At 39.5% G+C, this 138,425-nt stretch overlaps 4 protein-coding genes and 5 long non-coding RNA genes across 23 annotated transcripts; 7 read left to right on the top strand and 2 right to left on the bottom strand.

Annotated features, from left to right (window-relative positions):
- Positions 1 to 152: 152 nt before the first annotated feature.
- LOC103714225 lies at positions 153 to 7,000 on the top strand. Its single transcript, XM_039126226.1, has 9 exons — positions 153 to 608; positions 1,583 to 1,666; positions 1,768 to 1,802; positions 1,945 to 2,056; positions 2,925 to 3,013; positions 5,996 to 6,104; positions 6,207 to 6,340; positions 6,424 to 6,472; positions 6,718 to 7,000. Exons 1-9 carry the CDS (start codon positions 390 to 392, stop codon positions 6,793 to 6,795), a joined length of 909 nt encoding a protein of 302 aa, XP_038982154.1. The 5' UTR covers positions 153 to 389; the 3' UTR covers positions 6,796 to 7,000.
- An 18,129-nt stretch (positions 7,001 to 25,129) lies between these two features.
- On the top strand, positions 25,130 to 33,733 carry LOC103714222. 10 transcript variants are annotated; one of them, XR_003386999.2, is made up of 5 exons: positions 25,131 to 30,666; positions 30,782 to 30,912; positions 31,014 to 31,072; positions 33,162 to 33,367; positions 33,493 to 33,733. It is a non-coding gene; the product is annotated as an uncharacterized LOC103714222 (long non-coding RNA). The 10 variants fall into 10 exon arrangements; XR_005511830.1 differs by having other exon boundaries at positions 25,130 to 27,550; positions 27,644 to 31,072; XR_005511831.1 differs by having other exon boundaries at positions 25,130 to 28,586; positions 28,894 to 31,072.
- Positions 33,734 to 43,573: 9,840 nt separating this feature from the next.
- On the top strand, positions 43,574 to 48,058 carry LOC120110642. Its single transcript, XR_005511832.1, has 3 exons — positions 43,574 to 45,422; positions 47,495 to 47,690; positions 47,817 to 48,058. It is a non-coding gene; the product is annotated as an uncharacterized LOC120110642 (long non-coding RNA).
- A 7,167-nt stretch (positions 48,059 to 55,225) lies between these two features.
- Positions 55,226 to 62,706, top strand: LOC103714224. 5 transcript variants are annotated; one of them, XR_005511825.1, is made up of 4 exons: positions 55,226 to 56,525; positions 56,622 to 60,065; positions 62,142 to 62,337; positions 62,464 to 62,706. It is a non-coding gene; the product is annotated as an uncharacterized LOC103714224 (long non-coding RNA). The 5 variants fall into 5 exon arrangements; XR_605182.3 differs by having other exon boundaries at positions 55,226 to 59,906; positions 60,008 to 60,065; XR_005511826.1 differs by having other exon boundaries at positions 55,226 to 60,065; positions 62,472 to 62,706.
- A 932-nt stretch (positions 62,707 to 63,638) lies between these two features.
- On the top strand, positions 63,639 to 71,017 carry LOC120110646. The gene is made up of 2 exons (XR_005511833.1): positions 63,639 to 68,688; positions 68,776 to 71,017. It is a non-coding gene; the product is annotated as an uncharacterized LOC120110646 (long non-coding RNA).
- An 18,679-nt stretch (positions 71,018 to 89,696) lies between these two features.
- Positions 89,697 to 91,899, bottom strand: LOC103707340 (protein transport protein SEC13 homolog B-like). Its single transcript, XM_008791784.4, has 2 exons — positions 91,759 to 91,899; positions 89,697 to 90,971 (listed from the first exon to the last, which is right to left on the bottom strand). Exon 2 carries the CDS (start codon positions 90,882 to 90,884, stop codon positions 89,976 to 89,978), a length of 909 nt encoding a protein of 302 aa, XP_008790006.1. The 5' UTR covers positions 90,885 to 90,971; positions 91,759 to 91,899; the 3' UTR covers positions 89,697 to 89,975.
- Positions 91,900 to 94,808: 2,909 nt separating this feature from the next.
- Positions 94,809 to 101,376, top strand: LOC103707339. Of its 2 annotated transcripts, none has more exons than XR_003385783.2 (2): positions 94,809 to 95,372; positions 101,180 to 101,376. It is a non-coding gene; the product is annotated as an uncharacterized LOC103707339 (long non-coding RNA). The 2 variants fall into 2 exon arrangements; XR_604140.4 differs by having other exon boundaries at positions 94,820 to 95,132.
- Positions 101,377 to 111,407: 10,031 nt separating this feature from the next.
- On the top strand, positions 111,408 to 116,119 carry LOC103707338. Its single transcript, XM_008791783.3, has 3 exons — positions 111,408 to 111,774; positions 113,298 to 113,321; positions 115,561 to 116,119. The coding sequence occupies exons 1-3, from the start codon at positions 111,564 to 111,566 to the stop codon at positions 115,860 to 115,862; spliced, it is 537 nt and encodes a 178-aa protein (XP_008790005.2). The 5' UTR covers positions 111,408 to 111,563; the 3' UTR covers positions 115,863 to 116,119.
- A 1,199-nt stretch (positions 116,120 to 117,318) lies between these two features.
- On the bottom strand, positions 117,319 to 126,351 carry LOC103707337 (brassinosteroid-related acyltransferase 1). The gene is made up of 3 exons (XM_008791782.4): positions 125,733 to 126,351; positions 125,160 to 125,642; positions 117,319 to 117,968 (listed from the first exon to the last, which is right to left on the bottom strand). Exons 1-3 carry the CDS (start codon positions 126,180 to 126,182, stop codon positions 117,474 to 117,476), a joined length of 1,428 nt encoding a protein of 475 aa, XP_008790004.2. The 5' UTR covers positions 126,183 to 126,351; the 3' UTR covers positions 117,319 to 117,473.
- Positions 126,352 to 138,425: the final 12,074 nt, after the last annotated feature.

Raw genomic sequence — 138,425 nt, 5'->3', positions numbered from 1 at the left:
CTCTCTCCGCGTATGCATAGTGCTAATGATAAATAATGAATGCAAAAAAAACATCTCAAGCCATAGCCGCAGCCTCCAAGACCGTTGCGGCTGTAGTAATACTGTAACTGCCGTTATTTTAAATCATTAAATAAGACTGGATTTTTTTTGGTACAGTAAGGCTGGAGATTGGAGTTGAGGTCCCAGATCCGGCTGGCCGGGTCTTCTACCTCTTTTCTTCTTCTTGTGATTGTGGTTTCACATTATCATCGCTTCAATGATTGCTGAAAAGGAAAGGAGACTTAGTAGCGAGGAAAAAAAATAAAAGAAAAAAGGAAAGCAAGCAGGAAAGAAAGCAGAAGAGCCGCGTCGGCCTGTCTTAGGTGGTGGGAGCGAGGGAGGCTGATCAAATGGCGGATTTTGGCAGGAAGCCGTCGTGGGGCCGAACGCTGGTGATCCAGGCGGCGCTCTGCCTCGCCCTCTACGCGGCCTTCAACATTGGACGGCCCCAGGCGGCCAGAGATGCTCGCCTCCAATCCAAGCTCCACCGGGAGTCGCTGGATCTCTACTTCCTTAGCGTCAGGGGAGGCCTCCGGAGCCCCAGAGAACAAGCTCATCTCCTCCATCAGGTTGGGTTGACCTCTTCTTGACTTCTTGCTCCCCTTTTTGCTTCTTCCTGTTTTCGATCGGATTTAGCGGGCAGTCTCACCCCCTCCTGTTGCGATTCTGGTTTTGTTTTACTGGAAAAGAATTCGGCAAGGTTAAAACGATCAAGAATTAACATGCAAATAAGGTGTTTGATTATATCCGTAAATTGCTTAGTAGCCCGATGCGCTTCCCGTATGGCTGTTCTCGGTCAATGCAACGAAAATCCATTATAAGAAAGTACGGATGAGCACTGACCGAGGAACAAACCTAATATTTGGCTGAAGCAATAAACATCCTCTTCTCATCATCTTTTAATGTTGTTTGTTAATCATTCTTTTCATGTCGCTTGCAACCATTTGCCTAAAAAAAATGAGCTTCTTCTTCGCATGTAACCATTTGCCAAAAAAATTGAGCTGCTTCTTCGCAATATCCTGCTTACAATTCTTAATTTGCTTCAGTTCCGTCAGTTGGCCTAATTATGCCCAGGTACATGACATGGATGCTCAACATAAACAGGCCATCCCTAGAAGTGAGAAGTAAAACATCAGAAGGAAAAAAAATTACATTCTCTGTCCTTAATGTTCTTGAATGCCCTTATTCAGAAAACGTTACTATCATGCCAGAATTTTTACAGGAGTAATCCACAAAATACAGTGTAGCGTAACAGTGGTCGATGTGTCCGTTATGCAGCTGATATTGATTATCATATCACCTCTGGTATCTTTGTTTTTAAAGTTATATTGAGTGAAGTTCTGTCAGGTAAAAGCACCAAACAAAACACACTCTTTAACTTGAGCCTTTCACCCTCCACCCTTTCTCCTTCCCGTGTGTTCATCCCATCACTTGGAAGAGACTCACATTCGTTCGGTTGCATTTGTAATATACTGCTACCTTGTATTTTCACCTTTTTTGGGCTTTTAATTGATTGTTTCACAAATTTGTGTTGTTGATGAAGATGGAGAAGGCAGCAAAAATCTATAAAGCAAAGTTCGTGGTGAATATTGGGGAACTTGGGGAGGATGATCCACTTTTGCGGAATGTAATGTCAATATCTTAAAGCATTAATCTTTTCACAGATCCTGTAAAATTTGATTGCCTTGCTACTCATTATAACTTGTAATCGTAGTTGTCCCTTTGCAGGCCACTTTTCATTTCCCATTGGTGGAGATTCCCTGGTGCATTATCCTTCCTTTGAATTAAATTTTCATATCGAAATAATTATTTCATAAATTTTCCTTGTTTCAAACTTGGCATTCTTATGAAGAGAAACTGCAAAGATGTATCACTCCTTTAACCATAAACTATGGAATGTCATAGGTATACGGCCCCAGTTTCACAAGGACAAGTGAATGGGAACTTCTTGAAGAAAATCAGAATACCTCATGGGCAAGATTTAGACATCATTGCTGTAGATACAGGGCCATTGAAGGTAACTATATATCTTGTATGTTTCTAGTCGATTGTAGTGATCTATGCATTATCAAGAATTTATGGTATTTAACTTTTCTACAATTGGTATCAACACAAATTTACACAAGATGCTTCTAAGAGCAAGCATGAAAAAATGGACTAAAATAGTATTCGATATTTAGCAACGATACTAAGTTAAATAACAACAGTAACGCACCCCTTGGGTGATATAAATCCCCGTATTTCCTCTATAGTCAGATAGGTATATTCTTTTAACCTCATTTGAACTTTCTAGAGTTTTTTCCTTTTGTCAACAACTGTTAGCTCATTTGGTTAGCACCTTGCACCGAAGAGCTTGCCCTTGGTGGATGTCCAAAGTCCTAGTTTTTTTTCCTCTTTTCCTTTCATCAAGGTGTTTCCCAAAATATTTCAAATCAATGACTACTTTCTGGTTGTCTACTTTATTTTCATGAATTATAAATTTCTCTCATGCCATACTCCCAGATTCCAAATGTGTGGCTGTCATTATGACTATTACATAACATAGGTATATATGCATGCTGCTACTTGTTCTTTTGCCCTTGATGGCAACCATGCTATAAACTATAAACGATTAGAAGTTTGAATTCATAATACATTTTCTTTGCTGGAAAGCATGATTTGGAACAATATTAGACAGTATTTTCTCCATGAAGCTTGTATAATAGAAGTAGCCATTGCAGATATATTTTCTGTCTGGTTTGAACAAAGAAAAAACTGCATTCATATTTTGCTGACGTTTGCTTCTTGATGTCTCTGTTGCTATAACATGCCCTGACTTGTATGCTTTTTTGCAATTAGGTATTTGCTTAGATGTTCTTATGATTGATTTGGTTTGATTTTACAAGAACCTTTCGCATGTGGAACAACTTAGCAAGATTGGAAGTGACCAATTGCATTGGATAAAGGGGACTTTAGCAGCAACCAATAGCAACTGGTACGGGCTCTGCTTACTTGTCATCCAATTTAAATTATGAGCTCTTACTTTGGTAGCTGAAGTAATCATGCAAAAGATGCATCTAGTGTGACCTGTTATGATCACAAATCCTTTATTATATGCATTTTGCATTCTCTATGTTTCTGTTTTAGTAGAACTTTTTTTAGCTATAGCACATTTGCATTTATGTGCATTTCATGAATCCAACTTCGATTTAAGGAGCACCCTATTCACTACTGCTGAAGTCAGTTGCTACGCTATGCTATATTTAGACATACATCATATCTTAAAAAATATGTGAGCAGTTATTGAAATTTAACAATTTGATAACATAATTATGTAGGTATTGTTGTAATCTATGTGTACAATACATCCACTACGAGTATCAGAACAGCGATAGAAATAAATTAATGTTACTGATTAATAAAATAATGCTCATGGGGGCAGTGAATACTTTAAGCCATAGTTTAATGATCTTCATTTAGCTCTTGCAGAACCATTTCTTTAAGCCTTTGAAGATGAGGGACCTCATGAAAAATGCAACGAAGAACCAGGATTCTTGGGAGGTCTTTGAGAGAAACTTGACAAAAATACATATAGTGGATATGATTTCCTCCTCTATCACATGTGCCCACATCGTAGTTGCCATTTATGTATCTTCATTGGGCATTTGTATGCCCTTGATCTGTTACCTTGAAAAAATAAAAGAAGTCATTTGGAAGGTTCGTCTCTTTCCTATAGGAAACAATTGCTAGCACACTTCTGTTACATACATATCTATTGTTTCATTCATCTGATCAATTATAAATTGGTAGTAGTTCCATGTGCTTGTGATCAGTACTGTTATAAAATGTGTATGTTTCAGTTAAGAAATAAATCAATTCCACCCCAAAATATATCATGTTTTAAGACTGATCTTGTCAGGTTGTATATAATCCAGATTTGAAAGCTCCAGTCAGGAAAAACTAAAAACTAAAATGGGAATTTTTTTCTTCCAAATCAATTACAAGATTTATTATGCATGGTTCCCTGATATTGTAATTTTCCTATGTTCTTAAAGATCTCTTCAGCAAAGGGAATGGGACAATTCTTCATGTTTTGTTAGAAAGTGTATCTCTTTTAGAATTTTTATCACATATGTAAAAGTCATTGTTTTGCAACATAGTATTGCCCAAGATAGATGATTTGATTTGTTTCTTGAACTTGAAAAACTTGTAGAGATCTTAGGAGAACAATCACTGTGATTTGGCTGAATGTGATTGCTCTCTGTTTGTCCAGATAGAATGAGGTGGTTGCAGACCTTCAAACTTAAAAACAGAAAACAATGAATAATCTTCAAACATTTTCTGAATGAAAAGTTAAAGTGCTAGTTGAGCGACAACACTATCTAAAGCGAGATCTCATCCATTCTAGATCCTATTTTTTTTTCTCTATGTGATTCTTCTTTTAGTTGTTTTAGTATGGTTCCGTCCATCATATTCATGAATTACTTGATAAGAAGACACAATGCATCTTTATTTTATTTGATTGATACACCTAGAAATATGCTGTTGGACAATTTATGACCTGACCTAAGTTAAGAAGGTTTAGGTTTGGCATAAACTGGTCTAAGTCGTATATAGTTTGATCCAACTTGACCGGTTTATGAAAAGGGTTAGGTTTAGATCGAATTCATGAACCATTTAACCCATTTTGACCTGTTTAATAATTGGGTTGAATCGACATGGTTACGACCTGACGTGTTTAATTTATTTAAACTGCTTTAGACTCATTTAAAACCCATAAACTTGTTTAGCCTTCTCCACCTTGTCTGTTAAACAGGTTACATGGGTCGGGTTTGGTTATCCGCTCAATAAAGAGGTCAGGTTCGGTTTTGTATACTTGACCCATTTAATAAGTGGTTTGGGTTTGGGTTGACAAATTTTTGACCTAGCCCGACCCATTTGCCACCCCTACTTAGAAGAGCATTAATAGTTGGGTGTATAAACTCTCTAAAATTAGATAGTTCTAGCATTTATGGATGAAACCCTATAACCATAAGTATCTGGTCTATCAACAGAATAATCATTTTACTTCCAAGAAACCTCATTTATAATGCGGTCAAATTAGTTTATTAATTTGACCCTGGTGAGATTTTTTAAATACTCTATATTGGAGGTCAGCACTTGATCACTTTGCGAAATGAGGTTTGCATCAAAGTAGAATATTTGATAGTAAGGTATCTCCCATGGCATATTCTTTTGTAGGTTGACACATGGCTTTAATGCAGTTAAACAGCTTAAACGGTCGTTTTCTGTTTTTGTTTTTTGAAGCCTTAGACATCAAACTTGACAAGTAGTTTTTAATTTTCTGGCCTTGATTATTTATTTTTGTCTTCAAAAAGTTCCTTCTTAGAGTCCTTGTATCTTTACTATTATATACAAACCTATGTTGCTCAAGGAACTGTGAGATGCCCCATTTAAGGCCTTGTTAGTGACTGCCTTCTAACAAGTACTTGCTCTCATGAAGCCTCAGTTAATCCAATGACGTTTAGACTTCTGGATGGCATAGTCCATGTCATGGCTAAAATTGCATGCAATATATTATGCTTCAGGCTAGAAAATATAATACAATTAACTAACATGCTAATTTGCATTATCTTAAGTACCTGCTATTTCTTTAAACTAGTGAAAATAACTTTATTCTCATATTGGCCTTGAGGAGATATTCTTTTATATTAATATCTAATGATCGATGTTTTTTTGAAGCACTCCACACAAGTGGAAACTCATTCATGTGAAACTGTTAAATAGGATAAGTATACCTGATTTAAATATCAAAATATTCTATAAGAAACTAAACAATTTATGGCATCATCATGGATAATTCTAATTGCATACTGGTCAGCCCTTTTAATATCTGAACAGTAGCTTTGTTCTTTCTCCCTACAATTATAATTTGTGTAATTGTTATAGACAACGTTCTTTTTTTAATTCAAGACAGGCTTATAGTCATTGGATTTGATCCATTGATTGTTTGTGAAGAAAAGCAAGGGACAGAAGTAGTAAAATTTTATGAGCCTCTGCACCATATCTTTCAAGAATTTGGAGTGGTGAGTTGGATCTTTATCTTAATCTGCTAGATTTTCTAATCTCATCATCAGCACTAATGCTAAAATATATTTATACCTTCCAATTGAAAAAAAAAACTTCAGAATGCTTACCTGAGCAAGCGGGGCTGCACTGGCCCTTATTATCATGATGAAGGCATTGTGTACATTGGAAACACAGGTCCTGCAGACAAAACACATAATGCTTTCTCAGCAAATGGAAATGCTAATATTTTTAGGTGAGTCGTGTTTTTTTGTTTTTCAAGAGGAAATTTGTCAGTTTGGCTAGCTACTTGACTTGAGTTGTCTTCTGCTTTTTCAGTGAAATGCACAATGGGTTCCTTCTACACAGAGTCAGTCCACTTGAAATTGTGGGTACCGTAAGCTATTGACTGATAGCTTGCTATTATTTGGTTCATTAACTACTCATAGATATAGGACTTATGATTTCTAGTATGTTTGTTGTAAGTTTAAAAAGGAAATGGTTCCTTTTATTTTGTAAACATGATTCTATGAGAACCCACATGCATGATCCTGTCAATGTATTTTTTTTGCTGTGGAAACAAGAATTCCTTTATCTTGTTTTAATTAATTATTTTTTCTATTCCTATGGCAGGAGTCCTACTTCATTGACTCTACAGGGAAAATAGTTTTTAAGGCTACAATCCGTCAGCATGGAAGGGAAGCCATCTGAACTGCATCATTAGAAATAGAAGGCTACTTGCTTTTTCCCTATTTCTATCTTTTTCTAAATTTTTTTTTGGGAAATTGATCAATTATTCCCCTTGCTATGCATATATTTAGTCATTTGTAGTAAATCATCAGTTGATGGTGTATTACAAATTTATTTATCTGAAATGAAATGGTGATGAAATGAATGTTTTGCGAGTTTTGGTTAATGCCACCAGTTTTCCAATTTTGTATAGTTTTTGGCAAGATTAATTTGAGGCAATGTACTGTTGCCACTAGTATGGGCCTCACCATGGATTCAATTTTGCCACCCCACTTATTCAATTGTTCAAAAAAAAAAAAAAATCTGCTGCCCCACCAATGATACCCATTATTGGAATGTCTCCATTGTAACTTCGGATATTATCAAGATATTTGTCATTATTGAGGTACTATCATGAACTAAATAATTAAAGTGAGATGAAATACTATAAAAAAGGATTTCAAACCAAGGGAGGTCTCAAATCAAGAACCAAAGCCTAGCATAATTTGGTCTCGCTCATGGAGCAAGTTAAGTAGCTAGGAAGCGGCTTAAATATAGTACTTAACATACTGAGCAAGGAGATTATCAGACTTAAGTAGCCGTCAAAGAGGTCAAGTGAGGGCTAACGTTGAATCAGGCCAATCATTTATGGAGAATGATGGGTTTTTTCCATTGATCCAACTGAAGGGATCCGATGATTAACAAGATATGGCAAATGGAAGAACTGTACTGTTAAAAAAGTTGGAGAAGTATCCACCTCAGATGCGGACGGCTACAAAACCGTTAATCGTACTGGGAATGTAGTCTTAAAAAAAAAAAACTTTTTAGACAATTCATAAAAAAAATTTTTATATAAATGACGGGATTGATTGATCGAGCGAGTAATGGGAAGTTAGGCAATTCATGCTGTTAGGTGTATATTTGTACTATTTTTCAAAAGCAGTTTGGCATGCTTGATGGTAATGCTATATCTTTTCTTTTTTTCATAAAGAAGCAATGATGAATTTTCCAAGTGGGACTTTTTGGGTCCCTTGCCATCACTTTTTTTTGTTTTTTTGGTACAATGGCTGCTCACCCTCCTCTAATGTAGGACCGGCCAACAGAATCAGAGAGTAGAACTTGGCTTAAGTGCGAGGGAGGGTCCCCCAGTGTGGCCAAAGTATCTCTCCAGAGTGCTATGCAGCATACGATACAATCCAGTCTGCGGCCCTGTTCACTTCCTGTTATACGTGCACTACCTGGAAGGTGCTGCAATCTCTCAGCATCAGCCTGATGTTGCAAAGCTGGGGACTGCCCTCCCCCCTCCATCCCTCCTTCCATATCCAATCGATCACTGTGGCCGAATCTCCCTCTAGGATGATGCGCTCAGCCTCCAACCTCCGTCTCACATATGACACCCCTTCTTATGCTGCCCTGAGCTTCGCCTCTATAGCTGAAAACCCATCGATCCGCCACCCACCAGCAACAATCAACTGTGAGTCACGGCCTCTAATTACAAAACCCACATCGCCCCTACCGCCAGCTCCTGAGCCACTACTATCGAAGTTCACCTTTAAATAGCTGGAGGGTGGGGATTCCCAAAAGATAAGGAGAAACCTGAGCGCTAAAGCTGTCGCTGAAGCTGCCGAGCGGGGGTTCCAGATGTCCCTGGCCATTCCAGATGTCCATGTTCTCTTTTTTTTTAAGTGAACCGGCATCTCACTGCACTCGGCTATGAGAAGGCCCAGAGCAATTATAAGACAAAACATGATCTAATGCCTGTGGCACACGATCAAAAATACCATAATACAAACCTCGCACCATATTGTTGAATAGGTGACTGTAATGAAGCGACACAATATAGACTATCTACTACTACTGGCGTGGAGGTTTACTGCTATCACTACTGGTAGTAGGAGGCGTGGAGATCTACTGGTGTTCCGTACACATTGCACTACTCTGGGGCTTTCATACTCTGATGAGGCAAGACTTGGATGGTCTGGTGTTCTGCAGGCAACCAGTTGCAGCCATCTCTTCGGGGAAATCGTTCATGTCTCCAAAAACCTGTCCAAGATGTGTTCAGCTCATGTTTTTTTCTGATTTGTCCAAGGCAAAGCTGGCATTTTGGCCCCTAATTAACCACCGATCTCCTGTATTTGGCTCTGAAAAAGGGGTTTACATCCATTGCAGGGAGCTTCTTGGGGAATTGTAGCAGCATCCTTTCTTCATATATGTCATCTAGGGGAACTCGTTTGGTTCGCGGGAAAAGAAGGGAAGAAAGTGTGGTCAACGGGAAAGTAATAAGATGCCTCTTGTTTGGTAGGAGTTTTCAAAGGAGAGAGATGGGAAAGTTGTATTCCCATGGGAATATGATTTTCATATTTATGGAAAAGTTACTTTCCCATGAGGCCGGAATCACTTTATTTTTATTTTTTTCCAAAAAGGCCATTCAGCATTAAAGAGGCATTAAAGACCTAATTTTTATTAAGGGCATAATAGGAATTATACATAACTTTCTCAGAAAAGTGGATGGCCAACCAAACATAAGCATTTTGGAAATTTGTCACTTTTCCATGGTCAACCAAACATGCTAAAAGTACTTTCCTAGACATCTTCTTCCTAGGAATTTGTTTCCCAAGAATCATATTCCTAGGAGGGAAAATGCTTCCCGCGAATCAAACGAGCCCATGATATCTGATAAAATGGATTGATCTGAGCCTCCTTCCTTTTCTTTAAAGCATATGTTACTCTTTACTCCTTCTTGTTCTTTAAAATGGCTGTGCTTTTTCCTGCTGCTCCGCTGTTGATTATTTTTGCCTGGAGGATTGGGTGGTGGGAGAAGGTTGCACACAGTGCTCCACATGGTAGCTATATACTATTTTTGCTGTTGCTGCTGCTGCTTCCTTTTGCTTTCATTATGATTTAGAGGCAGGGATGATTTCCTTGGCCTTTCTCTTTCAGGTTAATTTGAAGCACTCTGATTCTGTGAAAAGATGAAGAAGATATTCCCTGAGCGAGAGATCCCGAGCGGGTGAGCGGGTGCACGGTTGCCTCAAGATTCGTGCACCGAGGGAGAGTCACAGGGACCTTTTGTCGAATAGGGGCTGGGTGTGGGAAATGGCGGATCACGGAGCTAGAGCACCGGCAACGCCGGTGTTGGGGAAGTTCGGTGGGTCGAGCTATCCTCTCTCTGGGGATGCGGCGAACGCTCCTTCATGGGCAGAGGCGGCGAAGGGTGCGCCGAGGCTACCAGCCTGGACAAACCACCGCATCTCTCCTCAGGAGCTAGAGGTGCTACAAAGCAAGTTTACAGAGATTCTGGAGGTGCCGGATGAAAAGCTGGAGGGAGCTAGATCGGAGTGGAGGAGCTCCACCGTCATTGTGAGGAGCCTAGGGAGAAGCGTTCCGGTGGATTGGGTTGCTAAGAAGATCCGTCGGGTGGGCAAGCTGCAGTACGATGTGGAATGCTTCTCGCTGACGGAGGGTTTCATCGCCGTGAGGTTCGCCAATGAAGATGATCGAGAGGCTGCGTTGCTGAACGGTCCTTGGTCGGTAGCTGGGTAGTTGCTTGCCATGGACCGGTGGCGCCCCAACTTCGTCCCTGATGCTGGTGGACTCGGTAGAGTAGTAGTATGGCTCCGGCTGCCGAGGCTTCCCTTGAACTATTGGAAGGGACCGACCATACTTCGAATCGCAGCGAGGGCGGGGATTCTTCTGGAGGTGGTTAGCTTCACAAAGTCGAGGAAGCGCTTCGGTTTTGCAAGGGTGAAAGTTGTGTTGGATTGTTCTGTCCCGCTGAAGCCGAGGATCTTTGTGAAGGGGAGATCGGAGGGGGCTGAGGAAAAATTCTGGCAGGGTTTCATCTATGAAAACTTGCCGGCTCCGTGCTCCCAATATGGGAGGATTGGCCACCCATCAAAGGAATGCTGCTTTCTCTCACCGGCGATGGTAGGGAAGGAGGCGGTGGGAAGCTTGGACTCAGGAAAGCAGTTGGCTGAGGCGAGGCAGTCGGAGGCTTCGAAGCAGGCGGATGGGAAGGGAGGCGCCTCGGGGGAGCAGGGAGTTTGCGGCCCTTAGCTGGTTACGAACCGTCTCCGATATCAATGGCCGGCTAAAGCTCCTATCCGGAGGAAGGAGACGACCAAGTCAAAGGGGAGACAGAATGCAGTGTCAACACCCACCCGTGTTGCTACGAGTCCCACCGAAAACTGGCCAGATTCGAGTACTTCACCAATCAACCTTGAGGGATGGCAGAAGCCATCCAAGGTCATCCGACGGAGGACGCCGGAGAAGGACGTCTCGGTCGCCGGCTCGGGTGTGACCAGGGCGGAACCGAGTCAACCAGGCTTAGACCGTGAGTCTCAGATCGAGTCGGGGAGGATGACGGGCTCGGGTGGGTCTAGTTCCGCTATGGGCCAGGCCGATGCAGGGCCCAAGGGGGAGCCCGTGCCGCGTTCGGGTGGGTTGGGTCCAAGCCCACTAAAACGGTCCAGGTCCCCTTGGGTCAGGGTTCTAGTCCGGTCTTACCGGGGGATGCGGCCTCCGACTGCGGATTCAAGGAAGACGGAAGGCGTCCGGTGCTGGAGAAGCCGGAGCTCTCCTCCACCTCAATCGGCGGTGCGCCACTGGCCTCCTCGGGTGGAACCTGACCTCCGGGGAGTTGGCGGGGTGACTCGGGCCGGAGGCGAGGTGAAACAGGGGCGGAAGCTGGCGAGGACCTTCTCCACAGCGGGGGGCTTGGCGGCGATGGGGGCAATATCGGTGGCTGGTGCAACACCGGGGAAGGCTGGGGCGGACCGACCGGGCGTGGCTCGGGTGGTAGATGGAGTCGGCTTTGGTTCGTCGGGAGTGGCCACCGGCAGTGAAGAGGTGGTCTCAGTTGGCACAGCGTGCCATTTGGCACGGGCAAATAGTGATCCCCTCTTCTTGGCTAAACTGGCTCATGAAGGGGAACTCACTGAAGATGGTCGTGACTTTGATGCCGGAGGGAAGCAGGAAGGTGCTGAGGACTCTGGTGTGAAGTCTGGGGATCCAGCGTGCAGTGCGGCACAGGTAAACAATGAAGGGGATCATATGCAGGTCTTGTACAAACTAAGGGCCTCAGTCAAGGAAGTGAGAATCGATGATTTGATAGGGGAGGGGCTTTTGAATGCAGAGGCAGATTGTGGTAGTGGATCCGGGGAAGTGGGCCATGTCAACTTGCCGTGTGATCAATGAAGGTTATTCTATGGAATTGCCGTGGAGCTGGAAAGCTGAGGCAAACGGCTTTCCGTAGGTTGGTGCATCAGCACAATCCGAACATTTGTATACTGTTCGAGACCCAGTTATCCAGGAGGGGCCTTCAGAAGGCAAGGAGGGTGTTGCCGAGGGGATGGGGATTCTATGCAGTAGAATCTCAAGGACTTTTCGGAGGTATCATTGTTACTTGGGCTCGAGGGTGTTGTCGTTTGGACATATTCAATGTTTGCAATCAAGAGGTGATCATGGTTATCTTGTAGGATAATAGAAGCCCGTGGGTCCTATCAGTCGTGTATGCGAGCACAAACTATAGGATGAGGAGGATCTTATGGAAGGAGGCTACTCAGTTGATCGGTCAGGGACACCCAATGTTAATGGCAGGTGACTTTAATTGCATTGTTGATCACCAGGAGATGATGGGGGGGAAACCCTTCTCTTACAAGAGGAAGATTAGGAAGTTCCAGGACTTCCTTATGCTGAACGGTTTGGTTGATCTAGGGTTCTTCGATCCAAAATTTACATGGTGTAATAACCAGCAGGGACAGGCCAAAGTCTGGGAGCGACTAGATAGAGCATGTGCCACTGCCGAGTGGATTCAGTGTTTTCCTGACTACTAGGTTAGACATCTGCCCAGGATCGCATCGGACCACAATCCACTATTGTTGAGCACAGAGGTACTTGTCCCCGCCCGTTCCCCTTTCAGGTTTGAGAAGTTTTGGCTCAGTTATCTTCGGTCTTGGGAGATGGTATGGGAGGCATGGAGGACACCAGTTAGGGGAGATGCTATGTATCGGGTGTCTCGTCGGCTAGAGTTGACGAGGAGACAGCTACGGAGGTGGAACCATGAGGAGGTGGGGAACATCTTTAGGAGGGTGGAGGACCTAGAGGGGACTATCACCAGTCTACACGTTCAGGAGGCTTAGAGGGGAGGTTTATTAGAGAAGGAGGTGGGGGAGATCAGATTACACTTGGCACTGCATGATTCTCTACTCAGACAGCAGGAGATATTCTGAAGACAGAAGTCGAGGATACAGTGGATGCAGAAGAAGATCGGAATATTATATTTTTTCATCAGGCGACGGTCATCAGGAGGCGCCAGAACAGGATCAGAGCTATTAGGGGTGAGGATGGGCAGTTGTCGGAGGATCCTGATCTGATATGGCAAATTGTGGAGAGTTTTTTTAGGACAAAGTGGACTGAGCAGTTAGGGGGTCGTAGTTTAGATGACATACCGACGCCTGTGGTCCGAGTGTCGGCGGAGAAGACTGCAGCATTGATCAGGCTGGTTTTGGCAAAAGAGGTTAGGGAGGCGGTCTAGTCTTTGAGGGGGACAAGGCTCCGTGGCCAGATGGTTTTCCATCTTTATTCTTCTGGAGGTATTGAACGATAGTTGGACAGGATGTGACAGCCACTATACAGCAGTTTTTTAGTACATCCGCGATGGCGACGGATTGGCAGCGGACCTTCATCACACTGATACTGAAACGGCAGGATGCCACTGAGCCAGGACACTTTCGCCCGATTAGTCTTTGTACGACCTTGTACAAGGCTACAGTAAAGATTCTTGCCATCAGATTGAGGGATATTTTGCCGAGGTTGATCAGTCCGAAGTAGGGTGTTTTTTTGGGAAGGCGGAGTATTTCGGATAATGTGCCGATTGCCCAGGAGTTTATGTTTGACTTGCACAAGGCACCGATGAGGAGGAGCTTGATGGGGATCAAGCTCGATATGGAAAGGGCGTACGATAGGGTGAGTTGGGATTTTTTGATGCAGTCTATGCAAGGGTTTGGCTTTCATGAGACATGGATCGGCTGGGTTATGGGCTGTGTGAGGGCTCCTTCATTCGCTATCTTGGTGAATGGCTCGCCATCCCGATTTTTTGAGTCCGCTGGAGGGCTACGCCAGGGATGTCCCCTTTCTCCACTGTTATTCATTATGTGTGCAGACGCGTTATCCAGAGCCCTCAGGCAGGTGATGGCCACTCAAGAGTTGAAGGCTTATAACCCTGTGGTGGGGGGTCCCTTGCTCTCTCACCTACCTTTTGCTGATGATTGCTTATTATTTGCCCGGGCTTTGAGGCAGGCCGCAGGGGTCCTCTGCAGGATCCTTTGGCACTATTATCAAGTGTCGGGGCAGCGAATCAATTTGGTGAAGTCATCTGTATGTTTCAGTCCGAAGATCAGGCGGGCAGTGAAAAATTCTATTTTGGAGACTTTGGAGATGGGTGAGCAGGAGGGCACGTTGAGGTACCTGGGGGTCTCGATCAGTGGACGGCGACTGCGCAGCAGGGATTATTCCTCACTCGAGCTTAGCATCAGGCATAGATTTGAGGGATGATAGATGCATACTCTCTCTATGATAAGCAGGATTACTCTGGTTCGGTCAGTTCTTACTTCGATCCCCATCTATTTATTATCCAATTCCTTCATTCCTGTATCTTTTGTGAGGACCCTTGAGCAGCTCTTTAGGAATTTTGTTTGCGGGAGGAGCATGGGAGAGGCGGTATCCACTTGTTGGCATGGGAGGTGGTGTGTCAGCCGATCAAGTATGGAGGCTTGGGACTGTTGTCTCTGGTGGCGAGACGGGAGGATCTAGCGGCACGAAATGCGACGAGATTTGTTCTAGAGCCGGATAGTATGTGGTTCTCATTGATGAGGGCCAAATATGGTGCTTTGCTACCTGGAGCACGAGGGGGCCAGCTTCACTCTTCGATTTGGAGAGAGATGTGTGCTAGAGCAGCGTTGGTGCTTCCAGAGATTAGATGGTCTATTGGGGACAGGCGGTCCATAGATGTTTTGGAGGATAGCTGGGTGACTGAGCAGCCGATCAGCCAACTTCCGACCATGGTGGACTCGACGAGGATTGTTGGATATAGGGTCAGCGACCTGATGGACCCAGATGGGGGCCGGTGGAGGGAGGGATTGATCCAGGAGGTGTTTGGGGAGAAGTTGGCATAGGTGATCATGGGTCTTCCAATTCCTATTTGGGAAGTGCCTGACAGGTTAGTATGGCTGCCGACGGGTCGGTCGTAGGTACGAGCCAGGGATCTTCTTACTTTGATTAGTAGGGCGCCAAATCAGCAGATCGAGGGAGGATGGATATAGAGGATGCGAGTTCACCTGCGGGTGGCGCTTTTCGTCTGGAAGGTGGCATGGGATTGCCTACTGACTAGGAGTCTGCTAGCGAGCCAGGGCATGCAAATTTTTCAGTGCTGTGATTTGTGTACATATACAGAGGAGACCATTGATCATGTTCTATTACGATGCTCCAGGTCCAGGGAGATATGAAATAGGTCTCATGTTCCACTACCTCTCTCGGTGGAGTCGGCACGGGACTTTATTCACGTGCTGAGAGCATCGGTGCAGAGCCCTAGTTTTGTTGAGGCAAGCATTCTATTCGCACACTTGGCTTACTATATCTGGTTGGATAGAAATGCTGGACTCTTTGAGGGGAGGAGGTGGTCTTCGAGGATGGTGGTGGATCGAGTTGTGCTACAGGCAGGGGAGGTCACCGATGCTACTGCTTTGTTCTCTTCTGGGATGGTCAGGGACATATAGGGTACTCTCTCTGTTATTACAGCGACCAGATTCGCCCTTGTTTCATGGGTGCCCCATCCCTTGGTCATCTCAAGGTGAACTTTTACGGTAGTCGGTCGATGGACGGTGCTTCTGGAGGTGTGGGTTTTGTGATCAGAGTCTCCCTTGGTAGGTTGATAGCCGCTGATGGCCGTCGCATGCCAGGGCTCATCGTTGTTGGGGCAGAGCTGTGGGCTGCTTGGGAGGGTCCTCGGCGAGCGAGTGCATCTCGAGGGGGACTTTTCTACGGTGATCGACTGGATCCGGGGTGCAGATAGGTACAGTGACGGTCACCCGCTCATCCTAGAGACCTGGAGATTTGTTCAGGAGATAGTGATTTTCAGGCAACACATGTGTACCGAGAGGCAAACAGAGCAGCTAATTAGGTCGCCTCATACGTCGCCCGGCACTCCGGGAAGTTTCTTTGGACATCTGAAGCTAACATTCCCACTCTTTTGTACTCTTTACTTTCTTTAGATTTGGCTGGATGTACTCAAGTTAGAGCTACATGAATTGCCGTTTTCACCAAAAAAGAAAAAGAAGATATTGTAAACTCTTGTACGAATTTAGTAGAGAGACTCGGCTTTATATAAGTTTGAGTGTACATTTGTTGATTACATTTGAAAATGAAAAAACTATTATTTACAAGGAATGTATACCAGAATACCTATAATCATGGCGAAATGTGACTTGGTTTGACATCCTACAATTGTAGATGAGAGAGAGAAGATTGTGTCTTTACCGAAGCTCCCTTAATTGAATCCAAATATAGAGGATTTTGAATTTGATTCTTATGGAGGAGATTGTGCCTTGACCGAGGATGCCTTAACTGAATCCAAATATAAAGAATTTTGAATTTTGAATTCGATCCATAACAAATACGGAGGATTCTGAATTTGATCCCTATCATTCTAAATGTGTTCCTGAACTTTCCACCTCTAGAAGGGAGTGTTTGTGCTCGGCACGTTACGACCACAATTGTAGGAAATTTAAACAATCAGGTTACGAGGCACATTTTTATTCCCTGCACTATTCTGGAGGTCGACCGGTTCCATCAATTTTTGGTTGGATTATTGACGTGTGGTGTGTTTTTGCATGGGGTAAGTTATGTGCTTTGCTGTTACTCGTGATGGCATGTCATTGGACTGTCAAATAAGCATGCTGCCCATAAGCAGCTCATTAAATGCTTGCTCGATTAATAAAGAATGCCAGGTCTCTTGACGACCTTACATAATGTCAAATAAACGGACACAGCTTAGCGTCCCATCCCATGATTCTGAACTCAAAATTTCTTTATCATGTTCTTGTCGTTTAGATGTGCCCCAATTTTTTCCGGTGTTTTTAACAGCCTTTTAATGTTCAGGCTTCTTCCAGGTTCAACGCTGGGGCTAACTAAATTATTTTTACAAAGAATTTTACTTTAGATTATTTTACTTTTGTTACAAAAAAAAAAAGTTCTGAGAGCCTTACGAAGTTTTCATGTTATTCACTTCAGTTTATCTATGCTAATCTATGAACATTCCCTGCATACTGAGGATGAGCTCTCAGTCCGAATGCCACTACTTTCCTTTGCATTTGAATGCGCAGGGCTGGACGGCCGTGAACATCTTTTTGGTTATTTTCTTACATGCTCTCCTTTATGCCGTGCGGGCGTATGTTTAATCTTATATCAATTATTTGCTGGGTAGATCTTAGGTATTTATACAGAATTAAGAAATCTATATAATACCTTCCAGTTAGCCATTTTAGGTGAGGCCCTGAGTTGTTACAAATAGTATCAGAGCGGACCCGGCCTATAACCTATGTAGACTAGGAGACACTGCAGCACAATTCATTGGGGCTGACCACGAGCCGATGTGGTGTTTGTGATTAAATTTGAATGAATTTGAACTCTTAGCCCGACAAGGATGTCAGGACTTGAATGAGGGAAGTATGTGACCCGTGCGGATGTGTGTTTAGTTCTACATTGGTTATTCGCTGGATAAATCTCGGGTACTTATACAAAATAAATAAATCCAAATAATATCTTCTATCTAGCCATTGTGGGTGAGGTCCAAAATTGTTACATAGTGTGTATAATAGGAATTACACATAACTTTTCAAGAAAAGTGGATGGTCAACCAAACATAAGTACTTTGAAAATCTATACCTTTTTCATGGTCAACCAAACATTCCAAAAGTACTTTTTCAGAAGTTCTCTTCTTAGAAATCTACTTTTCAGAAATCATATTTTTATAAAAAAATATTTTTCGCAAACCAAACGAGCCACTGTCAACACGTCCGCTAGATTGAGCCAGCATAACGTAGTTTAATCAATCGGAGACATGTGAGTTTGATGGTGAATTCTAAAGCTTGGGCTCATGCAATACGTGGTCGGTTAAGCCCTCGCCGTGGCTGAAACTAAACGGACCCCAAGTTGAATCGCTTGTTACTTGGCATTCTTCTTAGGAAATCGTTGGTGATTAACCCCAAAGTGTGTCACGAGGTGAAATTTCTAGGTGTCTCCGGAAGATATGTCTGACATCCGTGGATTTTTGCTGAAGATTTATTTGGAGACCCATGACCAGAACGTCTATTTTGGCCCTCATGAAAGGCTACAAATACGGTATGGTTATAGATTGACGGGACTACCTGGTTTTATCACTATAAAGTCTAAAGCTAAAGTTAGATCAGATACTAATATATTTATATTTATTATATTTAATATAAATATAAATATAAATATTTATTAGATAAAAAATTTATATTTATATTTATTTTAAATAGATACAGATCTAAATAGAATATCAAGAGTATAAATATAAATGAGATATAAGTTAGGTAATTAAATTTTGTGATTATAAAATTAAAAATATTGCTAAATAGGTAATAGAACAAGTTAATAACATATTATTATTGTAATTTATTTTTTTAAAAATTTATCATTTATTAATGCTATATAAAATTAAAAAAATAAAAATAAAAATACATATTTAAATATAAATAGCATAGTTATCTATTATATTTATATTTATTTATTTTACTGATGTAAATATGTATATAAATATTAATCAAATAGGATACGAATCCGAATGATATTATTGGATCCACCTCAACCCCTAATAAAACCATTGGAAACCACATCCAAACAAGAACGGCTCATGAAAAAAAATCACAATCCACCGTTGGATCATCCACCGCAGAGAGCTCAAAGCGCGCCAAACTGCATCATCCGTCTGCTCAAAGCGAACAGTGGACGATCCAATGGTGGGATTCCCGCGAAGGAAGCCGACCGCGAAAGATACAACCCGAGTCCCACCCGAACGGAGGCCAAGAGTCTCCGCACTCTAACCATGGAGCTTCTCCTCTCTTACAGTCTCCTCTTCTCAATCCACGCAAGGCGTTGAACTTCAAGCCTCTCTGGTGCTTTCTCTGCTGAAGAGGCGACGATGACGAATACCGCCACCGCCTCCACCATGCGATTTTTTTCAAAGCTTTGGTGAGGCAGCCGCTGCGCTAATCATTCGTTGAGAAGATCGCAGAGCCAGGGTGAAGGAAGGAGGGAGCTTCCTCTCTGATGGATTTCCGAACTCCGCCATTCATCCGCCCTTACAGCTCTCAAAGCGCGCAATGGATGATCCAACGGTGGATGGGCGCGAAGGAGGTTGAATCCTTCTTTCGTGCTAAGGATACAACTACGACCCGGATCGGAGCCGATTCTCAGCTCCTCTCTCCCCTGAGATAAGTCCCTCCTGATTAGTTTTTTTTTTCTCTAAAAAAAATTTATTTCTTATTCGTAACTTCGAAGTGATTTCAGTACGATCTGCTTGGTGTTTTGATTCTAGGGTTTTTACTTTTCGTCAGAAATTTATTTATTTCTGTATTTTTCCCAAAGAATAGTTAACCATCATTCCACTCTCATCCGGGTTGCAAAAAAAAAAAAAAAAAAAAATCTTTGGAGAAATTATGTTATTAGGGCTATTACGAGCTTTAAATTTTAATATTTCTAAGAAATTAAATTCTGAAAAGCGTATCGCATCCGAAGAACGATGAACCCGAGGTATTTTGTTTTTCAATTTTATTGGATGTATCCGTACTCGATCCACCCACCTTTGGAGAAAAAAAGAAAAAAAAAAAGAAAAGAAAAAAAAAAGAACGATTTGAACCCGATTCCGATCATGGAGGCCCATCTTTCGAGCTTGCCAGTCCCCTTTCATGTTCCCATCGTCTTGTACCGCAAACAGAAGCGACGAGAAAACACTGCCAACGAGTCCTGACACTGATGGGACATGTCGGGTATGGCAAGTAATGGTGGCGTCTTAAAAGCGCTGCCTGCTGGCACCCCAAAACTTCGTTTCTAGAAAATTTATTAAAAAATAAACAATTCACCAAAAAAAAGGAGGTTTATGTGGAAGCTTGTTTATTTGAAATCAGGTTCGAATTGAGCACAAAATAATGGGAATCAAATAAGCTGGATCCCCAACTTTAAGCTCGAAATTAATTTCAAATCAAGCTTGACTAAACCCAAGCTTGATCAAGCTTGGTTGGATTGCAGCCCTAGTTGAAAATCGTTATAAGGTCTGATTTGGAGTTGGTAGGCAAAACTTGGATGGCCTGCTGCTCATCAGGCAACCAGTTGCAGCCATTTGTTTTGATCTGTTAGTTAGAGGATATTATTCTTTTTGATAAAATCGGCAAATCTTTCTCCCTTTTCAAAGCAGTTCTTTCTGAAGCATTAGATGGGTTTTTTTTTAGAGATCTTGGATGTTTCGAAGGGATGCATCCTTGCTAGGACATGAAAGTCTTATCTTTCCATGTTCCTTTTTGTGGTTTTGTATGTTTGCTGGTAATGCTAAAGGTACTCAGGTTTGGGTGTTTGGTGTCTTATCGGAATAGATGAGTATTGTGAGGACCTATGAATGCGTGCGTTTAGTCTCACATCGGTTATCCATTAGGTAGGTCTTGGGTACTTATATAGAGTCAAGAAATCTAAATAATATGTTTTGACTAGCTTTTTTGGATAAGGTTTTGCGTTGTTACAAATGGTATCTGAGCAGACTCAGTCTATGATCTATGTACTAGAGGATACTGCAGCACAGGCCAGTTGGGGCTCATCTTAGATTGATCGTGATGCTTGCGATTAGATTTGACTAGATTTGGACCATTAACTTGACGAGAATGTTAAGACTTAAATAGGAAAAGTATATGAGGACCTATGCAGGCATATGTTTAGTCTCATATCGGTTATACACCCGGTAGATCTTGGATACTTATATAGGGTCAAGAAATCCCAATAATATCTTCTATCTAGTTTTTTTGGGCGAGAGTGGTTGTTACAAGTACACCATATGTTACTGCCAGCAATAGAGTACATGCATTGCATGTTTAAGGCTTTGTAAAAAGAGAGTGAGTGATGAAGTCCAATTTATTTAGGAGTCAAATTAAACAGTCCAATCTACTTTGGATGGAGTCAAATTATAGAAAGATATGGAGTCAACTCTATCTAGTTAACGAGAGAGGGAGCTCGAGAAAAGAGGGGGGGGGGGGGGAGATAAGAGAGGGAGAGAGAGCTAATAGGACAATTAACATATTTTTTAAGATAAAAGAAGGCTTCTCTTGGTACACAAAATAACAAATGGAATCAAAGAGGAATTCTCCTTGATTTCAAAGCCATCATTTTTATATGTAGTATAAATTATAAGAAAAGACATGCAACTCGAAGCAGTTGTTACATCCCTGGGGATGCCTCAAGCCATTTCTTAACTCTAATGGGAATGGTGAGGCAAGACTTGCTGCCATTCTACACTCAGCCATTACTCTTGATCTGTTGTGTGTGGCACATTTGGTGTTGCTTAAAGAAGTCCTCTTGCAAATTCTAAATAAAAAATACTTACTAATTAAGAGCCAGTTTGGGATTACCTTTGTTTTATGTTTTGTTTCAAAATAATGACCTAGACTGATCACCATTATTATAAACTCTTTATTTTTTGGAATTGTTGGTAAAATCTGCAGAGCTTTTGATAGCAAAGATTTATCGCTTTAAAAAAAGAGGGAACATAAAAGCAAGGAATAGCATAAGTTTTGTGCAAATGCTATCTTCAACATCAATCTTCATGTGGTATTTCACCAATTTATAGCAAAACAAAAATGATGCTAAACAAGCCCTAAGTGTTTGATATTATCAATTGAGAAGTGCTTCTACAAGAAGTGGAAGTTAAAAAAAAAACTCTCTTTTATGAGATGCTAGAAAACTAACTTAGCTTCTTGTGTGAGATTGCTCCATATCTTTCGATGTGGTAAGCCCATCCATATAATATAGTTTTATAAATGTGATAACCAAATATCAAATATATCAAAAACTGCTTCGAGATAAGACCTTAAATGAATCTACTTTTTGAAAATGACTTTTTGATAAGCAGAAGTGACCCTGAACACACCTTTGGTTGGCTTGTCAAACAAGTGTGTTGTTTGTGAGTAAAATGTATCAAACATCCCTTTTTTTTTTGACTAGGAAATGTTGTTCAAGACATACCGATCAAGGTTTGCTATGTAGTTACCATGAAGAGGTCTTCCTCCATGGTTCATCTGCCTTTCCTCACCTCAGCCTCTTGGATGCAGTTTATCCTTTTGTTCATGGTGTTAGCTTTTCCCCCATGGAAGAGAATTTTGCTGATCCATCTATTTAGAGCATGCTCTGTGTTACTCTAAAAAGTACTTTTGCAACGTTTAAAGCAAACAAGCGCTTCCTAGAAAAAAAAATGAGTTTGGCAACAATAACTGACACAACAAAAAACATGCCCCACCCCCTCTCTCTCTCCCATTCACTCGCTCGTTCTCTTGCTTGCTTCTTTCTTTTCTGATCTTTCTAATTCTCTTTTCTGTTTTTAGAGGCTGTGATGAGTTGCGCTTGTATCTCATGCTTCAGATGGTGAAATTTGGTGCTGCTGTTGGACAATCTTGTCCCAAAGCATTATAATGATATAATTGCCATTGTTTTAGACATGCTCCCTCCCATACCCCCCCTCCCTCCCATGCACACATGTTTAATCCTTCTCCTCCATGCCTAATAATACCTACCATCCAGGCAGAGGTGAAGTACTTTTTTAAATTAGTTGTGCATCTCAAATGCCAACTAGTTTGCATTATTTGAACAGGCCTGGCCAACTCGGATGGCCTGCTATTGGGCGGGCAACCGTTGCTGCCTGTAAGCAACCTCATCCAATGTCTGATAAATGCGCAAAACTGAGCCTCCCTTTTTTCCGACTTAACTATTGTTTTGTTAAGAAAAAGCACTGTCAACCTTTTAAAGAAGGGGAAGAGCTAACATAACATGGATGAAGGTAATGATGAAGGACATGGATTAACATAAAATAACACCAAAGGTAGCCCTAAATAAGAATAATTGGTGAATGAGGATACATAAAACCAACCCCAAATGGATGGAATAAGGTTAAATGGTTATGGTAAGTACTATCAACTTTTTCTTTGCTTCTTGGTTCTCTCTAGATTTTATTCTTTGGTTAACTAGGCCTTGGCTTCAGGAGTTGCTTTGTTGCTATTGTTCCCCCGCTTCCATATATTCCATACGTGTTACTTGATAGATCTTAAGGTTGTGATACTTGATAGATGTTAAGATATCAAGCTTTATGTGCGCTTCTTGGCCTTTATGCAGAAGGTACGAAAAATCTATAATATTATAATATTGTACTATTCTAATATTATACTATTCAAAATAAATAATTTGTAGATCAAGAATTTATAATAACATTTCTTGATAGTACAAAAAATTAAAAAATTGAAAGCAGTATGCACTATCTTTTATTGTCATGTGTCATACTAAAAGTACTTTCTCAATTTGGTTACTAAATAGATGTTAAAGTTCTACATCACTTTAAAAATATAGTTACTAAACAGCAAACAATTTTTTGTTAAAAGTTCTACTACCAAAAATTCTACTTCTAAAATCTCTACTAACAAAAATTCTACCACTAACGACAATCCCAAATGGGACCTAAGGCCCTGTTTGACAAAGCTTTTGGTGGGGCAGAAAGCACTTTCTGGCCCTCCAAAAGTACTTTTGGATGAAATAGAGGTGTTTGGTAAAAAAAATCGGAAAGTTGTTTTAGCTTTGCTAGAAAACTAAAACAACTATTTGGGAGAAGCTCCAAAATAGAACTTCTTTGGAAAAGTACTTTTAGGATACATCTGGAAGTTGTTTTGATTTATAATTTTTTTAATTATAATTATAGACCAAAATACCCATGATAAAATATTATAATTATAGAAAATATTTTTTTATATTACAGAAATCTGCAAGAGTCCCAACAAAGAAAACAAGAAACCCAAAAATTAGTTCCTAAAAATATTATATTAATAAAATATTAATATATAATGATAATAATGATAATATTTTATACCTTTATTATTTGTATTATACTATAAATATAATATTATATTACATTATATCATAATACATTGATATGTTCTATAATATCAGATTATGTTATATTATTATACTATAGCATACAATATTATATCACTATATTATAATAATATTATATTATATTACAGTAATATTATACTATATTATATATTTATGTATTAATATATATTATATTTTATTATACTTTGTTGTATAATACTATGCAATGTCTTTTATGATCATTTTTGTCATATCAAAAGCAGTTTCTCAGTTTGTTTACCAAACACGCATTAAAATTTTACAACACTTTACATTTGGGGGCCTAAGGCGAATTTAGTGAATGAGGCCTTTTTTTTTAATAATAATTTTTTTAATAAGTACAAAATACTTAAAAAAATGATATGAAAATAGATAGCTGTCAAGTACACTATTTCAACAAAGATGCATGAATCTAACAAAGATAGACAAGAAGCCTCTTTAGTTTAATATAATTCTTGAATGGAAGCACGGAAAAATAATTACTCTAAAAGAAGGGCCTATGAAACTGATTAAATAACTGAGATAATGCTTGGCAATACTGTTTACCATGTCAAGCAAGAGCAGAATAGGAAAAGGTTATCACATGGCACTTCATGGTCAAGGTAAAGGAAAGAATTTGTCCAAAAAGGGACCTCTCTATAAGAGAAAGTAGGGGCATTATGGGAAATTCACTCCATCTAATTAATAAAAGTCCCATCCCACCATCTCCCCTTCAAGTGAGTACCCAAGCAGCAACTGCAACATCACAGCACAGCAGCCATTCAACCCTCCCCCCCCCCTTCCCCCCCTTCTTTTCTTTCTCTACCACCCAAGAGGGGAGAAGAAACAGAGAGGAGAAAATTAAAAGAATCTCCACCCTCCAAGAAGTCCATCTCCAATCCCCCTATCTTTCTTCCTGATGGCCCAGCTGGATCAGGAGTAATGTGACTATGTGAGGGAAGGAAAACCAAGACCAAAACCAAAAAAGAGAATGGATGAAAGATAAGAGTGGCTTCAGACATGTGTATCAAGCCAACCAAAATCCCTCCTCTCTCTTTCTCTCCACTCAAAACAAAACTACTGTCCCCAACTTCCCAAATTTCCCCTCTGCAGGCCAAGAAACTCTCCACCTCCCTTCCATCAAGGGGGAAGACTCGTAGCCAGCTCATGTTCCTGTTTTATATGGGGCCTTTGCTTCCTTTTGGTCATGGCCAGACACAGAAAACAGGGCAAGGGCCTGTTCCTCGGGCCGGCTTTGACCAAACAACAAATAGCTTTTTTAAAAACCTCTATTTCAAAAAACTCTACTTTCGAAAGCTCTACTTTCAACAGCTCTGCCAAACGGGGCCTAAGTATGAGGCTTCAGGAAGAGGCAGTGGAAGGGCCGGTGGCTTTATTCTCATAGAAGCTGCCTCCTTCTGCTCCTCTACCAAGCCAGTGGTTCTGAATCCTCCCCATTCTCTCTGTGTGTTTTGAAGAGGTGGTGATGGGAAACTAAGATCTTTGTGTGATATGATATAGAACTTGTTTTTTCTTGCTACGATGGTTCAAATCCTAGGTATCATTTAGTTTTTATAAAAAAATCCGAATATTAAACCCAGTTTCGGTCACTCGGATTTACCTTCCTTCACTCCCATCCACCATTGGATCACCCATGGCACAGATTTTAAAGCGCTTCGAACTCCTCCATTCATCGGCCTGCATAGATCTCAAAGCGAGCAATCGAGGATCCAACAATGGACTCGCATGACGGAAGATGAATCCTTCTTTTGCGTGAAAGATACAACCTCAATCCTGAGGCTTCAGGAAGAGGCAATGGAAGGGCTGGTGGCTTTATTCTCGCCAAAGCTGCCCCCTTCTGCTCCTCTCCCAAGCTGATGATTCTTAATCCTCTGCATTCTCTCTCTCTCTCTCTCTCTCTCTCTCTCTCGCTCGCTCGCTCTCTCTGTGCGCGTGTCTTTTGAAGAGGCTGTGATGAGTAATACAAGATCTGTGTGATATTTGCTACAGTGTTTTGGCCATGTAGCTTTACTTTTTCTTGGCAATGGTGGCTGGGCAGCTAGGAAGGTCTGATGTTCTGCAGGCAACCGCTGCCGCCACCAGCTGTAGAGAAGAGTGCAGAGATGAGGAAGAAAGTGGGATCTTCTTCTCTCTCTGTGCCATAATAATGGATCAAAAGCAACTCTGAGCCTCACTCCCTTCTCTTTCTTTATTTAAGATATGTTGCTGTTCTTTTGCTCATTTTTCTTCCCATTCTATTTAATTTTCTATAAAATTTTTAATCTCTTATATTTGTGGCTCAGGTGATAGGCAACTGCTGGATCATATGCTGATTATTCCTGCAGCCTTTGCTACGTGCCTGTATGAGTCATTTCTCTTTTTCATCTTAGTGATGAGATACCTGCAGACCAGGCAAGGTTGTTCAAGACATACTGACCAAGGTTTGCTGTGCAGTTACCATGATGAGGTCTTCCTCCATGGTCCATCGGCCTTTGCTCTGCTTAGCCTCTCGTTTCCCGTTTATCCTTTTGTTCATGGTGTTAGTTTCTTCCCCCATGGTAGAGAATTCTGGTCCATCTATTTAGAGCATGCTTTATGCTTCTTTTAAAAGTACTTTGCAACTTCTAATGCAAAACAGTGCTTCCCAGAAAAAATAAGTTTGGTGACAATATCTGAAAAGTGTTTTTAAAAGTAGAAGCAACAGAAAACATGCCTCCCCCCTTCTCTCTCTCTCTCTCTCTCTCTCTCTCTCCCATATTTAGTTCAGTGTTCCCTTCAATTCCATTCACCTTCCTTCGCTCCCATCCACCATTGGATCACCCATGGCACAGATTTTAAAGTGCTTCGAACTCCTCCATTCATCGGACTGCATAGATCTCAAAGTGAGCAATTGATGATCCAACAATGGACTCGCATGAAGGAAGATGAATTCTTCTTTTGCGTGAAAGATACAAGCTCAATCCTGAGGCTTCAGGAAGAGGCAATGAAAGGGCTAGTGGCTTTATTATCGCCGAAGCTGCCCCCTTCTGCTCCTCTCCCAAGCTGATGATTCTTAATCCTCTGCATTCTCTGTGTGTGCGTGTGTGTGTGTGTGTGCGCGTCTTTTGAAGAGGCTGTGATGAGTAATCAAGTTCTTTGTGTGATATGGTGTAGAGCTCATTCTGTCTTGCTACAATGTTTTGGCCTTGTAGCATTACTCTTTCTTGGCAATGGTGGCTGGGCAGCTAGGAAGGTCTGATGTTCTGCAGGCAACCGCTGCTGCCACCTGCTGTAGAGAGGAGTGCAGAGATGAGGAAGAAAGTGGGATCTTCTTCTCCCTCTGTGCTGTAATAATGGATCAAAAGCAACTCTGAGCCTCACTCCCTTCTCTTTCTTTATTTAAGATATGTTGCTGTTCTTTTGCTCATTTTTCTTCCCATTCTATTTAATTTTCTACAAAATTTTTAATCTCTTATATTTGCGGCTCAGGTGATAGGCAACTGCTGGATCATATGCTGATTATTCCTGCAGCCTTTACTACGTGCCTGTACGGGTCATTTCTCTTTTTCATCTTAGTGATGAGATACCTGCAGACCAGGCAAGGTTGTTCCAGACATACTGACCAAGGTTTGCTGTGCAGTTACCATGATGAGGTCTTCCTCCATGGTCCATCGGCCTTTGCTCTGCTTAGCCTCTCGTTTCCTGTTTATCCTTTTGTTCATGGTGTTACTTTCTTCCCCCATGGTAGAGAATTCTGATCCATTTAATTAGAGTGAGCTCTAATTCTTTATGTTTCTTTTAAAAGTACTTTGCAACTTCTAATGCAAAACAGTGCTTCCCAGAAAAAATAAGTTTGGTGACAATATCTGAAAAGTGTTTTTAAAAGTAGAAGCAACAGAAAACATGCCTCCCCCCCTGCTCGTGTGCTCGCCCACTCCTTTCTTTTCCGATCTTTCTAATTCTCTTTTCTGTTTTTAGAGGCTGTGATGAGTTGTGCTTGTATCTCATGCTTCAGATGCTGAAATTCTGTGCTGCTGCTGGACAATCTTATTCCAAGTATTATAATGATATAACTGGCAGTAGTTAAGACATGCTCTCTCTATCTCTCTCTATCTCTCTCACGCACACATTTAATCTTTCTCCTCATCTACCATTGAGGCAGAGGTGAAGTGATGGGATTCCAGCCATCTTTCAAGTACTTTATCTTTTAAATTCGTCATGCATCTCAAATGTTTACTAGTTTGCCTTATTTGAACAGGTTTAGCCAACTTGGATGGCCTGCTATTGTGCAGTCAACTGTTTCTGCCTGCAAGCAACGTCGTCCAATGTCTGATAAATGTGCAGGACTGAGCCTCCCATTTTTTTAAAAACTTTATTGTTGTTGTTCCCTTTTTTTTTGAAAAAGAAAGTACTATTAACCTGTATAAAAAAGGGGAAGAGATAATGTAACACACATAAAGGTTATGATGAAGGATATGAATTAACCTGGAATAGCATCAGGGATAGCCGTAAATAGGAATAAGTGGTGAATGAAGATTCATAAAACTGACCCCAAATGGATGGGAAAAGGACAGATGGTTATGGTAAGTACTATCAACCTTTTCTTTTCCTCTTAATACTCCATCGATTTTATTCAACCAGGCCTTTTCTTCAAGGAGTTGCACTGTTGCTATTCTTTTCCCCACTTTCATATATTCCGTACATGTTGATAGATCGTAAGATTGTGATACTTGACGGATGTTAAGATTAGCCTGCTTTATGCGGGTAACTGCAAGGTACAAAAGTTTATTGAAGGAGAATGTTTATTGAAGGAGCTTAACTAAGTAGACATGATTATGGTAATGAATTCTGAATCTCAGCTTTAAACAGTTCTATATCACATTCCTGCAGGCATTCTTCTCTAGCTTACTAGCCCTTTTCGTGGCTAACAACCAACCAAAGGCTGCTTATGAACCATTCATCAATTGACAGCCATAGTCCTTATAGAGGTCATTGTTTGCTTATCTTGCTCCTATCATTTACGCTTCAGTCAATGAAACTTAGATGTGCCTGAGTTCAAAAAGAGAAAGGAAAACTTTTATGTGCCTGTTCAAAGGATAGGTGACTGAAACCCTATGGGTTTTCATTGTTAGGGTTTAATTTCGTGGATTTGTTATGTGTCATGATAAAATAGCCAACAGAGCTGTTTGTTCTCCATGCAACTGTTGCATCCTTTTAAAATATTCCGCACGATGTCTGAAAGTTGGGCAGAGCTGAATGAACTTGGATACAGATATTAGACAGATGCTAAAATTTGTGTCCGCTCCACATTACTTCTAAAAAGTTATGGATATTAATCGGATGTGACTCCATATACAAGTCAGATTTGTGAGAAAAAAATATTTTTTAAGGAAAAGATAATGGATAATTCTAAATAATATAATTTAAACATATTAATGGTTTTAAAGAGATACGAGAATGACAAGTAGCTAACATGAAGAATTTATGTAATTAAAAATTATATAATTTATAACTCTCTTCTTGGTCACCAAAAATATATGATCATCTATGTCACTGTTAAGCAAGCCGCGACACTTAATTTAAGGTAGCATTTAGCATGATTGCTGGTTTTCTTTTTTTGTTTTTTCTAAATAAATCTGAAACCAGTTTCTCTCTCTCTGTTTTTTTTTTTAAACCGAAAACTTGAAACTTGTTCAGTGGCAAATATGGCGATGGTGGTGGAGAAGAAGGTGATGGTGGCCGACAGCAGGCAGCGGTGGTCGGTGGCAGCAATGGTTGGGGACAGCAAAGACGGCCAGCAGTGGGGGTGGCCAGCAATGGCTGATAGCCGGTGGCCATTGGTGGTGGACGGTGGTCAGTGATGGCAACCGGCAGTAATTGGTGGCTAGCAATGTTTGGCAATGGGTGGAGGTGCCGGCATGCGGTAGCGGTAGTGGCGGATGGTGGGCGATTGGGGAGATGGCAAGCCATTGCTAGTTTTCAGAAAAGTCAGCCTCATTTTCTGGTTCTACAATTTTCAGAAACTGGTTGTCAGTTTCAAAAAATGGAAAATGGAAAACGGATTATTAAACACATGTTCTGCCTGGCAACCATGTCAAGAAGTGCCTAGATAAAAGAAAATCTTCATTTTTATTTAAGCTAAAGTTGAGCATTTGGATATTTGAATTAAAAAATATCTTTCCTTATCAGTTTGACGTTTCGGAGTTCTGATAGTGGTGTTTGCTTGATCCCTTCCTCTTGTTCCATGGTTCCTGCATTAAGGAGTATCACAATTTTTCAAATTCTCTTCAGCATTTTTTTTTCCTTTTAGTCTTTTCAGAATGAGCGAGCCGCTGACTGATAAAAGATGGAACCCTCTTTTTCATTCTGCTAGTGCTACTATGATTACTGTTGCTTGGACAATTTCTGCTGGTCGCATTCTTTATGGGTAAACCACCTGCTAGTTCTGTCACAGCTACTGCCTCCTCTTGTATGTTTGGTCTTATGTAACTAAACAACCTACTCCTGTTGCAGCAACTGCTTCCTCTTGTAGGATTGGTCTTATGTAACTTACCTCATGGTCCTGTCTCAGCATCTGCCTTCTCTTGTATTCTTGGTCTTATGTAACTAAAGCACCTCCTAGTCCTGTTGCAACAACTGCCTCCTCTCTCTGTTTTTGTTGCTGTGAGTGGAGTGATTTGTGAAACCAGCTTCACTAGCTTAGGCATTTTTAGGCCATTCATTAAAACTGAACTGATAATGGCTGTTTAAGAGATTTTTTGGCATCTTTTTCCTACAGAAGCAAAAGAGGTTGTACCATGGGCGGTAATGTACCATGGGCAGTGGTAATTTGCTGGTTACTATATTGTATGGTATTGGACGAGAGGAGGTGTGCTAAAGCAAGGGCATTTTGCCGTCTCGGAACTTATGGTACATGCTTGCAGTTGTGCTTGTATATTTCCATGGGGTGTGCAGTAGAATATTCATAAAACTGGATGTGCTAAAGTACTTGCTTCTCTATTCGATGCAAGTAATGACGACGAAAGCTTGGATGATCTGGTGATCTTCTGTTAAATAGCTGCAGCCATCAGTAAGCTCCTGAATCTTTACATGCTTTCCACCTTTTGGTTTTTCCTTCTATGTTGTTGTAGCTTATTTTCATGCCATGACCCTTTGAACTTGTCTCTTGGCTTCTTTAGTGATTGTCTTTGTGATACCTAGGTAGATGCGCAAACAGCTTATTGAAATTTTTAAAGTCTAAAACATGGATATGTTCTGACAGTTGAAGAAGAATTCGAGGCTGAAGTTTAAGTTATAATCAAAGTTGAGTAGCTCCAAGCAGGCATGTGATATAGGAGCTCGTGTTTTTATTGCTGGAAAAACTATAGATAATGAAACTTCATAGGGGACATTTGTTGTAAGACCCATATTTGAACCTTTGGTTTGTTATGAATGATATGAAGGTAAGCTTTATGTTGGCGTGGTAGTATTGAAAGGGGCTTGATAAAATTGAGTGAACTGAAAGAAAATAACATGTAACTGCGGGTGAAGGTAGTTCAAATAAGAATTGCCTTCAGTTTAAGGAGCAATGCGGCAAAAACTCTTTTGTGAATTAGGTATCGGGAAAAGTGTTCATATTGTCAAGGACTGCTCAAACAATTTTTTAATATGCAGTCTATTAGATATGGAACTGGGTTCAGTACGGTTAAGGTAAAAATTTGTGAGATTCTTTTCTCAAACTCATATATTTCCTGGATTGCTGCTTACCAAACATGTGGTAAGTATGGAATGAACCACTGATTTATATCACGGGAAGCAGCTCATGTAGCCTGCTGGTATTGAACACTTCCAAAAGTTGAATTCACGATCATGGTGGGTTGGGAGATGTGATATTGTCTGCATGTCCTTAGTAATGCCAGGTATTTTTCCCCTTCTGTTTTAGGGTGTATTTACTTCAATTTACATTTAGCTATATATCCATTCTGCATGTTGATATGTGTGAGCAATTATTGCAAACCTTTGTAGACGCTAACTTTCATAATTTTTGCACCCCAGTACCATTCATATGCATTCTAGAAATTGATATGGTAGTCTATATGTTCTTGTGTGTTCGTAGTTGACTATAGAAATTCCATGATATAACTGTTGGACCATACTGTCTGATTTTTGTCCTATTATATGAACAGCAAATACAAAGCCTTGGCATTCAAGCACCACATGAAACCGGTTGGAACCCAGTTATTTCAATTTAGCAAACACTCAAACACTAGAAATTTTCTTACTGAGCTGGATTTTTCTAGGTCAACTATTTGGCTGATTTTATGTTTAATAGCAAGCAAGAATTTGGAGGCCTTTTTTTTTTTAATTTTGATATAATGTGATTTGATACAATTGGATTCTTGAAATCTAAGTAGCCCATATTACCACAAACAAGGGAAAACATACATGTAAAGAAAACGCAATGGCTAGAAACTAGTAATATGAGCTGAGTGCTTTTGCATGTCGACTAATGGAACTGTACTTTTTTGAAAGTTGTTTGGACTCCACAGGTGATTGAGTTGTTGAACAAGATTGTAACACACAAACAACCTTGTTGCAGAATGTTCCAAGAATGTTCATTTCGCCCAAGGGCTTTTTAGATATTTTTTGGTTGATGAGTCCAGGTTGAGAGCTGAAACTTGTGCAATAGCTCTTGGCTGCAAAAAATAGGCGAATTATGCTATTTAAATTGTCTGACTTACCAATACATTGAATGCATGTTTTTTTGAGAAACAGTTCAAATAAAATTATTTTCAACTTGATATTAAGAAGAAATTATTCAGTGTACTACATATGAAATACCAATGTCTCTGAAAACAGTCTACGCACACTGGAGGCTTATTCATATGACACTGGTAAAAAGAGTCAGCGTGCCTGATTTAAATACAAAGAAGTATTCTGTAATCGACCAAACAATTTATGACATCTCATGGTTGCTTACTATTTGGCCCCTTTAGTCTTCTAATCGTGGTATGCATTTCTTTCTTTTCCTCTGACTTATAATGTGTGTATTTTTAGTTTTCTCGAGCATATGTATGGTTGTTGAATTTGCTCCATAATTAATTTGTGAAGAAAAGCATGCAACAAAATCCGCACAGCAGCTTTCCAGAGTAGTTGTAAGTCGAGCCTGTGCTGTGTAGGGTCGGAAGATGATGAAGCGAAAGTCCTCTGTAGGCAGCCTGCTACTCACCTAATAAAACAGGATTCAGCTTACCCTTCAACGTACTGTAATATGATGAAGTGGAAATCTCCGTGCTGCTTTTCCACTGAAATGTGCTATTGGTTGCTTCTAAACAGAGTTATCAACTAGAAGTTCATACCATAAGCTATCGATTAATTAGAAGTTGTAAGTTTCGTGATTCTAGCGGCATGTATTCTATACAAGTTTCACCTTCAATTATTTTTTTGAATAATTTCTAATCACATTCCAATGGAAACAGGAATTCTTTATCTAATTATTTATTTCTCTAGGATGGCAGGGATTGGAATTCTGCAGGCAAAACGGTCCCCCAATATGTAATTGATCTTTGGAAGAGGAGTCGTGGCCCTACAGGAGTTTGATCCGTTACCCTCTATTTGTAACTTTAATTATTTAAAATGTATGGTATACTGTTGTTGAGCAATATAAACCGGATAGTGAATGAACCTCATGTATTAAATTTCATTGTTTGAAGATAACACTTTTATTGAGAAGACTATTTCTATTGCCCAATTGATCCAGCAATCCTTAGTATTAGACTTTGTGCATGCTGGTCTGCCCCGGTTTTTTTTTTTTTTTTTTTTTTTTTTGTTTTTTTTGTTCCGTTGGTTGGATCGACTGACAGGGAGAAAGTATGGTTTCAGAAGTGTATTTGAAATCTAATATTTTTAGAGATCTTTATATGAAAAATAAAATGATTAGTGTTAAATAGCAACAAAGCAACCTCTCGCAAACCTTGATGAAGCCGCTAAAATGGAAATACAGGAATAAATTATTCGCGCTAGTCAGACAATACTACGTGACTCTTCGTCAAATTTAATATATATATATATATATATATATATATATATATATATATATATCTATATGTATGTTAGGATTTTTTTTTATATGAATATCTTCCTAAAAATTCTTGCATTATTTTTTTTTTAAATTTTATATTTATTTCTGTATTTTTATCAAATATTGTTTTTTACAAATGTCTCTAATATAATTTTTTTGATACAATTAATAAAAATTATATTTATTTTACTTAAAAATAAAATAAAATTTAAAAATTAATTTTTTGTTTTCTACCCAATCATTCTATAAATGTTTTTCTTTTCACGTCTACCGATTAAAAATAGTTTAATTATTTTAATTAGAAATTATTATTTTTTAACGGTGTTAGATGGTGTGGATATATATAAAAAATAGTTATAAAAAAATAGAATAACAAAATAAATATTTTATGAATATATATTTATAAATTTAAATTATGAAATAATATTTATGAAAAATTTGATGTATAAAAAAGCCCCGTATATTATTTTTGGGATGAATGGGAAAAGAAAAGTCTAGAAGGTCGACCGCTTCCGGCTTTAGTCGGCACGTGGGAGTTCCACTATAAATAGAGGGCAGATTGGGTTGGAAAGCATACTCATAAGTTTAAGTATGAGGCTTCGGGAAGGCGCGGTGGAGGGGCCGGTGGCTTTTGTTCTCGCAGAAGCTGCCCCCTTCTGCTCCTCTCCCTTGCCGATGATTCTTAATCCTCCCCATTCTCTCTCTCTCTCTCTCTCTCTCTCTCTCTCTCCCCTCCTTCTTTCTCTGTGTGTGTGTGTGTGTGTGTATGTGTGTGTGTTCTGAAGAGGCGGTGATGAGAAACCGAGATCTTTGCATTACTCTTTCTAGGCAACGGTGGCGGGGCAGAAAGGAAGGTCTGATGCTTCGCAGGCAACCGCTGTAGCCACCAGCCGTTGAGAAGAGTGCAGAGATGGGGAGGAAAGTGGGATCTCCCTCTCCCTCTACGCCATAATGATGGATCAAGTGCGACTCTGAGCCTCTCTCCCTTCTCTCTCTTTATCCGAGATATGTCCCTGTCCTTTTGGCTTTTGCTCATTTTCCTTCCCATTCTATTTAATTTTCTGCATTTTTTTTAACTTTCGATGTTTTAACCCATTCGATTTGAAGTGATTTTTAGAAGATCATGTTCTTGTTTTGACGCTAGGGTTTTGGGAATTTGGGGATTTTGCGTCCACTTAGTTTTTTTTTGCACCTCTCCTCTAAGGGGGTTCAAATCCTTTGTGTCAGTTATTTGTTTAAAACAAATCATAGAATAATATTAGCAGAAAGGTCGAGAAAGGTATATTTGGCAAGCAAAGATCAGATATTCTTATTTTTTTTTCTTTTTCGAAACGGATGGTAAACTGGATTTATTAAACCGATTTAGAATAAATGCAACTGTGGGGAATCAGAAAACAAAATATTTTAAAACTCAAAAGATTTTTTTTTAACTCCCGATCCGTTCCAGTTTTATCTTTAGCCCGAGAAAAAGAATCGGATCAAATAGATAGGTGGCATACCACCAAGGTGGTAGCACAGTTGGGATGGGGCTAAGATTACATTAGAGTGGCCCTTCGAAACGCGCAGGTGTCGATTAAATACGGGAACCGGATGCCTCCCGCATGGTTTGATCGGTGGAGTCGTCATTTGGTCTGTCGGTACTGAGATGGTGTTGGAGTGACATATTCACATGTAGAAAGGGCTGTCACGTTGGTGGGGCTCCTAACGGATCGGGGAGGGTATGAGTGTGTTGTCTATCCGCATCGGATATTTTCTGGTGGAAGGGTGGAAGGGTGGCCCAGTGGGGGTTGCTACGTGGGTTGGGGGGGGGGTTAATTCTTCTCTCCCCTCTTTTTTTTTTCCTAAGAAAAAAAGAAAAAAAATAAAGGTGGCATTAAAAAAACACTTGCCGTATCATTGTAGTGGGCACGGTCACCAAGTCCTGACAGTGGTGGGATGAGACTTGCCTCGTCTCCTAAAAAGGGCTGCTTGTCGGGTCCATGCCTATAATTTTTGACTCTGGGTCGGGTTTAGTCCGATTTGGGTCGGATCCGGGTTGGATCCGGTTCAAATTCAGATGCTACCGCTTTCTTTGTGCTTTTGGGAAAGAATTTGGGCAAATCTAATTTGGTCATATCATAATTGAGGTGCTGGGTGCCCCATGATTTGAAAGACTTGCAATTAGGCCTATTAATGAGCCGAGCTTGAGGAGGCTCGAGCTCGGCTTGTTTTACAGATGTTCGGGCTTGGGCTTGGTAGCGAGCTCTGTATTGTGTTCGAGCTCGGACTTGCTTGACAAAGAAAATGTTCGGACTTGAGCTCGTAAAGCTCGTTTTAATTACGAGCTCAAATCAGACCTCGAGCCTGAGGGCTCGGGCTCAATAATAAAGATTTAGTATACATTAAACACAACCATAGCTAGGCTACTGTGATGAGTGGAACCTTCTACGAAGGAAATGTTACATCCTACAATGCTAGGCTGAGTCCTGTATGATTTCGCCAGATGCGGTACATGGAAGTGGACCAACAGTGGCGACGGAGATACGACATCGCACGTACGCCTGTAGACGGTGATGATTATGGTCAGATCTGGAGAACAGGGGTGGTTTATTCAAACTAAAAAATCTGCATTAGGATTTTTATAGCGTCATTGACCACGTGTTGCGACCCAATAGGAGGAGCCTGTACTGGGTTTACCGAGGAATAATTACTGTTAGCCCTTGTCCTTTGCGAGAAAAGGGCACGGGTTAGGTTGGGTTGCAGGGGGTGCGGCAGATGGGAGAGTGCAGTGCTACAGCTGTGACGCTGCTAAAGGGCTGGTGACGTCTTTTAAGGGGGGTTTGATTGCTTTTTTTGCTGCGGCGAGTAATAGTGGCAGATCTTTTGCTTGAGGGAAGAGGGGGGAGCAGCCGAGTTTCTCGTCGATACACGAATATCGAAGCATTGGTCCTGTACGGCAACTGGGTGAGTTTTTAAAAGCTAGCAAGTGTGGGTTGGGGGGGAGGGGGAAGAAAAGGTCCGTGCTTGATACCAGAGCCCAAACAGACATGTGAACTGCTCGAGCTCGGGCTCGATCTCGAGTTTAAACGGACCTTATTTTTGATTCAGGCTCGTTTGACTAAAGACCGAGCTCAAGCTGAATTTTTATTGGACCGAGCTCGACAAGCTCAGTTCGTTAACGGGCCAGTCAGAACAGATGACCCATGACTTCTAACTAAGTCGGTCTGCAAGCCAAATTTCATATCACACTATTTTTTATCTATATGACTGATTGGACGGAACTTGGTGTCTCCCTCCTCCCCCTCTCAGGAGGACAAAAAAAAATCCCACACCTTCTTCCAAAATCCAATTCCATTGCAGAAAACTGGCACATGACCCATATTTAGTTCAGTGTTCCCTTCAATTCCTTTCACCTTCCTTCGCTCCCATCCACCATTGGATCACCCATGGCACAGATTTTAAAGTGCTTCGAACTCCTCCATTCATCGGACTGCATAGATCTCAAAGCGAGCAATTGATGATCCAACAATGGACTCGCATGAAGGAAGATGAATGGGGGGTTCTATATACACCCCCCCTATTGCTAAGGACAACCCCCCAAAAACCCAAAAAAAAATACCCAAACTAACCATTAGTGTAATTACCATATTGCCCTTGAAATTTTCTCAGTACACCCCCTCTTCCTCCTCCTCCTCCGTTTCGTTTTGAAAAGAAAAAAAAAACACCCCTCAAACCCCCCTTAAACCCCTCGATCCATTTACATCGTTTAGGCGATCTTTGAAGGAGATTTAAGCCCCATTCGAAGCATGGACAAGCAACTAGTGATTTGGGACGAAGAATCGGCCGCAAAGGTACGTGTTCCATCTTGTTTCGAATTTTTTTTTTTTTTCACGGTTTGTGCTCCGTTCGGCACTGGATCGCCGAACAAAAGGCTTCTGTTCGGCTGAACAGTGCCGAACAGAAGCCTTCTGTTCGGGCAACCCTCAACCGAACAGAAGCCTTCTGTTCGGGCTGCACAGTGCCGAACAGAAGGCTTCTGTCCGGCACTGTGCAGCCGAACAGAAGGCTTCTGTCCGGCTCTTTACAACTTACGAGGTATTATAATGTATTGTGCAATTTTGTATTAGTTTAGCGAGCTATTTTTACAGCTGTGTACTTACATAAATTGTTTAATGTATAGATCTTCAAGAGTAGAGAGGACTTGTGTAATTGGAGTACAGTTATTCCATCGCTATCCCTAATGGAATAACTGTATTATCACTTTTTTCGGGTATTGGGGGTGCTGAGGTGGCTCTCCATCAGCTGGGAATACATATGAAGACTGTTGTTTCCGTTGAGATTTCAGATGTAAACAGAAACATACTTAAGAGCTGGTGGGAGCAAACAAATCAAACAGGGGAACTAATAGACCTTTCTGATGTACAAGAACTTAACGGTGACAAGCTTGAGCAGATGATTAACACATTTGGTGGGTTTGATCTGGTTATTGGTAGAAGTCCATGTAATAATCTTTCAGGTAGCAACCGCTATGGTCGTGATGGGCTGGAGGGTAAACATTCATCTCTTTTTTATGATTATTTTCGCATCTTAGACCTTGTGAAGTGTATCATGGGGAAGAACTTCTGATTGCACCATCTCACTTTCTTGTTTTTGGGTCAGTGAATCTAGTTGTATGTTACATCAGGGTACGTTACAGCAGGCATCATCATTTCTGAAGGAAAAGTTGAGCAGGCATTATCATTTCTTTTGTTGGAAAAGAGGGCTCTGTGATGTTCTTGGTCAGGTGAGCGAAGCGCAAATAGGCTGCGCGCTTTATTTGGGGGGAGTGAGAAATTAAGGGGGTGGTAGAGCATCTTTTAAATGTTTGCCTTTGATGATTGAGGCGGATTTTCTGATAAGCAACAGTTATGTTAGCTATGTATTTAAAATGTTGAAAGATCATGAGGATGTTCTCTTTGAACCTTAACTTGCATTGCAGAGGCAAATTATGTTATTTATCCATGCTTAGCACAAATAAATTTCATGGTTTAAATTTTGAATTTACAGCAATACTATCATCTCAAGAATTATTGTGAAAAAATCTCAAGAATTGGCCCAGGTGATTCTCTGACTTATTCTCCAATAAGTAAATTTTATTGAGGTAGATGTATTTCTCTCTCTCTCTCTCTCTTTTTTTTTCCTCTATTTTTGCAATAATAGCTTAAAACAAGTTGTTCATGGACTGTTCGTGGATTACCAAGTAATGAAGCTGTATTATACTGCAGTGGTGATGGCCTTTTAACTCTGCTTGAGGCCTTCCCTTGCTTGTTTTCCCCCTTTTTTTTTCAATTATTTAATTATAGAACTAACATGGGACCAAGATGTCGATAGCGATGTTTTCACGGAGTTTAATGTTGCTGCTGTTGCCTGTTACTTGAAATAGTGGCTAGGATTGCTCAATCAATCCTTTGACTAGATTGTTGTGGAATAGAGTAATGGCTATAATAATAACTTATAATGGGAAGATGAATTGCATCCCGGACGCTGTGTGAGCTGAGGTGGGGTCCCAGGTATTCCGAACTATCAAGGTCTCTCCAATGGCGGATGAGTGAATAACTTTAGCAGCCTGAGTGAAGGACCTCTCCAAAGTGACTCTCTGTGGCTGAGTACTATCCTCAAATATTTGGCCATTCCTGGCAAATCAGATGTAGTAGGCTAAATATGCAATCCTGATGCCCTAGCTTTCGATGTGAGGTCTATTCTTACACCTCCTCAGACAGGAAAGGAAGAACTCAACTAGGACCCCCAGCTTGGAGGAAAGTCAAGGGGTTTTGGATGAGGCCCCAAACCTAGCGTGCTTGGCGGGCACCGAAACAAGATATGATCCACAGACTCCACTACTAGGCAAACGTCGCAGTTCGAGGATTTTCTCATCCCTCGACCGACTCCTTCGACCATGGGGCCGACCAAAATACATTGGTTCGGCCCATGGGGCCGACCAAAATACATTGGTTCGGCCCCATGGGGCCGACCCAATTGCAGCGGGTCGGCCCCATGGGGCCGAACCGAAGGCACTGGTTCAAAGAACCAGTGCCGAACGATTTGGGGAGGCGGGGGGGGGGGGGAGCTACCTCGAGGTGGTCGTGGAGGCGCCGGCGAGGTGCTCGTTTGCTCGGGAGATGGCCGGGGAGGTGGTTCCGGGAGAAGCCGGCGAGGGTGGTCGGAGATCGGGAGAATGCCGGCGACGAGAGGGAGAAGGGGGAACGGGGGGGTTTTGGGCGTTGGCGGAGGTGCTTTGGGCGGAACAGTTCAAAGGGAGACGGAGGGGGTTTGGCCGCCGGCGAGGTGCTTGAGGCGAGGTTTTTTGGGCGGAAGGGAGAAGCCGGCGGGTGTTTGGAGGGGAAGAGCGGGGTGGGGGGGGGGTTTGGGGGTGTAGAGAGCAATTTAGGTGAGGGGGTGGGGAGGGTGGGGGGTAATTTAGGAATTTTTTAATTTTTTAGGGGTGTCCTTAGCAAATGGGGGGGTGTAGAGAGTATTTAATTTTTTTTTAATTTTTGGGGGGTGTCCTGAGCAATAGGGGGGTGTATATAGAACCACCCAAGATGAATCCTTCTTTTGCGTGAAAGATACAACTCTCAATCATGAGGCTTCAGGAAGAGGCAATGGAAGGGCTGGTGGCTTTATTCTCGCCGAAGCTGCCCCCTTCTGCTCCTCTCCCAAGCTGATGATTCTTAATCCTCTGCATTCTCTCTCTCCTGTGTGCGCGCGTTTTGAAGAGGCTGTGAGAGTAACATCCTTTGTTGATATGGTGTAGACTATTCTGTTTGCTCAATGTTTGCCTGTAGCATACTCTTTCTTGGCAAGTGGCTGGGTAGCTAGGAAGGTCTGATGTTCTCACGGCAACCGCTGCCACACCAGCTGTGAGAGAGTGCAGAGATGATGAAGAAAGTGGATCTTCTTCTCCCTCTGTGCTAGAATAATGGATCAAAAGCAACTCTGAGCCTCACTCCTTTCTTTCTTTATTTAAGATATGTGCTGTTGTTTGTCTTTTTTCCCATTCTATTATTTTCTACAAAATTTTTAATCTCTTATTTGAGCTCAGTGATAGGCAACTGCTGTCATATGTATTATTCCTGCAGCCTTGCTCGTGTCTGTACGAGTCATTTTCTTTTTCATCTTATGAGATACCTGCAGACAGGCAAGGTTGTTCAAGACATACCGACCAAGGTTTGCTGTCAGCCATGATGAGGCTTCCTCCATGGTCACGGCCTTGCTCTGCTTGCCTCTCATTTCCCGTTTTCCTTTTGTTCATGGTGTTATTTCTTCCCCATGGTAGAAATTTGATCCATTTATTAGACGAGCTTAATTCTTTATGTTTCTTTTTAAAAGTACTTTGCAACTTCTAATGCAAACAGTGCTTCCCAGAAAATATTGTGACAATATCTGAAAGGTTTTTTAAAGTAGAAGCACACAAAAAATGCTCCCCTCTCTCTCTCCTCTCTCTCTCTCTCTCTCTCTCTCTCTCTCGTGTGCTCGCCCAATCTTTTTATCTGATCTTTCATTTCTTTCTGTTTTTAGAGGCTCTGATGAGTGTGTGATCTCAATGCTTCAGATGCTGAAATTCTGTGCTGCTGCTGACAATCTTATTCAAGTTTATAATGATATATATTGGCAGATTTAAGACATGCTCTCTCTCTCTCTCTCTCTCTCACACACACACACACACACACACATTTAATCTTTCTCCTCATCTACCATTGAGGCAGAGGTGAAGTCATGGATTCCAGCCCCTTCAAGTATTTATCTTTTAAATTCGTCATGCATCCCAAATGTTTACTAATTTGCCTTATTGAATAGGTTTACCAACTTGGATGGCCTGCTATGGTGCAGTCAACTGTTTCTGCCTGTAAGCAACCTCATCGATGTCTGATAAATGTGCAAGACTGAGCCTCCCATTTTTTTAAAACTTAATTGTTGTTGTTCCCTTTTTATTTGGAAAAAGGAAAGTCTATCAACCTGTAGAAAAAAGGGGAAGAGATAATGTAACAACATAAAGGTTTGATGAAGGATATGAAGCAACCTGGAATAGCATCAGGGATAGCCCTAATAGGAATAGGTGAATGAAGATTGATGAAACTGCCCAAATGGATGGGAAAAGGACAGATGTTATATGGTAAGTACAATCAAGCTTTTCTTTTCCTCTTAATACTCCATAGATTTTATTCAACCAGGACTTTTCTTCAAGGAGTTGCACTGTTGCTATTCTTTTCCCCACTTTCAATATATCCGTACATGTTCCTTGATATCGTAAGATGTGATACTTGACAGATCTTAAGATTGGCCTGCTTTATGCAGGTAACTGCAACGTACAAAAGTTTATTGTAGGAGAATGTTTATTGAAGGAGCTTAACTAAGTAGACATGATATGCTAGTGAATTCTGAATCTCAGCTTAAAACAGTTCTATATCACATTCCTGCATGCATTCTTCTCTAGCTTACTAGCCCTTTTCGTGGCTAACACCCAACCAAGGCTGCTCATGAACCATTCATCAATGAGAGCCATAGTCCTTAGAGGGTCGTTGTTTGCTTATCTTGCTCCTATCATTTACGCTTCAGTCAATGAAACTTACATGTGCCTGAGTTCAAAAGGAGAAAGGAAAACTTATATGTGCCCGTTCAAAGATAGGTGACTGAAACCTATGGTTTCATTGTTAGGGGTTTAATTTCGTGGATTTGTTATGTGTCATGATAAAATATCTATGAATTTACCTTAAATTTTCTGGCAGGTTAGATTAGATTGTGTTCTGATGCATCTTAGTATATGTTGTTCTCATGTTTCATGCTTCAGTAAATGGAACTTATATGTGCCTGCTCCAGGATAGGTGACTGAAGCCCTATTGGTTCATGCTTGAGTTAGGGATTTGTCATGTATTTTTTTTTGGCGATGAATTGATCCCTGTCATTTCCTTAAATCTGCTAGCAGGTTAGGTTGGATCTTGTTCTGGCATGTTTTGTGTTTTAATAATTGGTCCACCTGCCACCTTAACTGCTTTACTGTCACGGCAAAATTGGATAGCCAACGGAGTTGTTTGTTCTCCAGGCAACTGTTGCATCCTTTTAAAATATTCCGCACGATGTCTGAAAATTGGGAACAATGAACTGGATACAGATATTAGACAGATGCTAAAATTTGTGTCCGCTCCACATTTCTTCTAAAAAGATATGAATATTAATCGGATATGACTCCAGATACAAGTCAGATTTGTGAGAAAAATATTTTTTAAGGAAAGATAATGGATAATTCTAAATAATGTAATTTAAACATATTGATGGTTTTAAAGAGATAGGAGAATGACAAGTATCTAACATGAAGAATTTATGTAATTAAAAATTTATAATTAATAACTCTCTTCTTGGTTACCAAAAATATATGATCATCTATGTCAATGTTAAGTTAGCCGCGGCGCTTAATTTAAGGTAGCATTTAGCATGATTGCCAGTTTTCTTTCTTTTTGTTTTTTTCTAAATAAATCTGAAACCAGTTTCTTTCTCTCTCTCTCTCTGTGTGTGTGTGTGTTGTTTTTTAACCGAAAGCTTGAAACTTGTTTGGTGGCAAATATGGCGATGGTGGTGGAGAACAACGTGATGGTGGCCGGCATCAGGCAGCGGTGGTCGGTGGCAGCAGTGGCTGGTGACAGCAATGATGGCGAACAGTGGGGGTGGCCACCGATTGCTGATAGGAGGTGGCGATTGGTGGTGGATGGTGGCCAGTGATGGCAACCGGCAGTAATTGGTGGCTAGCAATGTTTGGCAAATGGGCGGATGTGACGGCATGCGGTAGCAGTAGTGGCAGATGGTGGGCGATTGGGGAGGTGGCAAGCCATTGCTAGTTTTCAGAAAAGTCAGCCACATTTTCTGGTTTCTACAATTTTCAGAAACTGGTTGTCGGTTTCAAAAAATGGAAAATGGAAAACGGATTATTAACACATGTTCTGCCTGGCAACCATGTCAAGAAGTGCCTAGATAAAAGAAAATCTTCATTTTTATTTAAGCTAAAGTTGAGTATTTGGATATTTGAATTAAAAAATATCTTAGTATCCAGCTATCTGACTCCAAATCCAAAAAAGATTCAAATCCATCTGAAGAAACCTACCATTCGGAGATCTGGATCCGAATCCCAGAAGAATACTTAAAATCCGTTGGAAAGGAGCAAGTGGTTGGATTGGCCTGACTGTATATGTATCTAAATATCTATATCCGAATCCTTATTCAAATCTTATCAAACAGTGATTTTTCTATTCAAATTTGATGTGGTCTAGATCTGGATTTATCAGAGCCCCTATCGGGCCTATTTCTAATTTGTGTCATTCTCTGGATATCTTCATTGTTTTGCAGCTTTTGCCTTCCCACAGCACCTTCTGGAATGGTTTTCTTGGTCGACTGCCTCCTGCAGCACATTTTCCCCCCCTCTAATTATTCTTTCTTTATCAGTTTGACGTTTCGGAGTTCTGATGGTGGTGTTTGCTTGATCCTTTCATCTTGTTCCATGGTTCCTGCATTAAGGAGTATCACAATTTTTCAAATTCTCTTCAGCATTTTTTTTCCTTTTAGTCCTTTCAGAATGAGCGAGCCGCTGACTGATAAAAGATGGAACCCTCTTTTTCATTCTGCTAGTGCTACTATGATTACTGTTGTCTCTTAAATGGTTGTTTGGTGAAAAGTAGTTGCTTCGACAATTTCTGCTGGTCGCATTCTTTATGGGTAAACCACCTGCTAGTTCTGTCGCAGCTACTGCCTCCTCTTGTATGCTTGGTCTTATGTAAATAAACAACCTACTCCTGTTGCAGCAACTGCTTCCTCTTGTAGGATTGGTCTTTTGTAACTTACCTCATAGTCCTGTCTCAGCATCTGCCTTCTCTTGTATTCTTGGTCTTATGTAACTAAAGCACCTCCTAGTCCTGTTGCAACAACTGCCTTCTCTTGCTGTTTGTGTTGCTGTGAGTGGAGTGCTTTGTGAAACCAGCTTCACTAGCTTAGGCAATTTTAGGCCATTCATTAAAACTGAACCTGATAATGGCTGTTTAAGAGATTTTTAGGCATCTTTTTCCTACAGAAGCAAAAGAGGTTGTACCATGGGCGGTAATGTACCATGGGCAGTGGTAATTTGCTGGTTACTTTATTGTATGGTATTGGACGAGGTGGTGTGCTAAAGCAAGGGCATTTTGCAGTCTCCGAACTTATGGTACTTGCTTGCAGTTGTGCTTGTATATTTCCATGGGGTGTGGAGTAGAATATTCATAAAACTGGATTTTTTAAAGTACTTCCTTCTCTATTCGATGCAAGTAATGGCGAGGAAGCTTGGATGATCTGGTGATCTTCTGTTAAACAGCTGCAGCCATCAGTAAGCTCCTGAATCTTAACATGCTTTCCACCTTTTTTTTTGCTTCTATTTTGTAGTAGCTTATTTTCATTCCATGACCCTTTGAACTTGTCTCTTAGCTCCTTCAGATTGTCTTTGTGTTACCTATGTAAATGTGCAAACAGCTCATTGAAATTTTTAAAGTCTAAAACATGGATATGTTCTGACAGTTGAAGAAGATTTCGAGTCTGAAGTTTAAGTTATAATCAAAGTTGAGTAGCTCCAAGCAGGCATGTGATATAGGAGCTCGTGTTTTTATTGCTGGAAAAACTATAGATAATGAAACTTCATAGGGGACATTTGTTGTAAGGCCTATATTTGAACCTTTGGTTTGTTATGAATGATATGAAGTGGCGTGGTAGTATTGAAAGGGGCTAGATAAAGTTGAGTGAACAGAAATAAAATAACTTGTTACTGCGGGTGAAAGTAGTTCAAATAAGAATTGCCTTCAGTTTAAGGAGCAGTGCGGCAACAACTCTTTTGTGAATTAGGTATTGGGGAAAGTGTTCATATATCAAGGAGCGCTCAAACAATTTTTTAATCTGCAATCTATTGGATATGGAACTGGGTTCAGTACGGTTGAGGTAAAAAATTGTGAGTTTCTTTTCTCAAACTCATATTTCCAGGATTGCTGCTTACCAAACATGTGGTAAGTATGCTATGAACTACTGATTTATGTCACGGGAAGCAGCTCATGTAGCCTGCTGGTATTGATCACATCCAAAAGTTGAATTCACGATCATGGTGGTTTGGGAGATGTGATATTGTCCGCATGTCCTTAGTAATGCTAGGTATTTTTCCCCTTCTGTTTTAGGGAGTATATACTTCAATTTACATTTAGCTATATATCCATTCTGCATGTTGATATGTGTGAGCAATTATTGCAAACCTTTGTAGACGCTAACTTTCATAATTTTTGCACCCCAGTACCATTCATATGCATCCTAGAAATTGATATGGTAGTCTATATGTTCTTGTGTGTTCGTAGTTGACAATAGAAATTCCATGATATAACTGTTGGACCTTACTGTCTGATTTTTGTCCTATTATATGAACAGCAAATACAAGCCTTGGCATTCAAGCACCGCATGAAACCGGTTGGAACCCAGTTATTTCAATTTAACAAACACTCAAGCAGTAGAAATTTTCTTACTGAGCTGGATTTTTCTAGGGCAACTATTTGGCTGATTTTATGTTTAATAGCAAGCAACAATTTGGAGGCTCTTTTTTTTTTTTAAAATTTTGATATAATGTGATTAGATACAATTGGATTCTTGAAATCTAAGTAGCCCATATTACCACAAACAAGGGAAAACATACATGTAAAGAAAACGCAATGGCTAGAAACTAGTAATATGAGCTGAGTGCTTTTGCATGTCGACTAATGGGACTGTACTTTTTTGAAAGTTGTTTGGACTCCACGGGCGATTGAGTTGTTGAACAAGATTGTAACACACAAACAACCTTGTTGCAGAATGTTCCAAGAATGTTCAATTCGCCCAAGGGCTTTTTAGATATTTTTTGGTTGATGAGTCCAGGTTGAGAGCTGAAACTTGTGCAATAGCTCTAGGCTGCAAAAGATAGGCGAATTATGCTATTTAAATTGTCTGACTTACCAATACATTGAATGCATGTTTTTTTGAGAAACTGTTCAAATAAAATTATTTTCAACTTTAATTTAAGAAGAAATTATTCAGTGTACTACATATGAAATACCAATGTCTTTGAAAACAGTCTACGCACACTGGAGGCTTATTCATATGACACTGGTGAAAAGAGTCAGCGTGCCTGATTTAAATACAAACAACTATTCTGTAATCGACCAAACAATTTATGACATCTCATGTTTGCTTACCATTTGGCCCCTTTAGTCTTGTAATCATGGTATGCATTTCTTTCTTTTCCTCTGACTTATAATGTGTGTATTTTTTGCTTTCTCGATCATATGTATAGTTGTTGAATTTGCTCCATAATTAATTTGTGAAGAAAAGCATGCAACAAAATCCGCACAGCAGCTTTCCAGAGTAGTTGTAAGTCGAGCCTGTGCTGTGTAGGGTCGGAAGATGATGAAGCGAAAGTCCTCTGTAGGCAGCCTGCTACTCACCTAATAAAACAGGATTCAGCTTACCCTTCAACATACTGTAATATGATGAAGTGGAAATCTCCGTGCTGCTGTTCCAATGAAATGTGCTATTGGTGGCTTCTAAACAGAGTTGTGCATTACCATAAGCTATCGATTAGTTAAAAGTTGTAAGTTTCGTGATTTTATTGGCATGTATTCAATACAAACTTCACCTTCAACGATTTTTTTTGAATAATTTCTAATCACATTCCAATGGAAACGGGAATTCTTTTTCTAATTATTTATTTCTCTAGGTTGACAGGGATTGGAATTTTTCAGGCAAAACGGTCTCCCAATATGTAATTGATCTGTGGAGGAGTCGTCATGTGTCCCTACAGGATTTTGATCGTTACCCCCTGTTTGTAACTTTAATTATTTAAAATGTATGGTAAACTGTTGTTGAGTAATATAAATCGGATAGTGAATGAACCTCATGTATTAAATTTCATTGTTTGATGCTAACACTTTTATTGGGAAGACTATTGCTATTGTCTAATTGATCCAGCAATCCTTAGTATTAGACTTTGTGCATGCTGGTCTGCCCCGGGTTTTTTTTTTTTTTTTGTTCCTTTGCTTGATCCTTTCATCTTGTTCCATGGTTCCTGCATTAAGGAGTATCACAATTTTTCAAATTCTCTTCAGCATTTTTTTCCTTTTAGTCCTTTCAGAATGAGCGAGCCGCTGACTGATAAAAGATGGAACCCTCTTTTTCATTCTGCTAGTGCTACTATGATTACTGTTGTCTCTAAATGGTTGTTTGGTGAAAAGTAGTTGCTTCGACAATTTCTGCTGGTCGCATTCTTTATGGGTAAACCACCTGCTAGTTCTGTCGCAGCTACTGCCTCCTCTTGTATGCTTGGTCTTATGTAAATAAACAACCTACTCCTGTTGCAGCAACTGCTTCCTCTTGTAGGATTGGTCTTTTGTAACTTACCTCATAGTCCTGTCTCAGCATCTGCCTTCTCTTGTATTCTTGGTCTTATGTAACTAAAGCACCTCCTAGTCCTGTTGCAACAACTGCCTTCTCTTGCTGTTTGTGTTGCTGTGAGTGGAGTGCTTTGTGAAACCAGCTTCACTAGCTTAGGCAATTTTAGGCCATTCATTAAAACTGAACCTGATAATGGCTGTTTAAGAGATTTTTAGGCATCTTTTCCTACAGAAGCAAAAGAGGTTGTACCATGGGCGGTAATGTACCATGGGCAGTGGTAATTGCTGGTTACTTTATTGTATGGTATTGGACGAGAGGTGGTTGCTAAAGCAAGGGCATTTTGCAGTCTCCGAACTTATGGTACTTGCTTGCAGTTGTGCTTGTATATTTCCATGGGGTGTGGAGTAGAATATTCATAAAACTGGATTTTTTAAAGTACTTCCTTCTCTATTCGATGCAAGTAATGGCGAGGAAGCTTGGATGATCTGGTGATCTTCTGTTAAACAGCTGCAGCCATCAGTAAGCTCCTGAATCTTAACATGCTTTCCACCTTTTGGTTTTTGCTTCTATTTTGTAGTAGCTTATTTTCATTCCATCTCCCTTTGCAGCCCAAAAACCAGTGCCGAACGATTTGGGAGGCGGGGGGGGGGGGGGAGCTACCTCGAGGTGGTCGTGGAGGCGCCGGCGAGGTGCTCGTTGCTCGGGAGATGGCCGGGGAGGTGGTTCCGGGAGAAGCCGGCGAGGTGGTCGGAGATCGGGAGAATGCCGGCGACGAGAGGGAGAAGGGGAACGGAGGTGCTTTGGGCGTTGGCGAGGTGCTTTGGGCGGAACAGTTCAAAGGGAGACGGAGGGGGTTTGGCCGCCGGCGAGGTGCTTGAGGCGAGGTTTTTTGGGCGGAAGGGAGAAGCCGGCGGGTGTTTTGGAGGGGAAGAGGGGGAGTTTGGGGGTGTAGAGAGCAATTTAGGTGAGGGGTGGGAGGGTGGGGGTAATTTAGGAATTTTTAATTTTTTAGGGGTGTCCTTAGCAAATGGGGGGGTGTAGAGAGTATTTAATTTTTTTTTAATTTTTGGGGGTGTCCTGAGCAATAGGGGGGTGTATATAGAACCACCCAAGATGAATCCTTCTTTTGCGTGAAAGATACAACCTCAATCATGAGGCTTCAGGAAGAGGCAATGGAAGGGCTGGTGGCTTTATTCTCGCCGAAGCTGCCCCCTTCTGCTCCTCTCCCAAGCTGATGATTCTTAATCCTCTGCATTCTCTCTCTCTCTCTGTGTGCGCGCGTCTTTTGAAGAGGCTGTGATGAGTAATCAAGATCTTTGTGTGATATGGTGTAGAGCTCATTCTGTCTTGCTACAATGTTTTGGGTGTTATTCTCTTCTTGGCAATGGTGCTGGGTAGCTAGGAAGGTCTGATGTTCTGCAGGCAACCGCTGCACCACCAGCTGTAGAGAGGAGTGCAGAGATGAGGAAGAAAGTGGGATCTTCTTCTCCCTCTGTGCTATAATAATGGATCAAAAGCAACTCTGAGCCTCACTCCCTTCTCTTTCTTTATTTAAGATATGTTGCTGTGTTGCTCATTTTTCTTCCCATTCTATTTAATTTCTACAAAATTTTTAATCTCTTATATTTGCAGCTCAGGTGATAGGCAACTGCTGGATCATATGCTGATTATTCCTGCAGCCTTTGCTACGTGTCTGTACGAGTCATTTCTCTTTTTCATCTTAGTGATGAGATACCTGCAGACCAGGCAAGGTTGTTCAAGACATACCGACAAGGTTTGCTGTGCAGTTACCATGATGAGGTCTTCCTCCATGGTCCATCGGCCTTTGCTCTGCTTAGCCTCTCATTTCCCGTTTATCCTTTTGTTCATGGTGTTAGTTTCTTCCCCATGGTAGAGAATTCTGATCCATTTAATTAGAGCGAGCTTTAATTCTTTATGTTTCTTTTAAAGTACTTTGCAACTTCTAATGCAAAACAGTGCTTCCAGAAAAAATAAGTTTGGTGACAATATCTGAAAAGTGTTTTAAAAGTAGAAGCAACAGAAAACATGCTCTCTCTCTCTCTCTCTCTCTCCTCTCTCTCTCTCTCTCTCTCTCTCTCGTGTGCTCGCCCAATCCTTTTTTATCTGATCTTTCTAATTCTCTTTCTGTTTTTAGAGGCTCTGATGAGTTGTGCTTGTATCTCATGCTTCAGATGCTGAAATTCTGTGCTGCTGCTGGACAATCTTATTCCAAGTATTATAATGATATAATTGGCAGTATTTAAGACATGCTCTCTCTCTCTCTCTCTCTCTCACACACACACACACACACACACACACATTTAATCTTTCTCCTCATCTACCATTGAGGCAGAGGTGAAGTCATGGGATTCCAGCCACCCTTCAAGTACTTTATCTTTTAAATTCGTCATGCATCCCAAATGTTTACTAATTTGCCTTATTTGAATAGGTTTAGCCAACTTGGATGGCCTGCTATGGTGCAGTCAACTGTTTCTGCCTGTAAGCAACCTCATCCGATGTCTGATAAATGTGCAAGACTGAGCTCCCATTTTTTTAAAACTTAATTGTTGTTGTTCCCTTTTTATTTGAAAAAGAAAGTACTATCAACCTGTAGAAAAGGGGAAGAGATAATGTAACACACATAAAGGTTATGATGAAGGATATGAAGCAACCTGGAATAGCATCAGGGATAGCCCTAAATAGGAATAAGGTGAATGAGATTGATGAAACTGACCCCAAATGGATGGGAAAAGGACAGATGGTTATATGGTAAGTACAATCAAGCTTTTCTTTTCCTCTTAATACTCCATAGATTTTATTCAACCAGGACTTTTCTTCAAGGAGTTGCGCTGTTGCTATTCTTTTCCCCACTTTCATATATTCCGTACATTCCTTGATAGATCGTAAGATTGTGATACTTGACAGATCTTAAGATTGGCCTGCTTTATGCAGGTAACTGCAACGTACAAAAGTTTATTGTAGGAGAATGTTTATTGAAGGAGCTTAACTAAGTAGACATGATTATGCTAGTGAATTCTGAATCTCAGCTTAAAACAGTTCTATATCACATTCCTGCATGCATCTCTTCTCTAGCTTACTAGCCCTTTTCGTGGCTAACACCCAACCAAAGGCTGCTCATGAACCATTCATCATTGATGAGCCATAGTCCTTAGAGGGGTCGTTGTTGCTTATCTTTCTGCTCCTATCATTTACGCTTCAGTCAATGAAACTTACATGTGCCTGAGTTCAAAAGGAGAAAGGAAAACTTATATGTGCCGTTCAAAGATAGGTGACTGAAACCCTATGGGTTTTCATTGTTAGGGGTTTAATTTCGTGGATTTGTTATGTGTCATGATAAATAGATCTATGAATTTACCTTAAATTTTCTGGCATTAGATTAGATTGTGTTCTGATGCATCTATGCATCTTTGTATTGTTGTTCTCATTTTCATGCTTGCCAGTAAATGGAACTTATATGTGCCTGCTCCAAGGATAGGTGACTGAAGCCCTATTGGTTCATGCTTGAGTTAGGGGATTAGTGTCATGTATTTGTTATTTTGGCGATGAATTGATCCCTGTCATTTCTTAAATCTGCTAGCAGGTTAGGTTGGATCTTGTTCTGGCATGTTTTTTTTGTTTAATAATTGGTCCACCTGCCACCTAACTGCTTTACTGTCACGGCAAAATTGGATAGCCAACGAGTTGTTTGTTCTCCAGGCAACTGTTGCATCTTTTAAAATATTCCGCACGGTCTGAAAAATTGGGCAGAACTAAATGAACTTGGAATACAGATATTAGACAGATGCTAAAATTTGTGTCCGCTCCAAATTCTTCTAAAAAAGATATGAATATTAATCGGATATGACTCCAGATACAAGTCAGATTTTTGTGAGAAAAATATTTTTTAAGGAAAAGATAATGGATATTCTAAATAATGAATTTAACATATTGATGGTTTTAATAGAGATGAGGAGAATGACAAGTATCTAAACATGAAGAATTTATGTAATTAAAATTATATAATTAATAACTCTCTTCTTGGTTACCAAAAATATATGATCATCTATGTCAATGTGTAAGTTAGCGCGGCGCTTAATTTAAGGTAGCATTTAGCAGTGCCAGTTTTCTTTTTCTTGTTTTTTCTAAATAAATCTGAAACCAGTTCTTTCTCTCTCTCTCTCTTCTGTGTGTGTGTGTGGTGTGTTTTTTTTTTTAAAGCTTGAAACTTGTTTGGTGGCAAATATGGCGATGGTGGTGGAGAACAACGTGATGGTGGCCGGCATCAGGCAGCGGTGGTCGGTGGCAGCAGTGGCTGGTGACAGCAATGATGGCGAACAGTGGGGGTGGCCACCGATTGCTGATAGGAGGTGGCGATTGGTGGTGGATGGTGGCCAGTGATGGCAACCGGCAGTAATTGGTGGCTAGCAATGTTTGGCAAATGGGCGGATGTGACGGCATGCGGTAGCAGTAGTGGCAGATGGTGGGCGATTGGGGAGGTGGCAAGCCATTGCTAGTTTTCAGAAAAGTCAGCCACATTTTCTGGTTTCTACAATTTTCAGAAACTGGTTGTCGGTTTCAAAAAATGGAAAATGGAAAACGGATTATTAAACACATGTTCTGCCTGGCAACCATGTCAAGAAGTGCCTAGATAAAAGAAAATCTTCATTTTTATTTAAGCTAAAGTTGAGTATTTGGATATTTGAATTAAAAAATATCTTAGTATCCAGCTATCTGACTCCAAATCCAAAAAAGATTCAAATCCATCTGAAGAAACCTACCATTCGGAGATCTGGATCCGAATCCAGAAGAATACTTAAAATCCGTTGGAAAGGAGCAAGTGGTTGGATTGGCCTGACTGTATATGTATCTAAATATCTATATCCGAATCCTTATTCAATCTTATCAAACAGTGATTTTTCTATTCAAATTTGATGTGGTCTAGATCTGGATTTATCAGAGCCCCTATCGGCCCTATTTCTAATTTGTGTCATTCTCTGGATATCTTCATTGTTTTGCAGCTTTTGCCTTCCCACAGCACCTTCTGGAATGGTTTCTTGGTCGACTGCCTCCTGCAGCACATTTTCCCCCCTCTAATTATGTTCTTTCTTTATCAGTTTGACGTTTCGGAGTTCTGATGGTGGTGTTTGCTTGATCCTTTCATCTTGTTCCATGGTTCCGGCATTAAGGAGTATCACAATTTTTCCAAATTCTCTTCAGCATTTTTTTTCCTTTTAGTCCTTTCAGAATGAGCGAGCCGCTGACTGATAAAAGATGGAACCCTCTTTTTCATTCTGCTATGCTACTATGATTACTGTTGTCTCTTAAATGGTTGTTTGGTGAAAAGTAGTTGCTTCGACAATTTCTGCTGGTCGCATCTTTATGGGTAAACCACCTGCTAGTTCTGTCGCAGCTACTGCCTCCTCTTGTATGCTTGGTCTTATGTAAATAAACAACCTACTCCTGTTGCAGCAACTGCTTCCTCTTGTAGGATTGGTCTTTTGTAACTTACCTCATAGTCCTGTCTCAGCATCTGCCTTCTCTTGTATTCTTGTCTTATGTAACTAAAGCACCTCCTAGTCCTGTTGCAACAACTGCCTTCTCTTGCTGTTTGTGTTGCTGTGAGTGGAGTGCTTTGTGAAACCAGCTTCACTAGCTTAGGCATTTTAGCCATTCATTAAAACTGAACCTGATAATGGCTGTTTAAGAGATTTTTAGGCATCTTTTTCCTACAGAAGCAAAAGAGGTTGTACCATGGGCGGTAATGTACCATGGGCCAAGTGGTAAATTTGCTGGTTACTTATTGTATGGTATTGGACGAGAGGTGGTGTGCTAAAGCAAGGGCATTTCTGCAGTCTCCGAACATTATGGTCACTTGCTTGCAGTTAGTGCTTGTATATTTCCATGGGGTGTGGAGTCGAATATTTCATAAACTGGATTTTTTAAAGTACTTTCCTTCTCTATTGCGATGCAAGTAATGGCGAGGAAGCTTGGAGATCTGGTGAATCTTCTGTTTAAACAGCTGCAGCCATCAGTAAGCTCCTGAATCTTAACATGAACTTTCCACCTTTTGGTTTTTGCTTCTATTTTGTAGTAGCTTATTTTCATTCCATCTCCCTTTGCAGCCCAAAGAACCAGTGCCGACGATTTGGGGAGGCGGGGGGGGGGGGGGGGGGGGGAGCTACCTCGAGGTGGTCGTGGAGCGCGCCGGCGAGGTGCTCGTTGCTCGGGAGATGGCCCGGGGAGGTCGGTTCCGGGAGAAGCCGGCGAGGTGGTCGGAGATCGGGAGAATGCCGGCGACGAGAGGGAGAAGGGGGAACGGAGGTGCTTTGGGCGTTGGCGAGGTGCTTTGGGCGGAACAGTTTCAAAGGGAGACGGAGGGGGTTTGGCCGCCGGCGAGGTGCTTGAGGCGAGGTTTTTGGGCGGAAGGGAGAAGCCGGCGGGTGTTTTGGAGGGGAAGAGCGGGGTGGGGGGGAGTTTGGGGGTGTAGAGAGCAATTTAGGTGAGGGGGTGGGGAGGGTGGGGGTAATTTAGGAATTTTTAATTTTTTAGGGGTGTCCTTAGCAAATGGGGGGGTGTAGAGAGTATTTAATTTTTTTTAATTTTTGGGGGGTGTCCTGAGCAAATAGGGGGGGTGTATATAGAACCACCCAAGATGAATCCTTCTTTTGCGTGAAAGATACAACCTCAATCATGAGGCTTCAGGAAGAGGCAATGGAAGGGCTGGTGGCTTTAATTCTCGCCGAAGCTGCCCCTTCTGCTCCTCTCCCAAGCTGATGATTCTTAATCCTCTGCATTCTCTCTCTCTCTCTGTGTGCGCGCGTCTTTTGAAGAGGCTGTGATGAGTAATCAAGATCTTGTGTGATATGGTGTAGAGCTCATTCTGTTCTTGCTACAATGTTTTGGCCTTGTAGCATTACTCTTTCTTGGCAATGGTGGCTGGGTAGCTAGGAAGGTCTGATGTTCTGCAGGCAACCGCTGCCACCACCAGCTGTAGAGAGGAGTGCAGAGATGAGGAAGAAAGTGGGATCTTCTTCTCCCTCTGTGCTATAATAATGGATCAAAAGCAACTCTGAGCCTCACTCCCTTCTCTTTCTTTATTTAAGATATGTTGCTGTTCGTTTGCTCATTTTTCTTCCCATTCTATTTAATTTCTACAAAATTTTTAATCTCTTATATTTGCAGCTCAGGTGATAGGCAACTGCTGGATCATATGCTGATTATTCCTGCAGCCTTTGCTACGTGTCTGTACGGGTCATTTCTCTTTTTCATCTTAGTGATGAGATACCTGCAGACCAGGCAAGGTTGTTCAAGACATACCGACCAAGGTTTGCTGTGCAGTTACCATGATGAGGTCTTCCTCCATGGTCCATCGGCCTTTGCTCTGCTTAGCCTCTCATTTCCCGTTTATCCTTTTGTTCATGGTGTTAGTTTCTTCCCCCATGGTAGAGAATTCTGATCCATTTAATTAGAGCGAGCTTTAATTCTTTATGTTTCTTTTAAAAGTACTTTGCAACTTCTAATGCAAAACAGTGCTTCCCAGAAAAAATAAGTTTGGTGACAATATCTGAAAAGTGTTTTTAAAAGTAGAAGCAACAGAAAACATGCCTCCCCCCTTCTCTCTCTCTCTCTCTCTCTCTCGTGTGCTCGCCCAATCCTTTTTTATCTGATCTTTCTAATTCTCTTTCTGTTTTTAGAGGCTCTGATGAGTTGTGCTTGTATCTCATGCTTCAGATGCTGAATTCTGTGCTGCTGCTGGACAATCTTATTCCAAGTATTATAATGATATAATTGGCAGTATTTAAGACATGCTCTCTCTCTCTCTCTCTCTCTCACACACACACACACACACACACACATTTAATCTTTCTCCTCATCTACCATTGAGGCAGAGGTGAAGTCATGGGATTCCAGCCACCCTTCAAGTACTTTATCTTTTAAATTCGTCATGCATCCCAAATGTTTACTAATTTGCCTTATTTGAATAGGTTTAGCCAACTTGGATGGCCTGCTATGGTGCAGTCAACTGTTTCTGCCTGTAAGCAACCTCATCCGATGTCTGATAAATGTGCAAGACTGAGCCTCCCATTTTTTTAAAACTTAATTGTTGTTGTTCCCTTTTTATTTGAAAAAGAAAGTACTATCAACCTGTAGAAAAAAGGGGAAGAGATAATGTAACACACATAAAGGTTATGATGAAGGATATGAAGCAACCTGGAATAGCATCAGGGATAGCCCTAAATAGGAATAAGGTGAATGAAGATTGATGAAACTGACCCCAAATGGATGGGAAAAGGACAGATGGTTATATGGTAAGTACAATCAAGCTTTTCTTTTCCTCTTAATACTCCATAGATTTTATTCAACCAGGACTTTTCTTCAAGGAGTTGCACTGTTGCTATTCTTTTCCCCACTTTCATATATTCCGTACATGTTCCTTGATAGATCGTAAGATTGTGATACTTGACAGATCTTAAGATTGGCCTGCTTTATGCAGGTAACTGCAACGTACAAAAGTTTATTGTAGGAGAATGTTTATTGAAGGAGCTTAACTAAGTAGACATGATTATGCTAGTGAATTCTGAATCTCAGCTTAAAACAGTTCTATATCACATTCCTGCATGCATTCTTCTCTAGCTTACTAGCCCTTTTCGTGGCTAACACCCAACCAAAGGCTGCTCATGAACCATTCATCAATTGAGAGCCATAGTCCTTAGAGGGTCGTTGTTTGCTTATCTTGCTCCTATCATTTACGCTTCAGTCAATGAAACTTACATGTGCCTGAGTTCAAAAGGAGAAAGGAAAACTTATATGTGCCCGTTCAAAGGATAGGTGACTGAAACCCTATGGGTTTTCATTGTTAGGGGTTTAATTTCGTGGATTTGTTATGTGTCATGATAAAATAGATCTATGAATTTACCTTAAATTTTCTGGCAGGTTAGATTAGATTGTGTTCTGATGCATCTTAGTATATGTTGTTCTCATGTTTCATGCTTCAGTAAATGGAACTTATATGTGCCTGCTCCCAGGATAGGTGACTGAAGCCCTATTGGTTCATGCTTGGAGTTAGGGGATTAGTGTCATGTATTTGTTATTTTGGCGATGAATTGATCCCTGTCATTTCCTTAAATCTGCTAGCAGGTTAGGTTGGATCTTGTTCTGGCATGTTTTTGTTGTTTAATAATTGGTCCACCTGCCACCTTAACTGCTTTACTGTCACGGCAAAATTGGATAGCCAACGGAGTTGTTTGTTCTCCAGGCAACTGTTGCATCCTTTTAAAATATTCCGCACGATGTCTGAAAATTGGGCAGAACTAAATGAACTTGGATACAGATATTAGACAGATGCTAAAATTTGTGTCCGCTCCACATTTCTTCTAAAAAGATATGAATATTAATCGGATATGACTCCAGATACAAGTCAGATTTGTGAGAAAAATATTTTTTAAGGAAAAGATAATGGATAATTCTAAATAATGTAATTTAAACATATTGATGGTTTTAAAGAGATAGGAGAATGACAAGTATCTAACATGAAGAATTTATGTAATTAAAAATTATATAATTAATAACTCTCTTCTTGGTTACCAAAAATATATGATCATCTATGTCAATGTTAAGTTAGCCGCGGCGCTTAATTTAAGGTAGCATTTAGCATGATTGCCAGTTTTCTTTCTTTTGTTTTTTTCTAAATAAATCTGAAACCAGTTTCTTTCTCTCTCTCTCTCTGTGTGTGTGTGTGTGTGTGTGTTTTTTTAACCGAAAGCTTGAAACTTGTTTGGTGGCAAATATGGCGATGGTGGTGGAGAACAACGTGATGGTGGCCGGCATCAGGCAGCGGTGGTCGGTGGCAGCAGTGGCTGGTGACAGCAATGATGGCGAACAGTGGGGGTGGCCACCGATTGCTGATAGGAGGTGGCGATTGGTGGTGGATGGTGGCCAGTGATGGCAACCGGCAGTAATTGGTGGCTAGCAATGTTTGGCAAATGGGCGGATGTGACGGCATGCGGTAGCAGTAGTGGCAGATGGTGGGCGATTGGGGAGGTGGCAAGCCATTGCTAGTTTTCAGAAAAGTTAGCCACATTTTCTGGTTTCTACAATTTTCAGAAACTGGTTGTCGGTTTCAAAAAATGGAAAATGGAAAACGGATTATTAAACACATGTTCTGCCTGGCAACCATGTCAAGAAGTGCCTAGATAAAAGAAAATCTTCATTTTTATTTAAGCTAAAGTTGAGTATTTGGATATTTGAATTAAAAAATATCTTAGTATCCAGCTATCTGACTCCAAATCCAAAAAAGATTCAAATCCATCTGAAGAAACCTACCATTCGGAGATCTGGATCCGAATCCCAGAAGAATACTTAAAATCCGTTGGAAAGGAGCAAGTGGTTGGATTGGCCTGACTGTATATGTATCTAAATATCTATATCCGAATCCTTATTCAAATCTTATCAAACAGTGATTTTTCTATTCAAATTTGATGTGGTCTAGATCTGGATTTATCAGAGCCCCTATCGGGCCTATTTCTAATTTGTGTCATTCTCTGGATATCTTCATTGTTTTGCAGCTTTTGCCTTCCCACAGCACCTTCTGGAATGGTTTTCTTGGTCGACTGCCTCCTGCAGCACATTTTCCCCCCCTCTAATTATGTTCTTTCTTTATCAGTTTGACGTTTCGGAGTTCTGATGGTGGTGTTTGCTTGATCCTTTCATCTTGTTCCATGGTTCCTGCATTAAGGAGTATCACAATTTTTCAAATTCTCTTCAGCATTTTTTTTCCTTTTAGTCCTTTCAGAATGAGCGAGCCGCTGACTGATAAAAGATGGAACCCTCTTTTTCATTCTGCTAGTGCTACTATGATTACTGTTGTCTCTTAAATGGTTGTTTGGTGAAAAGTAGTTGCTTCGACAATTTCTGCTGGTCGCATTCTTTATGGGTAAACCACCTGCTAGTTCTGTCGCAGCTACTGCCTCCTCTTGTATGCTTGGTCTTATGTAAATAAACAACCTACTCCTGTTGCAGCAACTGCTTCCTCTTGTAGGATTGGTCTTTTGTAACTTACCTCATAGTCCTGTCTCAGCATCTGCCTTCTCTTGTATTCTTGGTCTTATGTAACTAAAGCACCTCCTAGTCCTGTTGCAACAACTGCCTTCTCTTGCTGTTTGTGTTGCTGTGAGTGGAGTGCTTTGTGAAACCAGCTTCACTAGCTTAGGCAATTTTAGGCCATTCATTAAAACTGAACCTGATAATGGCTGTTTAAGAGATTTTTAGGCATCTTTTTCCTACAGAAGCAAAAGAGGTTGTACCATGGGCGGTAATGTACCATGGGCAGTGGTAATTTGCTGGTTACTTTATTGTATGGTATTGGACGAGAGGTGGTGTGCTAAAGCAAGGGCATTTTGCAGTCTCCGAACTTATGGTACTTGCTTGCAGTTGTGCTTGTATATTTCCATGGGGTGTGGAGTAGAATATTCATAAAACTGGATTTTTTAAAGTACTTCCTTCTCTATTCGATGCAAGTAATGGCGAGGAAGCTTGGATGATCTGGTGATCTTCTGTTAAACAGCTGCAGCCATCAGTAAGCTCCTGAATCTTAACATGCTTTCCACCTTTTGGTTTTTGCTTCTATTTTGTAGTAGCTTATTTTCATTCCATGACCCTTTGAACTTGTCTCTTAGCTCCTTCAGTGATTGTCTTTGTGTTACCTATGTAAATGTGCAAACAGCTCATTGAAATTTTTAAAGTCTAAAACATGGATATGTTCTGACAGTTGAAGAAGATTTCGAGTCTGAAGTTTAAGTTATAATCAAAGTTGAGTAGCTCCAAGCAGGCATGTGATATAGGAGCTCGTGTTTTTATTGCTGGAAAAACTATAGATAATGAAACTTCATAGGGGACATTTGTTGTAAGGCCTATATTTGAACCTTTGGTTTGTTATGAATGATATGAAGTGGCGTGGTAGTATTGAAAGGGGCTAGATAAAGTTGAGTGAACAGAAATAAAATAACTTGTTACTGCGGGTGAAAGTAGTTCAAATAAGAATTGCCTTCAGTTTAAGGAGCAGTGCGGCAACAACTCTTTTGTGAATTAGGTATTGGGGAAAGTGTTCATATATCAAGGAGCGCTCAAACAATTTTTTAATCTGCAATCTATTGGATATGGAACTGGGTTCAGTACGGTTGAGGTAAAAAATTGTGAGTTTCTTTTCTCAAACTCATATTTCCAGGATTGCTGCTTACCAAACATGTGGTAAGTATGCTATGAACTACTGATTTATGTCACGGGAAGCAGCTCATGTAGCCTGCTGGTATTGATCACATCCAAAAGTTGAATTCACGATCATGGTGGTTTGGGAGATGTGATATTGTCCGCATGTCCTTAGTAATGCTAGGTATTTTTCCCCTTCTGTTTTAGGGAGTATATACTTCAATTTACATTTAGCTATATATCCATTCTGCATGTTGATATGTGTGAGCAATTATTGCAAACCTTTGTAGACGCTAACTTTCATAATTTTTGCACCCCAGTACCATTCATATGCATCCTAGAAATTGATATGGTAGTCTATATGTTCTTGTGTGTTCGTAGTTGACAATAGAAATTCCATGATATAACTGTTGGACCTTACTGTCTGATTTTTGTCCTATTATATGAACAGCAAATACAAGCCTTGGCATTCAAGCACCGCATGAAACCGGTTGGAACCCAGTTATTTCAATTTAACAAACACTCAAGCAGTAGAAATTTTCTTACTGAGCTGGATTTTTCTAGGGCAACTATTTGGCTGATTTTATGTTTAATAGCAAGCAACAATTTGGAGGCTCTTTTTTTTTTTTAAAATTTTGATATAATGTGATTAGATACAATTGGATTCTTGAAATCTAAGTAGCCCATATTACCACAAACAAGGGAAAACATACATGTAAAGAAAACGCAATGGCTAGAAACTAGTAATATGAGCTGAGTGCTTTTGCATGTCGACTAATGGGACTGTACTTTTTTGAAAGTTGTTTGGACTCCACGGGCGATTGAGTTGTTGAACAAGATTGTAACACACGAACAACCTTGTTGCAGAATGTTCCAAGAATGTTCAATTCGCCCAAGGGCTTTTTAGATATTTTTTGGTTGATGAGTCCAGGTTGAGAGCTGAAACTTGTGCAATAGCTCTAGGCTGCAAAAGATAGGCGAATTATGCTATTTAAATTGTCTGACTTACCAATACATTGAATGCATGTTTTTTTGAGAAACTGTTCAAATAAAATTATTTTCAACTTTAATTTAAGAAGAAATTATTCAGTGTACTACATATGAAATACCAATGTCTTTGAAAACAGTCTACGCACACTGGAGGCTTATTCATATGACACTGGTGAAAAGAGTCAGCGTGCCTGATTTAAATACAAACAACTATTCTGTAATCGACCAAACAATTTATGACATCTCATGTTTGCTTACCATTTGGCCCCTTTAGTCTTGTAATCATGGTATGCATTTCTTTCTTTTCCTCTGACTTATAATGTGTGTATTTTTTGCTTTCTCGATCATATGTATAGTTGTTGAATTTGCTCCATAATTAATTTGTGAAGAAAAGCATGCAACAAAATCCGCACAGCAGCTTTCCAGAGTAGTTGTAAGTCGAGCCTGTGCTGTGTAGGGTCGGAAGATGATGAAGCGAAAGTCCTCTGTAGGCAGCCTGCTACTCACCTAATAAAACAGGATTCAGCTTACCCTTCAACATACTGTAATATGATGAAGTGGAAATCTCCGTGCTGCTGTTCCAATGAAATGTGCTATTGGTGGCTTCTAAACAGAGTTGTGCATTACCATAAGCTATCGATTAGTTAAAAGTTGTAAGTTTCGTGATTTTATTGGCATGTATTCAATACAAACTTCACCTTCAACGATTTTTTTTGAATAATTTCTAATCACATTCCAATGGAAACGGGAATTCTTTTTCTAATTATTTATTTCTCTAGGTTGACAGGGATTGGAATTTTTCAGGCAAAACGGTCTCCCAATATGTAATTGATCTGTGGAGGAGTCGTCATGTGTCCCTACAGGATTTTGATCGGTTACCCCCTGTTTGTAACTTTAATTATTTAAAATGTATGGTAAACTGTTGTTGAGTAATATAAATCGGATAGTGAATGAACCTCATGTATTAAATTTCATTGTTTGATGCTAACACTTTTATTGGGAAGACTATTGCTATTGTCTAATTGATCCAGCAATCCTTAGTATTAGACTTTGTGCATGCTGGTCTGCCCCGGGTTTTTTTTTTTTTTTTGTTCCTTTGGATGGATCGACTGACAGGGAGAAAGTATGGTTTCAGAAGCGTATTTGATATCTAATATTCTAAGAGTTCATTTTATGAAAAATAAAATGATTAGTGTTAAATAGCAACAAAGCAACCTCTCGCAAACTTTGATGAAGCAGTTAAAATGGAATACAGGAATAAATTATGCTCGCTGGGGACACAATACCACGTGACTCTTCATGAAACGTAATATATATGGATGTACATGTACATATATATATATATACATATATACATACATACATATATATATACACACAAATATATACACACATATATATATATATATATTTTTATTGTATAAATATTTTTTAAAAAATTTAAATTTATATGAATATTTTCTTAAATTTTATATTTTATTTCTGTATTTTTATAAAACATTATTTTTTGAATAAATGCCTCTAATATAGTTTTTTTTTGACATCATTAATAAAAGCTATATTTATTTTAATTCAAAATAAAATAAAATTTTATAATTATTTTTTAATTTTCTATCGTAATTATTTTTTTTGGTAATTTATGAATTAAGAATATTTTAGTTATTTTAATTTGAAATTGTTAATTTTTTAACGGTATGGTGTGAGTAAATATATATGTAAAAATAGAAATAAAAGAGGATAGAATAATAAAAAAATATTTTATGAAGATTTATATATATATTATGAAAGAATATTTATGCAAAATTTGATAGGTATACGTGGATGTTCATGGAAAAAAAACATATATATTATTTTTTGGGATGAATGGGAAAAGAAAAATCTAGAAGGTCGACCGCTTCCGGCTTCAGTCGCTACATGGGAGTTAAACCGTGTGCGTCCACTATATATAGAGCGCAGATTGGGTTGGATGGCATGCTCATGAGTTTAAGTATGGGGTTTCGGGAAGAGGCGGAGGAGCCGGTGGCTTTTTTCTCGCAGAAGCTGCCCCCTTCTGCTTCTCTCCCTTCTTGTCTCTGAGTAGGACGATCCATTTTGCCTCCCATCACTCCCCATTCTCTCTCTCTCTCTCTCTCTCTCTCTCCCCTTCTTTCTCTGTGTGTGTGTGTTTTGAAGAGGCGGTGATTTGCACAAAAAAAAAAAGAAAAAAAGAGGCGGTGATGAGAGACCGAGATCTTTGGGTGATTTGGTGTAGAGCTCGTACTTTTGTTGCTACGATGGTTTGGCCCAGTAGCATTACTCTTTCTAGGCAACGGTGGCGGGGCAGCAGGAAGGTCTGATGCTTCGTAGGCAACCGCTGCAGCCACCAGCTGGAGAGAAGAGTGCAGAGATGGGGAAGAAAGTGGGATCTCCCTCTCTATGCCATAATGATGGGTCAAGGGCGACTCTGAGCCTCTCTCCCGGCTCTTTCTTTATCCGAGATATGTCCCTGTCCTTTTGGCTTTTGCTCATTTTCCTTCCCATTCTATTTAATTTTCTGCATTTTTTTTAACTTTCGATGTTTCAACCCATTCGATTTGAAGTGATTTTTAGAAGATCATATTCTTGTTTTGACGCTAGGGTTTTGGGAATTTTGGGGATTTTGCATTAAAAAAAATCCACTTAGTTTTTTTTGCACCTCTCCTCTAAGGGGGGTTCAAATCCTTTGGGTCAGTTATATGTTTAAAAAAATCATAGACTAATCTTAGCAGAAAGGTCGAGAAAGGTATATTTAACAAGAAAAGATCAGATATTCTTTTTTTTTTTTTGTTTTGAAACGGATGGTAAACCGGATTTATTAAATCGATTTAGAATAAATGCAACTGTGGGGAATCAGAAAATAAAATATTTTAAAACTCAAAAGATTTTTTTTAACACCCGGTCCGTTCCGTTTTTATTTTTATGTTTAGCCTGAGAAAAAGAATCGGATCAAATAAATAGGTGGCATTAAAAAAAACACTTGCCATATTATTCAAGTGGGCACGGTCACCGAGTCCTGACAGTGGTGGGACGAGACTTGCCTCGTCTTCTAAAAAGGGCTGCCTGTTGCCTCTTGAATATCTAGGGTGATGGGGTCGGGTAGACGGGTTGACTCCGATCGATCCGAATTTTTGTTCTTTAAACTCAGACTCGATCAATTAAAAATCGAGTCAGATCGGATTTGTATCTATAATTTTTGATCCCACGGATCATTCAGGTTAGATCTAATCTGATTTGAATTGGGTTTGAGCCGGGGCTGAGTCAGATTTGGGTCATATGTTATCTTTTTTTTTTTGTTTTTGCGCTTTTTATCTTTTTTTTCCGCTTTTGGGAAAGAATTTGGGCAAATCGTATTTGGTTATATCATAATTATGAGGTGCTGGGTGACCCATGACTTGAAAGACTTGCAATTAACCTCCGGTCGGAACAGATGACCCATGACTTACTAAGTCGGTCTGCAAGCCAAATTTCATATCACACTATTTTTTATCTCTATGATTGATTGGATGGAACTTGGTGTCTTCCTGCTCCTGTCTCAGGAGGACAAAAAAATACCAGACCTTCCAAAATCCAATTCCATTGCAGAAACTGGCACGTGACCCATATTTAGTTCAGTGTTCCCTCACTTTCTCCCTTCAAAAGTTAAAAGAAATAAAAACCAAAAAACAGAAGGAAAAAAAAAGCCAGCTACCGAGGCACTAGCGGTATCAACAGTGTAATAGATCGAGAGAGAATCCTGACGGGCCGAGGTTCCTTTGGATTCTGTGAACCTATGCTTGTTGCTATCCTTCTACACTTGAACCCTCCTCCCCTTAGGGCTTTTCCTCCTCATTGGCTGGCATTTCCCGTCCCTTAGAGAATAACAAGGCCATGGGATCAAGCTAACGAGCTCCTAAGAAACCCATATCTCCTTCCTGTCTGCCTTGAAAACCCGCCATAAATTCACTTTAAAACGACCAATAGTACCACCACCCACACAAAAAAAAAGAAGAGACTCTCTTGCTTGTTATCACAAAGCAAACTCATTTATTTGAGCTTTTGCTGGATTTTAGGTGGCTTTGTGCAGCCTTTATTTTGATTTTGTTTCTCTTTTTCTATTTCCATTGCCACCAACTTAGTGCTGTTAAAGCCACCTACTTAGCATCGTTTCTGGTCCTTAGACAAGTCACCTTCTTTCCAACTCAAACCAGCAGTCCTATCTCTCTCTCTCTCTCTCTCTCTCTCTCTCTCTCTCTCTCTTCTAGGCCCAAGAGATTCTGAAGCAGAGCAAAGTTGTGTGGAGCTTCTGTCTTCTTCTTTGTCTTCTGGCACAAGAACATATCTGAGATAGCTCCCATTCATTAAAAAAACCATTTTGGGTCTGCTTTTCTGGCTTTCTTGCTGCTATAACTGTCCCGAGTCAACCAAAAGCTTGAGAGCTCGGCGTTTGGGTTTCCTTCTGTTTTGCTCATTCTCTTCGGGTCTGGTCGGGTCCAGATTCAGTAAACCAGACCTGATCCAGAAAATAGTTCGGGGCCAATTTTAGGACCCGACTCAGACATGTGGGTTTAAAAATTTCAGTCGGATTGGGTCGGGTCATGGGTCGACCGGACCCATTTGCAGCCTTAAAAAGCTTTTACTTTGGAAAGCTCCTCTGCCAAACGGTGCTAAGTACGAGGCTTCAGGAAGAGGCAGTGGAAGGGTCGGTGGCTTTATTCTCATAGAAGCTGCCTCCTTCTGTGCCTTTACCAAGCCAGAGTGGTTCTGAATCCTCCCCATTGTGATATGATATAGAGCTTGCTCCTTCTTGCTTCGATGGTTGGGCCCCTAGCATTACTCTTTCTTGGCAACAGTGCTCGGGCAGCTAGGAAGGTCTGATGCTCTGCAAGCAACCGCTGCAGCCACCAGCTGTATAGAAGAGTGTAGAGATGAGGAAGAAAGGGGGATCTTGCTCTCCCTCTAGGGGCGTTTGGTAACCCCAACAGGATCACCATGGTGAACTAAGGATTTGATCCCCAGTGATCTAAGATCACTGTGTTTTGTAGGCCATAGTCCAGTGATTAAAATTTTTCGAATATCCATGAGTAACTTATTTGGTATGGTACGGAAATCCAAGATCATCGACCACGTAATACCACAAATACTCCTGATATAGCTTAGATTTTTTATGTGTTTCTTTTGCTTATTCCCCTGTAAAATATTTCTTTTTGATTCTTTGATGACCATTCATGCTAATAAAATTTACTATAGATCTTTAGCACTGTTTCCATCTATTTATGGTTGATAGCAATAGTGCTCTAACCTTAGATCTCACTTCATACTAGACTATGTTTCAAGGTGAAATAACCTGTACCTATCTTAAGCTGGAAGATATTTTCTCTTCTTAGTATCGTTCATTTGGAGTTGTCATTCAAATAATTTGAGAGGAAATCCTGTCATTTTCTCGTTTTCTCCTCTACTTGTGCGAAATCTCTGTACGTGCGGACCAACTACTCTATTTTTGTGATGCCATCATGTCCTTATTTCCTTACTCTCAAATCCACCCTTCCCATATCTTTGACGAAGGGTTACTTAATTCACTAGATGTTTGCTTCCCTGAGGCCTCTCGGATCCCCGCCGATCCTGGCCGTTCGACTTTCGTCGCTGCCGACGGCCGATTGTCACCTTCGGACTACTTTTTGTGCTCTCTAGAAAGGAGAGCAGAGAGATGGGAGAGATCGGAGCGGAGAGATGGGAGATGTAACGACTCGAGCATTAAAAAAGGTTGAGGGGTATTTTTGTCTATAATTTTCAACTTAAGATCACTGCCATGGGGTGATCCTGAATTTCTGACCTCAAGGATGGGTATCCCATCACCGGGTTGGATGGTAATTTGAGAAGTGAAGGTGATTTAGGATCACGCCACGTAGGATCACCGTGGTGCAACTAAACGCGGTGATCTTATCACCTCCACCCCCATCACTCTTGATCTTGGGATGATCACCCCATACTAAACGCTCCCTCTATGTCATAATGATGGATCAAAGACGACTTTGAGTCTCTTTCCCTTCTTTTTCTTTATCCGAGATATGTCCCTGTCCTTTTGGCTATTGCTTATTTTCCTTCCCATTCTATTTAATTTTCTGCATAAAAAATTAATTTTCAATTCTGCAACCACTTAAATTTGAAGTGATTACTAGAAGATCGGATTCCTGTTTTGATGCTAGGGTTTTGGCAATTTTGGCTATTTTATAGAAAAAAATCTACTTAATTATCATTTGCACCTCTCCTTCAAGGGCTTGCCATTGGAGAAGAGGGTTCAAATCCTAGGTATCGTTTAGTTTTTATAAAAAAATCTGAATGTTAAACCCAGTTTCGGCCACTTGGATTCACCTTCCTTCGCTCCCATCCACCTTTGGATCACCCATGGCACAGATTTTAAAGTGCTTTGAACTCCTTCATTCATTGGACTGCATAGATCTCAAAGCAGGCAATCGATGATCCAACAATGGACTCGCATGAAGGAAGATGAATCTTCTTTTGCGTGAAAGATACCGCCTCAAACCTGAGGCCTCAGGAAGAGGCAATGGAAGGGCTGGTGGCTTTATTTTCGCTGAAGCTGCCCCCTTCTGCTCCTCTCCCAAGCTGATGATTCTTAATCCTCTGCATTCTCTCTCTCTCTCTCTCTCTCTCTCTCTCTGTGTGTGTGTGTGTGTGTGTGTGTGTGTGTGTGTGTGTGTGCGTGCGCGTCTTTTGAAGAGGCTGTGATGAGTAATCAAGATCTTTGTGTGATATGGTGTAGAGCTCATTCTGTCTTGCTACAATGTTTTGGCCTTGTAGCATTACTCTTTCTTGGCAATGGTGGCTGGGCAGCTAGGAAGGTCTGATGTTCTGCAGGCAACCGCTGCTACCACCTGCTGTAGAGAGGAGTGCAGAGATGAGGAAGAAAGTGGGATCTTCTTCTCCCTCTGTGCCATAATAATGGATCAAAAGCAACTCTGAGCCTCACTCCCTTCTCTTTCTTTATTTAAGTTATGTTTCTGTTCTTTTTGCTCATTTTTCTTCCCATTCTATTTAATTTTCTACAAAATTTTTAATCTCTTATATTTGCGGCTCAGGTGATAGGCAACTGCTGGATCATATGCTGATTATTCCTGCAGCCTTTGCTACGTGCCTGTACGAGTCATTTCTCTTTTTCATCTTAGTGATGAGATACCTGCAGACCAGGCAAGGTTGTTCAAGACATACTGACCAAGGTTTGCTATGCAGTTACCATGATGAGGTCTTCCTCCATGGTCCATCGGCCTTTGCTCACCTTAGCCTCTCGTTTCCCGTTTATCCTTTTGTTCATGGTGTTAGTTTCTTCCCCCATGGTAGAGAATTCTGATCCATCTATTTAGAGCATGCTTTAATTCTTTATGTTTCTTTTAAAAATACTTTGCAACTTCTAATGCAAAACAGTGCTTCCCAGAAAAAAATTAATTTGGTGACAATATCTGAAAACTGTTTTTAAAAATAGAAGCAACAGAAAACATGCCTCCCCCCCCCCCCTTCTCTCTCTCTCTCTCTCTCTTCTCTCGTGCTCGCCCACTCCTTTCTTTTCTGATCTTTCTAATTCTCTTTTCTGTTTTTAGAGGCTGTGATGAGTTGTGCTCGTATCTCATGCTTCAGATGCTGAAATTCTGTTCTGCTGCTGGACAATCTTATTCCAAGTATTATAATGATATAATTGGCAGTATTTAAGACATGCTCTCTCTCTCTCTCACACACACACACACATATTTAATCTTTCTCCTCATCTACCATTGGGGCAGAGGTGAAGTGATGGGATTCCAGCCATCCTTCTAGTACTTTATCTTTTAAATTCGTCATGCATCCCAAATGTTTACTAGTTTGCCTTATTTGAACAGGTTTAGCCAACTTGGATGGCCTGCTATTGTGCAGTCAACTGTTTCTGCCTGCAAGCAACCTCGTCCAATGTCTGATAAATGTGCAGGACTGAGCCTCCCATTTTTTAAAAAAACTTTATTGTTGTTGTTCCCTTTTTTTTCGAAAAAGAAAGTACTATGAACCTGTATAAAAAAGGGGAAAGATAATGTAACACACATAAAGGTTATGATGAAGGATATGAATTAACCTGGAATAGCATCAGGGATAGCCCTAAATAGGAATAAGTGGTGAATGAAGATTCATAAAACTGACCCCAAATGGATGGGAAAAGGACAGATGGTTATGGTAAGTACTATCAACCTTTTCTTTTCCTCTTAATACTCCATCGATTTTATTCAACCAGGCCTTTTCTTCAAGGAGTTGCACTGTTGCTATTCTTTTCCCCACTTTCATATATTCCGTACATGTTGCTTGATAGATCGTAAGATTGTGATACTTGACAGATCTTTAGATTGGCCTGCTTTATGCAGGTAACTGCAACGTACAAAAGTTTATTGAAGGAGAATGTTTATTGAAGGAGCTTAACTAAGTAGACATGATTATGGTAGTGAATTCTGAATCTCAGCTTAAAACAGTTCTATATCACATTCCTGCACGCATTCTTCTCTAGCTTACTAGCCCTTTTCGTGGCTAACAACCAACCAAAGGCTGCTCATGAACCATTCATCAATTGACAGCCATAGTCCTTATGGTGGTCATTGTTTGCTTATCTTGCTCCTATCTTTTACGCTTCAGTCAATTAAACTTACATGTGCCTGAGTTCAAAAAGAGAGAGGAAAACTTATATGTGCTTGTTCAAGGATAGGTGACTGAAACCCTACGGGTTTTCATTGTTAGGGGTTTAGTTTCGTGGATTTTTTATGTGTCATGATAAAATAGATCTATGTATTTACCTTAAAATTTCTGGCAGGTTAGATTAGAATGTGTTCTGACGCAACTTAGTATATGTTGTTCTTATGTTTCATGCTTCAGTAAATGGAACTTATATGTGCCTGCTCCAAGGATAGGTGTCTTAAACCCTATTGGTTCATGCGTGGAGTTAGGGGATTAGTGTCATGTATTTGTTATTTTGGCGATGGATTGATCACTGTCATTTCCTTAAATCTGCTAGCAGGTTAGATTGGATCATGTTCTGGCATGTTTTTGTTGTTTAATGCTTGGTCCACCTGCCACCTTAACTGCTTTACTCTACTGTCACGGCAAAATTGGATGGCCAACAGACTCCAGGCAACTGTTGCATCCTTTTAAAATATTCTGCACGATGTCTGAAAATTGGGCAGAGCTGAATGAACTTGGATACAGATATTAGACAGATGCTAAAATTTGTGTCCACTCCACATTTCTTCTAAAAGGATATGAATATTAATTGGATATGACTCCAGGTACAAGTCAGATTTGTGAGAAAAAATATTTTTTAAGGAAAAGATAATGAATAATTCTAAATAATATAATTTAAACATATTGATAGTTTTAAAGAGATAGGAGAATGACAAGTATTTAACATGAAGAATATATGTAATTAAAAATTTTATATTTAATAACTCTCTTCTTGGTCACCAAAAATATATAATCATCTATGTCAATGTTAAGCAAGCCGCGGTGCTTAATTTAAGGTAGCATTTAGCATGATTGCCAGTTTTCTTTCTTTTGTTTTTTCTAAATAAATCTGAAACCAGTTTCTCTCTCTCTCTGTGTGTGTGTTTTTTTTAACTGAAAGCTTGAAACTTGTTTGGTGGCAAATATGGCGATGGTGGTGGAGAAGAACGTGATGGTGGCCGACAGCAGGCAGCGGTGGTCGGTGGCAGCGGTGGTCGGTGACAGCAATGATGGCCAACGGTGGGGGTGGCCAGCGATTGCTGATAGCAGGTGGCGATTGGTGGTGGATGGTGGTCCGTGATGGCAACCGGCAGTAATTGGTGGCTAGAAATATTTGGCAATGGGCGGAGGTGACGGCCTGCGGTAGCAGTAGTGGCGGATGGTGGGCGGTTGGGGAGGTGGCAAGCCATTGCTAGTTTTCATAAAAGTCAGCCACATTTTCTGGTTTCTACAATTTCCAGAAACTGGTTGTCCGTTTCAAAAAATGGAAAATGGATTATTAAACACATGTTCTGCCCGGCAACCATGTCAAGAAGTGCCTAGATAAAAGAAAATCTTCATTTTTTATTTGAGCTAAAGTTGAGCATTTGGATATTTGAATTGAAAAATATCTTAGTATCCGGCTATCTGACTCCAAATCCAAAAAAGATTCAAATCCATCTGAAGTAACCTACCATTCGGAGATCTGGATCCGAATCCCAGAAGAATACTTAAAATCTGTATATGTATCTAAATATCTATATCAGTATATGTATCTAGATATCTATATCCGGATCCTTATTCAAATCTTATCAAACAGTGATTTTTCTATCCAAATTTGGTGTGGTCTGGATCTGGATTTATCAGACCCGCTTTCTGGCCTATTTCTAACTTGTGCCATTCTCTGGATATCTTCATTGTTTTGCAGCTTTTGCCTTCCCACAGCACCTTCTGGAATGGTTTTCTTGGTAGACTGCCTCCTGCAGCACATTTTCCCCCCTCTAATTATGTTCTTTCTTTATCAGTTTTGACGTTTCGGAGTACTGATAGTGGTGTTTGCTTGATCCTTTCATCTTGTTCCATGGTTCCTGCATTAAGGAGTATCACAATTTTTCAAATTCTCTTCAGCATTTTTTTTCCTTTTAGTCTTTTCAGAATGAGCGAGCCGCTGACTGATAAAAGATGGAACCCTCTTTTTATTCTGCTAGTGCTACTATGATTACTGTTGTCTTGTAAATGGTTGTTTGGTGAAAAGTAGTTGCTTGGACAATTTCTGCTGGCCGCATTCTTTATGGGTAAACCACCTGCTAGTTCTGTCACAGCTACTGCCTCCTCTTGTATGCTTGGTCTTATGTAACTAAACAACCTACTCCTGTTGCAGCAACTGCTTCCTCTTGTAGGATTGGTCTTATGTAACTTACCTCATAGTCCTGTCTCACCATCTGCCTTCTCTTGTATTCTTGGTCTTATGTAACTAAAGCACCTCCTAGTCCTGTTGCAACAATTGCCTTCTCTTGCTGTTTGTGTTGCTGTGAGCGGAGTGCTTTGTGAAACCAGCTTCACTAGCTTAGGCAATTTTAGGCCATTCATTAAAACTGAACCTGATAATGGCTGTTTAAGAGATTTTTTGGCATCTTTTTCCCACAGAAGCAAAAGAGGTTGTACCATGGGCGGTAATGTACCATGGGCAGTGGTAATTTGCTGGTTACTTTATTGTATGGTATTGGACGAGAGGTGGTGTGCTAAAGCAAGGGCATTTTGCAGTCTCCGAACTTATGGTACTTGCTTGCAGTTGTGCTTGTATATTTCCATGGGGTGTGGAGTAGAATATTCATAAAACTGGATTTTTTAAAGTACTTCCTTCTCTATTCGATGCAAGTAATGGGGAGGAAAGCTTGGATGATCTGGTGATCTTCTGTTAAACAGCTGCAGCCATCAGTAAGCTCCTGAATCTTAACATGCTTTCCACCTTTTGGTTTTTCCTTCTATTTTGTAGTAGCTTATTTTCATGCCATGACCCTTTGAACTTGTCTCTTAGCTCCTTCAGTGATTGTCTTTGTGATACCTATGTAGATGTGCAAACAGCTCATTGAAATTTTTAAAGTCTAAAACACAGTTGAAGCAGAATTCGAGGCTGAAGTTTAAGTTATAATCAAAGTTGAGTAGCTCCAAGCAGGCATGTGATACAGGAGCTTGTGTTTTTATTGCTGGAAAAACTATAGATAATGAAACTTCATAGGGGACATTTGTTGTAAGACCTATATTTGAACCTTTGGTTTGTTATGAATGATATGAAACGGCGTGGTAGTATTGAAAGGGGCTAGATAAAGTTGAGTGAACAGAAATAAAATAACTTGTAACTGCGGGTGAAGGTAGTTCAAATAAGAATTGCCTTCAGTTTAAGGAGCAATGTGGCAAAAACTCTTTTGGGAATTAGGTATTGGGGAAAGTGTTATATGTCAAGGAGCGCTCAAACAATTTTTTAATATGCAATCTGTTGGATATGGAACTGGGTTCAGTACGGTTGAGGTAAAAATTTGTGGGTTTCTTTTCTCAAACTCATATATTTCCAGGATTGCTGCTTGCCAAACATGTGGTAAGTATGGAATGAACCACTGATTTATATCACGGGAAGCAGCTCATGTAGCCTGCTGGTATTGGTCACATCCAAAAGTTGAATTCACGATCATGGTGGGTTGGGAAATGTGATATTGTCTGCATGTCCTAAGTAATGCTAGGTATTTTTCCCCTTCTGTTTTAGGGAATATATACTTCAATTTACATTTAGCTATATATCCATTCTGCATGTTGATATGTGTGAGCAATTATTGCAAACCTTTGTAAACGCTAACATTCATAATTTTTCCACACCAGTACCATTCATATGCGTTCTAGAAATTGATATGGTAGTCTATATGTTCTTGTGTGTTCGTAGTTGACAATAGAAATTCCATGATATAACTGTTGGACTGTACTGTCTGATTTTTGTCTTATTATATGAACAGCAAATACAAAGCCTTGGCATTCAAGCACCACATGAAACCGGTTGGAACCCAGTTATTTCAATTTAGCAAACGCTCAAGCAGTAGAAATTTTCTTACTGAGCTGGATTTTTCTAGGGCAACTATTTGGCTGATTTTATATTTAATAGCAAGCAACAATTTGGAGGCTCTTTTTTTTAATTCTGATATAATGTGATTAGATACAATTGGATTCTTGAAATCTAAGTAGCCCATATTACCACAAACAAGGGAAAACATACATGTAAAGAAAATGCATTGGGTAGAAACTAGTAATATGAGCTGAGTGCTTTTGCATGTCGACTAATGGAGCTGTACTTTTTTGAAAGTTGTTTGGATTCCACAGGCGATTGAGTTGTTGAACAAGATTGTAACACACAAACAACCTTGTTGCGGAATGTTCCAAGAATGTTCATTTTGCCCAAGGGCTTTTTAGATATTTTTTGGTTGATGAGTCCAGGTTGAGAGCTGAAACTTGTGCAATAGTTCTAGGCTGCAAAAAATATGCGAATTATGCTATTTGAATTGTCTGACTTATCAATTCATTGAATGCATGTTTTTTTGAGAAACTGTTGAAACAAAATTACTATCAACTTGATTTTAAGAAGAAATTATTGAGTGTACTACATATGAAATACCAATATGTATATATATATATATATAGAGAGATACACACACACACACATACGCGTATATATACACACACGTATATATATACACACGTATCTATACACGTATATACGTATATACGTGTATATATATACACGTATACACGTATATGTATATATGTATATGTATATATGTATTTGTATATACTTATAGGTATATATGTATATGTATATGGATATGCATATAAACACACACACACACACACACACACACACACACACACACACACACATACACACGTATACATGCATATATTTATATATATATATGCATATATGCATGCATATGTATATATGCGTGTGTGTGTGTGTCTAGATTTTTTTTGTATAAATATTTTTTAAAAAAATTAGATTTGCGTGAGTACTCTTTTAATTTTGATATTTATTTTTGTATTCTCATAAAACATTGTTTTTCATAAGTGTCTTTAATATAACTTTTTTTTGGCACCATTAATGAAAACTATATTTATTTTAGTTAAAAATAAAATAAAATTTTGAATTTAGTTTTTTATTTTCTATCGCAATTATCTTATGAATGTTTTTTTTTACATCTACCGATTAAAAATATTTTAGTCATTTTATTTTGAAATCGTTAATTTTTTAACGGTGTTAGATGGCGTGAGTGTATATATATATATATATATATATATATATATATATATATATATATATATATATATATATATATATATGCAAAAATAAAAATAAAAAAATAGAATAATAAAATAAATATTTTATAAGAGTATATATATAAATATAAATTTTTAAAGGATATTCATGCAAAATTTGATACAAGGATATTTATGGAAAAAAATCTATATATTATTTTTTGGGATGAATGGGAAAAGAGAAATCCAGAAGGTCGACCGCTTTTGGCTTCAGTCAGTACATGGGAGTTAAACTGGGTGTGTCCACTATAAATAGAGGGCAGATTGGGTTGGGAAGCATGCTAATTAGTTTTAGAGCTCGTTTGGTTCGCGCGAAGCATTTTTTCTCCTAAGAATATGATTCTTGGGAAGAAGATTCCTACTGAAAATGTACTTTTGGCATGTTTGATTAAATATGAGAAAGTGACAGATTTCTACAGTGCTTATGTTTGGTTGACCCTCCACTTTTTTTAGAAATGTTGTGTAATTTCTATTACACCCTTAATAAAAATTAGGTCTTTAATGCCTTTTAATGCTGAAGTGTCTTTTTGGAAAAAATAAATATGGAGTGATTCCTGCCTCATGGAAAATATTTTTAGTTAATATGAAAATCATATTTTTATAGAGATATAACTTTTCTAACTCTCTCCCTTAAAAACTTCAACCAAACAAGAGACATCTTATTACTTTTTCATTGACCACACTTTCTTCCTTCTTTTCCCGCGAATCAAATGAGCCCTAAGTGTGAGGCTTCGGGAAGAAGCGGCGGAGGGGCCGGTGGCTTTGTTCTCGCGGAAGCTGCCCCCTTCTGCTCCTCTCCCTTGCCGTTCGAGGTCGGCCCCGCTTTTAGCGGGGGCGAGGCTTGGCTTGATTGGCTCTGAGTAGGACGATCTATTTTGCCTCCCACATTCCCCATTCTCTCTCTCTCTCTCTCTCCTCTTCTTTCTCTGTGTGTGTGTATGTGTTCTGAAGAGGCGGTGATTTGCACAAAAAAAAAGGAGGCGGTGATGAGAAACCGAGATCTTTGGGTGATTTGGTGTAGAGCTCGTTCTTTCATTGCTACGATGGTTTGGCCTAGTAGCATTACTCTTTGTAGGCAACGGTGGCGGGGCAGCAAGGAAGGTCTAATGCTTCGCAGGCAACCGCTGCAGCCACCAGCCGGAGAGAAGAGTGCAGAGATGGGGAAGAAAGTGGGATCTCCCTCTCCCTCTATGCCATAATGATGGATCAAGGGCGACTCTGAGCCTCTCTCCCTGCTCTTTCTTTATCCAAGATATGTCCCTGTCCTTTTGGCTTTTGCTCATTTTCCTTCCCATTCTATTTTAATTTTCTGCATTTTTTTTAACTTTCGATGTATCAACCCATTCGATCTGAAGTGATTTTTAGAAGATCATGTTCTTGTTTTGGTTCAAATCCTTTGTCAGTTATTTGTTTAAAAAAAATCATAGACTAATCTTAGCAGAAAGGTCGAGAAAGGTATATTTAGCAAGAAAAGATCAGATATTCTTTTCTTTTTTTTTTTGTTTTGAAACAGATGGTAAACTGGATTTATTATGTCGATTTAGAATAAATGCAACTGTGGGGAATCAGAAAATAAAATATTTTAAAACTCAGAAGATTTTTTTTAACCCCCGGTCCGTTCCTTTTTTATTTTTATGCTTAGCCTGAGAAAAAGAATCGGATCAAATAGATCGGTGGCATTAGAAAAAAAACACTTTCCATATGACTGAAGTGGGCACAATCACCAAGTCCTGACAGTGGTGGGACGAGACTTGCCTCGTCTTCTAAAAAGGGCTGCTTGTTGCCTCTTGAATATCTAGGGTGATGGGGTCGGGTAGTCGGGTTGGCTCCGATCCAACCCGATTTTTTGTTCGAGTTTTAAACTCAGACTCGATCAATTAAAAATCGAATTAGAACGGATTTATACCTATAATTTTTGATCCAATAGATCATTTAGGTTATATCTAATCTGATTTGAATTGGGTTTGAGTCGGGTCTGAGTCAGATTTGGGTCATATGTTATCATTTTTTTTTTGTTTTTGCGCTTTTTCTCTCTTTTTTTTCGCTTTTGGGAAAGAATTTGGGCAAATCGTATTTGGAAGACTTGCAATTGACCTCCGGTCAGAACAGATGACCCATGACTTACTAACTAAGTCGGTCTGCAAGCCAAATTTCATATCACACTATTTTTTATCTATATGACTGATTGGACGGAACTTGGTGTCTCCCTGCTCCCCCTCTCAGGAGGACAAAAAAAATCCCAGACCTTCTTCCAAAATCCAATTCCATTGCAGAAAACTGGCACATGACCCATATTTAGTTCAGTGTTCCCTCACTTTCTCCCTTCAAAAGTTAAAAGAAACAAAAACCAAAAAAACAGAAGGAAAAAAAAAAGCCAGCTGCCGAGACACCAGAGGTATCAACAGTGTAATAGATCGAGAGAGAATCCTGGCCGGCCGAGGTTCCTTTGGTTTCTGTGAACCTATGCTTGTTGCTATCCTTCCACACTTGAACCCTACTCCCATTAGGGCTTTTTCTCCTCATTGGCTGGCATTTCCCATCCCTTGGAGAATAATAAGGCCATGGGAGCAAGCTAACAAGCTCCTAAGAAACCCATATCTCCTTCCTGTCTGCCTTGAAAACCCACCATAAATTCACTTAAAAACGACCAATAGTACCACCACCCACACACAAAAAAAAGACGAGACTCTCTTGCTTGTTATCACAAAGCAAACTCATTTCTCTGAGCTTTTGCTGGATTTTAGGTGGCTTTGTGCACCCTATATCTTGATTTTGTTTCTCTTTTTCTGTTTCCAATACCACCAACTCGGTGCTGTTAAATCCACCTTCTTTCCAATTCAAAACTTCTATGATTTTGCACAAAACTTCTATTTCTTGTTTTTATTTTCAAATCTTTTGAAACAATAGATTTTTATTGAGTTTCATTTACTTGTCGGTCAAATTCTTTTTTTCTTCTTGGGTTTTTGAAAACAGAAACAGAAAACAAAAGTAATACCAAACGGGCCTTAAGGCTATGATGATTTGCCCCGCGGTTAATTCCCTTCTAGATGCATTTTGAGGCATTCACATTGATTTGCTGGGTGCATGAAAATTTTTCTCTCCATTATTACTAGTTCTAGACATGTTTGATTAGGGGTGAAAGTGGATCAGATAATATTCATCCGAATTTGTTGTTGTATTTAAATCTATCTGGATATTGATAAAAATTTGATATAGATATGGATAGACAACTATTCGATATCCGAATAACTTATTTTATTTGTAATCTTATTTTAAAAAATAAATGATTATATTAATATATTATTAATTTGATTTCTTATCTATTTAATAATATTTTTGATTTTGTGGTCGTAAAATTTAATTATCTAATTTATATCAGTATTTACATCTGTATTTTTGGTATCTGATTTGTATTTTTATCGGTTTACAATAAATATATGTATAAATTTTTGCATCCGACTAACATCCATGTCTATATTTATCAACTAAAATAAATATGTATATGGATATGTTAGTATCTGATCCGTACTTGATCTGATTTCAACTCTATGTCTGATGTGTGTGGGTTTGTTTTGTCTGCTGCAAGGTTGATACAAAGAATTTCAAATATGGCTGGATGCAATTCAATGAATTTGGGATTCTTTATCGGCTTATTTATAGGCCAGCAAACAAGCAAGCTTTTTGTGAACAGCTCTGGTCCTGCTCCAAATTCTCCTTGAGTTTGGTTCTTGATCAAAATGAGCTGAGCGGGAGCTAGGCTTAGTCACTCAAGCTCATTCAATTCGTATTTGCAGTTCTCTTGGAATTGGCAGGGCAGAATAGGATGGTCTGTTGTTTTACAGGCAACTATCTGCAGCCATTTCATTAGATCTGTTGTTTAGAGGGTTTTTTGCTTTCTTATGCACATTGTCCGGCGGCATGGGCGATCTGAGCCTTTTTTCTTCCCTCCTTATCGTTTATGCCTTTAATGAGGCTGTTGAAGATATTAAACTGCCAAGAATTCCTTCAGAAATAATTTAGTAACTGAAAAATGTATTCAAAATATCATTCAACTGGTATGGTGTATTCTTATTGCTCCCTTTGGGTTGGTATCATGAAATGTTCCATTTAATGGAGTAAAGTGATTGATGCAGATTCCTGTGCCTATGTTTCTTTTGTTCTTAACATTATTATCTTCTTAAGATTAATGCTTGATAACTTGGTGATGTCACTTGAAGGTAACTCAGCTGAGTTGTTGGGCCATTGCTATCTTTGGAGGTGGCTTTGTGAATCATGGCACATGATGAACCAAAGTAAAAGGCTACAAGGTCCTATTGGTGGGTGTGACGTCAAGCGTCACATCAGATTGCAACTAGTTTGACAGCTGGTTTGGCTTATGCAATGTAAAGGGGTCCTGGTTTAAAGGCTAAAGCATCAAATCTAGCTTGGATATACGGATGTCCGATCTGTATTCAATCCATTTTCAGCCCCATCTAAAGCATTGAATCCTTATGCCATGTTGCTTGCACTTGAAGAAGGGAAAAAAAGCATTACAATGCTTGCATGCTGTGTGGCATGAGGGGTTGGTGCTGTTAATGTGGTCTGTGAAATACATACAAAATGTCAACTCCCTTGTGACCCATTAGGGTGTTCTTGCTTTTCCCCTTTTGTTGTTATGGTTGAACACGCATGCATTTTCCCCCTTTTGGCAATATTGTTGGGTCTTGGCATTTTTCTTCTTTATACAGAGGCAGTGATGATTTGCCCAAAAGGTATTAACTTTGTCAGTTTTATGGTGGGCTATTATTTACTTATTATTTACCATGCAGAGGTGGCAATGGGTCGAGTTTGGTTTCCTGTCAGTATCCTCAGCATTTCATTTTCTTTCTGTTACCTTAATGGATTGATATGATGTGCACAATTTGATAATCTGTTTTCCCATGTTCGTCATTTCATTTATTTGATGACATTTGCTCCATTTCTTTTTAAAAGTGGGCTACTCATTTCTTGCCAATATCTGAAGTATATTTGTCGAACACTAGTTTACCGTGCTCTACTGGCTTGGCATATTTGGATAGGCTGCTTGTCCGCGGACAGCCATTGCAGCCTATCTAAAATGGGCTGATTGATGGGCAAATACTGAGCCTCTCTAACCTACCCTCTAAATTTGGATAAAAGGAAGTTTTATAAAATGTTTCTATTGTCTCTCTTTTTGTATTATTATCTATATTACCATAGTTTCCATCATTTTACTTATGTTTTTAAAAATTTAAAAATCTTGCTACTTTTTCTCTTTTTGTGTTATGTATATTGTTATAGTTTCCATAATTTTACTTATTAAGGTATTTGCAAGTTTGTGTAGCCTAGGGCATTCTTTGATGACTTGAACAATTTTCATCGGTATCCGTGATGCTTCATTTTTTTCTAATACCATAATGGGTTGATATGATGTAGACAATTTGATAATCTGTTTTCATGTGTCCTTGTCATTTGCTCTAATTTTATATTGTTGATTGATTTTTTGTTCCCTTCTGGTTTATAAGATACAGGAATATGCTTCTCTGCACTGACAAGTTTTCTGTTTGTGTTGCTTTCTGTTCTTTCTCTGGAGGTTGGGTGATGGGAGAAGGCTACTCCCATCCTTCAGGATAGTCTGCCCCATCCTACCCTTCCAAGCTGGTGATGTCCTCCATCCACTTTGATGATCTCTATTCTGCTGCTGCTTGTATCTCATTTACTTCTGTTTTACTCCTATTTATATAGAGCAACAGTTTATCTTGTATTTATTCTGTCAGGTAATCAGAGAGCGTTCAGAATGTCATTGCCGCTGCACCTTGTGTCCCTAGTTGTTTTGTTAGATGGAGGAAATTCTAATGATTTCAGGGTCATAGCAGATTTTAATTGCTTTGTGCTGTTCTGAACATCAATTAATTCAGTGTATATTTCCTGGATTCTTGTAGAGTAATGTACTTTTGCAGAGAGGAAGAAGCTGCAAGCTTCGAATACTTTACATGTAAGCTTGTTATTAGGCCTACATGATTGCTCTTTGCCTCAAGATAACAAACTAATGTGCAAAACTGATAGCCTCTTTCACCAAATTTCAACGGTTCCTATTTTAATAAAAACTTTGTTCAATTTTTAGGTCCTAGTGTTCTATATGACTTTGCTTCTTTTTTCAAATTTGAAGGTTTCCTTTTGTTTAACATTTCTCTTAAGAGGTCTGTTAGACGAGTTTGTTTGCAGCCCGTATTTGACTCGAAATTCTGCTTGAACTTGAGTTGCTTGGTTTGTAAACGTGGTAGGCTAGAGCTAGACTTGGTATATTTGAGCTATCCTTGATTAAGACCAGAATAAAAAAAAATGGAATTGATATGTTTACATTTTATATATATATATATATGAAAATCTTATTTTAATATTTATTTATTGAAGGGACATAATTTGATAATAAAGAATGCATTTTCTTCCATAATACTGGGATATTGTTGTGGTGGTTAGCTAGAAAACTATATATGAAAGCTTTAGGTGACCTCAGGCTTACCAAATCTGTTAAGCAAAAGTGTTTGTGCGCAGCTTTCTGGAAAGTAAATGGGCGGGAGGTTGAAAAATAAGCTGAAGTTGAGCTTGGACTCACTCATTTGTGGTTGATTTGTTTGCTCCTGTAATCATTAAAACAAATCTACTTTCGGTGGCATAGGTAAGCTTGGACGGCCTGTCCTGCTATTCAGACAGCAGTGTGCAACCTCTTGTTTAGATGTTGAATCTTGGTTTTGTTCTTTTGCAGCCTTGATAAACTAGGTTCCTCTTTGGCAAGGATTTTGGTGTTTTTGTGGATTAATTTAACCCCCTTTTTTACTTTGTATAACTACTGGATTGTATGATTGTAACATAGTTTCTAACTTACAGAATTTCTAGAGTTAACAACATGTTTATTTGCTGAGAATATGTATATCTTCCTTTTTTTCTGGAGACTCTTGATTTGGTAGGTAAGTTGCTATACCATTTGTGCTAAGAAGAGTTGCCTCCTCTTTTCAGCTAATATTGACCCAACTTAATTAGTGTCGAACTTCTTTTCTTTTCTGCTGCTTTGTTCATTCATTCATCCACTCATTTTTGCTTCTTTATTTCTTTCTATCAGTGGTTAAAGGGTCTGATGATTTGCCCTTGTATCTCCTTTGTGCTTCAAGTGTTGAAATAGTATGCTGACATCTGCAAGAAATTCTTGTCTTGATAAGAAGGCTGTTATTTTACCCCTAGGTCCAATTTTGGGGCAGGTGGTACATCAATTTTTAATGCCTGATATACATATTTTTGAAGATCCAATATGCATTTGTTACTTCTGCCTCCTAGTTAGATCTAGGGGCAAAAATTGTAAAGATGTTATCTTAAAATCTGGTTAGCATTATTATACAATAGATTGTAAAGATGTTGGATTAGCTAAATCTGGTTTGTATAGTCTGCCAAGAATGGTTTGTTCATTCGTTTAGCATGATTTTCTGTAACAAAATTAGCTGTGGTAACTGCTAAAGGTGGTGCCTAGAGTTCTACATCAGGTGTTTTTGACTTCTTTTTTTGTTTTTCTAAGAGGGTTGGGGGTAAGGGGTAGCTGGGACTTGTGTGGTTCTGAAACACTTATTTTCTCCTCTTTTCAGTGGCAAGCCAATCTTGGACAGTCTCCTGTCTCCAGGTAAAACAGCTTGTGTTTCTTTTCTTTTCAGTGGCAAAGGAATTGCCCAATGGCAGAAAATTGCCCTCATTTCAGTTTATAATTGTCTGCATTTAGATTTTGTGTCTAGTTTTTAGGTATTGTATTTTCAAGCTTGTACCATTTTTGCTTGTTAAAAGTGTCTGGATTCTTTGTGAAAAGCCAGTGCGATGCTTGTGGTGAATCAGTGAAGTAGATTGCATCAGGGTGGTAAAAATTTGAAGATTGCTTGCTTGATGGTAATGATATATGATGACCTGATTTCATATCTTTGTTTTTATCCAAATGTTTTTCCTTTCAGGATTTAGGTTATTAAGAGTTTCTAAGCTTCGATGCAGTTAATACTTGCTGCTCGTTCAGTTAATACTTGCTGCTCGTTCGTAGGAGATGGAAGGAGGGCCGCCTTCAGAGGGGCAAGTAGGCAGCTGTCTGAGAAAATTTGTCATTGATGTTGAGCACCTTCTCTCCCTAGTCAAGATGCTAACTTTCTGTCATTGCTTCGTAATAAAAAAAATGTTTTCAGACTGTCAAATAAAAAAAATTTATGCATCCATGCTACCGGATTGTTCAAATGTCTTTTAAATGTATTCTCTGATACTAGTTTATTGTCATGTAATTCGAAATTTCATTGCTAAGCTGTTCTCTTAGATCTTCCTCATCTCCATGAGCTTCAATCTCTTATCTAGGGGTCAAAAGCATTTTTCCTTTTTATATTACAATTGGTTTCTCTTGATCTTGTAGAGGATCGGCCGCTTGCAAGAGCATGGGTGGTTTGAAGTGCTAAATAGCTTTTCAGCTTCCTGGTGGTTGGCCAATCAATTGAGAAAGTGTGCTGAAGGCAGACTATGCTGTCGCCGGATTGTCTGAAACCAAATGCTGAAGCCAATGCATTTATATTGGACCAATTACGTACAAACATGTATACAAGGAAGGACCAATGCTTTAAAATATGTTCCAAAATACTCTTAGCAGGCCTCTCCCGCTGATGGAAGTTTATTACCTTAAGGATCCACAGGTTCTGAAGCCCGTGATCTTATTTGTGTCCGATTTGAGTAACGTGCGTGGTTATATATATCATTTTCGTATATTCCTGTTTGTACGGGATTCACGTACAAGTTTCACCACCTGTGTGAATGTTGGTGGTGAAGTTTCAATGCTATTAAATATGTTTCCTTTCCTATATCAGATGATACGGGAATCTTGGAGGGTAAGTTGTTCCATAAGCAACCTGTTGCACAGCTCGGGTTCGGAGGATGATGCGATAGCTGATAAATCGATTTTCAGATTTCTTCATTTAGGAGAAATTTTGGGTTTTCTTTTTATATGAATAGAAAACTATTTACTCGTCTTCGGTCCGATATTAAATGTCTCCTCTTTCTCCTGTTACTTATAAAATGGTAAGGTGCAAAGAAATCATTAGACAGATGGTACTATGTATTTTCATGTCCCCTGCTCTTTTCCTTTTTTTTCCTCCAGAGTATGTTTACGAAGCTTTGTTGGCCAAGTAGGGTTACCCTCTTCTTTGCTGATGATGATGCAAATCTCTGTACCCTTCTTTCTGACGGCTTGTCTTTTGACTTTTCCTCTCCTACTCTCTGTGTGCATTTGTCTTGGTTTTTTATTTTTTTATTTTATTTTTAGCATGCATGTCTCTGCTTGCCGCTCACTGCCTCTGCAATTTGTAGACGATTTATTCATTTCCTGTTGCATCTCTAATTGGCTTTAGAGTTGCTGCCAGTGCAAAAAGAATACGTATGGACAGACTTTAATATTTCTTTTTCGAGTATGGTCTCTCAGAGTAGGGTGGCGATTGGTGTCAAAGATTGTATTTCAAGGATTAGGCTTAAGGCAGCAGAAAGCTTGTATATCCTGTTAAGACGTCTGAAGTTCGGGATTCAAGCAAGGTTTAACCCTGCAAGTAGATGGAATTCAGGTCCTAAATTACCGTAGCAATAGAAGATAAAAAGAAGAAACCACCTTGACACCCAATGCGTGCATACGGCAGATTGGCAACAGCTAATTTTGAAAGAGAGAGAATGAACTGACTCGGCCCAGGCTAGCTGTTTGGTTTAGGTTCGTAATTTCAATGCAAAGGTTATTATGTATGTATTCTTCTCTTTCTTCCGGCAAGCTAGAGAAGAAGCCATCTTTGAAAACTAGAGCCCCACCGATCAGCTCTCAGACGGCACGCCGTTCTTGCAACCAGGTTTGCAACCTAATTCCCTTTACGTGAAATTATCAAGGGAACTGGGGTGAGATCCTGCACGATCTAGGTCATTTCCTTCAGAACGATGTCAGTATCTGTAAAAGGAACTAGAGCATTTGAAACGCAACGCGTGCAAATTTAATGAGCCCAAGACAAACCCTAAGTACCCAACCCAGGCCAGCTAACGAGAAGGGGGCAATATCACCTGAACTCGTATCAACTTTCTAATTAATGTAGCCACCGTCTATAAGCACCTCGCCCCCTATCTTTTATCCTCCCATAATTTTCTTGGCCAGCTAGGGGAGAATAAACATTCTACATCGGGTCTGCTATATAAAAATCATATAGCGGGCTAAGCAGACCTGTTAGAATCCACCATGCACTATCAGCAGATTTATAGATCTCAAAGCAGGACTTTCACCAAGTTATATCTCTTTCCAACTTTTTTTTCTTTCTAAAACAGATGATTTATATAGTTCTAATACAGATATATCCAATAAGATCAGAAAACAACAAATTCTGGAAATTCTGGAGCGCTTTAAGCAACTCTTTTTCCAACCTATAGAATATCTCTGGAGTAACTGGCTACATACGAAGCCACTCAGTTCGCAGCCCCGTTTGTCTCTCTGAACACATACTTGGTTTGGAAGGCCATTCTTCCACATCACCACTTGTCATGGCCCGAATGTTCCGATGTAAAGAATGGCTCCACCACTCTCTCCCCACATCTTTAAAGACCCATACAGCTCGCCTCCCTGCCTCTCTGCCATCCTCTGGTCGCCTTTAGACTATAAAATCCTAACCCCAACCCCTAGCTCTAATCCTTATCCTCACCTTGATCATCGCAACAGCTATGCAGATAGAGATGGAGTGTTTAGACTCATTCCCAAAAAAGCGAGCTTTGGTGCCGGAGAGGCCGAAGAAAGAGAGGAGATGAATGGCAAGGGCCTCAACAAAGAGGTGGGCCAGCATTGTCACTGATAGCGCCTGGAAAGGGTGGCGACAGCTAGAGGAGTTTGAAGGAGAGGAAAGGAGAAGAATGGCAGGGTCTTCATGATACGTAGTTCTTTTGGGCTCGTTTGGTTGGCAGAAAAAAGAGAAAAAGTGTGGCCAACGAAAAAGTAATGAAATACTTCTTGTTTGGTTGAAGTTTTCAGAGGAAAGAGACGGAAAAGTTGTATTCCCATGGAAATATGATTCCCACGTTTTATGGAAAAGTATTTTCCATGAGAAACATGGAAAAGTTACTTTTCCATGAGCCGGAATCACTCTATTTTTATTTTTATTCAAAAAAGCCCTTCAGCATTGAAGAGGCATTAAAGACCTAATTTTTATTAAGGATATAATAGAAATTACACATAACTTTTTCAGAAAAGTGGATGGTCAACCAAACATAAGCAATCTAAAAATCTGTCACTTTTCCATCGTCAACCAAACATGCCAAAAGTACTTTTCCAGTCATGCTCTTCACAGGAATCTGCTTTCCAAAAATCATATTCTTAGGAGAAAAATGCTTCCCACAAACCAAACGAGTTCTTTGTGAAAGAATTAACAGGAAGCTCCGTCAAGGGCACGCCTATTTCTCTTCTCATGACTTCCCTGTCACCAACTAGTCTACTACCTTCTGCAATATAGAACCAACTAGTCTACTACCTTCTGCAATATAGAAAGGTCCCAGTTCCAACAGATTCGAGTACTACCAACAATCCTAACAGTGTTGATCTCACCATCCGTCACCAAAACTTTATCATACCTGCAACACACTTGAATATTCATCTCAAGGTCGCAGTTTAACAGATTTGAGTATTACCAACAAGCCTATCAAAAACTATTGACCTCACCAAAATTTTATCATACTTGCAACACACCTAAATATTCATCTCAAGGTCCCAGTTCCAACAGATTTGAGTATTACCAACAAGCCTATCTAACAGTGTTGATATCTCACCATCTGGGTCACCAAAATTTTATCATACTAGCACACACTTAAATATTCATCTCCAGGTCCCAGTACCAACAGATTTGAGTATTACCAACAAGCCTATCAAACACTGTTGATCTCACCATCTTTCACCAAAATTTTATCGTCCTCGAAATGCACTTGAATATTCATCTCTACTTTACTTGTCAACAGTAGATTATAGAGCATGTTCTTGATTCTATCCCATTACGTATAGATCAAGCTTCAAGCTTCTCTTGATGTTAGCCACTATATGACCTGTATCACACCAAGACCAATCATCAGGCAAAGTATACATTTCTGATCACAGGAAGCAAGCCAAACATATATATATATATTTTTAGCCATTTGGCTAAAGACCAGCCTTTAACCCTACAACCCTTGATCTGTATTGTTTGCCGTAAGGAGGGCAAGTGGCTTCAAATGTCAAGCTCAGTTTTTTTATTGATCTATGTACTGTAAAACATGCTTGCTAGTAAACATGATCAAAAACTCAAGGGAGACTGAAAGTACCCTACATAATGCCTGCATACAAGTGTTTTTAAACATCAAGGATGAAGGTCAGGAAAACCACATGAAGTCTACCAAAAAAAAACGAAGCTTAAAATTATTTTAAAAAACTTTTATATGGGAAAAATAATTAATGAATTTGAGAACCTGGTGCACTAAATGAATATAAAATTAATGACTGCTTTCAAGGTAAAGGAGACAAATAACAGCAGTGTGAGAGAGCAAGATGAGAGAAAAAAATATTACTTTGAACTAAACTAAATGTTCCACTGACAATGGAATCCGAAATTACAGATCTATCAGAATATATGAAATTCCATAATGCAACAAAACTACTCCCACATTTAATCCCAGTGAACCCAAGAGATGGCAATGATGAAATCAATTTTGGAAGGTTTCACCTTAAAAAAAGAATTTGATTTCCACATATCACAACTGCCTTTTTAACACTGATAAAAAGAACTAAGTTTTGAGACCACAATCTAAAATCAAGATAATTCATAAACATAAACAAACTAAGAACCATGAAGATCATCAAATAGGGAAAAAGAAATCTACAATGTAGGAGAAGAATATCCCCCCAACTCCCCCAAAAGAAGAAGAAATTCTAGCAAATAAGGAACTTCTTAAGAAAGCAATGCAAAGCTGGTCTAGTCTCTACCTAAATGAATCAACAAGTGTTCTGGGGATGACACCCAACAACCAGCCACCCACCCCTCCTCCAAAAAAAAAAAAAAGAAAAAAGAAATGGTACAGACGTTTCTTAGGATGCATTGTGTTTTAACCCGTTAAAATGGTCTACATGATCACACATTTTTAGAAAATTGTTTTATGGGATGTTAATTTTTCTTGTCAAGAAATCTTCTTATTGTCATGGTAAAGACATAAAAAAACTTGGTGTTGCTTACATTACTCCCTATTCAGTGTACCAGTCCTTTGTTTCAGTTCAGTGTTGATGTACCACACAAAAGTCATGTGGCAGATTGTGCATGCCATTCCACCAATCACCGCATACAGGAGTTGGAGTGGTGAATAAAGCAGGTTGGTGAAGTTTTTTTCCCCGTAGAAGACAATGAAGATGCTATTTATCTGGCTAGTAAAAATGTATTGGAGACCTACATTTGTATATTAATCTCAAAAGAATCCAAGAGGTAAGAAATATTTGGAAGAGAGCTACTTCACAATGTGTAGTTTATTGTTTTGTGAACCTCTATGGATGACTTGCCTGTACGAGCACCCCAAGCAGAATCCTTTCTACCATAAAGATCAACAAATATTAACTCAAAAGCCAACTTACTTGCCCCCCATAAAAGTGAGGCAAAACAGCCATATGCACTTGCTTGAAACCTTGTTCCTATTTAGGAAGTCCTTATCACACACATCAATGATAACAAAACTGACCATCACTCCATGACGAGGTGAACTGCAAAGCAAAACTACAAAACAAGGAGGCTCCAGAAAAAGATCTTCAATGAATATACGTATATAAAAGAATGAGGCTTGGATAAAATATGTACATAAATGAGAGGCAATAAAAAAATCTATGCAACGATGGCTAAATTTCATTAGCTTTCAATTATGCTATCCTATCTTCATTTGCAGAAAATTAATTTTTGAGGCCATCAGTCCTATACTTAGTCCTAGAATATGCTAGCGATGCAGAAAGAAAAAGGAGTTTCTTTTTCCTTGTTTGGGAACACACACACACACACACAGAGCATCAGTTACTTAACATTACTCACATGCATTTTGCAAGTAAATAATAACATAGCCATCAAAACCACATGTAAGACGCAGCTAACATGAGAAGTGTATCAAGATAATTTAAGAAAGAAAAAAACTGAAACACCAAATTCCAGGAAAGACACTTTCAATCATGAAATGTATTTAAGTAACATCTCTGATTCTTATGTATGTAAGCCAAACCAAGCAAAACATTTTTAAAGACCAAATACTTAAAAAGAACAGCTAGATCTTCTCATTAACGAAGCAACTAAGACTAGCCGATTACCCAAATTGATGCCACAGACCATCCAATAGCAATGGGAAAAGAAAGTCCAAGCAGTAATATCAATCTCTATGGCTCAACTGTTGTCACCTGCTGCCACTCCCCATCCACTGCTTCTTTCCACAATGTGACATTGTTATTCCCATCAGCCACAGCCAAGATGTTCCCTGTCAATGACCATGACACCCTCCAAACAGGGGCCTTAAAATCATGCAGAACTTTACCCTCCCACTGATCACCTTCCTTCGCCACTGTCCATATAACCACAGTCCCATCCTGTGAAGCACTAGCAATGGTAGTCTTTGGGAGCCCCAAATTTGGTGCCCAAGCCACATCTCTCACCCAGTCAGTGTGCATCTGAAGAGCAGGAAAACAATCCATCTTCCAACTCCCATTGTAAAGCTTCCACACTTTAACCGTGTTATCACAGCCACCAGACGCAAGCTTCTGGACAGGATCAAACTGTCCTGAACTGACAAGGGAACCTGGTGCCATTGCTGGAGCCCATGAGACAGAAGTGACTCCAACTGGGTGGGCCTGGTCAATCCTAGTAGTGTCCCAGCCTCCATCCGTTCGAGCAGTGAAAACCGAGATGTTCCCATCTGAGGAACCACAGGCCAAGCACAGGCCAAGCTCATGCGGCGCCCATGCAATGGAATTGACAGAGGACTTGTGCTCGGAGAAAATGTGCGCCTGAGTCCACTCGTCAGGCTTGCTTCCTTCCTTCCATATGATCACACGGCCATCATAGCTGCAGGAGGCAAGCATGGATCCAAACTTAGGGTGGGCCCATGCGACCTGCCAGACTGGACCCTGGTGGCCAGTCAAGGTAGCAAGGTGCTGATGCGAGGAGCCACTTACTCCAATAATCTTGATGGTAGAGTCAGAAGAGGCTGTGGCCAGGCGCTTGCCATAGTAGTCCATCGAAACATCATGAACCACATCCTGGTGACCCGTTTCTATTTTCTGAGAAGGCATTGTCCCAGTTCTAAACTGAGAACTCTAGGTTTGTATTTGTTATAATTGTTCTTGTTTAGTTATGTCCTATGGAGGACACAATTCTAGCTGCGCAAAATTGCAAAAAAGCATTAAATTTCAGTCAATTTGACCAAACTTCGACACAGCTAAGCATGGTTTAAAGCTGAGAGAGAGAGAAATATAAAGAGTCCATCTTCTGTTAGAATCTGTATATCTTAGTTTATGCGTCAAATTCCAATTCATTAAACATTCTATAATATTTTCAAGAATTTGTTCCGCAAGTACTGCAACTGATCCCAAAACAAAACCGAGATGGCGAAATCGTCAGCTAATGAAAATAAATAACCAAAAAATAATAAACATTCTTGAAATTTAAATCATCGCAAAATTATCAGCAGAGACAAACTCAAGGTTACAACAAATTCGGAAGAGAAAGATCGGATCAAGCACAGGCAAAAGAATATGTGAATCGACCTTCACATCATTTCTTGTAAATTACAACACTGAAAATTTATCAAAACATCACATTATAACGCTACAAAAACTCAGAAATCAAGCAAAGATGAGCAGGATGAAATTATCCAAAATTAAGTCATACATAAACAGCAGTCAAAACTAAAAAAAGAAAATCCTTAAACACGAGAACATCGACCACGGATCAGGGGACAAAGGGGTTCATCTAGATATGTTTATTATTTCCATGCCAGATTTCATCTTACAGCAACTTAAAGATCGCATCAATTAAGAGAAGAGGGAAATTGAAAAACCCTAGATCTTTGCTAGAAAGAAATCGACAAAAGCAAACCATTGCTAGATCCAGAAGCAACGAACCGAATAGAAGGATTTGAAATCAAAGGACAGAGGAAAGGATTACCACTTCGAGATCTCTCGCGCACCAACACCGGATCAGGCAGAAAGGCAACTCTCCTCTCCCTCGATCCCTCTTCTTCCCCACCCCAGGTCTCAGCAATAGGCAACGTCAAAGAAGTTTCCGACACCCCGAATCCCGACCCGACATCGTGTCCGCATTAAGGCTGCAAATGGGTCGGGTCGACCCGTGACCCGACCCGACCCGACCCGAATTTTAGGACCCGCGGGTCCGGGTCGGGTCCCAAAATTGGACCCGAATCATTTTCTGGGTCGGGTCTGGGTTTACCAAACGGACCCGACCCGACCCGAATGGACCCGAAGAGAGAGAGAGGAAAAGCAAAAGAAAGTCTTTTCTTTTTTTTTTCTTTTTTTTTTTTTTTGCGTGGGTTGTGGTACTGTTGGTCAGTGTGGGAGGATAGCAACAAGCATAGGTTCACAGAATCCAAAGGAACGTCGGCCCGTCAGGATTCTCTCTGGATCTATTACACTGTTGAGACCTCTGGTGTCTCGGTAGCTGCCTTTTTTTTTTTCCTTCTGTTTTTTGGTTTTTGTTTCTTTTAACTTTTGAAGGGAGAAAGTGAGGGAACACTGCAACTGAATATGGGTCATGTGCCAGTTTTCTGTAATGGAATTGGATTTTGGAAGAAGGTTTGGGATTTTTTTTGTCCTCGTGAGAGGGGAGCTGGGAGACACCGAGTTCCGTCCAATCAGTCATATAGATAAAAAATAGTGTGATATGAAATTTGGCTTGTAGACCGACTTACTTAGTAAGTCATGGGTCATCTGTTCTGGAGCTCAATTGCAAAGTCTTTCAAGTCATGGGTCACCCAGCACCTCATAATTATGATATGACCAAATTAGATTTGCCCAAATTTTTTCCCAAAAGCACAAAAAAATTGGACCCGATCGGACCCGAACCCGACCCGAATCGGACCCGGACCCGACCCGAACCCGACTCGGACCCGACCCGACCCAACCCGATCTTCAACCGGGTCGGGTCCGGGTCCAAAATTGGGACCCGAACAAAAAACCGGGTCGGATCGGGGTCACCTAGGACCCGACCCGACCCATTTGCACCCCTAGTCCGCAAATAACACCCGATTCCAGCCCGACCGGATCCATTTTTAGCCACTCCGCAGCCCGGCCGGGCAAAAGCTCTTTTTTACGACGATTTCTCCTCTCTTTTTTTCTTTTTTTTTCCTTATTTCTTTCTCTCTTTCTTTCTTTTATTTATTTTTAAGTAGATGGATCATACCTAACGAGTATGAATATACCCAATAAAATCGAAAAACAAAACACTATGGAGTATCCGGGGCAACTCCCCATCTTTAGCCCGCAAGATACTATCAGAGTGACTAACTATATAAACAGTCACCTAGTCCGCAGCCTCATTAGCTTTATGGAAAACATGCTTGGCCTGGAAGGCCCCTCTAGCCCCACGATTGCTCATATATCTCGGAGCAAAGAGTGGACGCAACCATTACCCTTTAGACCTCCACGGACCCAACTGATGACCGTGGTCGAATCTCCCTTCGGGACAATGGGACTGGCCCGTAAAACACATCGGGTGTGATGAAAGCCCGCCCAAGCGGCCTTCAGTCCCGTTTTCGGAACCGATATGTCGAAGAATTGACTGCCTCTCATAGCCACGACTCTAGCCGACGGATCCCGAATAACAAAACCCGCACCGCCCCTCGTACCTTCATCTAGATAGACCCATTGAAGTTGACTTTGAGAAAACTCGGAGGTAAGGGCTCTCAGGTGAAAAACACCGTACGACGATTTTCGTTCAGCTCCGCTATTTTGTATTTCCCCTGATTTTACATTAAAAATTATACTTGTGTATGAGATTTAGAGTTCCGGACAATTTTACCTTTAAACCTAATACGAAGACGAAGATAGATGATCTAAATACAAATATTCAAAAAAAAGAAATAGACGTCGAGTAAATATTGGGTAAATCTCATTCATTTAGAACAAAATTATTTTTGAATTTCTTAATATATACAATTCTGAAAAAATAATATTTGTTTACAGAATTGCTAATACAAAGATTTCTTTGTATTACCTCTTAAAAAACACACAAATTCTTTGCGTAAGATTCACCCAGAAATTTTTGCCCTTGGCAATTTCTGAAAAACTATAGTTTAACCTTGGGTACCTTATGGGGGATGGAATATTTTTCGGTGATTCATGCACATTTTGAGTGTGGAAGATATCTGGCCCGGTCAAATATTGCTCCTGTTGCATCAACTTTTTCAACTACCAAATTACATCAATTTTCAAAGTCAATTAAATGCTTAGAAAGGTTTTTTATATCTAAACAGTTGTTTATCCAGCATTTTTCGATCATCTATATCAGAGTGAAAAAAGTATGTTTGTTCTTCTTCTTCTTCTTTTGATATGGCTGGATGTACTCAAGTTAAAGCTATATGAAATGCCGTTTTCACAAAAAAAAAAAAAAAAAAAAAAAAAAAAAAAAAAGTATGTTTTCTGAATTTGAATCTTATACAACACAAAAAATAAGTGCTTCCTTCCACACAGCTTATCATCTAGCGCACTGCTCGAAAGGGTCAGAGGTAGGTTGTAGCTAATATTATGCTAATAATTACAGATAATTAGAGTAAAGTATAGTAACTAAAACAAGAAAATTAAAGATAAGTGTAATAATAAATTAAAAGTGAAAATGAAGGTAAATATAAAGATAAAATAAATATTTGATTAGCTAAATGTTTCGTCCTCCTGTTGTATTTTTTTATTTATACATTCAATCACCAACGATCTAGCAACCGTATGTGTCTAGTGTCGGTACTTGCTCATATCTAAACTCCATTTTATTTGACAGTTTCAACCAGTTGAGCTACCACCATTCTCTCACCTTCCACGTCCTAACAATCTCATTAGTTAGGTCAATGGGAAAAGATCCATAGTTCACCGGGCACGATCGGGCCGCATTGTTATTAGTCTTTACTCGACCTCTCTAACGGCTATCGATCTGATAGTTTTCTTACTCGATCTCTTTAAGTATCATATTCAACACTGAATAATGCTAAAGCTTCTGTGAAACCGCATGGACTGGGCCGGGTCCACTCGACCGGCCCAGCCCAAAAACAAATGGGAGGAAGACTCCGACTGGGGTCTTCCTCTTCCTTTTCGATCGAGAAGAGGACTTCTCTTCGATCGCGATGGGATTGGAAGTCCATCGCGATCCGGAGACCTTTGGATAAGGCTGGGAGAAATCTTTTATAGAGCGCCTCCTCCTCCTTTGAGTTCGTCCAAGGTGGAGTCACCAAATCCTATCTTTTCTTCCGGTTTGGGTCCTTCTCTTCCTCGATTTTTTGCCGAAGAAGGAGCCGCCGGATCCCTGCCGGAACTGAGGTAAGAGTTCCTACTCCTCTTCTCTTCATCTCTTGGCACTTGGATGTGATTCTTCATAGATTTGAGCCGGCCAATCGCTGGAGTTTGGATTCGGGATAGGGCACTCTGTTTCTTCGCTGTCGGCTCGTGTTCACCGCCGTCGGCAGCCGAGGTTGGCCGAGCCTCTCTTGCCGTCGACGGGGCTGGCCACCGCGGCCGCCCTGGGACCGACCGAGATGGAAGAAGAAGAGGAGGGGAGAGGTACGGTCCCCTATTTTGGAGAAGAAGAAGAGAGGGGTGTCTCTCTTCTCTCTCTTTCTCTCTCATGTTGAACCCTCTCTCTCTCTCTCTCTTCATGGCAATGTTAGATTGACCCAGGTAAAAGGTCCTGATCCCGGACTGTCGGGCACTTTTGTGTGGTCGGCTCTAGGAGGGTGTTAGAATTTACATCTTTATATATTATGATGAATTTTAATGAAAAATATATTTTTGGAATATTAGGCCTTAAGAAGAAATTTCGAGATTAATTAGATCTATCAGTTGGATTGCATTTGCAAGATAAGTAATGACTGCCTTTTTTAGACTCTTCATTTATATAATATTATTTTTGCATCGAATAGATTGTTAAAAAATTTATATATGATTTATGAATTTTACGAGATGATGATTTGAATGAAAAATAGATATGTGAATTGGAATAATATTTTTCGAACTATTGTTATATTTACTGTTCTTGCATCGTATATGCATATTTAGATCGGATTATGATATATCTATTATGTTACCAAAAACATTTTGATGTGCATTGGATTTGAAACTCTCAGCCTGACTGTGTTCTGAACCCTGCCAATTGGGGATTATGCATTGGCAATTTTGGCCCCGCCATAGGATATAAGTGTGGTATTCTGGCCTACTCTGCAGGATATAAATGCGGTCTTCTGGTTCGCTTCGCATGGTATAAGTGCGATATTCTGACCCACTCCGCACAGTATAAGTGCAATTCTCTTTCTGGCCTAACCATAGGGTACAAGTGTGGTCGTAGTTAAAGGTTGTTGAGTTGAATGTGATTTGTCTCAAATCGGATTTATGATTATGTATATGGGTATTTGAAAGATACGGATTTCAATGAATTTGTGTTTGAAAAGGAATTGATTATGTTATTATGCTGATTCATCGTAATTTATATTTATATTTTATGTTATTATTTGAATTGTTTAGTTAAGGTATTTATTACTTACTGGGCTGTCTAGCTTATTATATGATTTCTTATTGTTTTTACAAATCTGAAGAATTAGCTCGATTCGGAGTTTTACAATATGGGAGAGCGCCTAGAAGAACTGAGGCACAAGTTATCATTAGGATTTATATAAATTATTGTTTTATCTTAGATAATTACTAGACTTGCAAGACATTGTAAGTTGTGTTAGTTAAAGAAATAAAGTTTGAATAATATTAGTTAAAATATTTTTGCTGCCTGATTTGATATTGTGATAAGATGCTTTGCATGCTTGTGGGGAGAGTTTCCTACTGGTGTGTGGCAGCTGCCGCGACCTCCGGCTCGCGATCGTGGGTCGGAGGCATGACAACTTAAGTGGTATCAGAGCATGAATGAATAAATTCTAAAATAAAAAAAATCTGACATGACATGAGTGCAAGTGGGTAGACACTAGGGACATTAGGACGTTAGTTTATGATGATTGTAACAAGCTATCCTATATACTTGTAATTAACTGGTAAGCTTATTATGGAATGCTGCTATATGATAGATATAGGTCAGAATGCCTCCACATTGGATGAGAAAGACTACTCTTCAATTGCATGTACGAAACTTTCGTGGACGAAATTTTTTTAAAGGGGGAAGAATGTGAAACCCCATGCACTGGGCTGGGTCCACCCGACCGGCCCAGCCTAAAGCAAATGGGAGGAAGACTTTAGCTGGGTGAAAAGAGTTCGATCGGTTCTAGCAGTGATTGCATGCTGAAATTTTTAAATTTTTCAATGGCTGCACCTGTTCGGGTTGCCTACGTACCTCTTCATAAGGAGAATCAAGCCATACGTAGTTGTTTTTAGTTTTAAAATTGCAGCGGTAAATATTGAATTAAACATTTTAATTCTAGCATGCATAAGAAATCAGATTTCAAAACATCACTACAAAACACATGATCGATATGCCTAAATCGTTTAAACGATTATGCTAAAACATTTGCATGATTAATATCAGATTTGAAATGAGATTATTAAGTTCTAAACTTAACTAATCTATGATCCAACTAATCTTCGAATACCCAGCATCTGAAGATTACTCTGCGAAGAGCCCCTGAAGAGGTTTAACCCTTGGGGATTAGATCTTAACTAAAGTACTGGTGTGAGATTTATACCTTTGCAAAATCAGAATATAATGGATCTAATGCTCGAGCTTCACAACCACACAATCTTCTAGCCTCCACGAGTAATCCACGCGAAGTTCCTGGAGAGATCCAATCCCGCGGAAGTGCTAGCTTGCGCAGAATTTCTTGAGGCTGAAATTTGATCTTCCTGATACTATCAACCTTTGATCTGCCTTCTGGGAAGAATTTGGAGGAATGGTTTATAGGGATTAAAGAGGACTTAGATCTGATTTAAAGACTCTTATCAGGGACCCCTAACACTAATGGTATGATGGACTTAGAGGAGGAAAAAGTCGGCTAGATTGAATGCAGAATTTTTCCATGCATGAACTAGGGTTCCTCTCTTTTCTTTTTCCTTTCTTCCTTCTTTTTTTTCTTTTTCTCTTAATTTTGGCCACCAGCTGATGGAGGTCCTTTTAATGTCGCCCTCCACTCCTCTTCACATGCCAACCTTCCAATATTTTGAGAGTATTTTGTGGGGTTTTGAATTCAAAATTCAAATGCTTGTTTCATGAGCCAACACATGATGAAGCTTGATCTAATCTAAACCATTCATCATGTCGCCACTTTCTTCTTTCAATTTCGAAATTCCCATGCCCACAATCAGATTAGAGGGTCATGAGGTGATTTTGTGGTGTTTAAATTCGAAGTGAGATAAAGATAAGGATGACATATGCCATGAAGAGAGAGAATTTGATCTTATCTAATTCTTTTCATGAATTTATCTCACCATTTCACCCTATCTGATGATGAAGGAGGTCCCTGATGTATGCCACATGTCCCATGGTGCCATTAAATAAGTTAAATTAATTTTTAATCATATTAAAAATCAATTTATGGTGCCATGCATGGATATGTGACATATGGATTTCAAGATCCGAACAGTTTCAGATCAAACCAATTCAATTAAATTAAATCCTAACAATTAGGATTGTCCAATTACCTTGGGTTGAACCTAATCCAATTAGGTCAATCCTTAATTAAGTACAAATTTAATCTAATTTAATTTGGTCAACCTAAGTCCTCTTGATTCAGACCTAATCCAATCAGGTCAAAAATCTTGATTGAGCCGAAAATTGAATCCAATTCAATTTGGCTCATGCTTAGTCCAATTACTTAATTAAATTAAGTTTATTAGTAATCTAATTACTAATTAATCCTTCAATAATTACTTTAATTATTTTTACGATAATTTTTCAATCGAATTGACCAAATTATCCCTGAATGATTTTCAATCATTCTTCAGCTGTCCTGATCAATCAGGAAAATTCTATGCGTGTGACCTCATAGGTTCAAACCTAAGCCGGTAGTATAGAAACGACTTCCTACACTAATCGACATGACCATCTAGCAATGGTACCCGACGTCCGGATAGGCCGAATATATGCGAAGCAAATATTCTGGAACCCTGGACTATGGTTACTGTATAATTCATCCCTTTCACTCCTAATGCCAGGATGACCTTAGAGTTCTGTCAACTCTGTAATCAGTACATCCATGATATGATTCAACTTTAGAAATCCTGTGACTCCTCACAAGGATTATCCTGGCCAAGGTTTTGCTAAATTAAACGCAAAGCAGTATCTCCTGTTTTCAGGAGGGGTCAATTCCATTTTGACTCACTCACTGATTTTGCAAATACTTGACTGCACCCTGTAACCTTCCGTCCTAGAATTACAGATTCTGCTAGTCCGGTACTAAAGTACAGTGAGTTGCTTGCTAATCACTGTGGTGATCTTAGGTCTGAGGGATACTTATACCCATATCCACTCGGAACATCTATCGACAGTAGAGTATTCCAGAATTGGTCACGTTCAGTGAAATGTACTTCTATACTTCATCTGTGTGACATATCAGTGTCTCCACACTCCTTGGTTAAGAGGACAACCAACGTATATGTCTCACAACGACCTAATCTCGATAATGCTGTCGTCCTAGTAACAGTATATCATTTGGTCGCGAACAGGTTTAAGGACTTGAAGATAAATCCTCCTTTATCATAAAATAAGTCATAAGGACTTCATCATATAAGAGTTCATTTGAAGATGTACAATGAAATGATGAATAATGCCAAATAACATTTTATTAATTTATCAATTCATTTAAAAATTCAATCATCAACATGCTGATGATTGACATTTAGGATACAATTTCCAACACTGGGGTCTTCCTCTTCCTTTTCGATCGAGAAGAGGACTCCTCTCTGATCGCGATGGGATCGGAAGTCCATCGCGATCTGGAGACCTCTGGATAAGGTCGGGGGAAATCTATTTATATAGCCCCTCTTCCTCCTTCGAGCTTGTTCGAGGTGGAGCCACCAAATCCCATCTCTTCTTCCGGTTTGGGTCCTCCTCTTCATCGATTTTACGCCGGAGAAGGAGCCGCCGAATCCCCGCCGGAACTGAGGTAAGAGTTTCTACTCCTCTTCTCTTCATCTCTTGGCACTTGGATGTGATTCTTCACAGGTTTGAGCCGGTCAATCGCGGGAGTTTGGATTCGGGATAGGGCAGTCTGTTTCTTCGCCGTCGGCTCTTGTTCATTGTCATCGGCAGCTGAGGTTGGCCGAGCCTACCTCGCCACCTCTTGCCGCCGATGGGGCTGGCCACCGCGGTCGCCCTGGGACTGACCGAGATGGAAGAAGAAGGGGAGGGGAGAGGTATGGTCCCCTATTTTGGAGAAGAAGAAGAGAGGGGTGTCTCTCTTCTCCTCTCTCTTTCTCTCTCATGTTGAACCCTCTTTCTCTCTCTGTGTGTTCATGGCAATGTTAGATTGACCCGGGTAAAGGATCCTGATCCCGGGCTATTGGGCACTTCTGCGTGGTCGGCCCTGGGAGGGTGTTAGAATTTAAGTCTTTATATATTACAATGAATTTTAATGAAAAATATAATTTTGGAATTTTAGGCTTTAAGAAGAAATTTCGGGATTAATTGGATCTATTAGTTGGATTGCATTTGTAAGGTAAGTAATGACTACCTTTTCTAGACTCTTCAATTATATAATAATATTTTTGCATCGAATAGATTGTTAATGAATTTATATATGATTTATGAATTTTACGAGATGATGATTTGAATGAAAAATAGATATGTGAATTGGAATAATATTTTTCGGACTATTATTATATTTAATGTTTTTGCATCGTATATGCATATTTAGATCGAATTATGATATATCTATTATGTTACCAAAAAAATTTTGATGTGCATCAGATTTGGAACTCTGAGCCTGATTATGTTCTGGATCCTGCCAATTGGAGATTATACATTGGCAATTCTGGCCCCACCATAGGGTATAAGTGGAGTATTCTAGCCTACTCCACAGGGTATAAGTGGAGTATTCTAGCCCACTTCGCAGGGTATAAGTGCGGTATTCTGGCCCACTCCGCAGGGTATAAGTGCGGTTCTGTTTCTGGCCTAGCCACAGGGTATAAGTGTGGTCATAGTTAAAGGCTGTTGAGTTGAATGTGATTTGTCTCGAATCGGATTTATGATTATGTATATGGATATTTGAAAGATACGGATTTCAATGGATTTGTGTTTGAAAAGGAATTGATTATGTCATTATACTGATTAATCATAATTTGTATTTATATTTCATGTTATTATATGAATTGTTTAATTAAGGTATTTATTACTTATTGGGTTGTCTAGCTCATTATACGATTTTTTACTATTTTTACAGATCCGAAGAATTAGCTGGATCCGGGGTTCTACAATATGGAAGAGCGGCTAGAAGAATTAAGACACAAGTTATCTTATATTAGAATTTATTTAAATTGTTGTTTTACTTAGACAATTGCTGGACTTGTGAGACATTGTAAGTTGTGTTAGTTAAAGAAATAAAGTTTGCATAATATTAGTTAAAATATTTTCGCTACCTGATTTGATATTGTGATGAAATGCCTTGTATGCTTGTGGGGAGAGTTTTCTACTGGTATGCGGTAGTTGCCACGACCTCCAGCTCGCGATCTCAAGTCAGGGGCGTGACAGTTTCGATCTCTAAATATGTGGCTCAGGTCCTATTCAAAACCTCCTTGATTTGAAATCCTCACTTTTGTTGCTTTCTGTCGCATTCCATCCCCAAGCTTTCATATGTATGGCTATACTTCAGCATCAGTGTGCGGTGTGAATAAGTTCATTTTCTTGAGTTTCTTTTTGCTGGATTGGGTGGCCAAATAGCCCTCAATGGTCAAAAAATCTTGCATGATGTATTTTCTTTCATAGTTATATAAATATTTATTATTTAAAGCACTAAATAAAATGAGAAGCGTTTGTTGGATCATGTTGGTTTTGTGGGGTTTGATATGATCAAACAAACTGTTAGATAGTTACACTTAACATGAGAGAGTGCTCGTGATTGGGGATTTTGTGGAAGATAAGAGAGCAAAAGATTTGGAGATATGGAGGAGCAATGCTCGAAAACTTTGATGTTAAACTCTTGGTCCTATGTTGAGCGGATTCGTTGGGCAGTTTATAAATAGCCATCAAGCCCTCTGAAAAGATAAACATCCATAATTAAAAATAAAAAAAACTCTCTCGAAGAGAAAAAAAATCTAGAGCCGCTTAATCATAAAAATTCCGCTTCTGTTTTATTTTATTTAACTTTTTACAATTTTTCCCCGAAGGTTGCTTCAGTTTTAATACTTTGTTGTACCCTCAGGTCCCTGAGAGCATCTACTTTGCACCTCACGAATTTGTCCAATTAAATACTCCATTCTTTTTTCAGGTGTGAAGATTTGTGCAGCGTATGTTTAGTCTTACATCAATTATTTGTTGGATAGATCTTGGTTATACATGATCAAGAAACCTAAATAATACCTTTTAGCTAACCATTTTGAGTAAGGTCCTAAATTGTTACAAAAAAGTATTACAGCAGACTCGGTCCATAATCTATGTGGACTAGAAGATACTATAGCACAGATCCATTGGAGCCAATCACGAGGCGATCGTGGTACTTATAATTAGATTTAACTGGATTGGAAGACTTAAACAGAGAGAGTATGTGAGAACCCATGCAAACGCATTTTTTCGGTGCAGATTGAATAGCTATTCCAAATATCAATGATCCATCTTTTGATGGAATTCCATATATATAAATAATCAACAATGCAGTATTTGCTGACTAAGGAGATTAATGTTCGAACATATTATGTCAGGCTCACTAGTAGATGTCTATGTCCAGAATAAATATCTAGTAAACAGTCAGGGAGAAGAGATTTGTTGCTCAAGTAGAACAATAATGGTAATTTGAAAGAAAAAAAAAACAAGAGAAGAGATAGAAAAAAGGAAGATTATGGGAGAGTGAATTGGCTAATAAGTTTATGAAGAAAGAAAACCAATTATTGTATTCCTTCAAAATATTCTATTTTACAATGAATATTTTTTGTATATTACATCCAATATTCTATCTATATTACACATTAAATCCTTCTCTCATTCTTATTTGCAAATTGATCTTATATTTATTTATAAATAAATATAAAATATCTAGATTGAATTTGCACATGAGGACAATAAAAAGGTTGTATGATTAAAGCATCCGAATCCGACGGCGGGCGTGATCTCGGTAAGCATGGCCTCGACAGGCATGACCTCGGCAGGTGTGATCTCGATAAGCATGGCCTCGGCAAGCATGGTCTCGGCTGAGCAAAGCCCGATTGACCTCGAGGCCAAGGAAGACCTAGCAGAAGCTGAGACCGACCCCGACTCCACCAACAGTTAAGCCGGTCTCTAAATCGGAGTGTCTACCTAAAGAAGAGGTCACCAAATCCTCCGTATTTGAGATCAAATCCCGCAGTCTCCGCCACAACAGCTGTCAATATTTGAATCCTTGCAATCTCAACCGATTGCCAACTAGCCTGAAATTCCGTGCCATCTAAAGTAATTCATTTAACCCAAGATTTGCGCAATCACATCCGATTACGAGTAACTGCTACACCCCCTCCTATAAAGAGGGAGGGACTCCAGGGAGAGAGGCATCTTCTTCCCTCGCCAGAAAAGATCTCTCCATTAAAATATCTAAAGATCCCTCTCTGACTTAAGCATCGGAGGGCATTCGCCAAATCCCCCGGCCCAGGTTTCTTACAGGTTTGCCGGAGACAGCCGTCCGCCACCGCCCTGTAGCAGAAGCTCCTTTTCCTGGATCATGGTCACCGCCAGGTCCGATTTCCACCAATAACAGTAGGCACTAGAGGAAAGGTCCGAGTCGTATTCATGAGACTAAGGAGCAGAGGGGCTACTAATGCCTCCAGACATCGCGCATCAAGCCCTGGCTACTCGATCCAGAATCCACCATCGAGGCCTCCGGCAGATCACGTTCCGTAGATCCAACCTGAACAGTTCGACGTACTGGTGCAGTAAATCCAAGTGCTAGCCACAGCAGTCCAAAGCTTGCAACAAGTGAAGGCCCCTCTTATGTCGCCTCCACGAGTTCACACTCAATCGGCACTCCCTCTAGATGCGCCTGTGTCCCGAGGCCGTAATCCCTGCCATTGCTCTTCAAGGATCAATGATGGGGAACGGCGCCGTCACCAGGATTCTTCCCAGGCGTCCCCTTGGGGGGAGTCGTCAAGGAGTTGCCAGGATAGAAGGCTGCAGCCTCAAACCCGGTGGCAACCTTCTGAAGCCGGATCGACTCTGGGTCAATCAGTATCGGGATGGACCACTACAACAACTTCTCAAGACAGAGAACTCGACAAGAAGGTCGAAGAACTCGGGCGGCAAATCGAGGTACTCCGAGATCAAAGAGTAAGGCATAAGGGCGACCCCGATTTTACCACAAAGTCACCTTTTTCTGCCTAATTGAGGATGAACCAATCCCACCGAGATTAAAGATGCCCCAAATAGAACCATATAATGGGACAACCAATCCACTGGATCATTTGGAGAGTTATAGAGCCCTCATGGCACTGCAAGGATCCTCGGAGGCTCTACTATGCAAGGCCTTCCCCGCAACCCTTTGAGAAATGGCTCGGCTTTGGTTCTCCGGGCTGAAGCCGAGCACCGTGTTCTCCTTTGAGTAGCTGGACAGGCAGTTTGCAGCCAACTTTGCTGCTAGCCGGTGCCAACAGCGAATGTTGGATTCTCTTATCGACATAAGGCAAAATGAAGAAGAATCCCTGAAAGACTACATCGATCGCTTTACTGCCGCTACTTGGGAGGTTCGCGATCTCGATCAATCAATTGCCATGTCAGCATTGAAAACAGGAGCTCGGCCTTATAAGTTTCTTTTCTCCATTGAGAAGAATTTTTTTGCCAACTTCACGGAGATACTGGCCCAAGCTCGAAAATATGCAAAGGCTGAAGAGGCCATGGCTTCTCGGCGAGATACCGCCGAACGACCCTCAAAGGTGCAGAAAAGGTGTTGGGAGGACCACGACCGCCCAAGAAGTCAGTCGCCCCGCCGAGAGAAGAATTTGCCTCGATGAGGAGCCCGTCTCGTCTGAGATCGCAGCCCCGATCGAGATCCCCGTCTCGGTCAAGGACGCCACCAAGGAGGTATGAGAACTATACTCCCCTTACCACTACTCGAGCTGAGATCCTTATAGAGATAGAAGGCTAAGGCTATTTTCAACCTCCACGATAACGCTCGGTAATGCTCTAGAAAGTACTCTCAAGAGTCGGAAGCTCGGTAACGCTCTAGAAAGTACTGTCGCTTCCATCGAGATCACGACTACGATACAGAGAAATATTTTCGACTCCGAGATGAGATTGAAGTACTTATCTGTCATGGGATACTAAACTGATTTGTACGAAACTGGCGTGATGAAGGAGAACTAGTGGAGAACGTCACACCACATGAAGATGAAAATAATAACAGACCCATTGCCGGCATCATCAACGCCATAGGAGGGAGCTCTGCCGAAGGAAGCTCGGCTAAAGAACCTGCTGAGAAGGAAGCCCCTCTGAAGCGTCAATGCATGATAGAAGCCATCTCGTTCTCAGATGAAGACTTAAAAGGAGTTGAAACTCCCCATGATGATGCTGTGGTTATTTTCCTTGTCATAAATAAGTTTGATATAAAACATGTTTTAGTTAATAATGGAAGTTCTGCAAATGTATTATTCTATGATGCTTTCTAAAAATGGAAATGATAGAGGATCAACTCCGGGAATGAACGCACCACCGGTCGGATTCTCTGGGAATTTAGTCCCGGTTGAAGAAATTGTTAGCCTACCTATCACGGTCGGGCTCGCTTTCAGAGAGAGTACTGTGAAGACGAACTTCCTAGTAGTTTGGGTGGCTTCAGTCTACAGTACTATTCTCGGCCGACCTGGACTCAATGCCGTCCGGGCTATAGTCTCAACCTACCATCTGCTCATGCGGTTCCCCACCGAACGGAGAGTCGGCGAAGTTCAAGGGGACCAAGCAACGGCCAAGCAATGCTACATGGCGACTCTTAAAGAAAAACAACCGGCTGAAACATCAGTCCAAGTCCCGCCCTTGGTGCTACCTATCGAGACCTTGAAAGTGCGGGACGAGCCTAGGAAGCAACGAACAGAGCTCGGGGAGCTCCTACTTCGACCGCCCGAATCAAACCGTACAGGTCGGCTCCAGCCTAAGCCCTCATAAGCGAGACCGCATGATCAAATTCTTCAAGCCAATACCGACGTATTCGTCTGGTCGCCCACTGACATGCCAGGAATAAATCCTAAAGTTATGGTTCACCTACTCTAGGTGAGCCCAACCTACAAGCCCGTTAGGCAGAAAAAATGGAGCTTTGCATTAGAATAAACTTCTTGAGGCCGGCTTTATCAGAGAAGTCACCTACGTGGTCCTCGTGAAAAAAGCTAATGAAAAGTACTGCATGTGGGTGGACTACACCGACCTGAACAAGGCCTGCCCGAAAGACAGTTTTTCTCTCTCCAGGATCGACCAGCTCATTGATTCTACCTCGGTACACCAGCTGCTGACGTTCATGGATGTCTTCTCAGGATACAATTAGATCCGGATGGTGCCCGAAGATAAGGAAAAGACAACCTTTATCACTGACAAAGGCCTCTATTGCTACAAGGTAATGCCATTCGGGTTAAAGAACACTGAGGCAACTTACCAAAGGCTGGTCAGCAAGATCTTCAAGGACCAGATAGGCCGAAACATGGAGGTCTATGTGGACATCATATTCGTGAAAAGCCAGACGGCCGAACATCACATAGCCGACCTCGACGAAGTATTTTCCACTCTCAGAAAGTATCAGATGAAGCTCAACCTCACGAAGTATGCCTTTGGAGTCACCTTGGGCAAGTTCCTCGGTTTCGTGGTAACTCAAAGCGGCAGCGAAGTGAACCCAAAAAAGATCCGAGCACTGTAGGAGATGGCACCACCAAGAACGGTCAAAGAAGTACAACGGCTTGTTGGACGAGTTGCAGCCTTGGAAAGGTTTGTCTTAAGGTCGGCAGAGCGATGTCTCCCTTTCTTCAAGATTCTCAAACGGCCAAAGAACTTCATATGGACCGAAGAGTGCCAGCAAGCCTTCGAAGAACTCAGGTTTCATCTTGCCTCTCCTCCATTGCTCACGAAACCTCAGCAGGGCGAGCTCCTTTATCTATACCTTGTCATGTTCCCGGTAGCAATGAGCTCGGTCCTAGTTCGGAAAGAAGACAAATCTCAAAAACCAATATACTACACCAGTCGAATTCTATGAGATGCAGAGACCCGATACTCCAAATTAGAAAAAACGGCCTACACACTACTCATCTCGGCCCGAAGGCTCTGACCGTACTTCTAAGCTCACACTATGGCCGTATTAACTGACCAACCCTTAAAACAAGTTCTACAGCGATCGGATCGTGCGGGGAGAATTGCAAAATGGGTGGTCGAGCTCGGAAAATTCGACCTCGAGTGCCGCCCGAAGCCGGCAGTCAAGGCACAAGTGCTCGCCAACTTTCTAGTGGAATGCAACTTGCCAGACGACCCCGAGACCAAGCTCACATCAAAGGAAGACACTTTAGAGCAGCCATGGATTCTACATGTGGACGACTCCTCAACCTCGGGGGTAGTGGAGCAGGCCTCATTCTTACCAGCTCAGATGGAGTGGTCGCGGAGCAAACTTTATGCCTCGAGTTTCCGATCTCGAACAACGAAGTGGAGTACGAGGATCTCATTGCCGGACTGAAATTGGTGAAGGAGCTCAAGGTCGGTAGCCTAAAAGTCCTTAGTGATTCCTAACTGATCGTGAGCCAAATCTTAGGAGTCTTTGAACCAAGGGAGACATCAATGCAAAAGTATCTCCAGAAGGTATGAAATATCACCTCTATGTTGAACACCTTTGACATTCAGCACATCCCCAGAGCAGAGAACACAAGGGCTGACCTGCTATCAAAGCTGGCGACTTCCCGCATAAGCGACCTCCCAAGAACCATAACACTCAAGTATCTTAAAACACCAAGCACCGAAGAGCCTGAGTCGGCCCTCTGCATCGAAACTGAGCCGAGCTGGATAGATTCATTCGTCAACTTCCTACAGAATAAAGTTCTCCCCGATGATGAGCTCGAGGCCCATCAAGTCAAATGCCAGGCTTCTCGATACCTCCTGTATGAAGGCAAAATATATCGTAGGTTCTTCTCGTCTCCGCTCCTCAGATTCCTCCATTCCTCGGAAGCGGATTATGCCATGCGAGAAGTTCATGAGAAGATCTGCGGGAACCACCTAGGAGGTCGGGCCTTGGCCTACAAAATTCTACGCTAAGGATATTACTAGCCTACACTTCAAAAAGACACCACAAACTTCATCCAAAGGTGTGACCGATGCCAGAGGAATGCTAATGTTCAACGCCGACCCTCAGTTCCACTGACTTTAATCAGTGCCCTTTGGCCATTTGCCCAATGGGGGATCGACATATTGGGACCGTTCCCCCAAGCTACTGGACAAAGAAAATTTCTCATTGTCTCCATTAATTATTTCACTAAGTGGGTCGAAGCTGAACCAGTGGTCCAAATTCCGAGCCAAAGATGCGAGAATTTATCTGAAAATCGATAATCTGCAAGTTTGGGCTCCCCCGCGTCATCATATCCGACAACGGCCATCAGTTTGACAATACCCGCTTCAAGAAGTTCCTTTCCGAGCTCGGCATTGACCATCGTTTTACCTCGGTCGCTCATCCCCAGACTAATGGTGAAACGGAGGTGACAAACCGGACCATCATTCAAGGACTTAAAGCCAGACTCGATCGATCTAAAGGGCAATTAGTCGAAGACCTTTACAATGTCCTCTGTCCTCTGGGCCTACAGAACCACATTCCGAATCCCTACTGGTGAAACCCTATTCAACCTAGCTTATGGAACGGAAGCAGCTTCCATCATCAAGGGTGGAGAACTACGATGTAGCTTCCAACTCATCACGACTCAGAAGCAACTTAGATCTTTTTGAAGAAACAAGGGAAGCCGCTCGAATCCGCATGGCAAGATATCAACAGAAAGCGGCATAATATTACAACTCTAAAGTTAAGGTCAAGCTCTTCAAAGTGGGTGATCTCGTCCTGAGGAAAGCTGAAGCCTCTCGGCCTGAAGCTTGCCCCAAATTGGGAAGGATCATATCGAGTCGTTCGGATCCAACGGCTCGAAGCATACAAGTTAGAGTCCCTCGATGGAACCCTCATTCCTTGAAGTTGGAACTCCAAGAGCCTCAGGATATATTATCAATAAAGCCCTTTTAAGGGTCTCTTTCAAATGCATGAAAATCCAATAAGACATTCCTCAAGGATTTCTCTTAACCATTGAGAATTTCTCCTAATGTTGATCTGCTTATCAACCACAGGTCCTTATTACAACAGAAAGTGTCCTCATAACACCGAAAAATGCTTCGAGTCACTTGGGGAGACCTAATGACGTCTCGACCAAGCTCGGGACGCCCTGCTATGTCGACTGCAAGCTAAGGCTCCTTCGACCTCGGGTACTACCTAATGACGTTCCAACCAAGCTTGGGATGCCCCGCTGAGTCGACTGCGAGCTAAGACTTCCTCGACCTTGGGTACTACCTAATGACGTTCTGACCAAGCTCGGGATGCCCCACTAAGTCGACTGTGAGCTAAGACTCCCTCGACCTCGAGTACTACCTAATGACGTCCCGGCCAAGCTCGGAACGCCCCGCTGCGTCGACCGCAAGCTAAGGCTCCCTCGACCTCGAGTACTACCTAATGACGTTCCTACCAAGCTCGGAACATCCCGCTGCATCGATCGCGAGCTAAGACTCCCTCGACCTCCGGTACTACCTAATGACGTCCCGACCAAGCTCGGAATGCCCCGCTGAGTCGACCGCGAGCTAAGACTCTCTTGACCTCGGGTACTATCTAATGACGTCCCGACCGCTGAGTCGACCGCGAGCTAAGACTCCCTCGATCTCGGGTACTACCTAACAAAAATCCCACTACAGTTCAAGATGCCTAGGGCAGATTCTATGGATCGAAGGGTACTCAAGCCTGTAATAGCTCATGATTCCAATGGTCGAATAACAGATTGACCTAAGCCTGCGCTACAACCAGATCCATGCCCGGAGATTTAGTAAAATCTTTGAAAAGCGTCGGAATTGGATTCAAAATTGAATGACGCACGAAGTCTTGCCCAAATGATCAAAGACAAAGTTTTGTCGAAAACACAAGCAGAGACAAGTCCGGAGATGCAACAAAATTCATACCAGATGAAGAAAACATATATTTTATTGATAAAAAGCCTTAAGGCTAAGTACAGGGACACTGACTCCGAGGTCGGCCCGTTTAGCTGTACAGTGGTTTTAGCGGCTGACCTCATTTACAAACTTATAAAAAAAAAAAGAAAGGCAGAATCTCAGGCCGCCTCGGAAGTAGTGGCGACCTCGGCACCAGCCTCGGGGCAGTCTGCTGGAGCAGTCTTGGGAGCAGCCGTCTCTTCGAACACTGGAGTCCCATTATGAAGCCGCAACTCAAAATTACCTTGAAAAATAAAAAGCTGCCACCTCGTGCCTCCCAAAAGTACCTTTTCCCCTTCTTTTGAAACAACAAAATCATTTGAAACCGCCCAATCTCATCAGCATGACAGAACCGGCTACTTCCTTCACCCGAGCTCGAAAATGGCTCGAACTCGGAAGTCGGGGGTAGTGATGAGGAAAAAAGTAGACCACCCAACACATATGATGAAAGCACCTGAATCCGACGGCAGGCGTGATCTCGATAAGCATGGCCTCGGCAGGCATGACCTCAACAGGTGTGATCTTGGTAAGCATGGCCTCGGCAAGCATGGTCTCGGCTGAGCAAAGCCCGATTGACCTCGAGGCTAAGAAAGACCTAGTCAGAAGCTGAGACCGACCCCAACTCCACCAACAGTCAAGCCGGTCTCTAAATCAGAGCATCTACTTAAAGAAGAGGTCACAAAATCCTCCATATTTAGGATCAAATCCCGCAGTCTCCACCACAACAGCCGTCAACATTTGAATCCTTACAATCTCAACCGATTGCCAGCTAGCCTGAAATTTCGTGCCATCTAAGGTACTTCATTTAACCCAAGATTTGCACATTAATATCCGATTGCGAGTAACCGCTACACCCCCTATAAAGAGGGGGGGACTCCGGGAAGAGAGGCATCTTCTTCCCTCACCGGAAAAGATCTCTCCATTAAAATATCTAAAGATCCCTCTCTGACTTAAGCATTAGAGGGCCTTTGTCGGATCCCCGGCCCAGGCTTCTTGCAGGACTGCCGGAGACAGCCGTCCGCCACCGCTCTGCAGCAGAAGCTCCTCCTTCTGGATCACGGTCACCTCGGGTCCGATTTCTAGCAATAACATATATATAATTTTTTAACTTCAATCATGGTATTTAGAGCAAAATCATGTATCTTCATCTCATTGAACGATCATGTATACATATATATATAGTTTTTTTCTTGTTGACGAGTCTTTAATTCACACAGTGGTGGTATTTATGTTGCGTTTCTGCCAACTCTTCTCATCGTCACTCTAATTAATTACTCCAGCTCCACTACTCCTCTGACCAAACATTCCCCGTTCCCACGCACGGCTCGTTGACGGCAGCGCAGCCGCTGTTGAAGGGATCGGATCTAAGAAGAGAGGGGAGTGTAGCGGAGCGAGAGCGAGGGGAGATGTCGGGCGGGTCACGGCGGTCGGGGGCGTGCGTGAAGTGCTGCCTGGTGCTGTTCGCCGTCGCGTCCGCTCTCTGCGTCTCGGGTCCAGCCCTCTACTGGAGATACAAGAAGGGCTTCGGTGGTGGGATTTCCTCCCACTCTTCTTCGGCCTGCGCGCCCTGCGTCTGCGACTGCCCCCCTCCCCTCTCCCTTCACAAGATCGCGCCTGGTACTCTTTTCCTGCATTCTTGCTCCCCTCCCCGTTCTTTTTGGTTGCTTTCTCTCTCTGTCTCTCTTTTTTTTTGCGCCAAATTATTCGGGGTTTTGATGATTCTTTAGCGTTCAATTTTGTGATTCGAGGTTTGGAATGAATTTAGGTTATTATTCGTTATGCGATCTTGGGTTTGATGATGATTGATCTTGTTGGACAAGGAAGATGGATAAAAAAGCTCCAATCTTTCCTATTAATTAGCTATTGTTCGTTAATGTTGGAATGGGTAGCTAGATCTAGAGACACGGTAATTTCTTGCAAATTAGTTATTTTACCTTTTCAATTGGATTGTTTTACTTTCCTGTGAGAATTTCACTTAGTAATATGATTTCCTTCCCGTGTCTCTATACGTGTTACTGCCTCAAGATATCCTAAAACCATACCACACGAGCTGAGAAAAATATTTTAGATCAAACAGGAAGCAAGTAGGTCACATGTCAATTTGTCTATGATACTGCGATATTGGGAGTGTGGCATTGAAGAGATTCATAGTTTAGGATGGTGAAAAAAAAGGTAGAACAGATTTTATTGACGATGCACGTTGCTCCCTTTTTTCCAACAACCTTTTTCCTTTTTCGGAGAAGGAAACCCTGGAAAATGGAACTTGTTACTTTATAAAGTACCTTCCTACAGCATGTTCGTCTCTTGCTGGAAAATTTTCTAGGAAATGCCGAGAACTTTAACTATGGATCTTCAGATTAGATGTTGATGTTAGCCTCTTTTGCCCAAATCTTTTTTCTCCCTTTTCTGTTGAGTGGTGAAGATCAGCGTATTATCTTATTTCTTTGTTCAATCCCTTGGAAGGAATAGATTGCAAACAGATGCAAGTGACAGGGCCTTGCTGCAGGACATTGGCTTTGAGGAGATATGCTGTCTAACAAATTCCTTCTGACAACTATAGCTAGGTTAGAGAGGATTGATTTAGACATCATGGTTTTTGTGATGTTTTAGAAAGAAAATTGACATCTGGATTTCTTTGTGTGTGAGTGTGCATATGAATTCACATCAAACATCTTGAATTGAACATTGCAACTGGCTCCCAGTGTTCAGGAACCCAGTCTTTTGCCTTTGTGGTTTCTTATCTATATTGGTTTCTTTTATTTTTCTTTCTCCTTTGTGGCTTTCCTTTTGCCCTTGCATCTTGAACTGGTCTTCCTATTAAGGCAGTAGGAGCTATCTCACTAAAAAGGAATATCTCTCCCTTTTTCCCCTATTTCATTGATAAGTCCAATATTCATGAGTAAGATAAAGGTTTCGTATATGATAACTGTATGATAAATTCTTTGGTTTATAAAATCCAGTACAATTGGAACTGTGTTAATGTTGTATTATAGTATCCTCTGAAAGGAGCTTACTTTTCCTGCAAACTGTGAGTCAGTATAACTGCGCTTGTATCTTCTTGATTCTTGTAAGTTATATGATTACTGCATTTTGCTTAGTCATTCCAAGCAGTGACTTATTGAATTTTTGTTCTTTTGCAGGATTGATAAACCTCTCAATTACAGGTTTAAACTCATCCCATGAAGAATCTCTCTCTCTCTCTCTCTCTCTCTCTCTCTCTCTCTCTCTCACAGTCACGTGCGTGCTGTGTATATATGCGTGTGTCTATGCTTTTAAAGAAGTGTAGAAATATGCATATAAGTGTGTGCCTGTGTTTTCGAAGAAGTTAGATATGATGCTTAATTCATGCATCTCTTTTCACTTATCTGGTATTAGTCCTTCACTTATCTGGTATTAGTCCTTTTTCTTTCTTATTCCTGCCAGTTTTGCTCTTATTTTCCTTGTATTTTCTTGACATTAGAGCATCTGACATGCTCTACATCTGATATGCAAATTTTGGAAGGTAAAACATATTCTCTAGCATTGGCATTTTAAAAAATCCATCTCCTTGCTATAAGAGAATGAAAGATCATGCATCCCTGCCTTAGTCTGCTAGTCTTTGCCACATAAGATGGGTAAGTTGCTTTATGGTTAGTAGTTTAGCGCTCATACATATTGTACTTGTGCTTCATTTTTCTGCAGTTGAATTCCACACAAATTGCATCAAAGAGTTCCGGTAAGGCCTCAGAATATTGTTTTATACTTTATATTCCTATGTGTTTACATATGCCTATGTATCTGTGGATGCATGAATTCATGATGTGTTATTCATTAAGATATCACCTCATTGTATTTACCGCATGGAGGGCTGAGTGATTCTAGCCCGGTGGTTTCAGGCTTGGTATTCAAAGAGCAGATCACTTGTTCGAATTCTAGCTTATACACTATTACGTGAGGATCTATACGGGCATGTTTGGTCCTACATTGGTTATACACTAGAAAGATCTTGGGTACTTATACAGAAACAAAGAGCTCAAATAATACCTTCTGGCTAGTCTTTTTGGGGGAGGTCCTTGGTCGTTACAAGTGATATCAAAGTGGATCCAATCCATGGCCTATGGAAACTGGGGCACATTGCAGCATGGGTTCATTAGGGCTAACCATGAGCTGATAATATTGCTTATTATTGGATTTGAATGGATTTGGACATTAGGACGCTAGGATTTAAACGAGAGAAGTAGTCTAGCAAGGATACTAGGACTTAAACGAGGAGAGTATGTGAAAACTTGTATGGGCATATGTTTAGTCTTACATTAGTTTTGTGCTGGGAAGATCTGGGATACTTATACTAGACTAAGAAACCGAGATAATACTTTCTAGGTGGCCTTTTTGGTGAGGTCTCGGGAGTTCATCTTTGTCTTCTCTTGGCATGTCGATTGCAAATGTTCTAAAGATCCTTCTTAGAAAAAGGTGGCTTAACTAATGAAAGAAAGATGGAACCAGATGCTAATGGGGGCCATATATGTTAAAGCTTGCTTCATCATTTCTTTAATGAGATCATTGTGACAGTTGACTCACAAAGGAAAATTTGATGGTCGGTAGGATTAGATGATTAATTTTCAAGAAAAGTCTCTTTTTATTACCAAAATTTGCCCGTCCCTGAAGCTGAGCATGGAAGAATTATCTGTGAAGGGGAAAAAGAAAAGATAAATTTGAATGTGTAGTATTTAGAGGAACAAAATCATAAAAAGACTTATGTGAAACATAGTTTGCCTTGCAAATGAAATAATGGATCTGCGCGTACACATATATGACCCACCGTTCTGAGAAAACCTTTCTTTGTATGCCAACGGAGAATGGTTCTTCTGTACTCCAGCAATGGTAAGTAATAAAATTGTGCGCTTGGTTTGCATTGTGTTTGTGGATTGCATGTATATACATGTGATGTGTGAAGCAATGTAGTATCTAAAAATTAAAAATAGTCAAATTTCATTGTATCTAAGCATCATGAAGGTGTTTGGATACCCATTTGTGATATTAATATGATATTCCATTTATGGATGGGAACTTCACTTGAAATGTTTGTTGAGTTGCACTCTCCTTTGGCATCAATATATGGTATCCCATCATTTGTTTTAAAGTGAACTGTGGCATCTGAAAAACCATGGGATTGTAGAATCTGCAAGCTCCAACCTCCATGCACTGCCTCTGCAGTTGCGTAAAGGCTTTATGTTCACAATCCATGCATGCGATATCAGAGAGTATGTTTATCAACATGAGGTCACTGCTTCATTGTCGTTGACCCTGTCATTGCCCCTTCACCTTCTATTTTGTATTGCCGGCTCTGTTTACACTATAATCCAGCACTGTGATGTTCTTTGTTCTTATCAAACTTGCTGGTGGATACACCATTTCACATGACAGATTGTGGGAAACATGATCCGGAGCTCAACAAGGAGATGGAGAAGCAGTTTGTGGATCTCCTCACGGAGGAGCTGAAGCTGCAGGAGGTTGTTGCTGAAGAGCATACTCATCACAAGAATGCCACCGTTGTTGAAGCAAAAAGAATGGCTTCTCAGTATCAAAAAGAGGCTGAGAAGTGCAATGCTGCAACAGAGATATGTGAGGAGGCCAGAGAGCGGGCTGAGGCAGGGCTGACTAAAGAGAAGAAGATCACGGCACTCTGGGAAAGGCGGGCCCGTCAACTGGGCTGGCAAGATGCATGACTTGTGGTTTAGTAAAATTTTCCGCTACTTGCTCTTTGTAACCATATCAGGTGTTTCTTCAATAGCGATGAACTGTAATGTCTATTTATATTTTTGATGACGAACGGCACTAAAAGCGTTTGTAATATTATGTTCTTACTCCTGGAGAAATGTAGATGCATGCCTTAGGTTGGCCGATGTCAAATCTAATATGCTCTGTATTTATGCTGCAGCCAATCTCTGCAGCCCGAGCTTATAATATCTTGCTCTTCTCTACTTGTGATTTAGTTGGCGCTGATTGATGTTTATTTTACCACTAAACTCAGTAGCTGGATTGCCTCTGTAGTATGGTGATTTTTAGTAATGTAATTTTACTAGCAGCTTGACCTTTTCATCAACATCTAATACAGTTATTTATTTTAGTTAAATCTGGAGTTATATTCCTCACTAAATGTGATCAGATGCTCCTTTCTAATTTGTATATTAACGACATTATGAGCAAGTAACGTGGTGATAATGAAAAGTAAAGGTGTCAACCAGGTAGAGAACATCTAAAGCGGTCTTCAAGAAGCTGTCGCCCTTTGTATTAGTCACTAACATTAAGCCAAAGAACCAAAATTAATTTGCTATCTATCTTAGCCACCAGAAAATTTTAGTATGCAGACTGACGAATTAAAGTGATAAGACTATCTGCTTCTGTTATTCCACTTCTCTGGCTGCATGTGATTAATTTTGACGGCAATATATTAGAAACTTTAAGTGTGTTAGGCTTATGCATGATACTGTTTTATTTATGAACTTGTGAAGGTAAATTGAAATATTACTGTTTTACTTATGAACTTGGGATGGTAAATAGATTAGCATCGCCTTAATTAAGTGGCCTTTTAGAATGCTTATTACTAATTCTCAATTTGTAAACAATCACATATGAATATTCATTCAAGTGCATCAAATAGTGTGTTTTTACTTGTTGGAACTAATCCAATTGCAATTAGTTCCACTAACACTAAAGAATAGCATATTGGAAAAAAAATGTCATCCTTTAACCATTTCTAATGTTCAGGTTCGACCTTCTAACCCCTTTCCTTAAAACCAAAAAAAATCCCCACACCATTGGATTTGCCTGCTGTTTGGTCATAAGCCCATTTCAACATTGAACTGTAAATCGAAATTTGATGGCGAACATATTCCCATCTCGGTATGATAAAGATTATCAAGGTCAGGGATCATACATATTCCGGATTTTAGTCCTTGGATCGGGACTATGTAGCCAAATTGACATGACTGTCATAGTCATGCCCAGAAGGATTGCCTACAATATTTTTAAAGGATTAATCTTTTCGAGAAGCATTCCTAATTTTTGTCCCTTGTCAGAATTGTAGATAAACTGTGTAATGTACTCAGATAATCTTAGCTCAGATTCATGCACAACGTTAATAAAAACAAACTTTAATATGACAGCAATAACCTAGCAGAATTACCCAAGAAAAGTATTTTCATTTTGTTATCCATGGTCAGAAACTTAGTAAAGGAACGTCATCCATGACACAAATATATTTATACTAGCGTTTATAGCCCTTGAAAAGTATATATAGGTTGGCCCTTTGGTTTAAAGACCTATAATTAAACTTATTACAACTTATCCAGGAAATAGTGAGAGAAAGCAGGGACATGCTTCTGAAGTAAACCAATTCTGACTTCAATCCCTCCTCCATCATTCGGACTCTGCATGAAGTAGGCAACCTGTTGGAAAGGAGAAGCCAATGGCGACACATAGATTGCATCTCCGAGCCCAAAATCCACCTTGTGGTAGGGAGTTCTTGTCCAGTCCGAGACCATCGTGAGCTCAGGCAGCGGAGGGAGCACTCCTTGTGGAGCCTCGAGCGCCTCCAGATAGGCTCCCACGTAGTCATTGTTCACAGATTGCTTTGCCTCCTTTATCTTCTCAATGATTGTTGCCAGGGTTTCCCTTTCGAGTTCTCCACTGGTGCATGAGATGGAGGAGAGCACGTAGGCATTCCCTGTGAACCCTTTGGGCAGGGTTGGATCCATCCTGGTCCTTGTGTCCACTGCAAATTGGAGGCACACCGTTCTGTCTTTTGGTATTCCTAAGGCTTTAGTCCTTGCCTGCAGCAAGTGAACATAGATTGGCATATGAAGCCACATGCATTTTGGTAAACATGCTGTGATGAGTGAAATATGAACCACATCTAGATACTACGTCTGGCTTTTCTGCAGAAGAATGCTTTCAGTGTAGCTGACTTTAGCTAAAGCATAGGTAGTAGATAGAGATAGCTTACCTCCTCTCTTTTCAGCCACTAAAAATCTCCGCATGAACTAACTTTCGCACAAGCTTAGTCAAACGTGGATAGCTTACCTTTTCTTCTTCCAGTCCACCGGAGATTTCCTCCATGCGAACCATTGGATCAAGGCCTCTCTAGGAATACAAATGTAAGTGGAAGTTTCATAGATAAATGGAAGGCTTTCCGAAATAGAATGACCAGGAGTTTTATGTTTGATATTTGGTGAAACCCCAATGCTCAACATGAATTATTTGAGAAAATCTGTTCGAAGATACTTCGTTTTAACTGTGGTAAGGCTATAACCAAATTGAATCAAACCAGGTTATGCTGTTCAAAAAGGGGTTTTAGTTAAATTGAGTGAATTAGAACGGAGGAGCTCTGGTCATATAGCAATAGAAAGGATTCAGCTGTACAAACAAAGTTAGAGACATTAAAATACTTTGTGACACTCCGGCATTTACTTGAAGAGATCATGGAATTCTTGCTGTCAGTTTCAAATTAAGCACAAACTGACTGTAAATTTGATCCTTGAGGTTTATGCAGAAATTTGTGAAGGATATTCTGGAAAGAACTTTATAATTAATGTCAGTTATGCCATTTTATTTACATTTGTTTGAAACTATATAGTTCTCTTGGCTATAATCCTTTTCTGGTCGCTATTTATGTTGGAGCAAAGCAAGCTACAATCTGTTCTGAAAAAAAAAAAAAAAAAAGAGAACGAAACAAAACAAAACAAGCTGAAACCTAGTGATTCAAGGCCAAGCCTCAGTGCTACAGGAACTAGTACTTTCTGGTTGAGCAAATCCAAGCTAGTTTCTCAACAAAGGTGAACTGAAACATGAGTTTTTCTTGGGGTTCATTGGCAAGAAAAGTGTTCCAGTTCCTAAGGTTGCTCCATAGCCTGTATTTTCAAGAATCTCACAATTTTATGTGAAAATAAAAGGATAATAGCCAATACGGATCAAACAGTCGTTTGTAATGGCTTTTGAATAACTTGAAAACTGACCCTCTTTATGCACTTTTGATGCTATTATCATTTGAAAAGCTTCAGGGATATACATATTAGAAATAGAATGAGAGAAATGGTTTAATGTGTCCTCAACCATAGATCTATTGCATGAGATTATTTGATTTGAACTATGTTCTTATAAACTCACCATGAGAAAACTTTTATCCTTCCTCCTCACAATGAAATCTCATAACTGATACTCGTATGACTTACTGAAATTATGTAGAATGTTATGAAACTTTCATGTGATTTTATTATCAAATCTTATACTACTGTTTATTATTCATGCACTATGTTATAAAAACTGTCCATGTACATGTGCTTTCTATTAGTCTGTTCCTTGAAGATGTATGAGTTGAACTTTATATTATTAATCAAACATCAGATTGATTATCATCAAATTAAATGGTAATTGGGCTTAATAGAAATAATGGTTGGCACTTTGATAAAAATGTTGAGACTCTTCCGGAATCATAAACATTGTATCATATATTTGAAGCAATCTACTTCAAGTAGACCAATATCATTAGCTATCAGAAATTGTAATAGCATAGAATAAAGAACACAAGTGCTTAAAAGGAGAGAAATCTACTATCAATAAACAGCTTAAAAAGGGGCCATATGGAAGAAGAAAACTCTTATAGGAACAGATTTACTTGCAAAAATTGTTATTCACATGACACTTGCTGAAAAAATTTAACTATGAATAAACTATCCTTGACCTCCATGCACTTCACTTTAAACTTCTTAAATATTGACTTCTATGAGAAGAAAACTACGTATGGCATCTCACAGCAAATTTTCTAAAGGATATAGTGATGACTAGACACAAGACAAACAGGTGTGCATGGGCACGCACACTTCTTGATGATTTATTAAATGGTATACTTTGAAAAAAAATATAATGAAATAGTATTCTTTGAAGAAAGATAAAATGTTTGCACTCTGAACCCATCAACAGCACCTTAATACATAGGTACTTTCATTTCCAAAATTAGTTTATTAATGTTAATATGTTGCTTTTTTTCCATAAATGAGGTCGAAGAAAGTGTCACGCTTTCAGTCTTCCACCCTTCTGACTCTTCTATCAATTGCATCATCGGTCTATATGCTATATGCATGACCTTTGGTATCAGTGATTTTTACTAACTTATAAAAACAATAGAAAAGAAGATGTGCATAAACGTTGGGAGGAAAATTTTCAGATGTAATTCAGACATTCTAAAATATTGTTATCCATTATATCACATAAGGTTTGTATATGTCCACACCAATTCCTAAGGAGATGATGTCTACTAAATCTTAGAGCTATACAATTATTCTAGTAGATCTTAGTGGTCATGTGAATGATACTATAGCAACATTTTACTACGAGCATGCATCCTAAAGACTTTCAATTTATTGTTCTAACTTTCACTTTAGCACTTTAGTCTATTATAGATCAAGATTTATAAGACCTTAAAATTTGTATCTGAGCTCCTCAAGATTTCTTGTGGTTTGCCTCTCCGTTATCAAGTACTTTGTCCTGTATGTATACTCATTTTTTTTCTTTTTACATGCATCTCGCTAGTGATATTCATGATACATCTTCTTGAATATTAAGGTTTGTTCTATATATATATATATATATATATATAACCGTCATTTCCATAATTTCTTACAATTTTATACATTCCATAAGTGTAGCTGGTTTATGTCATGCTCCACTTACAAGTTTAAGAGGTATACATCATTGTTTTATTTATCCTTTAGTAATCCAATATATATTCCTCTACACCATAAATTCAGTAAGGATTTGGATTTCAAAACATACTCCATACGGATATACGAGTATGCATGTGTATAAAATGTTCAAATGACTATAAATCATTACCAATTTATAACATCTTGTTAAGCTAGGCCGAGGTTTTGGAATTTTTCTCCTAGCATTAGAAAATCCTTTTTTAATCTTCTTTTTCAAATGTCACTATATTTTCTCTTTCTAGGTTTTCCATTAGCATCTCCTGATTGCTAGAGACAAATATAAGCTCACTATCCTGTTCATTTCTCTATGTTTATAATCTAGTAATGCTACTTTTGCATTGATATACTTATTTTTTAGTACACAGTTAACTTTGTAAAACTCTTCTTCAAGTCTCAATGACCTCTAACAATGATTGTCAAGCTAGGTTGAGTTTGGGAATTTTTCTCCTACCATTAGAAAAAAAATCCTTTGTTAATCTTCTTATTTAAATTTCACTGATTTTCTCTTTCTCGGTTTTCCATTAGCATCTTCTGATTGCTGGACACAAATACAAGCTCCTCTTATTAAAGTTTGCTACCGTATTGTTCATTTCTCTGTGTATAATCTAGTCCTGCTGCTTTTGCATTGATATACTTATTTTTCAGTGCACAATGAACTTTGTATAACTTTTCAAGTCTCAAGGACCTCCAACAATGATACAAAACATTCAGAACAATACCTCTACATCACCTAGTTAAAATTCTCTCGTGAATATATTTATTATGCTATACTTCTTTCAAACAAATTTCAAATGAAAGAATCACCACTGTAGACTATCAATTTCCAGCCCCTACATCTAATTACCAAAACCTTCTTTTTCAACTCTGTTAGTCCATTGAGATTGACCTAAAAACTTATTGTTAGATGTTATTTTTAGCATTAGTCTTCGGCTCAAACTGCAATTCTAGTCATCCTTGATAACCATCTATTATAACAGTGATAATTCTAATTAGACTTCTCCAATCATAAGTTATAATTCCTTTTGCCTTAAGAAAAAGCGATAAAAATCTCAAGTATAGTAATCTGACCTCTAACCACAAAAAAACATCTTTTATATATCTTTTAATCATCCTTTTCAGATGTTGTACCTCAATTTTACCTATAGTTATGATCTATCGATAATGTCCTTAAGAAATAAAGCTATGAAGGAGAATAAGTAACAAATTTACCTTGTCAAGAGTTGATTAGTAACAATTATTTCAACCCATATTAAATAACTATTTTAGTCTAGCATTTCCCAAAGTTCTTTCAGCATTCCTTGTGACTTTGTGAGATATGAGTGGTGATTACAACATCACAGAACTTTAAATGTACATATGTATTTATCTTTTTTCATAATTTTTCTAATTTCATTCTATCCACTTTTTTGAAGAATGTCTTATGCATTTAGTTTGTTTCTTATTACTCATAGTAGTATATGAGTTTGAACCTTTTCTAAAGCAACTTAAACTTAATAATGCCAAACATAAAAGATTGCATATTTTGTTATCCATAAATTGATGTGATGTGATAATAATTCATTCTATGATCCATGGAGGTTTAGATGATCAGAAAATTTCTTTTCAATAATATGCAAGTTAGCATGAAGCAATTTTTAATTCATAAAACTAGATGAATTAAATTGATTTTATTTACTTGCCTGTAGGGTGTACATAAGTGTCTTTCCTACAACAATTTTTGCTTACCTCTTACAGAGTAAAAAAATCAATTTATAGAATGAGAAGGCATTTTTTTTGTCTTAGTACTATATGATACAATTAAATGTGTAACAGGACAAATTGATATAGTTCATTCCGCGTACCTAGAAGAGAGAACAAAATGGTAATTCATTTTTTCAGTTAGCCAACATGGGTACTTGGCTATTTAATCAAACTTCTATACTTAATTATTGTTGATCTAGTACTAAATCTGTTTGTATGACTTTGCTATATAATTTCTTCATTGATTCTTCCGACATGAAAATCTGATTTTAAGATGTAATTTGTAGTTCATCTATAATCTTATGATGACTATGAAGTGAAGTTCCTTTTCTGTGTTTTAATAATTCCTCCCCCACTCCTCCCATTACAAAATAAAAAAGAGATATATATAAAGAAAGAGAGAGAAAACGAACCTTCATAAAAATGAGGAGTCTCTTGATAGATCAACATAGATATCAAAGAGGTTTGGGAAAGAAATAGATCGAGATAATATGAGTAAAATTAGATCATCTTTTTTTGTATTAAAAAAATAGTCCATATATATTGATCTCTCTTTTTTGTCATTATTATATCTCGTTCATGATTAGGTTTCATGTGAAATAAGTATCTGCTCCGAGTTCTTCTTAATGAGTGATATTCATCTTTACGGTGAAAAAACTATATTGATGATAGATCTGATTGATTACAACTGTGGCCTTTGTTTTGCATACAATTCTTGCTCAAGGAAGCAGCATAGTCATGAAGAGTTATACTTGCTTCATTTCCCTAAAGGTAGACTAAAGCAAAATCTTAAGTACGAAAAACTACATTTGATTATTCTAATCAAGTTTTGAAATGTTTCGGGTAATGTTCTTTTTACGAAAGCTTTTATGTCTCGAAAGTAGTAGGAAAAATATGAAAGATATATGAAACTTATACATATTTTTGCTTTTCTTTATAATTTTGCACATGCATTGTTCATAAACAAAATTATCTCATGTTCTGTTCAAGAAAAAGAACTCTTAAAGAAGATAGCATCCAAAATCATGTTTAGCTATATATGTTAGTGAAGTTTAAACGTGTAGGTTTTGTCAATTGCCAAACTATAGTACTCGATCATGTGCCATTGTCCTGGTCTAGTTGAACTGTCGTAGTCCAACTCTAAAGCAGCTAAGGTGTGCTGGAAGAGTGTCATGATGGCAGATGAAAGCTTCTATCTGGATGTAGACTTGCGAAGAAAGACACTGCTTCATAACCTTTTTGTAACTTGATAGATGACTCCGTTATAATGTCTAAAAACACATAGTGAATGTGTTATTTAGAAAAATAAAGTATTTTGTGTTGATTAGCTCTCAACTTTATGATCTGGTTTGAGATATGACATTGAGGAATCTGTGGTACATACCACTTTGCTTGCGAAGAAGAAGAAGAATGGGTACATTTCTAGAGTGAATAAGTAGTTTGGTCCTAAACTTCATAAATCTGGTGACATTGCCAAAAACCTGCATTAGCTATCACTGAATTCTCCTCATTAATTTGTACAGTAAACAATTTATTTGGACAAGTAAACTTTATAACCATTAGAACAAAGGACAGTTTTTGATGCCTCATATGATATGTTTGTATGCATGTGTGTGTGTTGTAACAAGCCTTCACCATGAGATCATACTGATATTTTGCTAGCAAGCGTGTGACTGCCCTCATCACTTGACCTATTGCCACACCCAGCAATATATCACAACCAATCTATATTGTTTAACTTGTGCTTACTTTATTAAACAGCACACATAAAAGGGGCTTAAGATTAATATAGGTAGTTGAGCTGTATCCATGATAGAAGACGGGTGATGGGTACTTTTTTTTAGTGATGAAGGTTTATGTAATTTCTCTGCTGCCATGTTGCAGTAACTGGTCATGTAAAAATTTCATATGCTCTCTATATTATCATTTCAAGCTTATTTCTCTTTTGAAAATGAGATTTGGAGGATGAAAGGATGCATCAAATGATATGGCAAGACATACAAGACCAAGAGACAATCCTTGCTCAGTCAGTTGATGTTTCTAAGATATACCTCCTAACAAATTTTGGTATGATTAAATATACGATTAACTGCTGCTACACGTGGGAAAAGTGAAGGTATACATGGATTTGCTAAAACCATTACTCACCCAGTAGTTCTTTCTGAAAAGCATACATGGCCAAAGTTGATATGTCTGAAAGCATTCTTCTGCTTTATAAATAATATGTATGCATGTGTGTGTGTGTGTGTGTGAGTGTGGGTGCGTGTGTATTTATACATGATGCTTAAGATTTCCTTTGGTTCTACCATATCTGTTCCATTCTATAACTGTTCTACAATAAATGTGAGGCTTGGGCCTAATATTTACTGGGACGGAATATAAAAGCATACCTCATTTGCGATACCACGCAAATTTGTATGAAGACACAAGATCATATGAAACACGACATGAGGGTATTTCTTGTATATATGTCTATGCGAGAGAGAGAGAGGGGAAGGATAGAGTTCCATCAAATTCTTTTACCTTCCATAGGTGTGCTGCCACAACCTCGAAGGAAGAGCATGAAGTGCCACTCAAGCCCCTGGTTGCCTTGCTCTTAAGCTTCACTACCATGGAACTTCTCAGAGAAAAGGTCCTAAGAACAGATTGTTCATGGTTTGCGCTGCCCACGTCTGAGAATTTGTACTCTCCCTGAAGTTTTCCATCAGGATCCATGCGTTTCATGAAGACTGCCTGTTCTATTAACAGGTAAAGATGATCAACAGCTGTGACTCTTGTCATCTTCTCTCTTCCCCCAGGTCTAGTTAAATTCTCTTCGATTTGACCACGGCCTACCAACAGCCTCCCCCTCTCATGCACTGGCTCAACCAGTTCCACCGCCTCATCTGCTTTTCCAACTGTTTTAGAAGCCCATGCATTCATGAAATTATAGTTTGCCAACCCATCAAAGAGTGAGTGATTTGTTCCTACCCCCATCGCATACCCTCCACAGCCAAACTTAGTCACCTACATGTCAAAAAAAACAAGGATAATATAACAATAAACATATGGTTAAGCTGCAAAAGCCTATGAACTCATAGTACTACATGGACTCGCCTGGGCAACGACAAGGGGCATGTCAGAGAAGCTACTGGATAAGGGAGGCCTGAAAACAAGGTGTTCATAGAAGTCATTGTACTGAGAGAGGTCTCCAAGCTCTGAGATCTTCAAACGAGTAGCAGCCTCGACTAAAAGTGCACCCGAATTGGTGCAAACCAGGTCAAGCTTTCCATTGGGTGGGCTTAAGAACAGCCTCCCTGCAGCTGGGTACCAGGCAGACAGGGTATCCTCCAGGCCCGTTTTTAAGGAAGAGAAAAGAGAGCCAGCTGACAGGCGTTGGTGGGGTGGAGGTGATCTGTAAAAGAACACCAAGTACATGAGCAGAGGGCACTTTCTGTCTAGATTGGAGAGCTGGATAACTCTGGCCTCATGGGGGTGAGCTCTTGGGTAAACTGTTGTGGTCTTTGTGATGAGAACCTTATGGTAATCCTCCCTCTGGATGGCCATTGCTTCAGTGGCCCTCTAGTTCTGGCTGAGGCCTGAAATAAGAAAGGCAAAGGAAAGGGGGAGAGGAGAGATGCCTTGGTAGAGGACAGCTTCGTTTCGATGGTTTTCCAATGGGGGTTATGACCACTGATATGATTTGTGATAACTCTAGTTCTCTTTACTCTTCGTGCATGGAACTAGTTTTATTTATATTTATAGATATGCTAAGTTACCATGCATCAATCGCAGCTACAAGCTTTTAGCAGTTACTATTGTGTCTGCCAAGGGTTAATTCGGTTCGCATGTTTTTTCAGAAAAGGTGAAAAAAGGTTTGGTCCACCTTAGGGATCGATTTAACGATCCCGTTAGCACACAGACTGAAGACTGTAGCCCTCTGATAATTTGACTTTTGTTCTGAACCCATGGCTTGACTTTCTCCTGCTGACTAAATTAAAGAGTTTCATGTGATCTGATGGCTCGATCTTACCACTTAACTTCAGCTTATGTTCCACTAGTTACTGGATATTTATGAAGCTGGCGTCATATTTTAGACTACTGCAACTAGATTCGATCGCATGATTAATATTTCTTCTGAGTGGGCTGCCGTTATTCCTGTTGTTGCTCCAGTGTAGTTGTGAATCGTTTCATTTGTGTGAGCTGCGATCATAGGAGTAACAGCTATATATTGATTACTCTACAAGAGAGATCTATAAACCAAGACCAACCAATCAATGGTTCCTTTCATGAAAGAGCATTATCTGAAATCTTTCCATGATCAGATTTTTTATATATATAATTGTATCCTGGCTGTTTTGATCAGTCTTAGTTTTCTGTAGTCCCGGGATTAAAAAAACTGATGAGTGGAGAAGAGAGTCCACATATTGGATGCCGAACCTTTGCTCAAATTGGATGCAGGACCACCAACATTACGTGTTATTGCTTGGATTATATATAACTATCATCTTATCATTATTGGTGGTAGCTGCTGCTGTTGTTAGTGCATTAACTCTTGACTTCAATACTTTGTCATGCCTTTTCTAGCAGCTGCACTGCCATCCCTAAGTTTTGAAGGGACAGAAAGAGCCAAGGAAGGAGTAGACCGGAGCCATCGCCAAATTAAAGGGCGAGCACATTTTGTTGTTGAAGGGAGAGAGCTCAGTTCGCACAATTGAAGGAGGTCCAACCACAGCCGCCTCGGTTCTAGAGAGTCACAAAACAACATGCCACGCCCGTGAAACTGAGCTCCAACTTTAGACTGGCCCCAACTTCTCCTCTATGGCGTGTACTGACCCCATTCCCATGAGTAAAGGAGTATCCTTTTTTTGATAAGAAGGAAAGGAGTATCCTAGAAATCAGAGTGGGAACAAAAGGCTAATAGAGAGAAGGGGAGAGGGAGAGAGAGAACAAAAGCCGCTTGAGAGGTGGCATTAAAATAAGGGGAGGGGCTTTGATGGGCAAGGGGAGTGGGGTGGTGGTGATTGGGGCATCAAAGGGTGGGGAGGGACAGGGTGGCAAGGGAGAGGCGCCTCCAACGAAAGGAGCCCTCCGGAGGGCATTGGAAAAGAGGATATGTTGGTTTGTAGGTGGGCATGCGTGCAGCCAAAGCCGGGCATTGTCTTCCTGTTCCCCTCTTTCCGGGCACCAAGAGACCCTCTTTTGTGGCCTCTATCCAGCCCCAGCCCTCCCTTTTCTCCATTCCTCCTTCTCCTCCCCACCTTTTAGCTAAACAAATAAGGATCCTTTTGGGTGTGGACTCGAGCACCTACGTAGAAAAGATCAGTTGAGAGGAATGTATTCCCCCGCCCCCTACGACTCATAGCTTTCACCTAGGTTCCTTTCACATGCATGTATGATGTGTAATAAATTATGTTTTTCTCATTTCCATGAACATGCATGCTGTTGTGAAAGATGTCATGCATCTCATCAATGGTATATGAACATAGTTGTCTCATGCTCATCTTGTTGTTGACAGGAAGAAATGCTTGCTTGTTATATGGCCACATGTGCATAAGAACGTGCATGCCCCCAACCTACTTCTGAGGCTCCTCATAATTAATTGATTAGTTAGCCTTCAGTGGATTAAATATTGTGGCCATCAGACTTTGCAAAGCTACCTACCTGAATAAATTCGGAGTTCAACTGCATGGCAATCCCACTATGGGTAATTTCTCAAACTAAAGGTACGGACGGGTGCAAGCGACGCGTACCATGTCTTTGATCATTAGTCGACGCATTGCACCCGATAACTGTACTAAAAGATGATGTTATACTAGTACGTAACCGGCGCTGCGCGGCAGAATTATCTGAAATGGAAAGAAAAAAAAATTGATAGCTTACCCGCATATATTTTTTTTATAATAAAAAAATATTTTTTTAGCAAATGGACTTACATAACTCTTAATGTTCATAATCCATATGTTCTCCGTCTAAACTGGAAAAAAGAGTAGAAAAATTCTAAAAGAGTAATATTACTCAATTTTGAAGATTCAATAATGAAATATGAGTAGAAATTATGAAAAAAAAAAAGAGGAATACACGGGGAGGAAACATTTAAAGTTGCATTACCTCTACCGCAATATCTTTACAGATGATGCAAGTAATAGTTCTCTGCAATGGTAATGCGGTATTTTTTTTTTGTAGAAAAAAAAGAAAAAGAACAGTATTTAAAGTATATTACCAGTTTGTATTTGGTGATTTTCTAGAAGGAGTTGCTTCTTGAAAAAGTTCAATATGAATCTATTTTTTGGGAGTCGAAATAATAGATTCTTCTTGAATTTGCGATGAAGAAGGTCCGGATATAGAACTTTCATCTAGATTAGTATGTTGAGATTCACTTTCTGAAAAAATACTTGTTACCTTAAAATATATTAGTATGTCGACCCATCTGCCATCGAATTGCTTTGAGATTCATGCATAATAAGTTCAAATTTGTGAGCTCTTTGGAACTCTAGAGAGCTCCAGCTCATTCCCTCTCTTGCCCTTTCCTCATATCCCCTACACCACCGCCCTTAGGCCAATACTGATATGCTGACCCTCCCAACCATCGAATCGCTTTGAGATTCGTGCTAGTATAAGTTAAAATTTGAGCTCTCTAGAATTCTAGAGAGCTTCATCTCATTCCCTCTCTCTACTCCTCTCCTCATCTCTCTCCTCCAACCCCTACCCCCTGCTACCATACCCCCCACTTTCATCTCCCGACACTGCTCTAGTTCATTTCGTCTCTTGTTCTCTCCTCATCTCCCTCCTCCAAACCCTATCCTCTGCTACCATACCCCCACTTCCATCTCCTGATGTTACCCTCCTCTCTCCTCCCCTTCCTCTATCACGCCCGCAGCACAGGAAGATGTTGCCCAGTAGATACAACCCAAGAGGGGGGGTGAATTGGGTCTTTTAAATCTTTTAACCTACTTCTTAAAGTTTTTGATTAATTATGCTAAGTTGTATAGATGCACAGTAAAAGTTAAACTTAGCAACAGTTTGATGTATAGAATGTGACTTGATTGAATATGCTTGCAACTAAAGGATGTGCGGATAAGAGTTAAGCAAGCAATTTATCTAAGTAAGTAAGTGTATTAGTTAGACAATAACAAGAGGCATTACAAACACAACAAACATATAGTGGTTCGGTGCACCCCAGCACCTACATCCACTTCCCAAGACCTCTTGGGAATTTCACTATAATCCTACAGATTATAGCCAGTTGTTTTACAAGCTCACAACCCAACTTGTTGTTTTACGAGCGCACAATGAACTCGGTCGGTTTTTTCAGGCTCACCGACTAGAACCACCCCGATTGTTTTTCCGGGATCACAATCGAACCCTTACACATTGGTTTTACCCTCGGCTCACCAACCAACCTAACACCGTTGGTTTTCCCTTTGGCTCACCAACAAACCTTAACCCCTTGATTCAATCCCTTGATTGAATCAAGTTACAAGATATTAAAAACAAAGTTTAAAACAAATCAAAGCTTCTTAAACAAGCAAATATAACAATATAAACAAAATAGTGTAAAGAGAAGCCCTCAACCGAGTTTTGAAGATGAAGGAGCTCGGCTTCTTCTTTACTTGACCCTCTTCTGATTTGGCACGAAGTAGAGGATCACCGAGGCAGCACACGGATGAAGAGGAAGCTTTGTGATTCACTTGGATGCTCTTCTTCTCTCTATTTTGCTTTGAATGGCCCTTTTGTGCTTATGGGAGATTTTCCTTGTAATCTCTTTGAAATCTCTTTCCTAAATGTTCTCTCCCACTTCCATAACTTCTCCCCTAGCTCTCCTCTTGTTTTTATAGCTTTTGATGGCGTGGAAACAAGAATATAGCCGTTAGAGACAAAAATAGAGCCGTTGGACACAGTCTGCACTTCCTGACAATATTACCGTTGGGATCGGAGTCGACTCGCGCGATCAGGAGTCGACTCGTCTGTTGCAGGAGTCGACTCGTGCTTTACTGGAGACGACTCGGCCACTGTTCCAAATTTGAATTATTGTGCATCCTCGACTGGGAGTCGACTCGACTTAACCCGGAGTCGACTCGCCAACATCTGGAGCTGACTTGGCATTTTCAGAGTCGGCTCATCCCATGAATTCAGAGGACATTCTTTCTGATTTTCTTCCTCGAGTCGACTCGGATTCTCTTGGAGTCGACTCGGCTCTCAGAGCCCGAAAACTGATCCTCTGCATTTTTGGCTTGTCTGGTCTTGGAGTCGACTCAAACTGTTCCGGAGTCGACTCGGCTCTCAGTTTCCGAAACACAGCCTTCTGCCATTTTGGTGTAGCGCTGCCTTGGAGTCGACTCGAGTTGTCTGGGAGTCGACTCGGATCTCAGAGTCCAAAAACTGCTCTTTGACTTTTTCCTTGTGTTCCACTGAGAGTCGACTCTCGCTTTCTTTGGAGTCGACCTGCCAACTATTGGAGTCGACTCGCGTTCCACAGGAGTCGACTCGAATCTCAGGGTCGAAAATCGCTCTCTGACTTTTGCCTTGTTTTCCTTAGGTGTTGACTTGCCAGCTATTGGAGTCGACTCGAGTTCTTCAGGAGTCGACTCGCCTCTCAGGGTCCAAAATAGCTTCTCTGTCTTTCTGTCTGTTACTCCCTGGAGTCGACTCGTTCTACTCTGGAGTCGACTCGAAGACTATTCTTTTGAATTTTTCTTTGAATTTGCTCCTCCAATTTGAATCCTTTGAACTTTAAACTTGGGCCAATAAATTGTAGCTTTCTTCCAACTTTTCTTGAGAGCTTTGGAGGCCTTCTTGTGTTCTTCCAACTTGCTATGTTCCTTGCAAAATAAATATCTTTCTCCTTGCAACATAAACATTAGTATCTATACTTCAAGGTTTTGTGATCATCAAAATCAATCTTTGAATCAATCTTTGGGTCATCAGTCTCCCCCTTTTTGATGATGACAAAACTTGGAGTATATGTAATATAAAAGATATTGTTTTCTAGGAGTAATACATAGCTAAGTTGCATGAAGTAGAAAACATATATATTTAAAAACATACTTCATGATAATGCTTTAGATTTAATCAGCTTAACACAATCAACATATTTCAATTTAAGCTGATTTGTATTCAATACAAAACACAAAGCATTATGAGCATATACTTAGATATTTCTCCCCCTTTTTGACAACATCAAAAAGATAGTGAAACATTAAGCACAAAGATAAAAATACTCAAATATTTCTTTTCCTTATTGTACTCTGATTTGCATGTCAAATTATTGCAAGGATATGAATCATAAAACTCAAGGCAATAATATTAGAATCAGATTAATGAGCATAGATCAGAGCCAATTAAGATAATTTCAGAGCAGAACACATCGAATGTGATTTCAAGAAGTTTTCTAATTTGATACCACAGATAGTTTTCTAATCAAGTATGGGTGGAATCTTCCTTAGGTTAATACAAGAAGTACCACAAATGATATTCAAGGAAACACATGAGTGGAAATCTAACCTCTCTTTAATAAGTATGAAAGCTTGTTCATTTAAGACCTTTTGCCCAATCTATTAAGTATTTTATCAACATGAGAGCAATTTAATTGATTTTCAGAGTAAAAGATCAAAACTTATATATTTGAAAGACATATCATCATGTTGGATCATTAATTCTTAATGACTTCAAGGTTCTTTTATGATAATAAGAGCATTGGGGCACAAATACCAAAATATGAATTCATGCAATTTATGATTCATCTCAGAGCTCTTTTAAAGACTTTCTTTTGTTCTTTTAGAAAATAAGCACAATTTGATACATAAAAAATATGAATTGGCACACAATTTAAGTTCTAAAGAGCAAGCCAATTTGGACTCATTAGTGAATTTCAAAATAGATTTTCTAAGAGATACTCAAGAAAATTCAACACGTTATTCTCCCCCTTTTTCATTAAATTAGAGGCTCTTAAGATCAACTATTTGAATTGCAATTTGGTTCATGATTGATGCATAAGACATACTAACCAAGTAACATGTCTCAAGGTGTATCATAAAGATATTCAGATTTAAATTTCAGATGATACATATTGGAGAGTATTAGGATCACTTTTCATTATGCTTTCTTTCTCCTTTAGTTATAGATTTATGCGATTAAGTTCTATAAGACCTCTTCTTCTGAAATTTTCTTTCTCTCCCCTCAATTGATCATTCCATTTAAGAATTTAGAATTTGAAGATAATGTCCAATAAAATTGTCAATCTCAAAAATATATTTTCTATAAGTTTCAGCTTATTTTCATAAGACTCAAGGTATGAGATAAGACAACCTTTATAGAACTCTTCTCAAGGCATAAACTTATAATTAAAGCAAGTATTGCATTATAAGGAGGTTCATCAAAATCAATCCATAAAAATCAAGGTATGCTTCAAATTGAAGTAACTTTAGGATAAGATATCTAAAGCTCCCCCTCGAAAGATGCATACTTCTTTAATCATTCTTTTCTTTTGTTGAATTTCAGATTTTAATGTTAAACGTGAATAAAACTGAAATTCTATGATATCGAGAATGTAGAGTAATCTATCATTATTCAAAATTTGTAGCAATTACTCTTTCTAATCCTTCAAGAACAAGTTATGCTTTCTCTTAATCTTAGAGAAAATGTGTAGAAATATTAATCAGAAAATGATTCATTTGAAGCTCAGTTTCTTTCAAAAGCATTCACATTTTCTTTCTTTTAGAATCATTTGAGTGAGCTGAAATATTTCTAGCTTTAAAATCATTCACTCTATATATATTCTGATGGAAGTCTTTAAGAATGTAGGAGAGAAAAACATATAGATGATCATTGAGGTATATATATTTATAGAGTTCTATTTCTTAATCATAGTTATTCAGCAATGTATACATGAAACACAATAAATCTTTTTAATATCAAAATAAAATCATATATTTAAAAATATTTGTTTGCAATTAAGATCATTGAAAGACACATCATTTGGATCAATATTAGTATACTTTGAAGATAAGAAATGATATGTTTCGGATGCGTATCGGAGCAATCAACCAAAGGCATCAAAATAAATTCTGTTTTTCTTACATTAAGATTTTATTTAGTAATCATATGGAGTTTAAACTTTTATACAAAATCAAATTCTGAATTATATAGGATTTTCAATAGAGGCTTTCTAAGTCATAATTTGAGATATGTATCTTTCACATTGTAGCTCATCTTAAATTATTACGATTGAAAGCACATATTTCAAACATATAAGAGCATATTCAGAATATTTGTATTTATGTTGAGTTTTGGTATGAATTAGAACATTATATACCAAATTTAGGCAAGTTGAAGGATAAAACAAAATCAATTTATTTTCCCTAAATAGAGATATCCTTCTCTTCTCCTTTTTACAAATTTATTCAACTTTCAGATTTTAGAGATGATTGTGGACGACAAATCTGAAATTTCTTTTCAATGGCACCAAACAAAATTTATGTAGTATTCCAAACATTCAATCAAATTATCCAATCATGGAACATTATAAAATATTGAGAATCCATAATTCAGAACATCATGCCATATGCAAAAAATATATTAAGTGTTAAGTCATGCATTAATATAATAAGAACAAGCATGTCAAGGATCAAAATAAACTCCCCTTATTTAAGTATTGGTTTCATCCTTAAGGTGTGTTTCCAAGTGACAAAGAAATTGAATTGATTCTTCTTATATATTTTCATTTACTTTGTCTTTCATTTTTACTTTCTTATGCTCTATACTCTATTTGCTCCCTATCCGGTGGAGTTGGAAGGGGCACGAGGTACTACCACTAGCCTCCCTCTTGTGCCGTCCCTAATATGCCCTACACCAAATAGTTGGGTCAAATAGTGCCGGGTACTACCACTAGCCTCCCCATTGGCACCATCCCTATGATGAGCAATATAGAAAGGTTAAAATATTTACTTCAAACTCTCCCTGTTTAAGTGTAATTAATTATGGATTTTATCCCTTTCACAAGTCAAATATATTATGCTTGTTTTGCTTTTCCTTAAGATGAAGTATTTGCCTTTACTTAGATTTTACTTCTCTTGAATAATATCCATTTTCTTTTCTTTATCTCTCTCTCTTTTTGTTATTCTCAAGTAATTTACATGAAAGAGCAGAATAAAGAATTAATCTTATGTATCATATATATATGTATATCATGCAAACAACATTTTCATTATGCTCATGGATTCATAACTTCTCACAAGTTATTTTACATCCAAAATTTTAAGCATATACTTGTGTATTTCATGGTTATGATATAGGCTAAGAAATCATTTAGTTTGGGCAAACCATGAAACAGTTTCTAAAAGTATAAGTCAGTCAATACACATATAGACATGATATCAAAAATTAATAATTAAAGAATTTAATCATGCCATCATAAGATTTAAGTTATTGACTTTGCTCAATTAATTTGTGAGAAAGGTATCTAAAATTACCTATTCATTATATATATTCTTCAAGCCAAACTAGATTTCTTATGTGTGAACTTTTGGCTGAAGAAGATCCTCTCTCTTGTCTGCATGTGAATGTTTATTGTATCTTATGTGGAGGTGTCCTTCAAGTTGAAATCACTCATTTTCTTGCTCAAGGATTCTGCATTATTAACAAACTCTTTTTCTTTCTTGAAAGAAAGTCTTTAGTTTCTTTAAGATACAAACCATTCATCCAACATATTTCTAACTAGATGACTCAATATAAGATAAGACAATAGTTGATTATTGAGTCACTATACTCAAGAGATTGCCTAAATATAAGTAAGTACATATCACTTGAACTAAAGAGATAGTTTCATTAACCAAGATAGTTCAAGGATAAGCATGTGAGTCAATAGAAAGATTTATCAAGGTCAAATTAATTTCTTATTTCCAAAATCAATTTAGTTTAGATTCTATTTGCTTAAGATAATTATTAATAAGACATGTTAGCTAAGTTTTAATCAACTTTATCTTAAACAGTTGTTTCTATCAAAATTCTGATTATGATTTATTTGTTATCAATAAAATATGATTCATTAAAGTTAGATTGAAGTCTTGCACAAGATCACATAATGAGCATACAATCTGGTCTACTAGCTGTATGCTAAAATAATTATTCTATCATGCTTCAATACAGCTTTAAAACAATAGATCTACTTTGCTCATCCTTTTCAAATTCTACAAGATGGGGTCATAGATATACCTTCTTCATGCCAATCTTCTATAAGAGTTTTCTTGTGGACTAACGTTGGTCAATGAAGATCCCCTTTCTTGTTTGTCTTAATTTGGAGTTTGAGAGAAGATGTTAATTCATTCATCATACATATTTCAAACTCACCTTACATGAACTTAGTAAAATTTTCATATAACTCTTCATTAGTAGAACCAAAAATGATGTCATCAATGCATACTTTGAGCAAATAAGATATCACAAGTTCTTCTTTTTGATGCATAGATTTATCACTATTACTCTCTATCAAAAAGGTTACTTAAGCTTTTATATCATGCTTTTGATGCTTGTTCCAAATCACACATTGCCTTATCATATATGTAATGTGTAATTTTTTTTTAAAATATGGTGGTTATTTTACATAGATCTCCTTTTTAATGAAATAACCACATAGGAGTGAATTCTACACATTCATTTGACAGAATATAAAGCTCATGAAGCAAACGAATGATAATGGTGATCTTTACTTCTAGTCATGCAAGAATCTTATCAAGATCTATTTCATCTTTTCTTGATTTAGTCTTTTAGTAGTCATCAGTTTTTCTTCATTAAGTGCATTTCTGAAAAACTTAATTTGGTTATAATTATTAACAAGTTTTCAGATTGTTATATGTAAAATATTAACCATATACATACATGATTTAATTTTAGTATCTTGATAATAAATCATTAGTCTCATAAAGAATAAAATGACTTGATATTTTTGCAACTAAAAACTTTTCATTGAATATTCTATATGCATTGCTTGATGAATGATATCCAAGGATAGACATATCTCTATCAGATTTGGCATTATTTTCATAAGAGCATATCAAGCATAACATGTACGGCTGAAAAATATGAAAGATATGCAATGGTTCATTTTCCATTTTTCAGAAGATCAAAATTTTCATCAAAAATAGATCTAATAGAAATCATATGTATGACAAGCAGTGATGATAGTCTTTTAAAAATTATTTAAGTAGATGACTATCATACATAATTGTCTTTTTCATTTCTTCAAGAATTCTATTAACCCTATTTTACTTATGATGTCCTTGGAGCTGAAATAATTGAATTTAATATTATTTTCTGTATAACCTTAATCAGGATTTTGGTTTTCAACACTGTGCCATGATCTTCACAGTTTGGAAACCTTTTTCATTTGAAACGCTTTTACAAGATTTAGTAAATACAGAAAAATACTTCAGTTTTATTTTCCAAGAACAAATCCAATGTAAGCTTTTGAAAACTTAGAGATGGAAACAACATCTTTAGATTTAGAAATGATTTTTGTTTGTTTTCTTAGTTAGCATGCATAGCAAAACTTTGACCTTTAAGTAGATAATCTAAGTAAGCCTATGGCAAGGTCTTTTGAGATTAAGTACATACTAGCATGAGTTGATTCTATGTGCCAAGGATGGTTTCTTTAATCTTGGTATTCATAGTGCATATATTCAAAAGCATACCAAGTACACATTATCATATCTATGATCAATAAACAATAATGCCATGGATAAAAACTCTCAATCAAGCATATAGAGAATTCATAGAATTAATCTTAATAATGATTAATCATTTAGCAACTTTATCCAATGGTGAGTAAAGTATCCTATAAAATGAAGTGATTTGATTATATTTCCAAAAGTATTTTCTATATCACAAAATTGATCAACACATGCAATTCATACTTTAATCAAATACTAAAACAAAAATAATGATGAGATGCAAGGATTACTGATTTCATTATTATTATTATTTAAAATTACTTTTCATAAGTATATTTTAAGTTTCAATGTGTCTAGAACACCCATTTGTATGAATCTATTTGTTTCATGGGTATCTTGGCACATCTATGTCTACATCCTCATATTTTCATTTTGGGTACCCAAGCTTGCTTGGGTCCTTGAGAGTTAGGACATATGGTTCCTTTTGGAATCCAAATCTGTTTGATAGTAATAACTTTACCATTTGATTTAATTGTGTTAGAATGATAGGTAAAGTTGTTATGCCCATTCTTTTCATTTTGAAATAAGTTATCTTATTTAATGGTTTGCTTGGTGAATTGATAACCTTTTTTCCTAGAGATTTATGACTAAGTGAAGGAGTCAAGCTAAATTTTGATTTATCAAAATCAGCATGTTGACTTTCAAACATCATTTTTAATCTTTCTGAACTTACAGTGAATTTGTTAATAAAAGATCTTAATTGATTGATTTCTTTACTTAAGTTTTGATTTTCTTTAATTAAATTCTGATTTTTCTGAATCAATTGTTCTGAATTTGACCTTAAGATTTCATTTTCAGAATTTAGTTTATCTTGTATTTCATCATTAGAATTTCTTTCTTTTGAAATTTTCAAATTTAGTTTCTTAAGATTTTTATTCTTCACAGCTAATTTTCTACATTCACCATACAAATCATGAAAAGCATTTAATAATTCATCATTAGAGAATTCTTCTTGAAAAACATTTGATGTAAGAAAAGATTCAGTTTTTACCTTGTCTTCTTGTGCCATAAAGCACAAGTTAGTTACCTCTTGTAGTTCCTTGGAGCTAATATCATCATTGTTGCTCCTAACTTTTATTTTCTT

Source organism: Phoenix dactylifera, chromosome 1 (assembly GCF_009389715.1).
Source record: "Phoenix dactylifera cultivar Barhee BC4 chromosome 1, palm_55x_up_171113_PBpolish2nd_filt_p, whole genome shotgun sequence".
In the NCBI taxonomy this organism is placed as follows: Eukaryota; Viridiplantae; Streptophyta; class Magnoliopsida; order Arecales; family Arecaceae; genus Phoenix; species Phoenix dactylifera.
The sequence above is the reverse complement of the archived record's forward strand: the minus strand, read 5'-3'. Positions and strand labels throughout refer to the sequence as shown.

Excerpts from the sequence above, each read along its gene's own strand:
- LOC103714225 (XM_039126226.1), top strand. The coding sequence starts at position 390 with ATGGCGGATTTTGGCAGGAAGCCGTCGTGGGGCCGAACGCTGGTGATC. Across the intron at positions 1,667-1,767 it reads ATGATCCACTTTTGCGGAAT|GCCACTTTTCATTTCCCATT; the intron begins GTAATGTCAATA and ends GTCCCTTTGCAG. Across the intron at positions 6,341-6,423 it reads GGAAATGCTAATATTTTTAG|TGAAATGCACAATGGGTTCC; the intron begins GTGAGTCGTGTT and ends CTGCTTTTTCAG.
- LOC103707340 (XM_008791784.4), bottom strand. The coding sequence starts at position 90,884 with ATGCCTTCTCAGAAAATAGAAACGGGTCACCAGGATGTGGTTCATGAT.
- LOC103707338 (XM_008791783.3), top strand. The coding sequence starts at position 111,564 with ATGTCGGGCGGGTCACGGCGGTCGGGGGCGTGCGTGAAGTGCTGCCTG. Across the intron at positions 111,775-113,297 it reads CCTTCACAAGATCGCGCCTG|GATTGATAAACCTCTCAATT; the intron begins GTACTCTTTTCC and ends GTTCTTTTGCAG. Across the intron at positions 113,322-115,560 it reads GATAAACCTCTCAATTACAG|ATTGTGGGAAACATGATCCG; the intron begins GTTTAAACTCAT and ends TTCACATGACAG.
- LOC103707337 (XM_008791782.4), bottom strand. The coding sequence starts at position 126,182 with ATGGCCATCCAGAGGGAGGATTACCATAAGGTTCTCATCACAAAGACC. Across the intron at positions 125,643-125,732 it reads TGCCCCTTGTCGTTGCCCAG|GTGACTAAGTTTGGCTGTGG; the intron begins GCGAGTCCATGT and ends TTTGACATGTAG. Across the intron at positions 117,969-125,159 it reads TGGCAGCACACCTATGGAAG|GCAAGGACTAAAGCCTTAGG; the intron begins GTAAAAGAATTT and ends CACTTGCTGCAG.